Consider the following 144,179-nt stretch of genomic DNA (forward strand, 5'->3'; position numbering starts at 1 on the left):
CGTCAACATAATTCTATCAAGCGATCTTTTCTAATAAGCAAGGCACTTAGCTCATATTTAAGCCATGGTTAAAGAAACAAAACTTAGAGATACAAAGTTCCCAATGTGTCTTGTGGCGGGGGGGTGGTCTCAGAATTCTTCTCATGATAGTGGTCCTAAATAAAGGGAAGACCTGGTTCTCATAGCATGTTCTGGGAACATAAGAAGGCTGCATGGCTCTAGCTTCTTGGGGAGTGGAGGGAGATAAAGCTGACCACGGAGGCCGAAACCAGATAATGAAGGGCTTTATATATCATGCTAAGGAGTCTGGACTTTATCTTACGGGTTAGCAGAGAGCTATTAAAGACTTTTAAGTAAGGGATTATCATGATCAGATTTCTATTTTCTGGCAGCTACAGTGTGGAAGAGAACTGAAGGAAGACAAAGGCTGGAGGCAAAGAGACCAGTTAGTAAGTCCTGTTTATTCTCGTTCCTTCCCTCTGCCTTGAGATGCCCACATACCAAGACTCCAGACCTGTTCTTTGTATGACCTTTCTTACCAGGGGCTGCCTCACCGATCTGGGTTTTTACTGCCTAACACAGAGACCACATGTGTATGTGTGTGCTCACGTACGGTGCACACGTACACATGCACACGGAACATGGTTTTCATTCTGATCCTTCCTAAGCAGAGCCAAGACTTCCTGTTGTATTCAGGTCCTCCACAGGCCATGTTAAGGAACAACAGGATATATCATTGTATGAAGAAAAGATCCCTTGTCTGCTGGGAAGACATGGAGGGTCCATTGGATTTGGGCAACGGATGGGGATAGAATCCTGTGAATGTGTGAAAGTTATAGTCCAGCTGCTTTGACGAATTTAATATAAAATGTTCTAGTTTCTCTCTCTTTACAGTGTATTTCTCATGTAATGCATTGAAAGGTTGCAGAATTCTGAAGGGTAACAGGAGAAAGGAATTGAAGAAGACAGGGTATTAAAGACAATACACACACAAGTAAATACTTGTAAAACTGTATCTTGACCTCGTACAAGAAGGTTCAAATAAAGAATCTCATACGCCGATTGCCACATATTTTACCAGAAGGGGTGGCAAAGGAAAACGGAAGCTCACTTCCCCCAGCAAAAGAGAAGAGTAAATAGAGTTTAAATGCAATAAAATGTTTGCAAATGATGATTCAAAAGCAAACAAGCTTAAAGGGAGGAGTAATGGAAATCGCCTATGTATCTGTTCTAATAGTGCAAGTTTAATAACTGTAGGAGAACAACGAACTTATAGACAGTCCTTGTTCATCGCTGTGTCTTGGAAGGTAAGGAATAATGCAGCCTAAGTGAATGGCTAAAAGATTTTATACTTAAAGGAAAGTAAACTAATACATGTGTGGTTTTTAACGTCCGAAGTATTGTCTTTGGAACATTTTTTTTTTGGTCCCCTGGAAAACAAAGTAATATCTGTGGTTTTTCGTCTTCCTCTTACTGAGATACAGGAGGGAAGTAGAGATGATCTCATCTAAACAGCGAAGCGGGAAGAGGGAGGACCCTTTTATATGTTTTTGAATCACTCAGATATTGTCGAATATTGCAGATTCGAAATGTGACTTAATCACAACGGTGCCGCTCTCATTTCTGAGGGAAACCATGGCATATGCATATGTCTCTGAGATTAATGAGGCTCTACTAAACCAAATGGTGTCGACAGCTTTGTCTGCACTCCTAGGAGGACGCCCAGGTCCTATTTCTTCCCGTGGTGATACCGGCGGCGTCCGGGGGAAGCATGAAATCACAAAAGAGAAGATCCGGTGCCGGAGCTGCTGGTGGGCATCGAGGTCTGCAGGCTGATGGAGACGAGCTAGGTGGGTCAGCTAGGTGACGCGTCGTGCTAGGACTTAAAGGTACCTCCGTCACTGCTCAGTCACAGAGCTGGACCCGCTTCGGTTCACGGTGTCGGAGTCTGGAAGTCTCCTGTGCACATGAGGTAGACTGCTCATCCTAAGAGGGCTGCTTCCAGATAGTTCATACACTTTTTCTCCTCTCTAACCTCGATAGCTGAGAGGCTGAGAGGTGATGGGGATAAGCTGCTAGCTTTCAGAGTGCCAGATCTCTGCGCCCGAGACATTTCTTCCTTCCTCTCCTCCTAAGGCCAAGACACTTAGTCTTCCAAGTGTTCGTACTAATTAAATGCAGTCCTGGGACGCCAGAAATGCTTTGAATGTAAAAGATTAACGACAGAGAACACTTTTGTGAAAGGAGGGAATTGAGACAGGAGAGGCCCTTCCTCGTTGGCATGGGTTTAAGGGAGAGGTAATCTTGAAGTCCTAGGAACATGAGCAGTGCAATTTTTTTTTTTTTTTAAGAGACACTTGGCTCTGATGGGAAAGAATGAACAAAATATTTCAGGGACTGTGGCAGCAGCCACCCAGGAAGGTTCACCGTGATCCTGGGTGACAAATGAGCTGTGAGTGGGCTGTCTGAGCAAATGAGGGCAAGATGAGCCATCCTATTATCTGCCCCTTCTGGCCATGTTCCCTCCTGTTTCGTTTTTAAGCTCACCATAACGGGAACCCACTGACCATTTTGACCTTTCCTTCCAGATTTGGCATTTAGAGGAATAAATCAGAATGAACGTTGCCATTAAGCTCCAGACATGGTGTCTTTAAGAGAAAAGTGAGATGGTTACTGGCAGTTTTAGTACTCGGGACAATACTGCAGTGCTAACTTGGAACAGAAAGAATTAATCAGTAGGAGAAACCTGGTGTTCCTGTGGGCAACACCGGTCTCCGCAAATATTTTGACTATTACTTGTTCAATCAGCTGGGCAGTGGGAGGTGAGGAAGGAGACCAAGATTTGTGTTTTGGTAACTTGCCAGCACTTCGATGTCAGCTAACCTTTTGAGAAGCAGAAAGAAGATTTTTTTTTTTTTGTAAAAACATTTAGCAGTGGTCAGACTGATGAACATATTTAGAGACACTGAAATGATGTAATAATGGCAACAATGTTATTTTTACAGCATTAGGAGGAAAGGAGGACCACTACCAGCTGCCAAGCTCATTGGTCACATTGATCCCTAATAAATCCTGGGTGAGTCTGCCCAATATTAGTCATAGGAGTTAATCCCCGGAATCTGTTAGGACTTAAGACACATTACTTTTGGTTGGGAGGGTAAGAGAAAATATTCTGGCATGTGGTAAGAGGAAGAGTAATTTAGTACACTTTCTTAACATTTTGAAAAGCTGTACTGAGGCAACATTTTTTTTTTTTTTTTTGTGGGGTGGGATGAATAGCTTGTATTCTCAAGAGAAAATGGCCATCTCTCATCAGAGAAAAATCAAGGAAGTGAACCCAAAGGAAGAGAAACTTTGTAAAGTTCAGATTTTTAAGAAAATTATTTTTAAAAAACTACACGTGGGGGCACCTGGGTGGCTCCTTCAGGTTAAGCGTCTGCCTTCCACTCAGGTCATGATCCCGGGGTCCTGGGATCGAGTCCCATGTCAGGCTCTTCGCTCGGTGGGGAGCTTGCTTCTCCCTCTCCCTCTGCCTGCCACTCTGCCTGCTTGTGCCCTCTCTCTCTGTCAAATAAATAAATAAAATCTTGGGGGAAAAAAAAAAACCACACATGACATCATTTCCACATACACCGAATTCCTATTTGCTGAAGGCTAACAAAGGCACAATATTGCCAATGAAGGCACCTTTCTTTTTCTAATGTATTTTCAGCAGTTGGCCCTCACGCCTCTGGCAGCAGTAGAATCTATTCATATCACTGTTCTACAGCTGAGCAAACCGCCATTTACTATGGTCAGACAGCTGGTTAATTGTGAAACGGGGATGGTGTATCAGGTCCATTAGATCCCAGAGCCCGAGATCCTAAAGGAGGCTAACCTGTGGAGAACTCCCCCTCTTTGCAGGTGTTGGTGACTGACATGATGGTCAGGGTCACAGAGGTCGAAGTGGGACAGGTATGGGCTCTTCCCCTTACCCGCTGCACGAACTGAGTAGGCTCTGAGCCTCATGCGTGACGTGGAGGTCCGAGTGTTCTTTCATAGAGTTTTGGTCAAGATTAAATTATATAACATAGAAGCAATGTCCAATACACCATATCTGTTTGGTTTGGAATAATTGCTTTTTAAATGACAATGATTGGAATATACTTATTAATTTTACTTATTCTTTGACCAGTGATGCCCAAACTTGGGCCCTACTCTAGACCAATTAGGTTGTTATTTCTGACCAACAGTTCATCTTAGAATATGAACTCTCATCCCTCATCTCTTGTGATTCTTAGGAAAGGGCTAGTTTGGGACATAATTCTTTTGGGGTTTTGCTTCCTTTTCTCTACCCCAAACCAGCCAATTACTGAAGTAATTTGTTAAAGACAACCCCATGCCTCTGCACACTCTAGATCAGCCCTGCAAATTACAAGCGACTCTTTATTTTCTCCTTGATCTGTAGATTAGAGATGCTGTACCAGTACGTCCGAGAAGCTTCAGCTCTGGTTCTCTCTGGCACCGAATTATAATTGGTTCAAGGCAGACATCTAGGAGAAAGATGGTCTGAGTCCTTCACAATGAGATTGCTTTTCTCAAACAGGCGATGTGCTGAGACCCAGAAAGTATAACCTCTACAGAGGCCTCCCAATCATCTGTTGGTCATTTGAAAGTCAATTCAGAATTTGCCTATTCCAGAAATTAGCACTAACTGCATTTGATTGCAACTACTTACACATTACTCCCAGAATTTTGATTGTGAGTCTATAAAAATAGTTGGCTCTTGGTCACATGACAAAGGTTCTTAATAGTGAGAGTTTAGCATTGCTCTTTAACCAGACTGGGTAGTCCTCGAAGTCTGGGACCATGTCTGCTACATATTAAGTGTGGGTGAAGGATATCAGAGAAATAGAATTTACGCTCCCTGCCCTCAAGGAGCATGGGATCCAGCCGGAAAGATATGTGGTTCTGCAACGATTAAGCAATATTTTCCAACTGGCTGTAAATTACAGGGCCCTGAACTCAGCAAGTGAAAAAAATATTATGTTCAGCATCGTCATCAGCTCTTTAAGGAGACTCACACCTGGGTTTCATATAATGTTTTCTCTTTTGGAGAGCAAAGCACATCACTACAAATGTTTGCAGGAAAGGGAAAGGATATTGTCTTTTAAACAACATCTCTGTCTAGAACTTGTTCCCAAAGTCTGTTCTTTCTTAGTACATGAACATATGGTGCTCTGGTCTAGTATTTTTTTAGCTGTGGCTTGTGATTTATTACTAGGTTAGGAAATTTATTTAGGGGCCATGACCATCATTTTTTAAAACATGAAGTAGAATAGAAAATATCAAATACAGTAGACTAAATACAAAAAAAGTTTATGAAAATTGTGATTTCCTGTATGTGCGCCAGGTCAAAACGTAAAATGTTATTTCCCACTATGACCTGTAGTTGAAAAGAGTTTGAGGAACAATGCGTCTGGTCAGCACCAAGGAAACTAAACAGAGAGTCCCAGTAAGACTACAGAAGAATTTGATGCTTGCAACGCGTTTTTCCACTGAAGAGAATTACCTCGTGTTGTGGTAATATTTTCTTTACAAAGTTCAAAATCCTGGAGAACAAAATATCAGTCATATAACTGCCCAAGCCATACTGAAGACGTGGCTTAGATGAGTGACCACAGTGGACTTCCGAATCCTTCACACAAGAAGTGTTAGAGGTACCTGCCACTTGGTCGCATGCAGAGCTAGATAATTATAGGTCTCGTCAGGGACAGCACTGCTCCAATAAGCTCACCTCATGACAGACTCTCTGGACCAGGGATCCAAAGAGAAAGAACTCAGAAACGTTCCTTCTGGCAAACTCACCAGTAAGGTACATCTCACCGCCTTACCAAACAGAACAAGAGAGAAGTCCTGATGAGTAGTCTTGACAAGGGAGGGTGATGAGGAATAGAGGTGTAGAATGCTATTCTAGCAGAAAAGCCCTGGGAAACATGAAGCCATGGCAGTACAAAGGCTATTAATTCCCCTCCACACACTCTTTATTCTCAGAGAGTAATGTCTGAGATATCGCTGCCTTCCCCAACTCGCCTGCCATAGCGTAAAGAGTCTTACAGTCAGCCTCGGTGAGGCAAATCCACTGGGGTAAATAAACAATAGCTTATCAGGGAGCCCTATCCTCACCTTAAGAAACTATGATACCTCATATGAACTACTCTTTCTTTGTGTCCCCTTCTAGAACCTCTTTGGGCAATTATACTTTTGTATGCAGAAGACTCTGAATGGAGACACAGTATTAACTAAATTAACTCTAAGGCCCTGCCTATAAAAATTTACTTCTTCAACCATTTCCTGTCTCTAAAGATGCCCAGCCACATTACATAATTAGCTCACCTGAGACTGTACAATGACAAATACAAATGTATTCCAAATAACAGAACGTTATTATATCAAAATGTCTCCAATTTTAACATAAATGCCCTTATTGATTCCCAGGAAGAAATTATCAAAAATTAAATTTCTGGTCTTTTCTACATAAATCAAAGCTTAACAAAATTTAAGTGAATCAAAAGAAAATACAGTTAGCCACCTCAAGTTCGAGAGAAATTTATTAAATGCCAAAAAATATCCTGCCACCAAATTTTCATAGTCGAGTCGTTCATAGCCAAAGGCTGCTCACTCTAATACCTGAGTAGAGCTGGGGTTTCTCTACAACTTCCATCTCGGGCTGCCTTCTACCTGAATAAAATTCCTATAAGCCTCAGAATTTGACTTATTTTGATATCGGTATTATCAGTCAGGATAGAAGCCCCTCCACGTTAGTTCCTTTAAGGTGTTATTTATTATATGGAATTAGAAACTTATACAATAACCATTTCTAGGGCTGCAGGAGATAAAACCAAAAGGCCACTTCCAGGAAATCTGGAAGTGTAACTCACGGGAAAGTCACAACGAGCAAAGCCAAGTAGGTAATTCTCAAAAGAACCCCCAGAATCCATGGGAAGCCACCACTGTGAAAGCCACCTACCTTCAACAGATTCTCTTCCACCTTCCACTTCACGTTAATGCCTCTTACTGTCCAAAGCAAAGGGTCTAAAGACTATCCCAGCATTTGTCCTACACAAGCAAACAGCCAGGCCTTGGAGGCCATTCTGTAAGTAAAACATCTTTCCTAGAGACCAGTGTTGGGTAAAAATCTAGACCTTGTGACAGCTACCAGGAGAAACTCAATAGCATTCCACGGTTTAGTTGCCAATAAGTCCAATACAAATGTAAGGAATTTATGGCTTGTGAACGTGAAGTCAATTGTGAGAGCTCCCCCATTCTGAGTCCGATGCAGATATTTACCATATTGGAGAATAAATGCACCAATGCACTGTGTCCTCTCTCAGAAAGTAGCACTTACAATATCGCTCCTTTGCTGCAAAGTTTAGACATTTTCTGTCTTCTTTGGGTCATCTTTCTTTCCTATCACATTTAAATTCCCATTTTGTATCACCTTTTGGCCTCTTTGCATTCAGTACCCCCCTGCTGAACACATCATGTCCTCTGTCTTAATCACACAGACTCTTTTCCAATTTTTTTAGGACATGTTTTTTAGAGCAGTTTGGTTTACAACAACATTGAGAGGAAGGTACAGAGATTTCCCACATATCACCCCCTCCTCACACAGGCATAGTCTCCCCATTATTAACATCACTTACGGGAATGGTACCTTTTTTCCCTAAGGATGAACCAGCATTGACACATCACAATCAGCAAAAATCCACTGTTTCCCTTAGGATTCGCTCCTGGTGTTGTCCAGTCTATGAATTTGGACAAAAGAATAGTGACGTATGCAGTATCCATCATCACAATATCATAGAGAGGGTTTTCACTGCCCTGTCCATCCTATTTTGAGTTAGTATTATTATTCCTACTGATACCAAAAGAAAGGCCCATGGATCTGCCTTCTTGGATTTGATTTGTTTTGTTTCGCCTGGACAATCACCCCCAACAGACGGCTGAACAAAATTGATGTTGGAGTTCTGAGAAGCGTGTCCCTCAACACCTAGTCAGGCCCAATACTTTCGCCATGCATCCTTCCCTGAGGTCTGGATTTTCCTCAGCTCTTTATCTCAACAAGTCTTGAATAACTTAGAAACTTTAATGTCAACAATAATATTTCCTTCTGCCCTAACTTTTCTGGAGCACCGGGACATGTCTCTTGTGTTCTCTTTATCCCCGAATTCATTCCAGGGAGACCATGTTTTGTTTTCACAATTAGCTGAAACTTGTCCCTTTCTTTTTCTACCACCTGAAAAGCTCACTCTCTTTGCTGTATCTGCCCTTTTTCTTTCCAGACATTTATTTTTCTAACATACTCTGGAGGATTGTGCCTTGCTCCACAACCACCAGCATGCCTGTCCTGTAGGAAGTGCAAATTCAACCAAAAGTATAGACTTTTCATACAAATGTGTCTACTTCCTCCACACCATCCCCACATTGAATGATCCCACCCAGGATTCTCTCATCAGATGACCTCTAACCTGGCACCGAACTTGAATACAAGATAGAGTAAAGCATAGTGCTTGAGTCTGGATTCTGGGACTAAACCAAACGAGTTTGAAGTTTACCTACTTTATGTACCAGATATATATTTTTGGGTAAGTCATTTAAACTACTGTGCCTCAGTTTCTTTATATGTAAAATCTGATTATTAACATTCCTCCCTTGTGAGATTATTGTAAATATTAAATAAACTCGGATGTGAAGTTCGGAGATTTGTTCATGATACCTAGCATAGATGTTATCTTTCCTGCGCCTTCTCTTATCCGTATACTCCCAGTCATTCGACCTCCAAAGACAGAGAACAGCACCTATAGTCACTGGGGCCCCTTCAGATGTGCTGACTGATGCTGTAAACAGGATCCTCTAGCTTTCTGTTCTATACCAGCTGATTCAAGCCCTAAGGAAGTGAATATTTGCAGCCTTAAGGATATGCCTCTCCCCAGTTTTCTGGACCCAGGCTCCTTCAAGGAGAATCCTTCAAGTGAACTTCTGGAGATCTTGCCACCCTTCCTCTGACAGTTGTCTTTGAAACCCAGCCACCATTTCTGATCAAGTAACAACTAAGATGCTCTTCTCTGATCCCATCTGTAAGGAGAGCTGAATCCAGGTGCTTACCTTGCGCCATCCCTATTTGCCCAGACTGACTTCCAAGGTCCCTTTTTCCTGTTCAGATCCGTCTATCCTCTTCCCTAAGAGCTTAGCATTGCCCTTAAGAAAATCTCTCTCTTCCCCTTCATTAAGCTCCCTTTTATTTCTCTTTCATTCTCCCAACAATCATGTTCTGATAGTTTTTAGAGTGATCCAGTTCCTCCTTCTTACCTGAACAAACTTGGTTCTTCCTCCATGACCTGCTAATTAATCCTTTTCCAGGCCTCACCTACAATATTAGGCCAAGCTGTCTCTGTGTGATCATGGGCAGCAGCAGTGACACACACAGTCAAGCCTGGACAGCCAGCTTACTGGGGTCTGTCCCAGCTATTAATTGGCTGCAGCACTGGAAAAAAACAGCCACATATAAGCTGCCTCAGTATACCAAGGTACACCGCCCCAAGACCTGAATCTATGAAGTGCTAAGTAATTAAGTCTCCTAGCTGTCCCATCAGAAGCAAAGATTAACACATGTTATTTTGGTCCCTAAATATCAGTCCCTGTGTCCATCTCTCAAGGTTAATAGACTGGGTATCACTCCTTTCTTCTCTTGAAACTTTCAATAAATAATGTTCTGTAGCCATAGAACACAGATGAAGATCAAAATGTTAGCTTCTTACTGATAAAACCTGAGCTGAAGGATATGGCTTAGGTGTGCGTTTTCCTAATTCTTCACTCTCTATACTTAGTCACATGGTCACAGTGAGCCGGGCTACCCCAGGACACCCCTGGAAAAGCCTCCTGACCTAAGAAGCTTAGCACGTACAGAGAACAGACCAGAACATAGACTTTCCGTGGGCAGGCAGCTTCAAAGAGAGAAGCTGGACTTACCTTGTATTCTTCCAACTCGCCAGTCAGAAAATCCCATGAGAAGGCGTAAGTCATCGGGGGAGCGGGACAGTCCAAAGGTATGAGTCTATAGGAAGTCCCCTCATGGGAGCATGAGGCCAGGTTAACACTTTAGACTTGGCTTTTAAAGAATTGCCTTAATATTAAAGAACTAAGAAGCTGGGTAGAGAATTGTTCGCCAAATCCCAAGAACGTGTCTGATATTCTGCCCCAGTAATTAAACGTAGATAATGTGGCTGGAGGCAGGGTAGCCATTTATTCGGCACGGCAGTGTTTGTAGTGTGGAAAATCAGTCACATTGACCGTCTAGAGCTAATGTTGATGGTGATTCGTGCCCATCTGTAAGGCATGTCTTACTTTATAAACTACAGCGTTTTTAATTCAAGTTAGAAAATAGACCCTTGGGATTTTTAACAATAGCTTTGTGGCATGTTTTAGTAAGAGGGCAATTCATATGTAACATTTTTGAGATTCTTCTTGAAAGTGCTTTGGAAACATATGATATTGTACAGAAGTATGATACTGTTTTCTGTAAGTTTAGAGCTTTATACAGTGGCTTTTGTTCTAATAAACCATATTTATCTCGAAAGGTAAACAAATGGGCACCTGCAGTTTCTAAACAGTGATTTTGGAGTGCCTGATCTGCTAGTGAAGTTTTGACTGTCCTGGCAGGAGACTGAACTTGATTAGGTTGACGGGGTTCACTTTTTTTTTTTATTGTTAGAACACAAATGGAACCCCTGCTTTTTTAAATAAGTAAGAAGCACCAATAATCCCAACTACCTAACTCAATTACTATTTTCATGTTTGTATTTTCCTTTCTAGAGTCCCTCTATTATGTTCTTTCTCAAGAAAATAAATTAGTCTTATGTACCTTTTCTCTAAAAGTATTTATTTCTCAGCTGAAACCATTATAAAAATCTGTATCTGAGTTATACACCAGCTGATTTCAAAATGTTTTCTACCACATATGGCTGATAAGACCATATATGAGTGGTGTGTTTCTTTTTCAATAAACTTCTCTTCATTCAGGCTGTTCTCTGAATTACTCGGGTTCCTTAGGGACCTCAAGTGTTAGTTGTGATTAATGTCCAGTTGGAGCCCTTCCCATACCATCTCTTTCATCTTCATGGGAGAGTACTTGAAAAGGTACATAAACTTCCCTACATGTGGAGTCATACCCCAAAATACCATCATTGTGCATTGAGTTTTGCAATTAATAAACTTAGGTCAAAACATCATGTTTAGGGGTGCCTGGGTGGCTCAGTTGTTAAGCGTCTGCCTTCGGCTCAGGACGTGATCCCAGGGTCCCAGGGTCCCAGGGTCCCAGGGTCCCAGGATCCTGGGATCGAGCCCCGCATCAGGCTCCCTGCTCAGTGGGAAGCTTGCTTCTTCCTCTCCCACTCCCCCTGCTTGTGTTTCTTCTCTCGCTGGTTGTCTCTCTCTCTGTCAAATAAATAAAATCTTTAAAAAGAAAAACAAAAAACAAAACAAAACAAAAAAATTCATGTTTAATTTCATTTGTGCCATACAATTATTCTTTAATAAGTAAAAATAACTCTAACTTGAGAATGTCCTTTAAGTCATATACTCGGTAGACAAAACAGATCCAAATTCTCAATCACCTTTATTTGCCCAGACCAGGTTACTTTTTCATGGGACCTTTCGTATAAGACAAGTCACAAACAAGGTGATTTTGTTACAAGGGACTGGGGTCTGCTTAAAGGCGCATATGAGTTCAAAATGAAAATATCTAAAATATATCTTCTGGGTTCCCTGTTGTTATCAAAGTAATCTCAGAGGTATTTGTAAGTCACATAATAATGAGGGGCAGAGGGAAAGAGAGAGAGGTGGAGAGGGGAGGAGAATGAGGGAGAAAGAGAGAAAGTGACAGACAGTTTTCTACTTTTGGGTTAGCAGGTTAGAGGTGCTACTCCCTCAAGAGCCCAGAAAACTCTGTTTTCCTTAGGTAAGGGAGTTGGCAAAACAGCTTCTGTGTAAATTCTACGCTCACGCTCTGACCGGTCCTGCATTCGTCTTACCATTCTGTGCAGTGGTTGACGGATGCTGCTGTGCTGTTCTACCTGACCCACTGTTGGAATAAATTATCATCACGGTCCTGTTAGAGGGCCCGGGACAAGATAGTGCTATGACAGGTATAATACAGGAAGAATGTAGACCCAGGTGTAAATAATTAAAGTTGTAATTCAAACACAGCTTACCGGTGACATCATTTGTCAATGTCACTAGAATCCTTCAATGAAATTACAGCTTTATGTGTAGAATTTAGATGTACACCGTTCGTTGCAATACATGAAGAATGTTCCCATTAAACGTAGATGCTGGATACATTAACGTCAAGGAGCAGGACTCGATTCGAATAACTGAGCCCCTATTCTCTTTTCTTCTTCCACCAAAGTGAACCCATATATTGCTTACTTCTAGATTCAACGAACGTAACCTTAGTTTAAAAATGATTGTCCTCTCTTTGGAGGGCAGTTCAGAGAACAAAAAGCAAGGTTAAAAAGGTGAAGAGGTCAAGTGGTGGGCACGGATGAGTTAGTGAGTCAAAAAGTAAAAGCTGATGTCAGGTTGTTACTATGTATCAGAAACTACCTTGAGTTGCATCCAAATTTTTGTCAAGATTTACATTTTACCAGATTGGGGAAAATGTCAAAAGAGAACTTGGATTTCTGCTAACAGATATTGTAAAGTGAGTATGTTATAAGTCTGTAAGATAAATTATGCCAGAATATGGCTATTTCAAAACAGCCTTGGTATCATGCACGATAAGACAAAAAGAGGAAAACATAACAGAAGTTGGAAAACAAATTGTTCTAAATAGAGTTGAAGGCTAGGGTCTATACTTGTCAGTTTTTACTAAGCTTTATCAATCTGAGATGCCCACACATAGATTGTTTCAGTAGAAACTGATCTTGGAAGAGTGCAAAAGTCATCCACACTCTTTACATCTATATTCCTCTCTTCATTTATCCCTCTGCCTCTTGTCTTCCCCCAAAAAGAGTATCCTAGGCATATCTCATGCCGAGAGAAACCATGTACGTTCATGGGGATTTAATAAGACAACATCACATTAGTATGACGTATCTACTACCGTTCAAGTTTTCTGGAGGACAATTTAATATCAAAAGCTTTAAAAGTATGCATATCCTTCACTTCTCAGAAAGTCTGCTTCTAGAAATCTATCCCAAAGCTAAGGTGCACACACATGTTGGTCACTTGTAGCATTCTATAATTAGAAAAATCGAGAACAATGTAAATGGTTGACAATAAGAACTTGGTTCTTTAGGTTATGACAAATCCACCCATAGAACCATCTGCAGCCCTAAATGATTGTGCCATAAATGCACAAAAATATCGAATGACATGAGAAAATCTTTGCCGTGTGTGAAGTGATGAAAAGGAGGTTCAAAACTATTTGTACAGTACGATCTGACCTTAGTCTGTTTGGGCCGCTATACAACATGCCATTGACTAGCTAGCTAAAGCAACAGACGTTTCTTTCTCACAGTTCGGGGAGCTGGCAAGTCCGAGAACAAGGCACCACCAGATTCAGGGTCTGATGAGGAGCTGCTTCCTTGCTCATGGACAGCTGTCTTCGTGTTGTGCCCTCACATGGCAGAAGGCTGAGAGGGCTCTCTGGGGTGTCTTTTATAAGAGCACTAATCCAATTCATGAGGACTCCGCCCTCATGACCTAATCACCTCCCAAAGGACCCACCTCCTAATACCATCCCACTGGGGATTAGATTTCAACATATGAATTGGGTTGGGGGGGGCACAAACAGATTTCAGTTCTGCAAAAGAAGCTACATACTTTATATACGATTTTAGATACATAGAAAGGACTTCAGAAAAATTGTCCTTAAATTTAGGGATTATGTGTAATTATATAATCATAGTAACTTAATGAACAATGTTGTCTGTGCCAGGCTGTCTTCCAAGTGCTTCATACGCACCATTTAATTTATTGGAATTCTTCAAACAACCAAGAAGAGAGGCTTTATTGTCCCACTTAGAAGATAAAATCAGGTACACAGAAATTCAGAGGTCTGCTCAAACTAACAGTGGTGGACACGGGGTGGAACCTTAGCGCTCGTTGCCAAGAACACATTTTTAATCGCTATATTATAGCAACATCCCAATCTTTATTCGTTTAGGTTTTATGCTTTTGTCCAAACTTTCCAGGTTAAATATGGATTATTTTATAACCGGATAACTATCTAATCCAATCTTATTATTAAAATTATATTTAAAAAATCATACTAGCTATTGTGAAAGAAAAGAGAAAAGCTCCTAAGTACTATAGAATAATATTTCTATTTCAAGAAATAGATGTTCTGAAAACAAATTGATGGATTCGAGTTTCCTTAAATTTTCTTTTGAGTTTTAATAAAACCACGTAAGTGATGAAATAATAAATGACAACATTTCTGCCTTATTAATCACTTTTTTACTTTTTACTTTTTTGTGTAGATGATCAACCCACCCAAGAAACATGATATTTCCGTAATATGACTGTGTCTGTGCTTGGCTGCCGTCTTTCCCCTATGTTTTCCCTTCCCGAAGAAGCCTATACACCTCCTGGAGACACATGACAACTTGTTCTCCTTATAAATAAGGAGAGAACAGAGTACAGAAAACGACGCCGTTGTAGAATTAAGCTTATCATCCTTCTTTCAAAAAGAATTGGTCACAATTTGCTTTGTTGGCGCAATCGGTCCCTTGTTACAGATTTATATTGCTCTGTGGGACTGTGTTAGAAAAACATTATTATTATTAGCAGTAGTAATACTTGGCAGCCAGTCAGCACATTTCATCAAAGACTCCAAGAGCTTAGCCATCAATCAAACTTGCCTTGGTGTGCTCCTGGGAGGAGGTGGTATTATTTCTGTTTGGAACAGAGGTTAAGTGACTTGCCCAAGGCCTTGAAGCTAGTGAGGTTCAGAGCTGGGAATTAAACCCTGGAGACTTGACACCCAGCATCCCACTCTCCTTCCGAGAGCACATTCCCTCCGCCTGTCTGAAAGATGTAGGGATAAAGAAAGCATCTAATAGAAAAATGTCCTGCTCCCCAGCATGCGTGCTTACGCTCAAGCTTTTCTGACATTAAATTAGAAAAGCGCAAGTCATTTCCTCCAGAACTTGAGCTGCTACTTTTCAGTTTGGGCGCTGGTTTCACGCATTCCTTCATCAAATATTTGTTTAGTGCTACCGCGTGTTAGCAACAATTCCATCGTCGTGAGCGAGACGGCCATGACCTGCAGGGAGTTTGCAGTCTGGCAGGAAAGAAGGACTAATAAACAGACCATGGTGACACCGCGTGATGTTGCTTACCGTTTGCTACTGTGTCATGGTCCACATTTGAAATCTAGATTCTTTCGCCGAATTATAGATTGTAATGATGTACCATCTATATCCCAGCAATCTGAAATCATATACCATACGTGTGTGTGTATATATATATCCTCAAATTTTGTACTTTAATCTTCAATAAAGTATAAATAGGTAATAATCACTCTCCATCATTTTTTAGAAGTTACTAAGAAACTTTAGAACTAGAGCATGACTCCTGAGGGGCAAAATTATTTTTTGTTCTTCCCCTTTGCTGTAATAGAAAATAACTATTAGATGTAAAAATCTATTATTGGATTTGAGTTTAGTACTTTCTCTCTGAAGAAGCAGTAGCGTGCAGTATTCCTGGTAGTGGCTGAAAAGTTCTGTGTTCTCATTGAGGGGATGGTTTCCTGGGTACACATATTAGTCAAAATTCATCAAATTGTGCACTTAAAATGTTCACATGCATTGTATTGGATATGAAATTCATCTTAAAGTTTATTTTAAAAAATCTGACATAAATGTAACATTCAGGAAATATAAATGTTTTGACTTAATAACTGAACCTAATTTATTTTTATTTTTTACTAAGTTTTAAATTTTAATTCCAGTATAGTTAAGATACAGTGTTATATTAGTTTCAGGTGTACAATATAGTGATTCAACACTTCCATACAACACATTGAACTCATCACGACAAGTGCCCTCCTTAGTCCCCATCACCTGTTTCACTCATCCCCCCACCACCTCCCCTCCAGTAACCATCAGTTTGTTCTCTATGGTTAAGAATCTGTTTCTTGCGGGGCGCCTGGGTGGCACAGCGGTTAATCGTCTGCCTTCGGCTCAGGGCGTGATCCCGGTGTTACCGGATCGAGTCCCACATCAGACTCTTCCGCTATGAGCCTGCTTCTTCCTCTCCCACTCCCCCTGCTTGTGTTCCCTCTCTCGCTGGCTGTCTCTCTCTGTCGAATAAATAAATAAAATCTTTAAAAAAAAAAAAAGAATCTGTTTCTTGGGGCGCCTGGGTGGCACAGCGGTTAAGCGTCTGCCTTCGGCTCAGGGCGTGATCCTGGCGTTATGGGATCAAGCCCCACATCAGGCTCCTCTGCTATGAGCCTGCTTCTTCCTCTCCCACTCCTCCTGCTTGTGTTCCCTCTCTTGCTAGCTGTCTCTATCTCTGTCGAATAAATAAATAAAGTCTTAAAAAAAAAAGAATCTGTTTCTTGGGGTACATGGTTGGCTGTTGGTTGGGTGTCTGCCTTCCGCACGGGTCATGATCCTGGAATCTCGGGATCAAGCCCCACATTGGGCTCCCTGCTCAGCAGGGGAGTCTGCTTCTCTCTCTGTCCCTCACCTGCTCATGCTCTTTCTCTCTCTCAAATAAATAAATAAAATATTTTTTAAAATCTGTCTCTTGGTTTGTCTCTGTGATCTTTCTTTGTTCATTTGTTTGTTTTTTAAATTCCACATATGAGTGAACTCACATGGTATTTGTCTTTCTCTGACTGACTTATTTTGCTTAGCATAATACTCTCCAGTTTCACCCACATCATTGCAAATGGCAAGATTTCATTTCTTTTTATGGCTGTCTAATATTCCATTGTGTGTGTGTGTGTGTGTGTGTGTGTATTACATCTTCTTTATCCATTCATCTGAACCTAATTTCTAATATTAAAGTGACACTGTAACACTTTTTGCCATAAGATGAACTTAGAGTTAATACAATTGAAGATTGACTCTTGTCCTCTACCCTATTCCTGATCTCAAAGAGGGAAGCGGAACGGGCTGAAGTTTTTTATCTTTTTATATGCCCGTCTGTGCGTGGGTATGAAAGATAGGAAAAAAACTCATGATGACATATGGAACTTTTCAGTTCAGTGTATTGGTCTACACTATAATTTTCACCATCCGTATTCTTATATAAACCCCAACTAATTTTATTAACCTTTGTTTTATGCATCCCATTATTTTACATGACTACATTTTATATACTCCACTAATTGCTTATTTTTTAAAATTTTTCCTATGCTCTCTTTTATCACTCTGTAGTAGAATTAATCTTCAGTCAATTTAGTGTTTCTTTTTCCTCTGGTGTTATGAATCCTAAATTCTGAGAAGCTTCTTCACATAATTGCCAAAGCATGGAGAAGGGTAACTGCTGGCGTCCGATGAGATGTCCTCATTCCTGCTCTCTATGTTTGCTCTTGTTACATGGTCCTTTATTTGTGATGCAAGATTCCTTCAGCTCTTGTACCCGGCTGCAGCCCGGCACTCCTCCCCTGGCATGGGAGACCTAGCAGGACTACCTATAGACTTCACAGTCTCCAAGATATTCTCTGGCCACATTGGAATCATTCTACTGTTCTTACATAATGCTAAGCAGCTGGTAAACAATGTGATTTTGAGTCCATAGGCTTAGACCTACACCACAAATACCTGTAGTAGCTAGATGGGTAAAGAGGGAGCAGAGGTAGGCGGATAGTGGGTTCCGTGATGATCTGGAGAACAACTTGTCCTGTTGGAGGAGGAGGGTGTTTTTAGTTCTAATCAAATACTTCTATGTGCTAATGTAGACTGATGTTCACAGATCTTCTGAGTTTTCAAGAAAGTAGACATGAGGTTTAATGTGAAACTTGCCAGCTGTAGGGCACATCCAGCCTGTGGGCGGCCATAATCATTTTCTATTGCTTTTGTAAGTTTTGCCAACTCAGTGGCATATAACAGTATGAATATATTATTTCACAGGTCAGTAGGTAAGAAGTCCACCATGGATCTCACTGGGCTAAAATCAATGTGTTGACAGGCTATGTTCCTTTTTGAAGGTTCTTGGTGATTCTGTTTCCTTGCTTTTTTCAAGCTCCTTGAGGTCACCCACATGCCTTGGCTCAGGGCCCCCTTCCTCTGTCTTCAAAGCCAGCAACGTCATCCCTCTCTGGCCCCTTCTCTATTGTCACAGCTCTCTCTGACTACAGTTGGCAAAGGCTTTCCACATTTGATTAGATTGGATTAGACTCATTTGATTAGATTGGACACATGTGGATAATCCGGGATAATCTCCTCATCTCAAGGCCTTTAATCAAAGCCAAATTTCCTGGGGCACCTGGGTAGCTCAGTCAATTAAGCTTCTCTCTTTGGCTCAGGTCATGATCTCAGGGTCCTGGGATCGAGCCCCACATTGGGCTCCCTGCTCCCAGGAAACCTACTTCTCCATCTCCTCCTTGCTTGTGTTCACGCTTTCTCTCTCAAATAAATAAAATCTTAAAAAAAAAAAAAAAAACGAAACTAAATTAAATTTCCCTTTGCCATGTAAATTAACATATAGATGGATTCCAGGGATTAGGGTTGCAGCGCTGGGGGGAGGACTCATTATTCTGCCCACCACAGGTGCCAATTTGACCTCTGACCTAAATACTCTATGAAGTCTTCTCTATTTTGGGATTCTTTCTACTCCTTAGAAAAAGGCTTTGGGCTTCTTATGCTTTCTAGTTTTCCTGGCCCTACCAAGTTGCTGTCATTCTTGCACAAGTGAAGTTTTGTTTGGAGTGATTGTGAACACTCAGGCTCCCCTATCCTGGGACCCACAAGCACCTATTGCTTCCTTGCTCACTCCCTGCCATATGAGGCGGGGCCCTGGTCTTGGGGAGCAGAGCAAAAGTCTTACTCTGGCTTCATCTGAGTGCTCTAAATCCCTAGTGAACTTGGGGCTACGCTTTGGAAAGCTTATTTCAAAGAAGGTCACAGTTTGTTTTTGCCTGAAGGCTATGGATATTAGAGGGCAGCAAGGTTTGGCTGCCCTAATGAAAAGAAGATCATAAAGCAAAGAGAATACTAAGGGAATGGATTAGTTAAAATTTAATTGTTTTGTAAAGAATTTTATTTGCCTCTATTTCCTTTAAATGTGAGACTTTTACATGTGTATTCAATAATAAGTAGACAACACTTAACTATTGAAGATGGGATTGAGGGGAAAAAAAAAAACAATTAGCAAATATGAGCCCTGAAGGTCCTTTGTTTTAATCGTAAAAGCTGTAGTTTATGTTCAATTTTCTGTTCCGCTTGAACAAAATGCTTAATTATCGTGAGTCAATAATAATACATGAAATTTGTTTTCTCATAATTTATGCTATTATGTTAAACTTAAAGTCTCATAGAAAATAATAAATCTATCACCTTAATTCCTTAGAATGGGGTAATTTTAAATAAAGTAATATTATTTTCTTATTTCCTTTGAATATTGGGTGCTCTATTTGCAATACTTTACAATTTCCAATTTGCTAAAAGTCAATATTACTACTAACACTACCTTTAGGATGGCTAGTGATTAGAGAACAAGATTCAATATTTTATTTCAATTGCACTTACTTATGAGTGTGTGAAAAAGCATTCGACCTCATTAATAATTAAAAGAGGCAAATTAGAACAAGGGCATATCATTTTTCACTTATTTGATAAAGAGTTTTCAAAAGATAATAAAATCCCAATTGTCTATTGTGTAAAATAAATTAGGAAGTTATTTATTTTGGATGTCATTATGACAATAAATATAAAAGTTTCAAAGTGTATGTATTGGTTAGAGTGTCAGGTAGGTCCCCAACACATAACAGCTCAAAATCATGGAGATTTATTTCTTGTACATATAACAGTGTTGAGTCAGGGACCATGTGAGTCAAGAGCACTTCTCTACACCATCCTGCCAGCATCCAGGCTGACAGAAGCCTCACCAATTTTTTTAAATTATTTTTTTATTTTTTAAAGATTTGTTGTATTTATTTGGGGGGGGGGAGTGGCAGAGGGTGAGGGAGAGAGAGAATCCCAAGCAGACTCCCTGCTGAGCACAGAGCCCGATGCGGGGATGGATCCCAGGACTCTGTGATCAGGACCTGAGCAGAAACCAAGAGTTAAAAGCTCAGCCAGCTGAGTCACCCACGCGCCCCTCACCAACTTGAAATACAGGGCTTCCAATCTTGTCCCAAGGAACACCGTCACTCCAAACGACTGAAAAGGAAAAAATGTACGGACGAGTATGCATAAGAGGTTTGTATGGGTCACTGTTGCTGGGCAATCATGAACTGAAACTCATCCTCATGATCACATACCGGTGCAGTGTAGACAGGGAAATGTAACCTGGCTGCGTCCAAGATGAAGAGGAGAAGATGAATTTTGGTGAGCAGGTCAAATTCTCTACTATGTTATGTATAATGCTTGACCCAGCATTTCTACATTTATCCTAAGAAGACATAAGGTTCAATCTTTGCATTACCACGTTGCTAATTAAAGCAATGTTTATAATGGTGCACAACTGGATACCATTTGAACGTTCAGCACTAAACGGTGTCTGATTAAGAATTCAGGATGATGTATGTATCATCAGAAAGAATGGCATATTGTGCAAGAACCACTAAGGCATCCACCAGTGTTACGGGTAAATATTGAACTACTACATAGAAAGCCATCTGTGGTAGATCATTAATTTTAACAACCAGGTTATGAATCATATGTGCAGTTGGTGCCGGTTTTCCTAGTAACATAGACTGATGCGTGAAAAGCATCCTGGAATAATATTCACCAAGCCTATCATGGTAGTTACCTCTAGATTGTGGGACAATAGGTGCTTTTATTTCCTTAGCTTTGCGTATTTGTTGTTTCTCCTTCTGTTTATGTCTTCAGCACTACCTTGTATTTATGTTGTGGCCTTCTAGATAAAGAACACCAGCTCTCCGGTAAAAACATCTAAGCACTTCCTTTCTCTTGTTTGCATAGGTTACACAGACGCCCCAACCCGAGAACCGTGTTCGTATCTATAGCGGGTTACCTGTCTGCTCCAAGGCGCCCCGCCCGTGAGCACTACCTTGAGCGATGCAGGCCGCATTTGCACGTGGCGGCGACGGAGCCACACCGTTCTGCTCACACAGTAGCTAAAAGTACTTCAGAACTCTTCTTTTGACTTAGGCTAACGTGCTCTTACGATCAAAGGCGGAGTGTGTCTTCTGTGAGCAGCCGAACTGATTGGACCTGTCTTGGATTATGGAGAGCACGCCCCCTCCTCGCTTTCCAGTGAAGTGTTGTGTAACGTAGTGCAGAAGAAACAGGGGCACGCTGAGAGTGCTGGTTATCGTGAACGAACGGAGCACACCGCACTGTGACTTTGTGCTTGCGTCCAGGGGTTCGCAAGCTTTCTTAAGTGTAGAACGTACTAATTTTACAGTAAATTCTCAATTAAATGTGTTGGCTTAGTACTGAAGTGCCCTGGCTTTTAATTTTCACAATCAGCATGGTCCTTTGTCTGGAAGTCTCATTTGGTAAATCAGGGGAGAGTCCTTGTTTAATGTTTTCAATTTCTTCCTTGAAAAAACTGCTCAAGAGCACAAATATATACTTATAACTGAAAACATTAGCAATTTAAAAATCGTAAGCCTTGGAGAGCGATAGCTTAAATAGCCATTGAGGATCTATTAACGTTAAATCATTATCCTATCTGCAAAGAACAATTCCCTGCTAAGTTATAAAGATCAGCATAGGGGGCTTCGGTGGGGTGGTGCTCCGAGGTAAATCTCTCTGAGGCTTGATGGGGTCTCCACGTTGCACTCTGCTCTAGGGCTCATGACCAAGGGCCTGTATCAGGGCAGAGATCCAGACTTTATTCACTTCAGCACGCTGTGCACCCTTGTGTGAGCCTGTGTCTGTCTAAGCCCGTGAAGGAGAACTATCCTTAGTAGCACACAGGCTCTGATTGGTTTTTGCTGTCTTGGGTGTTATTTAAGTGTGAAGCTGCAATACACTTTATTAAGCTTTTTTTCACAGTTAGAACCAAAAGATTTCTCAGTACAGCCTTGAAGGTTAGGATGAACACGAACTACGTATTGACTTTGCTAGGGTGTTCGTTCATTCAATCATTCATTCATCCATCCATCTATTCATTTACCACATAGGCGCTGGCTTCTTATTATATGTCAGTCATTACACTAAACTCAAGAGATGCAGAAGTGAACCTAGGGGACCCTACCTTTGAGGAATTTACAATCTGGCGGTGGTATCATTTGAAAAAATGGTAATTAACAGGGAACAGAAGCACGCTCATGAGAAATTGCTTGCTTCACAATGTCTAGAGGACAGGAAAAGTTCTCTGGGGTCCAGCACCAGCCATTATCCTAACTGAGTTCTAAGGTTTTTGGAGCATAGCTGTGAGTAAGAAAATGCCCAGGTTTAAGCAGTCTCTAAATAACGTTCATGGTTCTTTTTCAACCCTTTACCTCCAACATCCTCACCTCTGTTTTATTTAGCTTGAAACTCAGCCAGTGAGCTTTCATGTGAGTCCTTAGCCCATCCAGGCACTGAGTAAGCTCTAAAGCCGAACTGTCAGAACAGATGAAAAGAAGGTTGCAGAGTGCAGGGTACCACTAGTGTTCTGATGATATTCCAATATTTGCATCAAGAGAACATAAATATTTTTCATCAGAATTCAGAAATTCCTTGTGCCCAGCCCGATTTTTAGAGGAATACCCAAAGAAATTTTGTGGAAGTATGCTACAGAATCAGTGGGAGAAGATGAATTGATCTTGGCTGGAAAGAGTCAAAATAAAAGCTACGAGCTAGCATAGGTCATGTATTTCTGGGCTTTTTTTTTTTTTTTTTTTCTTGTAGGTATGTATGATTCTATAAAATCGAATTTGATGAACTCTTTTTAAAGTGACTTCTAAAGAATGATATTCTTTCTTGTGCAAAACAGAAAGGATCCATTTTTTCCCTCCCTTAGACACGAGTGTAGCAAGTAAAACAGAATGCCAAAACATTCTAGTTAAAATGCACGATGTCAGAGATTGAGCTTCGTTGCTATTATGCCAGAGCAGCCTGGTACCTAAGAACAATGGAACCCGAATGAACTCTTCCCGGTGCGGTCTGCTTTTTTGAGCGCGGCGCTTCTCTTAGCACTAATTTCCCTGATTGACAGCAATACCCGCAGTGGGAAGGAGTTATGGGTATCATTAATGGCGAGCAATGGAAGCTTTTAGGTACTTTCTTTTTGTAAGAAACGTTCTGCCTTTCAAACTAATATGGTTCGAGGTCCTTTACTAAGATGAGATTCATAGAACGTAGAATGGAAATCGAACACGCTCCATTCCGCCGGTATGCGGAGGCAGTTTAGAAACTTTTCTGAGGCTGGGTAGGTGGCGGTTTGTCAGCTGTAAGGGTGACAAAGATGAGAGGCCATCGTGAACGTTTCTCCCTCCCCCCTTGGTCTGTGACTGGTTATCCAGACAAAGCTCTCCTTGACGTGGGTGGTGCTGGGTCAGTATTAAACACTGCACTCAATCTGATGCTGGGCAAATGAGATTGTTGTTACAAACAGCCAGAAACGATGTACTTAAATTCCAGGAGATTACATTAATGTTACCATAAATGGAAAATCAAATTGTCATTGTCTTAGAGGAGCAGATAAGGGGGAAAAAAAAGTATACCAGACACATCATAAAATTAAGTTACCTCACAGAAAATATGAATTACTTGAGTCTCAAGAGACAACCATTAAATATAGGCATATGCAAGATTGTTTTGACTATAACAGAAGCGAAATGAACTCAGGATCTGCTTGGGTCGTCACACAAAAGCAGAGTTGCTAAATAGACCCCGGCAATGGCAGAGCAGTCCATTTCTGAGAGGCTGAGGACTCTTCACGGCGGAAAATTTGGTGACAAAGAGAAGGAATAAGAGGGTGGGAGAGGAAGTTCCAGGAACAGCTGTGTTAAGCGCCACTTCCCATTGCCTGGGTCCAATTCTGATTCCTTCTGCCATTGGAGAAGGCTCCAAGCCCAAGAATTCGATAAGGAAATAGACTAAAAAATTAAACCTGCATGTTAACTATTTACAGGTTTGCTAGCCCAGAGGAATAGGATGAGAAACAGCAGCAGCGGCAAGTTCAAAATTGGCTATAAATCTCAAATGGGAAGTCTAAGGCTCACATTGGTCATGGCATACTAGGATCAACTTTAGAACTAAGAGGTTCTATATAGATATATACAGAGAACATCTTGCATTAGTTCTCTCAGCTTGTTGAAAAAAAATTGCAGCAGAGAATTGGGACCCATGGAAAAGGCCTATTACTGAGGAAAAGCATTGTTGATATTCTCTGCTTTGTTACTGTAAGTGTTTAAACTATTAGCTACTTTGCTGAAGTAAAGAGGGTTATGTTCCAAACAAACAAATGGGGTCAGAGGAGAACTCAAATATGGGCTCTTTCTTTAGTCTCAGGCAGGTCCTTTAGACTTTGTCGATTTCATCTGTCTACAAAGCTCATTGGAAAAGTATCCAACCTACCTCAACAGAATTGCTAATAGCCTAGGGGTACTCATGCCATCTTGAGGGGTCATCTGATACTGGGGGACAAAGTGAGTGTCCGTACACTTCCAAGAGCGATCAGGCATGTTTGAGGTGTTGGTCTTAACCCTAGGGCCATTGTCATATTGGCCCTGGGCATTTTGCTCTCTGTAGTCTTGTGTGCTTGCAGCTGTTTTCAAATGTTGGAAGTTCTTTCTACAAGTAAATATGTTCTGAGATTCAGCTGAGCCAGTTACATTTTATCTGTGTTTTCACTCATTGAAACAGATTTTGAGAACAAACACGATGGTGGGCAGTGTGTTTGAAAAGGGATTAGAAGAGAAGCTATGTTGTCCAACCTTCAAGGATGTAACAGTCTAATAGAGGAAGCAGACACAGAAATTAACATTACCGTGTAACGTGATCAGAGCTATGAAGGGTCACGTGAAGTGTTTTCAGAGTACGAAGGGTGGTAGTAGCAGACTTGATCTCAGGAAGTGGAGGAAGCTGCACAGGGGAGGGTGCAGAGACATTGGAACTGGGTTTGAAGAGTGAGGTAAACAGAGTCCACTCTGTGGGAGCCATGTGAGGGGTGCTCTTACATGAGGTTAGAGGAAGAGCAAGGGCCCAGAGGAATGAAAAACATAATGTGTTTACAATAATTAGAGATTTTTAATGTGTGAAATGGAGAGTGATAAAGAAGAGATTGGAAAGGTAGGTTGGTCCTGAGCTTAAATGCACTTTGAATGCAATTCTAATGCCAGGTCTCAGTCTGTTAGCTCATCGTGGAATCAATTCACTGACTCACCTTGCCAAGACTACACACTTGCAGTCTGAAACATAATTGTTTTACCTTTCTTCTGAATCATCTGTCAACATATATACATGTACCCACATTTACCCTCTAAATAAAAATTCTTTCTTAATGCTAGGTTTTCCCTAGTCATCCCTCTGAGCTACTCTCTGTATCTGTCCATAGTTAAAGTTACCTTTACAGATATTTCTCAAAATTACTTCTTTTATACATATTTTAGCCTTTACCAGTTGTGATGGTTAATTTTGTGTCAAATTGACTAGGTCACAGGGTGTTGGTCAAACATCATTTTGGGTGTGTCCATAAGGTTTCTGGATGAGGTTAACATTTGAGTGGATAAACCGTGTAAAGCAGATTTCCCTTCCTAATCTGGGTGGGCCGCATCTAATCAGTTAAATCCCTGAACAGAACAAAAAGACTGACTCTCCTGTAAGTCAGAAAAAATTCCTCCTACCTGATTGCCTTTGAACAGGGGCATCAGCTTTTTCCTGCCTTCTCATTCTAAGAAACATCGGTTCTTCCTGGGTCTCAAGGCTTCTGGCTGTTAGACTGGAAGTACACCCTGGGCTCTCCCTGGTCTCTAGCTTGCCAACTCCCCTAAGTATCTTGGGACTTGTCAGCTCCCATAATCGTGTGAATCAAATCCTATTGGTTTTGTTTCTCTATACAATCCTGACTAATATACAAACTAATACTCTCTGGGTCTCTCTGTCTTTATCTTTATAATGGAGTTAACAGTATTATCTACCATTGGGTTTATTATAAGAAAATGTTACTAAACTGTCTACGTGTGTAATATACGTATTTATAGTGCTAAGCGTCTGGTGAAAATAATTGTAAGCTTTTATCATTCTTTTATTTTCTGCCTACATTACTATTTGGGCTTCTTTGTTCACACTCTATGATTGTTATATTACACACCTCTCAGGGTGTGCCTCCTGTCTTTTTGGATCACTTTTTTTTTCTTTTTTCCAGTTATTTCTAGGCAAACAGCTTAGCAATGTGCAACACAGCAGCACCTTGCCTTACCTGTACCAAGTATCACTCTCCTTTTATTAGCTTTATGGAGGTATAATGAACATACAATAAACTGAACATATTTAAAGTGGACACTTTGGTAGCTTTTTTTGAAAAGATTTTATTTATTTATTTGACACAGAGAGAGAGCACGCATGTGAGCAGCAGAGGGAGAGGGTGAAGCAGACTCCCAGCAGAGCAGGGAGCCCAATGCAGGGCTTGATCCCAGGATCCGGGAATCATGGCCTGATCCAAAGGCAGACACTTAACTGTCACCCAGGTGCCCTCAGAGTTTGTTTTAAAATAAGTCCACATGAGCTTCCTGACAGATATGAGGTAACCACAGCAGCTAGCGGCCTGTGATATGCCATGGATTGCAGACGCTGATGAGTGCATTCTATGCATCAAGCTGGAGGAAAGGAACCATCCAATGTCAAATGTCACAGCTTCCGTGACATACTCTCCATGGAGATGATTCCTGAGGGACAAGTGAAAGGAAGAGTCAGTTCGAAATGACTATCATTAGCATTATAGTGAGTGCAAGAGACTGAACACTTTCCCTTGAAGACTGAGAATAAGTAAGGATGTGTGCTATTACCACATCTATTCAACTTTATACTGGAAGTCCTAGCTAGCGCTATGAGATAAGAAAAATAAAGAAAAGTACCTTCAATAGACAAACCCAGTAAACAACTCAAATGTTTATTACCTTGTTAAAGGATAATGAAATTTGTCATGTTCATACATTGGAATACCACTCAACAATAAAAAGAGAAAAAAATACTGATACAGATGACATTGATGAAATACAAAAGCATTTTCTTTTTTAAAAGATTTTTATTTATTTTATTTGAGAGAGAGAGAGCACAAGCAGGGGGAGCAGCAGAGCGAGAGGGAGCTGAGCAGAGAGCCTGACATGGGGCTTCATCCCCGGACCCTGAGATCATGACCTGAGCCGAAGGCAGACACTTAACTGACTGAGCCACCCGGGTGCCCACAAAAAGCGTTTTCTAAATTAAAGAAGCCAGATACTAGAGGCTAGATACTGTATGAGTGTATTTATATGACATTCTGTAAAATACAAAACTAGAAGGAGAATAATAGTTCAGTTGCAGGATGGGAGTAGAGGGAGAGATTTGAGTAGGAAGGGACCAAAAGGAACTTTTAGGGATGATGGAAAATTTCTGTCTTGATTGGGGTGGTAGTTACATGTCTGTATACGGTTGGGAATTTTTCTTAAGAAATTCAATAAATTTCACTTAAAAAGTTAATTGTGTGAAGAATTGTAATAGAGATATGTAGAATGGGTGGGGAAAACATAGACAAGGGAAATACAGCCCACAATAAGGTGATGGGATGCTTTGAGATAAATACAAGGTGTCTACTGTTCTACATGACATTAAGCATCAGGTGTCCAAATAGTAAAATATCTGAGCTGCTGGGGCACGATAAGATGTTGGATTATGTTACATAAAAGCATCACTACACTCATGTTTCTGCCCACTTGACTATATGCTCCCTGAAAGCAAAGATTTCATCTCATTCATCATATTATCGGCTGTGCTTAGCACAGTGTTTGGAAATCCAGTGGCACACCATAAATGTTTCTTGATTGACTGAGCATCTTGTGCGAAATCAGTTTTAAGTTCTCAAACCCCATTTACAAGGTTACTCTTCTTAAAAATAAAAATGGAATGTAAAATTGGTACATTTCCACATCAGGAACATAACATAAAAACAATAGTCAATGGCTAAAAAGTGTTTGGGTGGGAAAACAGAGGTAAATCTGAAGCAAAAAGAGTTATTGGTAATAAGCTGCAGCAAGAATTTTGCAGAGGGAACTGCAAGAAGAAGGAGGAGGAGGAGGAGGAGGAGGAGGAGGAGGAGAGGAGGAGGAGGAGAGGAGGAGGAGAAGGAGAACGTGAAGGAGAAGAAAGAGAAGGAGAAAGGGGAAAAAAACACAAAACACAAGAAACCAAAAAACCATGTCTCTATTAATCTCAGTAATGAAAAGTAATCTAGTAGATTTCAAATGGAGTCATAGAAGACCTGGAGATACTAATAAGTGCCCTGTACAAAGACCTCCTAGACTTGTGTGTGCGACACACACAAGGAGAACAGTGTGGAACATATAGGAGAGTTTCAGCCAAATTTAAAGACAAAAAGAGGAAAGAAACATAGTCTTCCCAGGAGGGGACCTTTCTCTTTTTCCAACTTAACTGGGTAAGAGGTTTTATTTATTAGGGAAGAATATGAAATTAAACTTTATGTCATTATAGTTTAAATGTATATAATTTTGCCTCCTTATATTAAATTCAACTCTTTTTTGTTCTTTCTATAAAGTCCCAATGATAAGTACTCCAAGTTCAGGTACCCGTATATCAGGACATAGGCTCTTGAATCATCTCACGTGACACTGAACCAGGTGGGCATCACGAGGCTAAGAAAAATGAGCAAGTAAGACCTCTTTAGGGGCTATCATAGTAATTAGATTTATTTCAGACTGGGAAGAGGTTGGTCCCTTAAGACCAAGGGTTGTACCTGTGGTTCAGGAATCCAGGTTGGACTCCAAGTCGACCACTTTCTTCCCAATATTTTTTTTTTAAAGATTTTATTTATTTATTTGACAGAGATAGAGACAGCCAGTGAGAGAGGGAACACAAGCAGGGGGAGTGGGAGAGGAAGAAGCAGGCTCATAGCAGAGGAGCCTGACATGGGGCTCGATCCCGGAACGCCGGGATCACGCCCTGAGCCGAAGGCAGCCGCTTAACCGCTGTGCCACTCAGGCGCCCCCCCCCCAATATTTTTAACATCCTTGCTCAGTATTTCTTTCGCAAATGTAATTCAGACCTGGATTAATTTAATGTCTTCTTTTATTCTAACAGTATCCCCAAAGAGATGTTATTCATCTCCACTTTCTTTCACCCCTCGACCGATTCTTAATGTCCAGCTACATCAAAATGTTTACTGTTCTTCAATTATGTTCACCCAGTCTCCCCGCCAGAGGCAGGTTTGCACACTTCCTCCCGGAAGGATGCTGGTCTCTCAGGCCTGGATGAGTGCTCATCAGGTGTGTTCTTTCTAATTTGGTGCTTATTACAATGAATAAACACATACTTATCTTCCCCTCGAAGTAAACTGTAAGTGTATGTGGCCAGGATCCAAGACTCCATTACTCATCTCTATATTCCACAATGGAATATCAAGCCTTCCTTATACTGAACACACTATCGATAGTCACTGAAAAGAAATGAATAGTCATGAACTTTAATTTTCCTTATATTAATGATTCAGTGAAAGGACTAAGCAAACAGAATCTTACTGAAGCGGAGTAACTTGTATCTTGCTGAAGAGTTTTCTTAATCAGCACCCTCTAGGGTCTGAACCTATTTTTATTTCTGTACCAGTTAAGTACAAAGTTAAGTAAAGAATAATGCCAGACAGAGAATACAATAAATTCTCACAGATTTCTTATAACCTCCCACTAGGAAACTAATAAGCTGAGGCAGGGGCAGTGGTAGTAAGGAAAGAATAAAATATCCTCTGAACAATGGCTCTACTTAAATATTTCCTTAATAAATGCCACAGCATTTGGGAATTCATTAAAGGGAAGAAGTCTTTTCTATATGTTAACTGCAGCTTCAGCAATAGGAGAGATAATTAAGAGATTCTTTGACTGAAACCCAACTTTCTCAGCAGCAGACTAATAGCTACAATTTTCCTAAAAAGGACTTTCCTAATAACCTGTAAGCTTTCCTAATCCCTGGTTCAGGCCTGTTTTCTGTCTATGAATAAAAATAGAATAGTTCTAGAACCCAACCTGAAGTGCTCAAAATGTAGAATCTCGAAGACAGTTTGGCTAATAAGTCTCTTCACTTGCTGAATATTTTTCTTCCTACCCCTATTTCTTACCCACACAGGGCTCCAATTCAAGATAGAAATGTCCAGCAATAGGCATTCATAATATTTACCCTAAAATTGGGATGTATTTTAAAGAACTTGGATAATTTAGTTTAAAAAAATCATTTGTAAATAGGGGTGTCTGCATGGCTCAGTCAGTTAAGAGTCTAACTCTTGATTTTGGCTCAGGTCATGATCTCATGGGTCGTGAGACTGAGCCCATGCCAGGTTCCGTGCTGGGCTCCAACCTCAGCAAGTAGTCTGCTTGAGATTCCCTCTCTACCTCCCCCTCTACCCCCCCCAAACCAGGCTTTCTCTCTCTCTCTCTCTAAAATAAATAAATCTTTGAAAAAATCATTTATAAATATTATTTGAAAAAAGAACAAATTTCAGATCAATAGAATACATTTTAAAGTAAAAACATAACATCTGAAAAAATGTAGACCTCAGATTTATGAGATCTCAATATTGGGAAAAGATTATGAATTTATTTGGATACAACACTGTTAGCGTTATATGACTCCATGGAATGTTCCAGGTATAGAAGATGAATCAAAGATGTTAAATAATTGTCTGGATACAAAAGGCAAAGCATTGCATGATTAACTCACATTTCTCACAGATAATTTAAGATAAAAATTTAAAATGCTTATATACCAATGTAATAAAAGCAAAGTGAAGGAGAAAACAAATAATTATGTAAATGCTTCAAGTTCTCATAGAATTTCTACCTATAACTTCTAAATTATTGGGCAGAAGGCTGCCTGATAATTTCCTCAAGTTTCATTTTGTGAAATTAGCTCTCTATGTGCCCAATCCTATCAATACTAATGTAGAAAGGGTGTTAGAAATTTATATAACAGCATTAAGAAATCACATGCTATAGCATAGTAGGCTAAAAAATATAGATATTCCAGTGAAACTGTTCCAGGTGAAAACTATTTCTAACTTCCGATGATCTTCTTGATAAAACAAGAATGAGACTCAACAAAGAATGAGAATGTCTTCTCTCAATAAGTTTTCCAGATGGTAGCTACTACACTTGTGGTAGGCACAGCATGATATAATGGGTTGTTGAATCACTATGTTGTGTACTTGAAACTAATGGAACGTTGTGTGTCAACTACACTTCAGCTTAAAAAAAAAGTTTTCCATGAGCTTTATACTAAATCAAATTTTATTTTATTTTTTTTAAAGATTTTATTTATTAATCAACAGAGACAGAGACAGCCAGCGAGAGAGGGAACACAAGCAGGGGGAGTGGGAGAGGAAGAAGCAGGCTCATAGCGGAGGAGCCTGATGTGGGGCTCGATCCCATAACGCCGGGATCACGCCCTGAGCCGAAGGCAGACGCTTAACCGCTGTGCCACCCAGGCGCCCCCTAAATCAGATTTTAAATTTGGCACAAATGCCAAAAGATATTTGAATACTTTGATCAACTTTCAATTTTTGAAAGTAGGTATTTGTATGTATATATGGATGTGCAAATGGAAAGTTTTATTCAACAAATGTTTGATTGTATACAAACATGTGATTTTGATTGCATAAAAACGTTTGATTTTGATTGTATACAAACATTTGTTGTTCAAAAATTGGAAGTCGGTCGAAGTATTCAGTCAAATAAAATGACATATAATAAAGAGATTTAATCAAATCAAAAGAACATTTAGGGGATAGAATGCTTCCCTTTGGTTCACCTACTTTTCAAACCCCGGCTACTCATAAGAATTATCTAGGAGATTCTAAAAGTTTGATGCCTAGACTACACTAATTAAATCAGAATCTCTAAAGATAGGACCTAGTTGGTTTTCAAGTTCTCCAGGTGATTCAAGTGTGTGCGTGATTTCAATGTGAGACTCGTTGACCTAGAACAAGTAAGAGATAATGAGATGAAGTTTTCAGTGTGTGCGTGATTTCAGTATTGACCTAGAACAAGTAAGAGATAATGAGATGAAGTTTTCAGTAATTTAACAGGTAGAATCAACACAAGTGGAAGGAGTGATTAAATGGCTTATCCTCTTGATCTAGACATTCAAAATTCGTTCTCTAAAAGCTGTCAGTCTTTCAAAAGCTCTTGCATGACCTTGAACAAGTCACTTCAACTCTTCATGCCTCAGTTTCTGATCTGTGAAATGAGGATTATCATATAAGGATTAAATGAATTATCTTGTGCAAAGTATTTAGTAAGAGTCTGGCAAAATACAATGTAAGTATCATATAGGTGTTTATTCACTTTTTTTTTTTAAACACAAGCAATACATGCACCATGGGGAGAGGAATGCAAGCATAAATATGCAAAGAAGAAATATTTATATACCCAGAGATAATTGTTATTTATATTTAGGGCATATGACTCAGCACAAATAATCATACTTAAATATCTGGAGTCAGACAACACTTTTTTGAATCCTAGCTCTGTCCCTTCTTGGTTTTGTGAATGTAAATCGTATAAACTATCAGTGATTTTCTTTGGTATTATATCATTTGACTGTTTATGTGTTAGCATATCATGTTTATTTTTCGTTTCCCCACTACAGAATGTTAAAGCTCCAAAGAGACAACAGGAACATTGTCTTGGTCACCCATGCTGAGCCCCGGTGTCTGCAAAGATGTGTAAAGCCCTGCCTGCGTACATGAAAGTTGTTTGACGAATATTTGTTGACTGAATAAATGCTTAGATCAGACAGGCATTCCTTGTCCTCAAGATTATGTAATTCTCTACCTGGAATTTTATTTTTATTTGAAATTCATCACACAATGTTGGGTTTTTTCCCCTCAACAGTAAGCCAGCTATTTCAGTATCACTTATTGAATATAACTGTGGCTATTGCATTTGAATTGCCACCTTTATCATGTTTACATTGTTACATATATATGGTTCTGCTCTGGGCTTTCTTCTGTTGTGCTAACCTGTCTGACTATGACTTAATTGACTGCAGCCGTATACTGCCTTTCATTCCAGAAAGAGCATATCCCCCTTATTGCTCTTCTTCAGAATGGTACTGCCTATTTTCACATGTTTCTTGTTCCAGATGACCTTTAGAATAACTTAGTGAAGTTTAAACATAAATCGTTTCAGTATTTTTGGAAAAAAATGAAAACTCGATTCTTATTTTACATGTTACACCAATATTCAAAATGAATTATAGAACTACACATAAGAACTAAAAACATAAGAGCTAGAAAACATGCTAGAAGAGAATATAAGAGAAAGTCTTTAGACAGGATACCCACATCATGAATCATAGAAGAAAAACATGATAAACTGGACATCAAAATTTGACTTGCTTATCAAAAGATGCAATTAAAGAAATGAATGAAAAGACAAGCCACGGACGGAGAGAAATATTTGTAAAACACATAATTGGCCAAAAATGTATATCCAGAATTTCTAGAGAACTCTCATAATTCAATATTAAAAAGACAAAAGAATAAAAAAAATGAGCATTTTAAAAAGATATAAATAATCAGTGAATACATGACAAAGTGTTCAACATCTTTGGCCATTAGGAAAATGTAAATTAAATCTACAATTACATAGCACATCTTTAGAAATACTAAAATTAAAAAGACTTGGGAGGGTAAGTGGAAATCTCATATATTGCTAGTGGAACTTCAAAATCAGAGTCACTTTGGAAAACAGTTTGGTAGTTTCTTAATGAAAGTTAAACAGAGGGGCACCTGGGTGGCTCAGTCGGTTAAGTGTCTGCGTTCAGCTCAGGTCATGATCCCAGCATCCTGGGATGGAGCCCTGCATCGAGCCCGGCATCGAGCCTCGCATTGGGCTCCCTGCTCACGGGGGAGTCTCCTTCTCCCTCTTCCTTTGCCCTTCTCCCTGCTCATACTCTCTCTCTCAAACAAATAAGTAAATAAAATCTTAAAAAAAAAATTTAAACAGAAAGTCCATACAAGGATTTATCCACTAATATGCACAGCAGCATTATTCATGATAGCCCAAAATTAAAATAACCCAAATGCCTGTTAGCTAGGAAATGGATAAACAAACTGTTGTCTATTTATACAATGGAATACTATTTAGGAATAAAACAAGAATGAACTACTGATAAACGCAACAATGTGGATACATTTCAGAATCATTATACTAAGCAAAAGGAGCTAGACACAAAAGATTACATTGTATACCATTCTATTTACATGAAACTCTAGGAAAGAGAAAGCTGTAGCAAGTCGAAGATGTGGAGAGAAGAAGGGGGTGACTGGAAGAGGGCATGGAGGAACTTTTGAAAGCCCCAAAGTTGGAATGTGGTGGTGGCTGCATTACTCTGCTTTTTCACCAAAAGTCATCAAGATGATGACTGAAACAGCTGAATTTTGTTTCATGTAGTTTACATTTTAATTACAGGTCAATAAATTGTGAAAGGATTATCTTGGTATTTTGCATAAATTACGTACTTGAAGAAGAGTTGAAATCTAAAAATACATTACACAGATATAAGATATAGATAGATAGATAGATAGATAGATAGATAGATAGATAGATGTAAATATTTTATTGTTTTCTCCATAGAGGTCTATTCCTGGGTAGCTTCTATTTTGCTTATTATTTGATATAGACTTTATTTTCTGTCATATTTTAACTTATTAGGAACTGAATTTCAGTGGTGAAAAAGGACTTTTTTTTTTTTTTTTTACCAAGGAACTTAGATTGAAGTTAGTATGTAAGAAAGCTATTGAGTTTGTTATGTGACCAATTTAATGAAATCTCTTGCTAGTTCTAATGGTTTTTCAGGTAATTCTCTTGACTTTTTTTCCATGTGGATAAATCATATCATTTTAAGATTTAAAAAATTGCTCCTCTCTTTCCAGAATTGTAAGACCTCATTTCATTTTCCGATTGCATTACTTAGCATTTCCAGAAAGACGTTAAATACTAACAGTGAATTGAGTACCTTTGCTTTATTCTTAACTCTAAATGGAATTACTTTCTATTCCAACATTAAGCATGATGACAGTTATTATGATGACATAGATGTTTATATCAGGTTAAGAAACTATTCCTCAATTCCCTTTTGCTAAGCATTGTTTTTGTTTTTGTTTTCTAACATGAATATATATTAAATTTCTCAATTGCCTTTAGATCATCTATCAAAATGATCTTTGATTTTGCTCTTTTGACCTATTAGGAGAATTAATTATATTGATTCTTAATATTATAGTTGAACTCTCGTTTTCCTATATTGCTTAGTTTATTTGCTATCATTTCATTTAGGAGTTGATCTATTTTCAAAAGGCAGATAGTTTTATTTTTTGTCACTATCTCTTGTTAGGTTTTGTTAATAGGGTAATTTCACTATTGCATTTTTTAATTTATATTAATTTAAAAATTTCCCCTATTATTCTATGGAACATTTAAAAAGAATGGGATTTACCTTTTTCTTGGAAGTTTTGAATAATTTGATTATAAAACAGTGAATCACAAGGCTTTCAAAGAAAATTCTTTTATAGGATTTTAAATATCATGTTTATTGATCTATTTAGACTTTTTCTACTTTTTTTTTTAAACTTTTTTTCCTTGACTCAGTTTTGGGATCTATATTCTCCATCAATATCATAAATTTCTCAAATTTTCAAAATTACTATTCAATTTTATTTATAACATTTCCATACACTTCAAAAAAATCTGTCCAATAACTTTGGTTATATCAGATCTCTTTTTTCATAATTTTTAAAAATTTGTTCCCTTTCAATCTCATTCATTTTCTTTGTCTCTCTCCCTCTGGGTCATGGATGAACCTCATCAGATGTTTTTTCTTTGATTAAAAAAAAAAAGAGCTTTTGAATTTGTTAATTTTACTTTTTTTGTTTTCTGTTTTATTTCTACTTGTATTGGTAAGAGTATATTTCCCTCCAAATATATTTCTATGTGGCCTAAGATTTGGAGCAGAGGCTTTTAGCTCACCTTTTTAACTAAATAATGGAATCCTGATATTAATTTGGACAGCAATATGTTTTGTCTGAAAACCACCTTCTTCACTCTCCTTTGTAGTTAGATGTGACCATGTCCCTAAACCTGGCTAACAAGAAACGTAAATGAAAGGCGGTGGGTGGCACTTTCAGATAGACTTTTTAAGGAAGGTACCTGTTGACTTTGCTTCCCTACTTCCTCCTGCTGGAATTGTGGATTTGATGGCCAGACATCCAGTAGCCACCTTGTGACTTTGAGACTGGAATCAATGTTCAAAGGATTATAAAGAAGGATAGCAGAAGGAACGTGGGTCTTTAATGTCTTATGAGACCTCCAAATTGGCCTTGGAATGCTTACCTCTGAAATTTTTTCAAATGAGAGAGAAATATACTTGCCATTATTATCCTGTTCTCACCAAGATCTATTCTCAACATGATAGCTTCATTAACTTTTTTAAAGGAAAAATCAGATTATAGTTCCCTTTTGTCCTACCTCTTATTATTTGTCTTGCATTCTATATTGTTGATTATTTATATTGGCTCTTTGTGGTTTAATAACTTTGTTAGTAATATCTTTGGCTATGCTTTAATTTTTGGTCTTTTCTGTCATTTGGCTTTAAGTATAACTTGTAAATTGCTTATTATAAAGTTTAATTGTTTGTTTCAATTCCCCGTTTACTAATATAGTTACTTTTATTGAATACTTATGATATGCACTATGCAAGGCCCTTAGATGTTTTTTTCTTGTTTTAATCCTTAAAACAATCATAGATTTTGTCATAAATTATCAGAAATACTTTTATCACCATTTTGCAGATGTGAGAACTGAGGCTAAAAAGGGTGAAATGATTTGCCTAAGATAAAGCATCTGGTAAAAGGTGAAAAACATTTGAATCCAGCAATTGGATTTTTTGCTGCCTCAGAAAGCCCGAAATGTATACACATGTATTATGGGAAGTACTGTTTTATTACATATGGAATTATCATATGTTTGTGATATTTTGCTCAGTAATTTTTTATCTTTTGTTTTGCTCAAATTTTCCCCTAATCTCTGTAAAGAGCTTCATTTCCTGAAAGCTTGTACTAATAGATAAAGTCAGAGATTATCTGGAAGAGCAGGACTAGTCCTTTCTAGACCAGAACAGCTTGGAATAATAACCTGGTTGTCAGGATGCTTACTATTTCATGTAGGAAAAACCAATGAGCCATTAAAGTCTTACAAAGTGAAATATAGGCAAAATATAAGTGGAAGTCTCTAATTATTGTCTAATTTGTGAGCCAGTAATTTAAGGTCAATATTCACTAACCACTGGAAGTCTGTGTTCTTTTTCCTTCAGCATATGTGCCTCCGACAATGCAACTAGTGTAGCTTCTTGATTCCCCTCCTTTTTTAAGACTACTTGTAATTCAATGGTATTCTCACACTCATACCCTGAGTCCCTTGCTAGAACATTAAAGTGGAGGTGCCATGAGGTCCCTGGCCTGAATTTAGTGAACTGAAAATGTAGTAAGAGTACATAAATAGGATAAAGAACAGATAGAACCGATTCTTGGAGAACAAATTTTTACAAGCTTATTGTTTTGGCAAATAGGCACTTACTCACTAGACATTGGTGATTATCAATTTCTTCCAGGGACGAAGTAATAAACGCTGCCTTCATTCGTCAGTGATCTGCTTTGGGGACAGGGAACTGTTAACCTTGAAAGTGAATACACACTATTTACATTCTTACATAAATCTGATCAAGAATTATCAAGGAGGGGGAAAGTTTCAGCTCAACACATACAAAAAAACCACATATAATGTCACTCTCAATCTTTGGCATCAACAGAATATTTTGCAAAATATTGCTCATGTCCTTCTGCTTTAGAGATCTCAGATGGCATCTTCTTTTGCATATAATTTTGGTTTTGGAGGAAGGAGTCAGATAAGAAATAATTAGAAATAGAGAAGAAAACTGAACATTAAGATCGGTGTATGAAAATTATGAAAGATCAAGGTGACAAGAGAATATTTTAACCAGATATAATTAATTTCACAGTATATTTCCCTAGATTTGGCTTGACATGCAGGTGTGACCCCAGAGTTAGAAAATTTTCATTTATCTGAAAAGGTGATGTAATAGAAGGTATATAAACTACCCTATTTAAGATCAAAAGCATTTTGTTGTTGAAAGTGTTTAAAAAAGATCACCTTTCAGAGTTATTTTGCGATGGAATTGACCTAGAATGAAGTTTATGACTTCTGGAAAATTAAAATTGTTAGAATATGACAGTTTCAAGTTTTGGTGACAGCCACATTAAAAATCAGTGTGGAAGACTGCTTTTTGCTCATGAGCAAAACAAAGAGAAAGATAATGCAATGACCTTCTCCTCATTCTCTTATGAGTAGGATGAAAGTGCAACTTTTCTTTGAAAGTAATTATCCTAAACCATAGCCTAAAAAGTTTTGAATTACATTTTAAAACATTAAATGAATACAAATGATTCCAGATTGAAAAGACAGTGTTTTTCTACAAGAAGAAAATAATCACTGTCAAAATGTCACCAACATTCAATTCAAGCATCATATCATTAATGGTATTCCTAGACACGGGGCAGGGGGGGACTATAAGTATAAGTAAGATATCCTTCTATCTTTAAGGAATTTTCAGTGGGGGAGACACACAGATCATATGTAAGTATAAATCAAAGCAGAAAAAATTCCCAGACTTCTTCGCAGGTGCACCCCCTTCCATACCAACCCCTACCCCTGCACACAAAAATTCACACCTTATAGGTTTTTATGTGGTGATATTCCTCAAGGACGGGTCCTTGGCTCTTATCCCCTCTGATACTATATATTTTCTAAGAAATTAAATTTTTAGGCCAATGAATCTCAAATTTACATCAAACACAGACTTCTTCCCTGGTCTTAAGTGTACCTTAAACAGAAGTTTCCCCATTCTGAAAGAATCTTCTCTCTTACACCTGATCTTCCAGTGTTCTGTCTTGGTGGATGGTACCACTACTCATTAGGCATAATCGCAAAACATTGACATCTTCCTCTCTCTCACCCTCTATATCAAACCATCCCTAAGTCTAGATGATTTCATGATCTCAATATTTCTCAAATATGTACACTTCTTTTTATCACTACCACAACCCTAGCTACCAATTCTCACCTGAGCTACAGTAGTTTTAGGAATGGTTAGTCTGCATCCTGTTCTGTCATCCTCTGATAATTTTCCATATTACCACCAGAGAGTTCTTTACAAAACTGTGTCACCTCCCTGCATAAAACTCATCAGAGGTTTTCCATTTCTGTTAGAATTAGGACAAAATCTGGATGGGTACTCCTTGTCACAACAGATTCTTTCACATCATTCAGCCCTTGCTTTCTGCACTTTAACCTCTCTTTCAGTTCCTTAAATAAGCCATTGTCATTCCCGTCATGAAGCTTTTTGCATTCTCAGCCCCTCTACCTGTGATGTTTCTTCCCTCTTCCTTCCAATTAACTCCTAGTAGTCCCTCAGATCTGTTTGCCTGTCAATTCCTCAGCCAAGTTCATCCCAACTGTCCAAGAAAAACTAGTTATACATTCTCACAAAACACTCTCCTCTCTTACAGAGCTTTTTTCTTAGTTCATGTCACTTTTTCCTTATATTTTGGGGTCATTATTTGATTAATACCTGTCTTCTCCATTAACCTGAGCTCCATGAGAGCAGAAACTCTCACAGGACAGAGCAGAGTGCCTGGTTCACTCGAGGTTTTCAATAAACTTTTGTTGAATGACTTGATGGGTGGAGGAATGGAGGAAAAGATGATTGAATGAGTAGAGGGATAATCAAGATGAATTAAAAGTAGAGGGAGAACTGATTTAATTCTGAAAGTAGGATCAGGATAGGTTTCTTCATGTGATGGCTTTTGAGTGAACCTAATAGAAAGTTCTTCTAAGCTAGGGGAAGAAAAGTTTTAAAAAGAGTATAAAAGTATTTAGATGTTGGCATCACAAATTAGCCGGTATGGCCAGAGTAGGAATCTGTGAGGTATTATGTAAAGAGCATATGATGACATGCTAAAAATATTTTTGGTTGGCAGTGAGAAACCAATGAAAATTTGGAGGAGGGATGTGTCATTATCTGACCTATTGAAAGATAAGCTGAATTAGAAGAATGGACTAGAGAGTCAAGAGATCATAAAGAGAAAAACTAGTTGAGAGGCTACTCAGGAAAGAAAATGAATGTCCCAGCTAGGGCAATGGAATTGAAGTTGGAAAGAAGAAAAGGGCTAAACGCATTTCAGAGATGAGCTATATTGTGGGTGACCATATGAATGAGGGGAGAGGGATGTGATGAGGTTGAAGATGACTTGGACTTCTCTGACCTGTGTGAGAACGTAGATTGGATACATTATAGGACCATAGTGGAGAGGACCAGGATTAGAAAGAATAATCCTGGTGAGATAAGATCAGATTGGGAAAAAAAAAATGAAAATTGGATACACCACTATAACATTCTTAGAGATGATTGGCAGGTAATAATTGCAGTCCTGTCCTTAGATCCTGGCAAAGGAGTCTTTGCCCTGGGACCCACAACTGAGAGGTGTCTGGTTTGGATATGCTTGCCCTTGGCGGGGACTTCACAGGTCCAAGAGGGATGTGCCCTGGTGTCCACTGCCCATGGATAGATCAACTCTGGGTTCCTGAGACCCTTTCATGTCATGATAAAATAGCCCCAAGCCCACTTCTGGGATTGATGCAGCCCTCCTCATTGGGTCCATCCTCTGATGTACCTCCCCTAGGCCCAAGAGATGATCAAAGGTTGCAAGGATATGGTTGAATCCTTCACCTGAGGCATGGAGGTCCTCATGCTTATACATGAGGCCCTATGTGGTATTGGATAGGGCCAGAAGGTAAAAAAGAAAAGGAGAGGGGACAAATCTAGAGTGGTTGCCCCCTTCTGTTATTCTGGAGAGGAATTCCCAGAAATATAAGAGGTTAAATTTGAACCTGGCCTTCCAAGTTTTTTTGGAGGAATACTTGTCAGGATAGAAGAATCAACTATACATATTTTTAGCAGTTTGTTAGGTGAATTTATAATTTTAACATATTTAGAAAAATGGTACGTCAGCTTCCATTAGTACTCTTGAACCAAGCCCTGCAAAGGTTGAGAGAAAGCTTGCTTAAAGATTCAATATGGGGCATCTGTTAAGCTATCAGGACTGGAGATAGAGACTCAAGAGTAATCAGCTCAGAGATATTCACTGACACCGTATATATGGAAGAAGTCTCCTCTGGACCAAGCACAGATGGAGAGGTCATTATGGAGGATTGGATGTGGAACAGACAGAAAGAAAGGAGTCAGTGAAGGACTTAGCAGGAGCAGTCATAAATGTAGAATGCTGCTCATATGAGCAATGAGAAAGGTACAACACCGACATGAAAGCCAAGGGAGAGTTTCAAATATAGCAGGATTATTAATAGCATCTTTTTATAGAGAGGTCAAGCTGGATGAGAACTGAGAAGTGACCAATAGATTCTCAATGACCTTTTAAATAATTGTTGCAATGATATTTTATGGGCAGTCATAAGATCTTAAGGGATTAAGAAAGAAATGAGATAGAGGAAAGTGAATTTCATAAGTAATGAATATTTCCATGAAATATTTAGTAGTGAAGGGAATAAAAGAAACAAATGGGAAAATTTTTATTAGAATAGGAGACAATCAAACTTGTAGCCAACAGTGTAGAAGACATGGAAGATGCAGGAAAATGTAGATAATTGACGGAGCAAGTATAGACACTTGGGAAGTGGCAGTGTTCATAAAGTGGGTTAAAGTGAGTGGCAGAGTTAGCCTAGAAAGTAGGGATTGCCATTACAAGTAAGTTTGGAGAGAAGTAAGTGATAGAAATTAAGAGAATTTGTACCTGGTGATCTTCATTTTTTCTGTGATGTACAGTATGGGTTGTAAATAGGGATAAGAAAAGCAGAAACAATATGAAGTTATCAATGTAAAAAGAGTAGTAAGTTAACTAATTAAATGAATTAGTGAGCAGTACTGGTCTAGCAAAGGCTGACATATGTCCTGGTCATCAAATAATTCAGGTTTGGTGATGTCACTTTTTGACAACTTTATTCAGAAAGTCAGGGAATTCAAAAAGAGAAAGTAGATTTTTAGGGATTGCCCATGTTTATTTATTTAACCACCTAATATTTATTGTTTTGCCTAATTAATGACTTAGGAAAGCACGGAACCTTTATTGGGGAACTAATTGTACAGTGGCATTAGTACAAAGTCAAGTAGTCGAGAAAATTTTGAATACTTGTGAATAAACAGTTGAAACTTTTCATGAGGATCGGGGTGAGTAGGAAGGAAAGTAAAACCAGATTGTAAACAGATCAGGAACAACTGAACTGTCTCTGCAAAATCTGCATTGACCAACACAATGTCTAGCAGAGAATATATTTTATTTTATTATTATTACTTTTTAAACTTTGAAGTAGGTTCCACGCCTAGCATGGAGCCCAGTGTGGGGCTTGAACTCACAGCCATGAGATAAGACCTGAGCTGAGATCAAGAGTCAGACACTTAACCAACTGACCCACCCAGGTGTCCTGAGAACAGGTTTTAAATAACTACTTGATCAATAAGTTAACGAATGAGGTTGGTCTGATTAAAATTAATGAGTCTGATATAAATGATGATGAGAGTAGAGAGAAGTTTGACCAGGAAGACTGGATGGAATTACAGAGAAGCCTTGGTAGTAGTGCAGGATTGGCAGTGGAAACTCAACAGTAAGGGTCAGAGAGAAAGAATTTACAATTTAATATTTAAGACTAAAAGAGTCTAAAAATTGTAGGTACTAGGGTATGGCTGAATTAAAATTGAATAGGGGTAAAAACATGTTGGATTTCATCCAGGAACTGATATCTGAGTATTGGGCCAATGGTCTACCGGTTTCAGGAATTCCAAGCGTGAAGGGGAACATCCTGAAATTAAGTAAAATCATCATGATAAGAATAGGAATAGAAACATACACAAAAATTGGGAAGAAAAATTAAAGGATTCTGGAGAAGCAAAGATTAACTGGCAACAAGAAAAGGTGGATTTTTACTGTATCTTCTGGTTCTGAAATATTATAAGTTTGGGGCAATGAACCATTTTAATTCGAGAGTTACTGGAAAAGCGGATCATCTGAAGGAATCCAGTTTTCCTTTACAGTGGAGGAGCTGTGGCAGGCAGAATAGTGGTCTCCCAAAGATGCTCACATCCCAATCACCAGAACCTGTGCATGTATTACCTTATAAGGCAAAAAGAACTTTGCAGATGTGATTAAGTTTAAGGATCATAAGATAGGGAAATTATCTTGGATTATCTCCATGGACCCGATCTAATCATATGAGGTCTTGAAGGTGAAACATTTTCCAGTTGTAGTCCAAGATGACGGCATGGGAAGACCCGACACCCTGTTGCTGGTTCTGGGAAGTAAGAGGCCATGTGCAAAGACTGCAGACAAAGACCTTCTCTAGGAGCTAAGGTACCTGTCAGCTACAGCCAGCAAGGAAGCAAAGATCTCAGTCTTGTGAACTGTATAACACTGAAGTCTGTCCAGATCTACGTAAGCAAGACACAGATTCTACCTAGAGTCTCAAGATAAGAACACAGCCTGCCAGCACTTCATGTTGTCCCAGTGAGACCCATGCTGGACTTCTGACCTACGGAACAGTGAGATAATATATTTATGTCATCTAAGCCACTAAGTTTGTTATTTGTTCATTTGTTACAACAGCAATAAAAAACAAACACGGGGTCCGTTACAGGAATAAATTGAGACTTTAAGTAATTGGCTGACAGAAGAATGGGCATTTTAGAAAAAAATATTGAAAATATTTAGGAGGATATTGATAAAAGACTTCTCAGATTTCCAAAACTGTGTGGATAATTTACTTTTTAAGTGCCATCCACTCTTTGATAAAGTTCCTTGGGGGTAAAAGATCTCAAATTATATGCATTAAAATAGAAATTAAGTAATATGTCAAAAATGAAATGTCAGTTTGACAATTAGTTCTAAAAAAGGTTTATAATCTATTAATACTATCAAAGTTTAGCTTATTATTTTACTTATTATTAGTACTATCAAACCCCACCACAAACCATTATTTTTTATAAAGAAAACCTTTTTTGTAAAAATAAAATGGGCTAATTTCCATTGTTACAGAAGATTGACAAAATAAAAAATGATTGATTTCTTGGCTTCCAGTTTACTATTTACATCTTTAAATGGTCTAGAAAAGATTTAGTCTTAGCTCAGAGTTTAGTCCAGCTCATACACCAGTTTTGAAAATTTCTCAAGAAAAAGGAAGGCGAAAACCAAAAATGTCTCTTTGTACCTTTCATGGTTTCACGGCAAAGACAAATTTCAATCCATCCATTTCCATTCTAGTCCTACATGCCCCACTGGTCTGGGAAAATTGTTCCTGACAGAAGGATGAAAACAAATGAGAACTTGCCTGTGTTTTGCTGATGTGCAGGAGAGATCTTTCCCAGAATTTCCTTTTGGCGAAAGCAGACCTTTCGATTTACATAAAAGTGACTGTGTTTTTCCTTTCACTTGTACCCTTTTGATTTACATTCTTCCTTATTGACTCACTTCTTCCTGGCGTGTTAAAAATCACTCCTCAGATTCTAGAATGACTGTGAGTCCTTTTTGGCTGTTCTTCAGGACGTGCTTCTTCATGACCACACTCATTCTAATCTCAGCTGTTTCACCCCCTATGACTGGCCTGAAGAATGGGGCTCATTTGGGGGTGCTCCCTGTGGACCTATTCTCTTCACATGTTGGGGAAGTAAAAACATATTTATGGCACAAGACCCTGTATGGTATTTGAGTGCCTAAAATATTTCAAAAAAGCATTATTTTTGTAAAAGAGATCAAATGTAGTAAAGTCTTAGCCTACTAGATAGTAAAGTCATTTTTTAAGAAGAACAGATAAGGATGGTTTCAGGAAGACTTACAAACAAATCCATTTTTAAATGTCGACTGTACATTTAAACGGATAAAGGAAAGCAGAAAGCAATAATTAAAGGCCCATAGGTTTGGGGACTAGATAAAACTACCCTAGGTATGAACACAAGTTCTGTAACAGATTTGCTCCGTGACCTTGGACTTCATATTTACCCTTTATTTTTGCTGTTGTCCCCATCTGTAAATGAGGATGGTGACATCTACCCTATAAGGCACTCGTTGTAAGGATTAAAGCACAGTAAGTCCTGACACATTGAACAACTGCTTGTCATCTTGTATGCTTGTTGAGAGTGAGAACTGTTTCTTCTCACTTTGTTTTTCCCATGTTAAATACAGCAGCAGCTGGTAGACAAGCAAAAGGTATACCTTGAATGACTGACCAAGGCAGCAGTGTGAATAATCTAGAATAACAGGTCATTGGAATGAGTGTATTCCTGGTAGGAGAAGCTTACTTGTGGCTTTTCACAGAATGAGATTTACATGATTCATGGATAGCCGATACCTGCAATTAGAACGCATTCCATGGGAACACACAAGTTGAGCAGAAAGCCACCCAAGACCTTGCTGAGCAATTAAGGGGCAACTGGCCTGGGACTAACAGCCCTTATAAAAATAAATAGAAGTCAATAACAATGCCAGTCCCTTTATACTCATTCTTTCTTTCTTTCTTTCTTTCTTTCTTTCTTTCTTTCTTTCAACACTAGAATCAATGGATCTAGGCTGTTATTCATTTTATATTATATTGCCTTAGGAGTTTATCTTACACCATGGATTCTTCTTTTGGCATATTGAATATATAGTGAATATATTTGATAGGGTAGTTTGGAAATTTAGTGGGTCTTGCCTTTTTTTTTTTTTTTGTGAAGCCTCTGATTCTAGAGTCTGGAAAAACCTAAATGCTAGACTTGAACAAACTTAATTGAAATGTGGCTTCAATTTTTACTGTCTAGTTCTGACAGTTCTTAAACAGGCTATTAACTTATTTGGAACCCTGGTGTGAGAACATCTTTGAGCTGAAACTTGGAGATCTTTTAATAAATAAAGATGGTAACTCAAAGAATGAGACAACATTATCACTGATCGGGAAAAGATTTATCTTGAAAACAATATTATGGGTTATTACTAGTATTTTTAATGTACTTTTTATAGCCAATATGGCTTGCTATGGATTGCATTCAACCAAAAATGCCTCATAAATATTTTAAGGTCTTATGCTTTGAGGACAGTCAATCAAATTTAAATAAAGCACATGTTTTAAAGTGGCATATTTAAAATTTCAGCTACAAAAGATCTTCTTTTAGCCTTAGAATGGCATCATGCTTTCTTTAGTGAAGCTAATTGAACCAGAGAATGAATTAATTTTATTAATCTATTTATATTGCTGCTCTGTCTGAATCACCAAAATATGATGACTTTTAAGAAAGTCTGCTGTTTTGCTCTTCTTTGTTTTGCAATAGTTTAATAAATTCACATTATATATTACTTGGGAGTGCCTAGTATGAGTGGGAAAAGTAATTAAAGACTTGTGATAGCAAACATTTTTTGTGCCTGATAACATAAACCCAATGGTTTTAAGTGATTTAACAAAAGATTTCATGTTATTTTGTAGTAATAAATATGATGAAAAAGAGAATCAGATTAATCTTAAAAGGAAAACAGAACAAATTTGTTTATCTCTAATTAAATTGATTCATTAGCTATGCTATTATAACGAGCCCACTAGGAAAGCATTGTTAAATAATTAAATACAGAGTCACTCAATATTATCATACTGCATTGTTTTAATCAGGGTGTCAACTCCAAAAATGTGGGTAGATGACAGTGGGTTAAGGACCCAGGACATAGAAAGCTGACAGGATTTAAGGGGCAGAAATGGTGGAAAAGCAAGGAAGTAAGTAATGAAGAGATGATTCAGTGGTGCACCAGGCAGAGCAGGTGTTCTGGAACCAAGTGCAAAAGTTTGGCAAAATAGAGGGAAAGGGATGAGAGGAAGGCTGAAATTTAATATTAAAAGAAAATGTGCCTTGGTTCAAATCTTAGTTCCACTGACTGCTTACAGCAAGATCTCAGTAATGCCAGAGCTTGTTTTCTTGTTTGCAAAATGGAATTAATAACGTTTGCCTCTTATGGTTATTTCATGTTTACCCACCATTGGGCATTAACTTTGGACCGATCTCTCTTCTCCAGGAACTTATATTTTACTAGATGAGAATGTGTACCCAACTAGTAACAACAGAGTGTGATGCAGGCAGTGCGTATGCAAGGTCCTCTGACAACAGAAAGATGGGAGGAAAGAACTCGGCTTGGATAGGTGGGGGAAACTGCACAGAGAAGAGACACTTAACATTTATGTACCATTATTGATTATCCAAGGTCGGCACCTGTCTTAGTCTGTTTGAGTGGTCACCACACAGTAGGCAGCTTAAGCAACACGAACGCGTTTTCTTACAGTTCTGGAGGCTGGAAGTCCTAGAGTAGAGTGCCAGCACGGTTAGGCTCCGGTGAGAGCTCTCTTCCTGGCTCGAAGACTGCTGCCTTCCCCCTGTGAGGTCACGTGGTCTTTCGCTCGGTGTGGGCTGGCCTGTGTGCTGAGAGAGCTCCCTGGCGTCCCTTCCATTTTGTATAAGGCCACAGTCTTACCCAATGAGGACCCCACCCTCATGACCTCATTTAACTTTATTTGCTTCCTAAAATCCTTATCTTCATTGGGGATTAGGGCTTCAATATATAAATTGGACAGTGGGGGCAGAGCCAGTTTAGTCCACAGCAGCACCTAGTTAGAGACAGGTACCAAGGCTGTGAAGACTAAGGGACAGTGGATACAGAGCCCACAGAGGCTGAGCAAAAAGAATACAGAGCTGAGACGAGTACTCTAGCCCACCACAACGCTTCACCAGAACAACAATTCTTCCCAATCAGGTGACAATTTTTCCTCAGACTAGGAACAGTTGCATATTCCCAATTTTTAGGGCAAAAGACAGTCTCTAAGTGTGGTTGTCCGAGGCTTTCTGGTGTAGCTCAGTGGGAGCGCATGGCAGAAGAAATGATGCTGATCTAGAAACAGATGATAGAGAAATGAGAAGCACTGCTGTCTCATGCATCTTTGATTTTTCCGTGGGGCCTGATTCACTGGCAGATGCTCGATATCAGTTTAATTAACTTGACAGGAAAATCCAAAATATCAAAAAAAAACTTGTGTTTTGGTCCAAAGATGACAGAGAGTATCTTTTTTTCAGAAAAAGAAAATTAAAGTGCTGCTTCATATTCCAGAAAAGGTGAGGTATTTGTTATAAAATATCTAAGTTACATATTCCACAGAAGCTCACAAATGCTGAACGCAGTGAAGAGTGGGTGCAAACAGAGTGCTGGGATATAAATTTCATTTCCACCTTCTCTTCCCTGCCTAAGAGGACTGCACTGTGCAGCCTTCCTTGAGTTAGACTGGACACATGACCGAGGGCTGGCCCATGAAATGTGGGCGGATGTGATACAAGCCACTTGTAGGCTTGGCTCTTAAATATACCTTGTATGGGCCTCAAACACTTCTTTGCTGCTAGAGGGGACACACTGACTTGGAGATGACATGCTGCATATTCTGAGGCTATAAGACAGAGGAGGCTCATTTAACCTGAACTGCCTTTGTGTAAGGGATAGGGAAGTCTATTGTGTTAAAAGCACTTAGATATCAGTATAGGTTATCTTATCCTGACGACTACATTGCCCTTTCCATGTGTGAGGAAAGTTGTTTTCTGTTCTGCTTAATTCTATTTCATTTTAGTTTTCAAAAATATGGGTCCCAAGCTATTAAAATGATTTAATGACCCCTTAATGGGTCCTGATTCATAGTTTGAAAAACACCCATTTAAAGAATGTTAGAGTTCAGACAAGGTAATGGGATGCTTGCATTAAAATGATTGAATCACATGCTTAAAGACTTAGACTCTGGGGCTATGGTTCAGACAAATCACAATTGGGTGATTCCATTGTCTTTCTAGGTAGCTAAAAGCTTACCCCAGCTTTCTCATCGATTGGTAACAATGGAAACCAACTCTAGAGAATTGTCTTTTTCAAAATGAGGCAAATACTATTAAAACATCATAAATATTAATGAGACATTCCATAGAAAGGACAAAGAAAATGAGATACCAATTTTGAAATGATTGGGTTTTTGTGGTTGTTGTTGTTTTTCTTCTTGATCTGTGATGGTTCAGACTGTTTCATTTTCATGCGTGGTCTTCTTCAATCTAGGATTCCCAGCCTTTTACTTATTTCCCGATTCCTGGAGCAGTCTGGCTAGGGCCCATCCCCAGGAGTATTACCTGTCCAGCTGCTTTTCCTCCTTGAGGCTTGACTCCTTCAAGATAAACACAAAGCCAGTTAGGTGCTGACCTTTTGATTAACTCAAATACTAAAGTTCTCTCTAAGAAAGGTTGTTCACTCTCTAGACATCTGTCACTGTGTGGCGAAACATTTGCTCCCGGTGTTCATGGTACCCTCAACCAAGAAACTGTTTCCTGAAACTTTGAAACTGCTCTCAAAGAGAAGAATGTTGTCAACACCTGTACCTCCTCTTGGTTGTTTTGAATTCTTTGTTTCTTTTTAACTAATATGTTGGTCAAACAAGGGGGTATTGGGCTTAGAGACAGGAGATCTCCATCCCTTCTGAAAAATGTAGGAAGTCTCAATATCCCGGTGTATCCTAGATTTAGATATGACTCAGCCCACCCTCCTATCTGCGAGTTTCAAATTATTTTGAGCCCTAAAGAGATTTTTTTTGTCTACCCTGTCACTACTTGAACTGTCAGGAAGGTTTGATGACAAGGAGCCAAGTAAGCTTTCTGCTGATAAGAACTTTTATTTAAAATTTTTATTCATTAAGCTATCTCAATATTTCAACAAAACATATTAGGAGCAAATTTAAAACAGATTCTGACCTAACTTCTTCACAGGTTAAAGTCCTCTGATGTTACTTAGTTTTGGGGGAAAATGATTAGTAAATATTTTCACAACATAGTTAAAAGCATGTGGTCTTGCTCTTATGCAAAGATTTCCTATTCTGTGGACTAGCAGAACAGGAAGAGAAATGAAAGAAAAATGCATGAAAGTACATCAAAGTATATAAAAGCCACAAAATGTGAAATAACAAGCAAAGGTACAAATAACTTATATTCAAATATGACATTGCCATTTACAACAAGGCAGAGTCAGTAAGAGTAGAAGAGATACATTTGAAGCAGACACTTAAGGGCAGAACAATAGCAGAAATCATGGTAAACTCTAAGTGTCATTCTGAGGGGACTTATTCTCATCACAATAAATTAATCCCTATGACAGTTCCTAATTTGATTATTAACTGTGATTATTGTGTAAGGCCACTGGTAACTGGCATGTGCTAGAAACACAGATAATCAGGCCGTTATAGCCCTGATGGGGGCTGGTGTTTGGGAAGAAGGAGGAAGCACTAGTTATAAAGGAGCGGGAATCATCTGAAGTGCGCAACCATGGACATCGATGGCCTTTCCATTGTGAAGAGCAAATCGGGGACAGAATCAAGGGCTCTTGAATGCAGTGCCAAATTGATTATTTTTCCTTTCACATAAAAGGAAAACCATCAGAGGCTTGAAAGCAGGGTAGAGGCCTGATGAATTTGAAGTTTGGACACAATCCTCATTGGAAAAGATGGATTGGATGACTGGAGGTAAGGAAGTCAGAGATAATAATCTAAACTCAGGCTGGGGTGTAGAAATGGAGCTAGTGGGTAAAGGATTCGTAAGAAGGCAAAAGTAGAATCCCCCAGGCTAGAGAACCAACTGAACGTGAGAGTGGAAGGGGAGCAGAAATCAAGAAAAGATCCCAAGTTTCCTTTCATGGCGACTGCACAGATGGTGATACAATGAAAAGAACATAGTAAAGAAGTAGGTTTGGGGATTATGATCATCAGTTTGGTTTTGCACCTGTTGAGTTAATTTTCAAGTTAGACCCGATTTATGATGGTCTTTGAAAAGCAGTAATTAGACAAGAGCTATTGAAGAGCTAAATTATGGAATAGTAAAGATGATGTTAAAGTACAACTTATTGTCTATCCATATATCACTTTTAAGAAGAAAAAATAGATTAAGAAAAATCCATCTTGGAGATGCTAGTGATGTAGGTACGGTGATAGCAATAGAAAAATTTAGCAATAGAAAAATCTCCTTCAGAAGGGAGATCTGATGTCATATCATGTAAGGAACACAGAACCCCCAACTATATAAGATCTGTGTCTGACTAAGAAGTTGACTTCTCCAGATAATAAAATACTGCAGGTGGAAATCTTGGCTGGTGGACCTGAAAGGGGATGCCTTTGTAAAAATTATAAAAGGCACCCCCTTCTTTGGGAGGCTACAGCCCCTTGTTGGGAGTCATCACTTAGCACTGGGAGTGTGGCCTGAACTCTGGCTCCCATTTACCCCTCTGACCCAGCTTCCCTTTGCAGTGTGGGTATGTGGGTGCTGGTGCCAGAGGGAGGGTAGATAAGCCTGGAGGCATTTGACTAGATAAGAGAAAAGGAAGAGAGCCATGTTTTGTTTTTACTTTAAGTAGATAAAAGACTCTTTGGGGGAAGGAAGATTAGACTTCCTTCTAATGACTTTACAGAGCAGAATTCTGACCAGCAAGCAGCTATTTTGAAATACCAGGTAAACTTTTTAAGTAAATAAAACTACCCCAAAGCATGACTGACTTCTCGGGAGATAATGAATTCAGTCATTGGTAGTAACAAAATGGAATCTGGATATCTGCTTAATAAACCTTTTATAGAGGAATTCTTCAAAAATTCTTCAAGCCTGTGATTTGACAATGACTTGCCAAATGAGTGTTATGGCTAGTAAATCAGTGATTGGAATTGGGGAGGCAGAACTTGGCTTGATTCTTCTCAGAGGAACATTTCCTCAAATAAAAAGATTTGGGAAAAAAAATATAGGAGCTCCCTACCGAACACTTAATTTTTAATATTCACACAGCTGTATAATATTTGCTACAGTTGACTATAACTCTACTAAAGGTACCAGATCTGCTTAGACTTCAAAGTTCTACCGGAATGGACTGATTATTCCAGCAGAAGTTGTGATGGATGCAATGCTGATTTAACTTTGGCTACATTATTTGTCTGTATTCCCCAGATTTTCTAATGTAAATAATTGGATAGCCTAGTGTTTGCTTTGTGTTTCTGAATTCCATTGCTTTGATTTGATATACTTTATATCTCGGACATCAATTTTATCTCAAAATGGAGGTGTTCGTTATGCTGAATGAGGACTTTAGCTGCCTCCATTTTGACCTCAAGCTTTCTGGTTGGGTTCTTCTTTCCCGCTGTCTCTTGGTTCTAGAAGACCCAGGGGGCAAAGCACCCCCAGATGGGAACAGAAACTACCCCCTCAAGCAATAAGGACTGCCCTGAGCCAGCAAGACCCACACATGATTGACTCCAAGACTGTGATGGATTTGACCTTCAATACCTTCACCCACCTTTTCCCCACATTTCCCTTGTGTAAACCTGGAAGTATTTTCAGCACTTTGGAGACAGTCTTTGAGACGGTAGTCCACTAACTTCCTGGTGTTGGCCTCACTGAAATAAACTCCTCTCTTGTTTCACCACTGCTCATTTCTCTGCCTGTGGATTTTGTCAGCAGCAAGTGGTCCAACCTGGTTTGTTTGGGACCCCGGAGCCAGATGCTCTTGCACTCCTGGGCCCTGGCTACATGGACTGACTGTAAGTGTACAGGTATTAACTACCTATATTTAACTGAAGCAAGAAAGTGAGGACAATAAATATCAAAGATCTTGTTTTTATTTAATGTTAGATTAATTAATCCAACTTTAATTTTAGGAAAACGAACTTTCTTTGACAAAGAATGTAAGTTGATAAAAATCAAGTTTCTTTTCAAAGACTTCTGCAATAGAGAAAGTGGAAAGAAAATGGAGAAAGGAAAACAGCTCACTAAGAAAGACGAAGGTTAGTTACACAGCTAATGCGACTTCTGCCTTTTCAAAGGATAAATAAAAGGTCAAGAAGATAAAAATCTGGCTTCCTGGTTCAGGAGGTTGCTGCTCATCTTGGAACATATTCTATCTTCCAACTAATTAGCCCTCATTGAAGACTAGAAACAAGTTCTAACAGATTAGAGTGTCTGGGAGTTAATGTTTTTATTTTAGCAAAGTAAAATATTGTGTCTAGAAGCTACATAAAGCGATACAGGTCGTCCTGCTATCTGGAAGTAGAGCATTCCCATGAAATCTTTCATAAGCCGAAATGGCATAAAATGAAGATGTAGCTACCATTAATTTACATGGAAAAAATTTTGAGCATTCCCAGACCCAAAAACTAACCTCTCTTAGGCTTTTCTGATACCCTATAACATATCTTGCAAACGAATGCACAAAATAAATCAAGATAAAGCACAGATGCTCACAGACACGCTTTCCAAAGCTATGCTGGCTTGATGCTGAGATGTGGCATGTAGTTCCCAGGGAAGGAGCTTGGTGCTGCCAACTCTCACTTGGGGTGCCGATGCCTTCATGTGGGTTTGCTTCAAAACAAATGCTGAATGCTATGTTTGCTTTTTACCTTTTTCTCATAATAGCAAAAATTATCTTTGGATTTTTTTAGCTCAGCAAAAACAGGTACTAATGTAGGTCTTTCCCAAAAGCAACTGCCACTGGCATAATGTGACCTTTAGAAAATTCAGGGATGACTATACCTATTTTTAATGATAGCTGTGTGATCAGAATTGCAGTAAATAAAGGAAAAAAAATATTCAAAATTCAGTGGTACAGTAAACCCATGAACTCATGGAAACTCAAATACTATATCATTTAAAAAAATGAATTCTCATTCAATTTATGGGAAACCCACTCATCAATAGTCAGTTATAGGATGCCTATCATGTGACAGTCACTCAAGATGAAAACAGCAGTAGCAGCAAGAGCAACCACCAAACACCTTTTAAAAAAATCAGTCATTGATGTTAGCTTGATGTAACAAGCTAACTGCCTAAAATAATATTTCAATTTGAGTAGCTTTAAGTGACTAGAAACATGCATCTTTATGGTGTAGCAGGTATTACTGAATTTAGGATACTATCATTGCTACTTAATTAAAAGTATCTTATGTCAGCATGCAGAAGAAAAATCAAAATAATATTTACTCCACCTTATGTGGCAACCTTTCATGGTTTATTGCCATTTGGCGTGAGTTTAGTCTAGAATCAGGTTCAGTATTATAAAGTATTATTGTCTTAGTTATCTATGTCTGAGTAACACATTACCACTTGAAGATTGGGTCCTGTCTGCCAGTTCCCAGAGCTGCAAATGCTTGAGGTATCAAAATTGTGCTGACTCTTTAAGCACTCATTGCATCAGACCATTGCTATGTTTCCTTAATGACTAGAAAAAAACTTTTCTCTCCACTCTGGCCAGATTTTGTCCCTTAGACCTCAGAGCTACATTGCTTATGCTTATGTTTAATGAGGATCTTCCTAAGAACATTTCCTTGACCTTCTGCTGAGAGCCCCTCCATCACAAGGTGTTTGTTAAATCCATGTGTCAACTTAGCTGGCACCATGGTGTACCCAGATATTTGGTCAAAGATTATCCTGGTGTTTCTGTGAGGGTGTCTGGATGAGATTAACATTTAAATTGGCAGACTCTGAGTAAAGCAGATTGTCCTCCACTGCATGGGTGGGACTCATCTGATCAGCTGAAGGCCTGAATAGAACAAAAAGACCAGCCTACCCCAAGCAAGAGAGAATTCATCAGCCCACTGGCCTTCAGACTGGAACTGCAGCTTTGACTTTCCTGGGTTTCTAGCCCACAAGACCCATACTCAGCAGATTTGGAATTTTCTAGCCTCTATAATCATGTAGGCCAATTCCTTGTAATACATTCCTCTCTCTCTCTCTCTCTCTCTCTCTCTCTCTCTCTCTCCATACACACGCATGCACACACACACATACACACACTACTGGTTCTGTTTTTCTGGAGAACCCTGACTAATGTAGACAGGACATACGGCAGGACACTCTGCCATTCTCTCCATCGTCCCTGTCTTGGCCCAGGGCATAAATCCTCTCCCTCCTTTTTCTGCCTCAATCAAAATACCTCAAGCAATTCAACATGCACTCCCCTAAAGTTGATTCCATAAATTCCTCTAACATATACATCTATGAATCCTACTAGTACACATAACTTTTGAGGTACATATTTGTATATAAATCATTGTCATCATTTTGGACTACTTTCCCATGATACAGAGAAGTGGAAGTCCTGGGTCAAAAGCTATGAGTTATTTAAGGATCTTCCTTCATACTGGCAAATAGCTTTCCTCAAATATATATCATTACTGGGACTTCATCAATAATGAACATTCACACTCATATAGTACGTTGTTATTCTAATTAGCATTTCTTTGATTGCTGGCCAAGCAGAACATAGTTTAAAAGTTTATTTGCCTTATTATTTCTTTTTCTGAGAACTGCCTTTTTATATCTTTTTATTCATTTGTTTTTGGGGGAAATAAAGAGGGTTAAAGACACTAACCCTGTATCTTTCATATAATTTGAAAATATGTTTCTCATTTTGTTGCTTGCTTTTACATTTTTATGAGGTTTTTTAATAAAAGAAATATATATTTGTTGTAGAAAATTTGGAAAATGCAGAAAATCACACAGAATTAAATAGAAATTATCCAAATTTCCCAGAGATGGCTATTACCAACATTTTGCTGCAAATTCCTCTAATCTTTTATTGCGGAGATATAGAAATAAATATATACACATAATTTTTTAGGAAAATATAATAATATTGCATATTCTGTTTATAACATTTTCAATTTTTACTCTAGGATATATAATGCAAATCTTATCATGTAATTAATTAATTTATTCATTTTTTTTACAGCATGATTTATTTGACCTATTTCCTGTTGGAAATTTTTGGTTGTTAACCAATTTTTATTGTAGCGAATAGGAAAAAACATCCTGGTAAATAAATCTTCCTATATTATCAGTAGTATTATAGAATTATAATTTCTTACAAAAAATTATGCATATTTTAAAGCTTCTGATACATATAATCAATCTGTTCTCTGAAACAATGCATAATCCTCCATTAATATAAGAAGATGCTCATTTCTCTATACCTCAATAATACTTGGTATGATTATTATAAACAGCACCACCAGATAATAACTTTGAAAATATGTAGGTGAAAATGAGTGTCTCTGATGCTTTACCTTTGCTTTCACATGTATTCTTGTATTTATTCAAATAACTATGGAACACAGACCAAGCACCGTGTTGAGTTCTGAGAAATCAGTAACATCTCCACCCCTTCCTCAATCATCATTTCCATTTCTTGGGTAAAGAGAAATTTGTGACATAGACTTTTCCTCCCAAGTATCCAAGTATCTTGAGAATACATTGTATCTTCTCTATCTCTCAATTACAGTATAGTTACTTCAATAGGACAGTGTCTGCTCTATTATGGCCAACACTCCAAAGGGTAGTTCCATCTGAGTAGTATTTTTTCTTTCTTTCTGATGCATTCCTGATTTTTGCTGCAAACGATGTAATGCAGAAGGTATGGACAAGCCAGTTGAACAATGAACCTCTGGGAGCAATTATGAAATAAAATTGAAAGGCACTCTGATACTGTAGAAAGAGGTGGATTTTGAGTCAGAAAGATCTTAGTTCTCACACTTGCACAGTAACCTTGGACAAATTACTTAGTTGCTTCTTTTGTGAAGTGTCGCACTGAATAAAAAATTCCAGAAGAGTACAAGCCACTGAGCAGAGCTAAGGATTTTCGGGTTGTTTCAGTCAGACCTCATTTGCTACTCAGTCTGTCTCCTTTCACCAACCTTCTCTCTTGTTTTGATACCTGTGTCTTCCCAGGCATCCTTAGTCTTCCTGCTGGCCCTGGAAAATGTGGTTCTCCACTTCAGATGACCAATGTGTGCTTTCTTTTTGAAACAACGCCTTGTGTTATGAACTTGTCTTCCCCCTGCTCATGTACAAACCCTTGCTCTGACCAGACCTTGTTTTCCACAGTGATAACTAATTATCAGGAAAACTGTGAGCTCTTCATGGGCAGAAAACATGTCTTCTGTTTTATCTGTCTTTCCACCCACAGTGCTTACCTAGCAGTGTCTGGCACTCCATAGGTCCTTAATGATTATCTATTGAATCCGAACTATTCATCTGAACTGGGATTTAGAGATTTATGTGTTCAATCTCAAGAGTGTTTTGATTTTCATTTCAATGCCCTTCTTTTGTTTCACCTGAAGATGTCCTGTATCAAGACTGAACCTAAATCTCACCTTTCCTGGGAGGCCTTGTACAGGTCCCCATGGAATAAGTTAATCACATCTCAAGGCTCTCTAGGCATTTTGTCTACTTACTCTCATCATCTTCTCCTTTGGTAGACTCTGATCTCTTATTTATCTTTGGATTCCTAGTGCTCAACATACCGAAGTAAGTGTTCAATAATCATTTTTCTGGACTGAGTGAAGGGGAAGACATGTTTAATCACTCCTATCACTTTAAATTTCAGTTTGTATAAAGGAGAAGTCAGTTTAAAATGTCCTTGAAGAACAGTAAGTAAAAAGATGAAATGTGCAATAATTGGGGGAATTCAGGGGATGAGGAGATGGAATAGGTTTTAATTGGTGGTTCCATAGCTTATGAGTGCATGTATAGGGGCCAACTTCCCCTTTCTCTGTCTGCCTCTAGTTTCTGTCTGGTGCCAGAAGGAAACCCACGGGAGGTGGCAGCACATTCCATGTCATTTCCTATTTTAGCCCTAATGCTCTTCCTTTATAACACACTGCTCTCCGTCGATGATGGAATTCCCAGGACGATGGCAGACTCATGTGCAGATATTTATGCTTCTCAAAACACAGAGGCCTCCGCAGAAAAATGGCCCTGCTGAGACTAGTCCATGGGCCTTCCTTATGTAACTCATTAAAGGAAGTATGTAGGTAACCAGCGCTGTAGTGAAAAGGCAGAGAGGTAAATAAGGATCAGCTTCAGAATCTAATTGCCGATCTTGAAAATCTGTCACTTCGCCCTTGCAAGACCTTCTAACTTTGTGTTGTTAGTAAATTTAATGATCATGCTTTTGATCTGACCTCTCAATTTAAAGATTGAGGTGTTTTTAAAAAGACTGGACTTTAGTTTTCTAAGGCTTTTAGAAGATATTTAACCTTTTCTTGTCAGCATTTCTGAGAAATTTTTATGTGTCATATATGACCTTAGACCATCCTGAATCTATAGGCATTTCTTCCCTTTAACTCCCTATTTTATACTTGAATGCCCATTTCCCATTTGTCAACTTTGAAACACTGGACCAAACTAAACTCAAGCGAGTCTTGGTGGAGGTAATTTTCCCAAGGATCTCTCTCAGGGGTTGCACGGTTAATAGAAAGGTGGACATATCCTCAGTTTTCCATAGCCCTTATGTTTCTCATTCACTGTGAGCTTGAAAGAATAAAAGTAAACATTGAGAAAAAAGAATTTATACTTGGGAAAATTTTTGTTCCTCTTAATATTTTTGGTTTGACGTTGGGAAAAGAAATGAATGTTACTGTTTTCAGACATCAAGTCATTTTGGGGTTTTGAATCTTCTACCAGTTATCCATCCAAGTGTGGAATCAACATAGGCAAGAAAGGAAAGAATAGGGGACTGATTACTTAATTTTTAAAAATAAAACTGATGAGACAGCAAATGATATTCAATCCTATTAAAGAGACTAAGCCCAGACGTTAAAAAAAAATCTTTACATTCCTTGCATTGGGATTGTGTGATATGGTTCCACAATTCAGGGAGATTGGAAATTACAGAACATCTGCAATGAAATTGGTTTTCTGTGGAAAACTGATGAATCACTTACTGCCAATGACTAGAAGGAAAAGCACTTGTTTATGCCCTTATGTAATGAATTTTTATGAGGTGAAGTTTGCTGTTTATAAAAAATACACTTTAAGCTGCTGTAGATGTAAAATAATAGAATTCAGAATTCAGAGAAATGTATTACTGCAAAGACAGTCACTAGCAGAATATTATCTGCTTACAAAACACCAAAACAGGGCTATTACTTCTATAATGGAATTAAAAAAAAAATCTCATCTATCCAGTTGGATTCTAGAAGAAAAAGTATTTAAAGAGACATAGCTGAAATTGACAGCTCCAAAATTGCATGTATTTTCAATGAAAAGTTATTAATTCTCTTATTGTGCTCCTGAATTCCAACTGTGTTTTCCCTCAAAGCAAGAATGCCACCAAACATTTTAAATTAAAAATGGCACTCCTAATATACACTACAAAAGACAAACTGGGGGTGCTGTCCTCTCTACACTGTTAAAGAAGTGCTTGTAGAAATTTTCCCATAATAGTACCATCAGTTGCTCTGCTTAGTATTTGTGAGGGGGTTCATGATCAAACCCCAAACTCCCTTGCCTTCTTCAAACACTTCCTAAGCACTGCACTGTGCTGGTCACACGTTTTGGGGGAAGTGCCATGAGAGAAAGATAGAGACAGAGAGAGAGACAGAGAGAGAGAGAACCTCTGTCCTCATCGAGCCTACAGTCTATTTCGCTGTTTGAGAAAGAGTTATCTAGTTGAAACTGAGGATATTCTAGTAGGTTTGAAAAGGGGCTCTAAGAAATATCACATGCAATATTGGATGGGAGGTGCTTGCTTTCAAAGAATATATTTGCTCTTTTGTATTTGCTCTGGAGCAAAGCATTTTTAAAGCTTTATTGCTTTACAAATTGACCATACTGTAGTATTTTATAATTTTTGTTGACTAAAAAGGCACTTTTACAAATCGATGTGGATTTAAAAGAATAGAGGCTATTAGGAGAGGATGCTATTTCCTGAATGCTTAGTGAGATATGATTACTAGGGAACCATCCTGGACACCTCTCAGAACAGTAAAGTCTCTGGTTCACTTACTCAGAATTTTGACTATGTAGATAAAGTCTCAGCTGAAGTTCAAGTTTGCAATATATCTTACTAGTAAACCAAACCATAAAAATACCTCAGAAATATCAGCATTTTTGTGTCCACATCTGGAAGGAATAGAGATCCTGGGTCAGATCCTGGGTCTTGACTCTTTGTTGAGGAAATACAGGCATCTTACAGGCTTAGGCGAACTGATACTATAAAATATTCATGTCAATTGTTTTGATCTGGTGTATGAGTTCTAGATATTTTAAAGTAAGTAAACTACACTTATTTAAAAATACCATACATTCATTTATAAACATCAAATACTTTTGGAAAAGGGAGTGGGCATTTTTTACCATTTTGTTGCCTACATACTTCTAAGTGGTTAAAAATGTATATATTACATGGAATCAAATTTAATATTTAATTTAAAATGTCTGAAATAATTCAGACTCTTTCAACAGTTGTGGTTGTCCAGAAAGGCAGGATTTTATGCAAAAAATGGATATGTCATGCAAGAAATGGATACTCTAGGATTTTTTAATCTCCTAAATTTACATTTTTAACTTATTTACTAGCTATGCAGATATTTTACCTTTGAAATGAACTGAAACAAAATTGGCCACGAGATTTTAAAGAAATAAATAACTGGTTGGTGTAATAAAAAAGTATTACATGCTCAATGTAGAAAGTTTGGGAAATATAGAAAAATGTAAAGAAGATTAATGTCGAATAGTAATATATGTATGTTCCTGCTCATCTCATGACAAGTGCCTATTTGTCTAATTTCAAGATATATATGGGTCTATCGAGATCATATCGTATTTACTATCCAACTTTCTCCATGTTACTATTGTATTGTGAGCACTTTCCCATGTAATTGAAATTATTTATATATGTTTTTGCACAATTTTTTTCATGGTATTTATAGGACATTGAGTCAATTAAACAGCTATACTATTTTATTTCCCTATTATTGAGGATTTGTGTCATTTCACATCTTATGAATAGTATTATAGTGAAAATCATTTCAATAAATCTATTTTCAAATTCTTATAATTTCCTTGAGATAAATTCTTAAGTTCAATGGATATAAACATGTCCCTACCCACTTGATTTTAAAATCAGCTTTACTTAACTTAGTAGATTTAGGTTTTATTGGGATTTCAGCACAGGATGGGTTGAATCTGTTAGTGAGAACAAGTTACTCTACTGCTAAATGGAAGGAAAGTGAACTACCTCTTGAATCCCATACTTTTGGATTTTCTGGCCTCAGGAGTGACTTGGATTAGTCTTGTTTGAATTGTTCTTATTGGCAGAAAACAACTCAAGGCAATGTTCAATGAAGTCCATTGGACAACCTGATAATGATGCTTACTTTTAAGAAAAATGACATTTTAAAACCATAAGCTTTGTCTTGAAAATATCAAGAGATAATAAGTGATGACTTGGGAACAGAAAGGCACAATCTGTCATGTTTCATGATTTACATACTCTTTGAAGGAATAAAAACCCCAGACACACAAGTGAAACACTTGTCAACTTACTTGTGATGAATATAAACATATTCTACATAATAGCTTTACCTGGAGAGAACCATGGAGCATCAGTTCTATAGATAATATGGCCAATGGTTTTGGCTGCAAAATGTGTTTGGAATTGTTCTGTTGCTGAAAATATCTTTTCTTAATTCAGTTAATACTTCACCTATGAAGTACTATAAGGAAAACTAGCTTTTTGTTAAAAGCAAATGTTCTAAGTGAATCAAGTTTTTGCCTGTAAGTGCCAACATATTTTGAAGCCTTCCTCAAATATAACAATACTAATGTTCCTGCCTTCTTAGCCAAATTATACAGAATATAAGGTACCATTTATTGATGATCCGAGCTCATTTTTTAAACTGTTATAATTATTCATTTGGTCCTTAGAGCCTGTGTGTCCCTGCTCTGTCAAAAGACTATAAGGTTTTTTTTTTCATTGATACCAGTTTTTTAAAAATTATTTATAACTGTAAACTCTTGCTTTCATCATTTTTCTCCCTCCTCTTACCTGTTATTTTCAGTCTGTTGTTGAAAGTTCATTAGAATTCTATTCAAAATAAAGCAGCTTCTAAATGGGGACTCAAGGAAATACCTAGAGTAGAGCTTTGGTGTGTGGAATCTATGAAAATATATTCTGGTTTCCTACAGCTTTGTTTACTTCCAGGTTCCTGACCATTTCAGATAGTGACACTGTTAATGTACCACAAACCTAATAGAAATGATAACGATCATCGGTAGTACCAAATTGCCTTTTGAGTAGGTTTTCTGGCTTTTACTCATACCTATCTATACATTAATCACAGGGATCCTTTAAAAATAGGAACTTGTAACTTCTCTGCTTTCTCCTACTTGGAATAAATCAGATATTTTTTTTCACCATGGCCTAGCTGGCTTGACCCTGTGCCCCCTCACCTCATCTCTCCCTTGTCACTCTAATTCCTACTGCTCAACCAGGAATGGACTCTTGTCTCAGAGCTTGGGTACCTGCCATTTCCTTATCCACCTCTCCTCTGCTTGGCATTTCCCCTCAGTTCATTCACATCTCTTTTCAAACTTCAACTCCTTAGGAGGCCTTCCATGAGTATTAAGTTTAAACAGAATCCCTCACACTCTCCATTCCCTCGGCCTGTTTTCTTTTTTTCTTCAGAGTACTTCCAACACCTGAAATTATCTTACACATGTGTTTATTGTCTATTATTCCTCCACAAATGTAAACTCTATGAGAGTAGGGTTTTCATTTATAAGTACATCTCTGCCTACAGAAGAATGCCTGTAGGGGCTTAATAAGTAATTTTTGATAGGATGATGTTATTTAACTCCCATTACAGTCCTAAGAGGTAGATATTACTGAATGTCCATTTCATAGGTTGATCAAATTGAACCTTAGAGGAGTTAAATAAACCTATCCAAAACCCACTGAGTTCTGAGGCAGGGGGTGTTGAGAGCAAGGAAGCACGACATGCCTTTGACTGGTATGTGCTTTAGATATGATCACTGAAGCAACTGGAGACATTATGTACACAAGCAGCAAACATGATTGGAGAACAAGTTACACTGAAGAGAAAAAACAGTGTGTAAAAGTTTTTATTTTCCCCAGGGAGATGCTCATAAGTGATGCTTAGGTTCTTGAGGCTAAAGCAGAAATGTGTCATGTAGCTAAATATGACCCAGTTATACGGAACCATGAGCACTGAGACCACTGGGGAGTAGGAACAGAAGCACCGGTGTTAGAGCAAGTCTCCTGGCAGTGCACAGGGAGACAGAGACCGAATGGGGTCTGGGACCATCAGAGCAACTTAGCCAGCAGGCCACTGTCTCTGCAGTGAGTTGGAGTTCCCTGAGGCAGCACTTGAGTACACAAGTTAGTCCTAAACTGAATCATTTTAAGTTGAACACTTCCTGCCATTAGTGTGTTGGCAAGAAAAACAAAAATGGAAAACCATACAGAAAAATAATGGAGAGACAGTATTAGATGTGGTTAACACTAGGCTGGTCGCTCAGCTCCTCCAGGGATGGCTGGGTTGCCCAGCTGCGGGAGTGGGGTCAGCAGGCTGCCTGCGGTAGTCAGGTCCTTTAGCACCTGCCTCAGCTGCAGAGAGCTGTCATGCTCCAGGTCACACCCTTCCCAGAGCACATGGCTAGTGACTGAGAGCTGTAGGTAAAAAGGCCTGACCACTTTGACCCAATCCAGGCCCAAGTACTTCAAGTTCCTTGCAACATGTACTTCTGCAGAACCCAATCTCTGATATTAGGTTTAGTTGTTCAGCTAACAAAATGTCTCTATTGGTACACTGGCACTAAGACAGGTAGGTTCTGGTTATCCAGTGATGAGTAAAACAGACATACTCCCTGACCTCCTGTGGGTAATCACTTAGTGAGGGGGTAGATGTTAAATAAAAATACAAAATTAAAAAAAAATATATTGTACTAAGTGCCATTAGTGTCTATGGAAAAACATAAAACCTCCATAATACTGACAACTCTATTAGTTAGCATATATGTAAAGTAATATTTTCATGTTAAAATGATAACAATATGGGTATTTATTAAGAACGCACTTTATCGAAATAACACTAGAACAAAATTGTTGGTATAACAAAATGTTTATTTTTTTAATCCTTTTAAATCTGTAATCAAGTCAACCATTCAGTTACTTATGTCCTTATCAACCCAGATCACTGGTAAAATTAAAGAATGCAGACTTTTGATATTTAAAAAGGCAAATGTAGACTCTAGTAGGGATCTGTTGTTTATAGCTGCCCACCATCCACTATTCTTATAATGGCACTTGAGTTTCCTGTGGTGAACTGCCTGCTCTCCTACTATGGGTCCATGAGGTAAACATCTAGTAATCAAGAGCAGTACTTTCCTGTTCTGTTTCACACATGTGTAATCCCAGGCAGACCAATGACAAGAAGGTCCTGGACTTAGCCGGAACTATTATGCAGGAAGCGCTCATTCCAGCGGGATCACAAAGCTGGCAGAACATCAGTCTGGAGCTCCTGGTGGCCATCATTTTGCCTGAGAATGAAGCCAACTGACCCCCTCAAAACAGGTTTTAGAGAAAAGCTTAAAATTACAACTGGGGCACTAGATCTTAAGGCTCAAAACAACAGGGTCTTACTGTCAGATTATGATGTTATAACACCATCTCTGAAAATAAATACACACTCATCCCAGAGTCTCTGAAATCGTTTTAGAATCTAACCTCTTTCCAGGAAGTAGCAAAATAAAAGAGCATTTTTAGTAGTCTGACAAAAACTGTCAATTATTCTTGACATTAAAAATTGAATGCAATGATTTAAAGAAAAGTAACAAATTATTGTTTACATAATATATTCAGAATCATGTGGTTTCTAGTGATTAGACTTTAGTCATGCTTGGAAAGGAACAGAAGACAGTGGCTGAGAAGCACATACCCTCATAAAAGACACCTGAACAGTATGCCTAGGATGACTAATATTAAGGATCTGAACATAATACAGTTTTCCTCAGAGGAAACAATCTTAAGTTTCTAAAGAGCATTCACTTCTGACATCTCGATTCCTGATTTCAGTGGCTGCACACTGTGTACCTCTGTGCCACACTTAGGACACGTAAAGTACACGTCAAATAAGAAACTACTCTTAACACAGTAGTAACAGAAGATATGCTCACATCCTATGGTGTGAGGCATGGTGGGCCACTCTCCACACAGAGAACACTGTTTGCCGCTGGTGGCTAATGTATTGTCACTGTTAGGAGCACCAGTAAGAGGAATACACCACGAAGACAACTTAGCTTTCAACTTCTGGATATTAATAAGTGGTAAGAGAAAAATCAGAAACTCTGCAAAACCATGCCAGAGAAGTTCCCTATTCATATACTCAAAGCCAACTTCACGTATGTTTTGGGGCTTGCAAGATACAGAATGAATGCCTAGGAGACGTTCTGTCAAAGTAGCAAACTTGCCCCTCTGAAGGAAAATCAGGAAATTGATCAGTCCACCTAATTTCAAAAGTCCAACCACGATATTCACACACTGCCTGGCTTTCCCAAATGACGCCAAATGACGGTTTCGAAACAGGTCATAGCAGCGCTCTTCCAGCCATGTCCCGCCAATCGTACACACAGCATACCACAGTTTCTGATTCTTACTGGGTGGCTGGTACCTCAGCTTTGGTGAAAAATCATTTTTGTACTGAATATTCAAAACGGATTGTCCCACAGTGGCATTTTTAGAGTAGATGGTGAATCGCCACAAGAAGAGCCACAAGAACGCTTTTACCTCTGGTTCAAAATGGGCTAACAGCCCTGGCTTAAATCCATGAAAGCACTGAGAAAACTGGGACCAAACTAGCTGCTCCAGGGCCTTGTTCAGTTCAAGTGCATCCAACTGACTTATTCTTAGCACTCTGCTTGTCCTTTTCATGTTCTCTTCTCTGGAAGCCATGTCTTCTTTGAAGGTCTCTAGGGGTAAAGTACAATTAGGGAACATCAAACATTTGCAAGCTTGTACCATCTCCTCAACTTACGCATCGAAAACTGTGATACACAAATGACCAGGGCCCACTGAAGATGGAGCTGGCAGTAGGTGTCAAACAGCAGTGAACAATCAATCACCTCTTACATGGAACCTTCTTTTTCTCCCCCCTCTCCTCTCTCCCTCCCTCCCTTCTTTTCTTTGCTATTCTTTTTTTGGACCCTCCTCATCAAAGGAATGTAGCAAAGGTTGTACATCAAAGGTTGTAGCAAGTTGTACCCTTTTCCCACAAATTACCTCCAAGTAATCCTCCTAGGTCATTTTAGCAGGGAGATCATAAAATCCTGATGCTAACAGTGACAAAGCTAAGAACATGACTAGTGGAGAAATACATGAACTTAATAAATACAGTGAACGCTATGGAACATTCCAATGAACGGTAAGTCAAGACCTCAGGTTAACTGCCAGTACTTCTACTGACTCCAAAGTATATATTTTTTTAACAAGTCATTTAATCTTTCTGAAATATCTTTTATATCCATAAAGTTAGGAGAAAAAAATTAAATGAACTATCAGTGTTTATTATGCTATCACATTATTGCAGAAAATAAATAGTAGCACAAAGCAACATGAATGCAGAAATGCTGTTATTCAGATACTAAGATACACATCATACAGTTTTCTAAGAAAATTATGTTGTAAAAATAAATACTAAGACCATTTCATAAATAAACTAAGGAATCATAGAGGTGCTAAGGGGACAAAAATCTTTTAAAATGAAATAGAAAAAGCTGATTAGTGGTTAGCTAGGTATGACTGACTCATTCAAAACACACTTATTAAACACCTATTATGTACAAGCAATGGTGATTAAAACACTCAGTGGCTGTTATTGCCAAGGAGTATACAGACCAGTTTAGATATTTTACTTATTGTTTAAAAAATGGTAAACCCAAACTATGACAAGAAATCCGTTTAAATTTAGTTTCTAAAATGGCCCTGACCACATGGAGCTTGATCTTGATCATGCATGATCTCTGGGCCTTCAAAAGGCCTAGTGCACTAACAGAACGCTAAGATACAGAGGGAGGCAGGTGTCCCACTGAGTTCACTGTCACCGACAGTGTGGCAATTGTGATCTTGGACAAGTCATTCACCTAGTTCTGCTTTATTTTTTTCGCTTACAAAACTGAAGGCCAGAGATAAAATGACCTCTAAGCTCCTTTCAAATTCTATTTATGATTTTTACTAAAAAGATTCTAAATGTAATTTGTTAGAAGTTAAAGGACTAAAAGGTTATCCTGAAATAAAGTTGTACCTCTTGAAACTGGGAATGTCTCTGACAATTAAAGAGGTTTTGCAGAGGGATGTTTTTAAATTACTCATGGATCCTGGACGACTTAGTGGCAGAAGACGACATGCTTAACAAGTTCAAGTATAGGAAACAAAAGTGCCTACTGAATAACCGCTGTTTACTGCTGCTTTCCTCTCAATCTAGACATTTGACAGGAATGCTTTTCTCCCATATATGTCATCTGTCTTCTGGGGTGATCTCACCTTTTTCCCCTTCCTGCAGCTCCCTCAAAATTTCAATGCTTAGAGCTATGGCAGGAGGGATTTTTGCTGCAAGTTCTGTGAAATCCTTGCCTCATACTAGCCAGGAGCTACAGGAAAAGAAGAAGGGGGTTAGAACCGAGTTCCCTTTCTTCTCTCTACAAATCTCATCAATCCCCAAGGTTCTGCTCTTTGCCCCAAATATTTTTCTAATCCATTCACTACTCTATCCCCTGCAGGCCTCTTCCTAAATTCAGCAGCTCTCATCTCTCTGTTGGATTACATCTAATTGGTCTATCCCACCTTTTGCCTTTTTCAGTGCATTTCCCACACTGCAGTTGTTCAAACACACAAGCCTCCCAAACTACCCCAGCTTGCTTTCCTTCCTAATCTGCTGACCTCTAGTCACAAGGTGCCCCCTTCTCTTGTTCCCTAGTGAACACTTATGGTCTGTTCCCTCCATCTGGAACAGTACGTTCCTGTTCCTTACTTGAAAAACTCAGTTTTCAGTTTTTAAGTACTAAATTTTTAATAGTGGCTTAGGCATCACTTCCTCCTGACTCTCCAAACTTGGGTTGGCTGCCTCTTCTAGTTGTTCCCTTAGCACTCCGTTCTTTCACTATCTTGGCCTTTATGTACTGTACACAGGCTACATTTTAAATTGTTTATTTCCTCCACTAGAGGATAAACCCCATTGCAAAGATGTCTTGTTACAGTTGAATCTTAGCAACCAGCACAGCACCCTGTACACATAATGCATACGACACAGAGTAGATGAATAGGATAAAGTCAGGGGTAGGTGAAGGATAGGAAATACAAATTCCTACCCAATAGCCTTTAAAACTATTTCAAATTATCATATCCAGACTATTGATTATTACCTATCTCAACACGTTTGTTGTACATCAGCTGTTTACCAGTTACTAATGTAATAGTAAAACTGACATAGTCTCAACCCCTTGTGGAGACTACAATGTAGTGAGGTGAGGGGTGGGTAAGAATGTGCTATATAAAATAATAAAGAGGCAATTACAATAAGATGTTAGGAGTGATATCCAAGAGGAAATCCAGGGCATTACCTCTGACACTAGACCTCAGAAAGTCAGAGGAGGCTTCACAGAGAGGTAATATCTAGGCAGCTACCTGATATCAGCACTGTCAGGCTGGCAAAGGAATGCTATTCCAAGCAGAGGGAGAGCAGGTGACAAGGACTGAAGGTGCAAGGACAAAAGGCTGGAAAGGAAAGCAGGAGACCAACAGTAAAGGCCAAACTGAGGAGGCTGTATTTTATCAAGATGTTAATGGGGAGCCACCAGATAGTTTAAGAAAAGAACTAATCAAATTTGCATTTTATTTTATTTTTTTTTTTTTTAAAGATTTTATTTATTTATTTGACAGAGACGGCCAGTGAGAGAGGGAACACAAGCAGGGGGAGTGGGAGAGGAAGAAGCAGGCTTCCAGCGGAGGAGCCTGATGTGGGGCTCGATCCCAGATCTCCGGGATCATGCCCTGAGCTGAAGGCAGACGCTTAATGACTGCGCTACCCAGGGGCCCCCAAATTTGCATTTTAGACAGCTTGTTCTGGCCACATTCAGAATGGATTTGAAGCCGAAAAGTCTCGAGGCAGAGAGACCAGTTAAGATGACTGTTACATGATTATTAAAATGATCAATGAGAAAGTCCCGATAGTCTAAATTATAGTATCAGTAGGGATGGAGAAAAATAGGTATCCTTAAAGCTCTGAGGAGTCAGAAGTGATAGGATTTAATGAGAAATAAGCCAAGGATAACTGACTTGAGTAACTGAGTGGATGATAGTCCAGTTCTCTGAAATAGGAAACACATGCAGTGATACAGGTTTGAAGGAGAGGTAATAACACAGTAGTGTTAGAGATCTGAGGCTCCCATGAGACAGCTAGAGCTCAGTAGGCAGTTGTGTGGAGACATGAGAGAAAGTGTGGGTGGAGATTTTGAGTGTGGGGTCCCTTTAGTAGAACTAATCTACTTTAAAGCTACTCAAACACTAAGATCAGGAAGGCAGTGAACTAAGCAAGAGCAGTAGATCCTGCCCACTTAAAACATGCTCAGCTTTCTTTGTGATAATATAATCTTATTCTCATAGTTTTCCTGTTCCAGCTAGCATGGCTCTTCATTGGTTTTATTCACTGCCATTACGTACATCTTTGGGCTTTCAATCTTTCTATGCTGCGGTCTTCACCATCAGTCCTGTAGTCTCACTGTTCTTCTCAGCTAGTGATTTTCAAATTTGAGCATTTATCATGATCACCTGGATTTCTTAGACTGCAGGGTCTCGGTTCCACAGTTTCTGAATCAGTAAGCCTCGAATGGGAGCCAAGAATTTGCATTTCTAACAAGCTTCCTGGTGATGTTGAGAATGAATGGGCTAGTCCACTTCAAAGCGAACTTCGTCATTCTTCTGGCATATCTACCATCCATATAGCTCTGTGCTGCTGCCAGCCCTCCCACTCATTTCTGTTTAGTTCTCATCCCTATATCCACAGTGGCTGTTACAACTCTTGCACTGACTCTGGCTCTCCCTTTCTTCGGTTAAGTAGACCCTGTGAGATTAGAGACTACTCATGAATTCCACAAACTCTATGGACATCAATACACCTAGCCCTGATGGGTGCTTGGGATGCAGAGATAAACAAAACATCCTGGTTCTCACTTAAGGACCCTAACCCTTCCAGTAAGGGAAGCAGGCAAGTAAACAGACAACTAGAGTAGTAACAGAGGTATACGGTATCGCAAGTTCTCAGAGATAATATATAACATTTTGAAACTATCTCAACAGAAAAAGAATTCTGAAATCCATTCAAAAAATCATCAGTAAATAAGATTATTTTTCTCACTTTTTCTGCAGTTTACAGATTTTCTATAACTTATAGGCATTATGTAATTGAGGGAAATAACTAGAACATTTTTTTTTGAAACCCCAGAAGCAAACCAAAATCCACAAAATTATTTGTCTACAATTACCAAATCATCTCTTTCTTACCTCATTACCACCTCTGGGATAAAGTACAAACTTCTCAGACACAACCTAGCCCAATTCTGTCTCCATCTCTGCAAGCAGACAAGCTACTCCTCTCCAGTGGAGTCCTTAATTCCATGCCATCCCTCAGTCCTAACTCTGTGCCTTTTCTCATGTACCTAAAACACTCACCTTCCCTGCCAACTCTTCCCACTGCCCACAACTCTCTGCCCTTCACATTCCAACTCTATTTCAACATTCTCTGTGAAACCTTCATAACTATCTCCAACTCCTATAATCACCGCCTTTAACTCTGACAGCAACTGTCTGTGCCACTCACTTGAGCCCTCAATCAACTGTCCTGTGATTTCAGTCGTGCCAGTACATCTTTTTTCCCTAGTTTATCTGTAAGCTAGTTAAGGGAAAGTGCCTTATCTTATACTTACTTCTCAAAGCACCTGCCACCTAAAAAGATTCTGATTTCTACTCAGTTTTCCTCATGCAAAATTCTACAATCATTCATGGTATGTGGGAATATAGCACATGACTCCTCTACTGTCATAGTGTCTACAATTCTGTATCTTCCCCAGATTTCATATTCCGTGGTGAGAAAGATAAGGGAAGCTCTCTCATTGTCAATTACCCTTGAAAGGCTCTGACCATATTGGACACAGACAGAAGTCCAACACTACCAGTTCCTTCCTCTTACCTCTCTCACACCCCCAAAACACTACCAGTTCCTTCCTCTTACCTCTCTCACACTGGATAGATTACTATTTTTTTCAGTTGGATATCAGATGAAATACATGGCTTGTGTTACTTAGAGGGCTAATTATGCCAATTCATGTATCTCTAAATACTAGAGTCATAATCAGTTCTGCATTGCAGCTGATGGATATGTTATTAATTATAGAATATACCACAAAAATGGGCTCACAGCAGTTGCTCAATAAATGTTGACTATGTGCAACGGAATGAGTAGTTTGGTAGCTAATTGGTATACTGACAGAATACTATATGAGAGCATCTGGATGAACTGGATGGTGAGGGAAGCCTTCTCTCCCTCAGGTTCCTTACTTGTATTTAGTGAATAACTGGTCTGAGGGAGTGGTTTCTCAGAAGAATCATCCATTTCAAATGCTTCATTTCTCGAAGAATCATACTTAACATTTAGCAAAGATCGGAATTTTTAATGGCTGCCAGAAAAGGAGACTTAACACACTCTCTAACCAATCCAATATTTAATAATCCTTATTATCGAAAAATTCTTTCTTATCCCTTCTGTTACAGTTTAACATTTTTTTTTTCTTTTCTCTTTTTCTCCCCAGGCCTGGCCTCAGTGTAGATTAAGAACAGCTGGGCTCGATCTCCTCCCTATGTAAGACTCTTTAATGGACCAAAAGACTATCATTAAACTGTTCTTCAGCCCTTGCTTTTCCAGATGAATAATTTGTCTATTTTTTTTTGTTTCAGGTTTTATTTTTCAACATTTTAGTCATTTTTGTAACTTCTTTCAGTTTAAACATAAAACAGACACTGTCCATTACACACCATAGTTAAAATGGAATATTCCTCCTATGCTCTATATTCCTATTTAGGCAACTGTGACAGAGTAGAAAAAAGCATATTTAAAATCAATCAGACCTGAGCTCAAGTTCCAGCTTTGTCACCTACTTGCTATGTGATCTTAGAAAAAGTCATTACCCTCAGATTCTCTTTTTCTTTTTAATTTTAGGGAGAGGAGTGGGGGGCGGGGAGAGAACACGAGCAGGAGGGGCAGAGGGAGAGAATCTCAAGCGGACTCCATGCTGAGCATGGAGTCCAACACGGGCCTGATGTCAGGCTTGATCTCACATCCTGAGATCATGACCTGAGCAGAAATCAAGAGTCCTATACTTAACCGACTGTGCCACTTAGGCACCCCTACCCTCAGATTCTTCAAAAAGTTGGAAAGAACAACTACTATACACACAAAGTTGTTGAGATTAAACCAGATAATGTTATAAAAGTGGTCTGGAAACTGGAAAGTATTATTACTATATTATTGCTGCTTTGGCTAGGGATGGGCATAAGAAGAAAAAGACTCTGAGTCGATTTTGGCAAATTTATTTCAAAAGACTGAAATTTTCATTATTACTTATATTAATGCTTCAATCAATCTGTGGTGAAAGAACGTTTTTCCCCAGGAGATACTAACTACAAAATTAAAATATAATTGTGGCAGTTAAATAGTGAACATGATGTCACTATTATGTGTGTGCAGGTGGGGGACTAGATGGGACAGATGGGAAGGGGCAGAGACATGGTTCAGTGGAACACATCACACTCCTATATCTTATCTGAAAGGAGATTATGGAGGGGGAATTCTGAGAGCATGGGAATGGGTTCCAGCATGACCTGCTCCTTTGGTTATTTAACCCTCATCGATATGGTAATGCCTATTATCTGGAAGCAAAGAAACTTCAGGAATGCACACTGATAATATCTGACTCTAGGGTGCTTTGCTGAGCAGGGCATGGTACAGGCAGTCCAGACAGGCATCCAATTTTGGTTCATCACTAACGTGACACTCCGTTCCTCTTCCTTTCCTGTCTCCTCTTTTGCGCAGATACATTTATTCTAGAATATTGGCTTTAGAGAAGGGCAGGGCCCAGGAGTAGAAGAAACTAGTAAAACAGAAATAACTATAAGCTCAATCAATCTGATCATGGAATTCTTTTCCCTTTGCTGCTGTACAACAATATTTGTCCATAATAGGTGTAAAGCACAGAAAAATATCATAAATACCTTTAAGTCACAAAGTTATTTTCAATATAACATAGTAAATGTGTTTTAGTGAATCCTAATTCTCTGACAAATGGCTCAATTTAACTAATATTTTTTGAGCGCTTACCAAATGCCAGGGAACCTCCTAGGTACCAGGGATTCAATCCAAAAATTTAACTTTCAGTTCACTTTTATTCAAGCATTTTTAAAGAAAACAGGATGTTACTATAATCAGGACTAGGCACTGATCTCTGAAGCAAAGAAGAAATTTTGAAATGTGAAGACACCATGAAGGATCACAAAACTTCCTAGACAGAAAAGAAAAAAAATGGCATTTAAGACACAAGAACAGGTTGTGCAAACTCCAGATCATGCAAGCCATGAAACCTGGCTATGGTTTATCTGGGAGATACTGAGAGGGGTTCCAACAGGGGCTGCCTCCTCAGTGATTTAATTCGCATTCACTGTGGCTGCGCTTGTTACCGGGAAGCAAAGACTCAAGTCATCTGCCATGACTGCACAAAACAAGCCTGCAGGAGAGGCTGGCTGAAGAGTGAACCCACTGCAAAAAGCCCACTGTAGGGAAACCACAATGATTTCATAGGCATGAATTATCACTGAAGAGAAGAGACATAATGAGATATATTTTTAAAGGATGAATCTGATAGCAGAGTTCAATAAGACTGAAGAGAATGAAGGCTGCAGCTCCCAGAGACCAGTTGATTCCTGCAACAATGCAAGGCCCTTACTGAAGGTGCTAATAACTTTCTGAAAAAGTTAAAGTAACGACCTGCTTCATTAAGAACTAATCAAAATCAAAAAGATTATGGCGCCTTCACATTTTTAAATAAAAAATCCCCAACGCTTTTTTTGTAAACCAGTACTTTCTGATTCTGTTACAGTGACTGCCATCCACACCCAATTATTAGCCAGTCTATTTCTACTTACCTTCAGGAATTTAAAGTAAGGTTTAGCGATCCCCATATTATTGGTTCTTGCAGATTAGTATCTAGTTTCACAAAAGTACACTCCAACTTAAATAGTTAAAAAAAAAAAAAACCAAACTAATCTTTTTCTTTAAAGCTGGGATTGTTCAGAATTGAAACGAACATCATCAGATTTAATTCAAATTGATTTTCCCAGAATGTCAAAAACAGGCAATACCTTTTCCTATTCTGCCATGAAATCTCATTCTTTTAATACACAGTTCTATAACCCTTTCCCTTCCCAATCCGCACTTCCCAAACTGTACTAATTTAAGATTCTAAAGGGCCAACCTAGGGGAAACATTTATGGTCATGTAAAGAGACTTATAAAAATAATTAATTAAAAGTATAATTGGCACTACATAATATGTGTTTAGTGAAGGATACTACTACATTAAGGATATGGGAAAAAGATGCTCAAGGCAAATTATAGCATCTATAGGGTTAGTGTGATTAACTTATCACATAAATATGTTTAAGACAAAATGATCTAGCACAAAAAACTATTAAAAAGGTCTCCTGCTGACATTTTATCACTAGACACGTCATACTGCTTTTCTTTCACAGAAGAAAAAACAACTGAAATTCATTTACTAAGAGCAGAGATATATAAATCTATCCTTATGTAACTCATCCTTTCTTTTTATGCTTTCCATTCCCCCAAATAAACTGTCATCTATATCACATTCCAAAACCAAAACAAATGACTGTATCTCACTAAAGAAGGAAGAATTTTCAAAATGTATTTCAGAGCTTTTACTGAGTATAGTACAAATTATGAATGAATATATTTTATTTAAAACATGTTATTGACAGAAATCTATCAATAATAATGTGAGTATTGTCAAGGGTCTGTCAATATTAATGTAATTATGATTAAGGGGATAACATAGATTTTTAGCTATAATACCAAGTAACATCTCCTACATTGCTGCTATCAATATACACATTATTATTGACCTGTTTCGAGACTCTCAGTACTAGATGTATTACCATTAGGCATATTTGTCAATGTATGCTGCCTACAAAAACTCTACATTTAAATTTACAGTCCTGTAAACTTTGTCAGCAGAAACCTGTGATTCCCAAGTATTCTCTAAGGTATCAAACCCATATGTGCACCCACTGCCAGGCTATCTTTTTTCAGATCCACAATAATCAACCAAATTTTAGTATGACAATGTTGCTGCCACACTATCCTGAGGGTTCAAGTAATCAAAATGGATGAGACAATATATGCATTTTTTCTTTTTAGGTTTGAAAAAATTTTAAACTAATGTTTCCTATTATGAGGTTATGTGAATAAAGTTCTATAACTGGAGATCTTAAGCTTTGAACTACACCCTACTATTTTATTTCCTTTGTGTAGTCAGATAGATTTACTGTCCATTGTATTGAAATCAATACTAATAAATGGGACATGCTTCAAAGAGGGATTTAACAGGACACCGATTCCCAGAACACATTTCAAACATGAGCAAAAGAGAAAAAGCTATGACTGAGACCCATTAGGACACTGTGACCTCTGGCACTGTGAATAGGCCTAGAAATCAACAACTAGAAGTTCAAATCCCACTTCTGCCACAGGCTGCTAAATGACTTGTCACTACTCTTTTGTTCTACTCTTTCATCAAATATAAACCAAGTTTCAATAGTTTATAGATATCCAATGTTGTAAGTCCCAACTGTGCTCTTTTGAATACAGACAAGACATGTGAAATTTTAAAATTCTGTGGTGGACGCTAGACTTCTAAATTACTCCTAACTTAAATGTAATCCTCATCAAATCCAAATAGGATTTTTCTTTTTGGGACTGGTAGTGAGTGAGTACACAACAAAATGTTTCTAGGATAAACTTCAAAATCGCATAAATTGCTCAAAAAGATGAACATGGATCAACGACAAGTAACTTAACCTAGCACACGGGAAATATAGATATATTTTTTAATTTGGAGAGAAAAGGGAACTCAAATCAAATACTACAATCATTAAGATTATAAATAGTCTTATACAATTGAGTACGCTCCCTATTTCATTTACTTATTTAAGATACTTATTCAAGTATTTAAAACTAACATCACCGTTTCCCTCTGTTTTTTTTTAAACCTTAAAACAGAATTTCCAATACCTTGGCCTAGTTTTACAAAAAGAAAAGCATGGCACTCATAATCTTTTCTTTCAGAAAGTTGATACTTGAGTCTTTAAGAGAGAAAGCATGTCGTGAAAATAAAGAGCAGATGTTTGAGTGAATATGGGGAAAGAGAGTTAAACTGGTTCTGATTAGTTCTGTATCTTAGACCAGGTTCACCAACAGGCTGTGTGACTCTGGACAAGTCATTTTCCCACACTATACTCTCTAGCAGTTAAAAGATATAAAAATAAATTTCAAAAAATCAACTGCAAAAGTCTACCTATCTAGAATTCTTATAAGAACTATTTTAGGAAACTTTGGAAGAGGAAGAAAAAAGTAAAAGAACAGCCATTTCCAACTGCAGAAATGATAAGTGTGAAAAAGGCTAGAGGAAGTGGAGAAATCAGAACAGAACACATGAGACAGAGACACAATCACAGAAAAAAACAGCAAAGCATCTATAGACAATACCCACCAACTTAAGAGTTTACGACTGTAGTAAATATATACTACTTACCAGTTATCAAGTGTTAACAAGGGACTATCATAGCTAAGTATCCTTTGCAAAATCAAATATTAAATCATTTAATCCTTACTAATATTATGAAAGAGGTTCTTTTATCATTTATGTTTTAAAACAAGGAAACTGAAGCACAGAGAGATTAACTGACTTGTGTAAAATCACACAACTAGGAGTGGCAGAGTCATGCTCCAAACTAGTGTTCTTGACTAACAAACAAGGTGGTGATGGGCCTAAAAGATGAACATAAACACTTAAGGAGGACACCACAGGACGTGCAAATGGGGCTATTTTAAAAGGCTAAATGTTAAGAGATTAAGAGTATAGGCATGAACTACAGCAAAAATTACAATCCAAGGATGAACAAACAAGAGCCATATGAAACACATGAAGCTACTAGATCTTTAAGTACTCTACGAATTTAGAAAAGGAATCTAGACCTCAGAAGAGAATTTTAAATGACTTGCAAATTATTGGCAAACCTGTTTAATTGCATATTTTAGGGCATTCAAGACAACATGGAGGGACGCCTGGGTGACTCAGTTGGGTAAGCCTCTGCCTTCAGCTCAGCTCATGATCCCAGGACCCTGGGATCTGAGTCCCGCATCTGGCTCCTTGCTCAGTGGGGAGCCTGCTTCTCCCTCTGCCTGCTGCTCCCCCTGTTTGCACTCACTCTCTCTCTCTCTGACAAATAAATAAATAAATCTTTAAAAAAAAGAGAGAGAGAGACAACATGGAAATATATCCACAAAGGAACAGAGGTATTAGCAATGGGCAAGAAGGAAGTACCATGTGATACATTACTATGTGTGAGGCATTATGTTTTGTTCACACTCTTTATCTCATTTAATCCTCATAACACAGTAAAGACTATCATGTCCATTTTAAGAAGACAAAAGTTAGGCTTGAGAAGATTAACAACCTGTTTAAGGTCAGACTGATAATCAGTAAATTCTGGTAAACAGCAGAGAAACTGTGGGACACCCAAAGGAAGTTAGTAAGTAGTATGGAAATGTGGTAAACTTGGAACAAATTCAATCCCGCAGAGCTCAAAGCAAATTTTTTTCCCTCAAGATCATTCACAAGACCAGACTGCCAGTCAAGCTCCCAGGACTGTAAATGGGGAAAAAAGCAAAGGAATGTGGGAAAGTTGCCCATGTTGCCTGGGATGCATCTTGTGTACCTTCTCTCTCCCTGACTCTATACTTGTCAGAGAACCGTTCAAAGAGACTGAATGTCCAATCTGAACAAAGGGAATATCTGGGTGAAAAAATGAGGTGTGAACATTCATTTCAGTGTTATGAATACATACTATATGCAAGGTAGAGGCAATGCCCATTCACCTAACACTAGAAGGGAACAGTTATGCAGAATCAAAACAGAATTACTCTACAGCTCTTCGGGTTTTTGACTTAATAGTAAGAAGACAACGTAACTTGGATGAAATTTTATCTCACCTTATTGACAGGCAGTTAAGAAGGGAGAGGTCTGAAAAAAAAAAAAAGAAAACATATTAAACAGAATAAAAAGCAATATAGAAAGGGCATTTTGATTGTATAGATGGTAAAAGACTGAAAATAAGTTGACTAATAGTGCGCAATGGGAAGGACGAGAGTGTTAGACATCCTCTTCCCTGCTTCCACTTCCATGGAGAGCAATCACAGTGCTGGCATTTGCAGTGCCAGGATTACATGGGGCAAATGGAGCAGTACAGAGCTTTTCTCCAGAGGTTTCTTCCACATTCCAAAGGAACTGAAGAGGAACATGGAATGTTTAGAAACTGCTGTCATTTCACAGGAAGGAGGTAAAGGGGGCATCCAATTTGCTTAGAGGTTGCCCAAGATAATCAAGGGAGGAAAAAAAGGAGCAAGTGATTCAGAGCAGAACTTTTGTCCAGAAATAAAGATTGTGCATATGGCATACATTTTCCTCGTGCTACAGGAACCTGAGCACAGTGAAGTGCAAAAGAGAGAAAGAGACTTTAAAATTACCTGATGTGCGAGGAAACCATGCAGTTAAGACTTAAAATGCAAATTTACTAGTAATGTGATGTTGGGCAAGACTGTCAATGTCTTTAAGATTCAGTTACAGAATATGTAAAATGGAAAATATCTGCCCTCCCTATTGCAAAGATTATTATAAGCTTCGAAAATAAGCAAAAATTTTATGGCTAAAATACCAGGGTAGGAGGAAGAGAGAAAAATAAAGAATTATGATTCTCATCACAAAGAAATTTGAAGTTTGTATTTATTAAACAAATGAAACAATATAGACTTGTTTGTGTCTTTTAGTCATGACTTAATAATGAATGTATCTTTTACTATTAAAAAAACTACTCATCGAATGAATGCACACTGGATACAAATGTGTAATTTGAAACAGAGTCATAATGCCAGAGGTAAACACAGATAATCTAGTCTAAGATATGGATTTAAATTTAACAGAAACACTATTTTTCAGACAGAACACATAAAATAGCTGCTCTTGTAAAATACGGCTGAGTGTCTGTTTGCTTTGTCTCTCCCCTATGTAGCTCCAGGAAATTTCCATAGAAATTCTTCTTCAGAACAGATTTAAAACCACAGATTGAATGCTACCCCTAATTTCTAAAAATGAAGAGAATAAGGCCACGAGGTAGGGCCGGTCAAAGGAAACCAGAGTCAGGACTAGCACTCAATTCTCTTCGCTTAGTCTAATATTCTCTTTACTATGTCCCGTTACTTCCATTTTCTTCTTTTTTTTTTAAAGGAAAAAAATATATATAATAAATAAAATAAATAAATAATAAGTATAAAGGTACATATATGGATGTTTTCTTTTTTTTTTTTTTTTTTCACTTTTTAAATAATTCCATTGTCTCTCTTCTTTCCAGTCCCTTTCTGGCTCAAATCATTCAACTCTAATGTTTCTGGATACAAGTAATTGATAATATGGGCAGATCTAAGAGAAGATAAAGTGGAAAAAAAAAAGTCAGCCATCCCAAGTTTATTTTGTTCAGGTTTAACTAAAAATAACACATTGGGGAAGGTGTTTAGACAGCGAATTGTGGTGTGGATAAAGTCTCAAACTTCCTGTAATTGCCTGAAATTGTTAAAGTAAAAAATTCTCAAGGGGCATCACAGAATACCAGAACAAGTTAGATGTGGACGTTCAACAACTTGGTCTCGGGAAAAGCCCTTTCACTAAATGTGGTATTTTTGGAAAATGGGACCTAAAGAAATAAGAAACGACTTTTAATTTAAAGCACCAGAAGAAAAATGTCAATTATTCTCACACTCTCGGTTATCAGAAATCAATATTAAATGTTAACAAACTCATCGCAAGCAATTACGTATGAACAATTTCAACAGCTCTTCCTCCCGAAGAAAATTAAAACTGCTTCTAAGTTCACAGGCTTTCAAAAATGTTAGAAACTTAAGCATCCTCTATTTTTGTACCAAATATAACACTTTATATGAGCCACCCGATATTAGTTTGGACACTGCATACTTTTTAAGCCATTCTTAAAAAGTAAATCTCACCACCGACAAGTGCGCGGAAAAGATTTTGAAGTGTTTAAAAAGTCATCTCGTGGAAGGCAAAGGAACTCAAGTTTAGCTGTGTTTGACTTTTTTCTTCTAATGGTGTGACACTAAGACTATTTTTAGGCGCTCGGGCCTACTTCACTGCCTTTCCCAAATCAGACTTTGATTTGCTTCTTCCAGGAAAACAGGAAGCCAATAAACCGGGAAACTCAAGGTAAGGGCGACAGCGACAACGTCGTGAAACTCCACGCCCTCCCAGCTGTAAGCAAGACCTCAGGTTTTCACTCCGGCTCTCTCGGGCAGACACTGACCTTAGGAGTCTGCGAAACGCCCCCGTTCCACGTAACTTTCTCTGAGACATTCTCTGGGAAGCTTGGCTTCTCCTAGCAGAACCTGGATTACCCAGGCTTCCGGAACTCGCCGGCTTCCGGAGCGACGCAGGACCCGGAAGTGTCTGAGAAAAAAGGGGAAATTAAACCAAGAAGAACTAAGCTTTCGAGCGCGGCGGAAGGCCCGGGAGGGCCGAGCAACAGGGAACGCCGGAGAACCGAAGGGCCGAAGGGCCGAAGAGCCGAAGAGGATTCCCGCGCACGGTGATTGGTCGGTCGGCCACTCTGAGGAAAGCGTATCTGATTGGCAGGCCAGTCGCGAACCCGTCAGTCCCAGGTCGGGGCCGAGCGTGAAGAGGCCTCGGTGTGAAGAGGCCGCGGGGAAGCCCGGGCTCTCTGAGGGCAGGATTTTCCCTGCCCTCGGACGGCGCGGCGTGCGGCGGGACAAGCGCCGCCGAGTGGCAGCGGGGCGTCTCCGCAGCTCCCGGGCTCCTGGCTCTCCCAGGGTGGAGGGCTCGCAGCGGGATGGCCTCTTGGGGGAGGAGAGCCCTGGGCGAGGGGGGAGCTTCGGGGCAGGGGCCGTTTTGCTGCGCGTGCGTGTCGAGGGTGGGTAGCTTGTTGACTTCTGCAGGCTTAGGAAGGCGGGTAGCCCCGTCCGTGAGCGGTCCGCCCTGCACAGCCTCGGCCAGAGAGGCCTTGCTGGTCGGCTGGACGCGCTCGTACCGTGGGGGGGGGGGGGTGGGGGGGGTGGGGGGGGGTGAGCACCTGGGAGCAGCAGGATCCATGTGAATCACCCAGGAACAATTAGAAATACGGACAGCCAGGTCGCCCAGCCCTGGGTAACTGAGTCTGAATTTCTAGGACTGGGGCCTGAGGGAAGTTATTTTTTGAGAGTTCTCCAGGCAATTATGTGTGGCTGCATGAATTGTCACTGCCTACTGCTTCTGTAGTATGGACGGCAGTGACTTGGCTGGAGAGTTTGCTCTAAGCTTTGAAAAGAGGTAGGTAAACCTTCCTGCACATAGTAGGTCTTAAGAACGTTTTAGTTGTCGCCTCACCGCCTTCTTCTCCCCAGGAGCGCACAGTCCTACCACCGCTGTATTGTTACGTGTTCCAGAGCGTATCCTGTAGAAGCAGTATTACAAGACAGCTTTTATTTTTAAATATTTTTTCTGTGGAACAGAATTCATATTCTGTTAACCAGAATATGAAACATTATGGATAAAATAACATTTATTAATGAATCTTAATACTGTTCAAATTCATTTTTACATCAAAGGTGTACAATTTAACATTGACACCTGCAATTTTGTTGTCTTCCACGTATTAAGGAGATCTTGGTAAAAGCAGCCCTAAGAAGGATGATGTTGATGGTTTCCCGAACTAGTTAACAAAAAAGTCCTTGCCAGCACATGAACCAACAGTACAGATGAGACAGAGTAGTAGCTACAAGTTAATAGGGTGTATAGTTCGCTTAAGCACAGGAGGGGGGGGGGTTTCTAGAGCCGCAGTTGGTCCATATAGTAGCTCCTAGACACCTGAAATGTGGGTAGGCCAAACTGAGATTTAAGTAAAATTCACACTGGATTTCTACAGGTACAGTATGGAAAAGAAAGAATGTAAACTAGTTCATTTTATATTGATGACATGTTGAAATGGGAATGTTTTTGAAAATTTAAACTTAGAATGTGGCTCATGTTACATTTATGTTGAATGGTGCTGTTCTGGAGGGTAAGAAAATCTTTTTGAATAAGACCAAGGCTTTCATTTAGTAATTGTGAAGGCAGCCATGTTGTACTTCTTAAGTAGGCCAGCAGATAATACTTGCTTCATTTAATTTTTATGGAAGTGGGAAAAAGCACCCCAAAAAGAGTAACAGAGGTCATTTTCAGAAAGCAAGTTCTAATTTATGGAACCTTATGTATGCCACATGAACATCACAGTAGCTGTTGATAATAATAAATGTACCAAGCTAGCAAGATATTTGTCTTATGTTTAATGAATCTGATTAAGAACATAAAACATGTAGAACATTTAAGATTTTGGTTAAAAATAAGCTCCAACTTTTATCATTTAACCTCTTGATATAGTATACCTCTTTAGTTTTCCACTGAGCTAATAAGCTGAAATTTCAGGGAAGCTTTACTTCCAATTTTCTATACTTAATTTAAAAATATATTTGTTTTTCATTCCTTTATTTAACTTTTTTCCCTTTATTTAAGACTGCTGGGGGCCAAGAGTATTGCTAAGCAGTGTAGATAAAAAGGTGAACACCCAGACATGGCCCTTACTCTCTTGGACCTAATGAGTACCAATTCAGAGACAGTGGAAAAGTAGATAACCACAGCATGGTGTATTTGGCCTTTGAGTGTTTTACCTCTGTAAATGCAACATGTTAATGTTTAAACCTAAAATTTATAAATTTCTGTCAACATGATAATGAAGAGTCTTATTAGGACTTGGCTATGGGCTTAAAATATACTAGTAAAAAATCAAAGTATAATTAACTCATCCATTAATTATGAGAACTTAAGAAAAAAATAGAGTATTTCCTTAAATATAAAGAAAAGATTAAAAGAATTATAATAGCATCTTATTTATGATACTTTCTTCTAGCCTTTCAGCAAATTTTAGGTTCTAAGGAATTCAATAATAGAAATGTAAAGGAGACATTGATTTATGCCCCTAACATAGTTTAATGTTGCTGACTTTAAAAAGTTAAATCCATTTTAGCATATTACATAGCTCTTAAATCAATATATTTGAGTCTTTAAGGAAAAAGTTAAACATAGATCTTATATTAGTTTACTACTGTTGCTGTAACAAATTACCATGAAGTTAGCAGCTCAAAACGACACCAGTGTATTCTCACACAGTTCTGTAGTCAGAAGTCCAACTCTGATCTCACTGGGCCAAAATCAAGGTGTCCATAGGTCTGTGTTTCTTTCTACAGGGTGTAGGGAAGAGTTTGGTTTTTTTGTTTATTCAGGTTGATGGAGTTCAGTTCCTTGCTGTGGTAGTATTGGTTCCATGTTAGCTCATCAGCTGAGGGCATGTCCCCAACTTCTACAAGCCATCCATATTCCTTGGGTTGTGGCCCTCTCTCTTCCTCTTCAAAGCCAGCACTGCTGGGTTGAGAGCCTCTCATGATTTCTCTTAACCTTTACTTCAGTTGTTTTCTCTCTAATTGCAGTCCTTTAAGAATCTAATTAGATTGGGCCTACCTAGGTAATTTGGGACAATCTCTCCATCTCAAGGTCCACAGCCTTAACCACATCTGCCAAGTCCCTTTTGCCATGGTAAGGTAGCATATTTACAGGTTCCAGGGATAAAGGCATGGGCATTTTTAGGGGCCATTATTTTGTCTACTGCAGATCTCAACTGGGGCCATGTGGTATATACAGCATTTCTTACCAGTATTCTCAGTACTTCAGGATAGAATAATGTTAATAATAACAGGTAAATATTATTGGATGCGTAATATGTTCTAGACACTATTCTAAACTCTTTTTCTGCATTTATTTGTTTAGTCCTTGGAAATGCCTTAGGAGACAAGCACTATTATTATCCCCATTTATAGATAGGAAAACAGAGAGCGGGGAAGTCTCTTGCCTAACTTCACGTGGCTAGTAAGTGGCGAAATGAGGATTGGAACCTACACAGTCTGGTTCTAGAGCCTCTGCGTGGTCTGAACCACAACATAGTAAAAATTATTTCTGAATGTCTAGATTTACTAAACATGGTTAGTGATACAGGTACGAGTTCAGGATTTGGTGTCACAATGTCTGGATTCAAATTCAAACTTTACTAGTTACTAGATGACCCTGGACAAGTTACTCAGCCTCTCTGGGTCTCACTTAACAATAAACTGAATTAATAATAACACTTGAGGATTAAATGAGGCCCTATATGTACAATACTTAGAACAGTGTCTCCACAAAGTAAGCTATTGCTAGCTATAATTATTGGTGACAATTCAACATTTTAAAAACAGTAGTTAATTGTAAAAAGAAATGTTTCCTTTAGATAATTTCAGTCTCTTCATAAAATAAGATTTTTTAAAAAATATAATTAAAAAGAAATTTTTAATTAAAATTTTTCTTTTAATATACCACAATGCTATCTCCTTTCTCAGATACCGATTTCTCCCCACTCCAGTATATCCGTCTTTCTAGCACTGTTACTTTCTAGTGTTATCTGATTTTACGCTGTAAGCACTTCGTCCAGTCTCTACTTACCCAGGTTAATGTCCAAATGACTTAGAAGGGCAACAGGACACAAAATCCAAATACTCACTCTCACCATCTGTCAGCCTAGTGTTTACACAGCCATTGTTGCTAACTTCTCACTGTTCTCTTTTGCTCTTATTCCTTGAGGGAGACCCATGGCGTATCCTGGGTCCCTGGCCACAATGCATTCTAATATCACTCCAGATCCCACCCTCTCTTCTAATAATCTCTGCTACCATTGCCTTATTTCAAGCTCTCATCATCTTTGTACTTTAAATCATTTCCTGGCAAATCTGTGGCCTTCAGCCTTACTGCCCTTCAGGTTTAATCTCTTCCCTGCTCACCAGAGTGATCTTTCTAAAGTACTAAACTCATGTTATTCTGTTACTGTCTTTCTTCAAACCCTTCAGTGTCTCCCCCACACCCCAGTTCCTACAAACATTATTCCTTTTTCTATATCTGTTAACACAGGTTAGGTGCTTCTACTGTAGCATTTAAGGCATCACATTGTTTGTTTAAGCACTAGTCTTTCCTTCTAAATCATGAACTCATGGATAGGGAACAAGAGATGGTTTTGGGGGAGCCTGAGTGGCTCAGTAGGTTGGGTGTAAGACTCTTGGTTTTGGCTCAGGTCATGATCTCAGGGTCCTGGGGTTGAGCCTTGTGTGGGGCTCTGCACTCAGTGCAGAGTCTTCTTGTCTCCCTCCCCCTCCGCACCCCCTCACGTTCCTAAAAAAGAGATGGTTTTGCTTGAATGAATTTATTATGTTATTTTGTCATTATCTATTTACCTGTCTGTCTCTTGTCACTTAAGCTGTGAATTCTTGAAGGGGAGGCTCATTGCTTTATTCGTTTCTTTTTACTTCTATGCCCAAGACAGAGGAGGTGCTTAGTAATTGTTGAATGGATTCTAAAAAGGAAAATAACTCAGAAAACATACAATTGAAAAAATTCTGCTTAAGCCTAAAACAGTATATAAAGCAACTTACCAGGAATATATAAGGTTACGATTTTAGAAGAAGCATAACTGGTGTTTAAAATCATGGACTGGAGCCAGAGTACCTAGCTTTGAATTCTGACTCTGCCACTTACTGCATATGCACTCTTGGGCAAGCGAATGAAGCCTGTACCTTCTTTGTCTGTAAAACAGGGATGGCAATAGTAACCATCTCTTAGGGTTAACAGATCAAATGAGTTAATGTTTCTAAAGTGACTATAATAGTGTCTACCACATAGTAAATATTCTAGAAGTGTTTGCTAAGTGAAAACACAATAGTTAATAGTCTCATTGCTTTTGATGATAGGTAATATCTTTATAATACAGTGATTAAAAAAAAATAGCCCAGAGTTTTGTGATTGTGATATTTAGAGATTTTTAACTTTCAATGATTTTTAATATCTTACATTATACAATGACCATGTATATTCATTGAACATTTAAAGAGTACTGTGTATGATTCCTCTCATGAGTAAGTTACATATTTTCTCTTTGTATTATTTTTCTATGACCCACATAATATAACAAATTACTACAAACCTATGACTTAAAATAACATACATTTATTATTTTATGGTTCTGTGGATCAAAAGTCCAACGCTAATCTCACCAGGCTAAGATCAAGTTGTCAGTAGAGTTTCATTCCTCTCTTGAGACTTTCAGGTATAATCCATTTTCTTATCTTTTCCAGCTTCTAGGAGGTGTCCACATTCCTTGGCTAGTGGTCCCTTTTCTCCATCTTCAAAGCGAGCAATGTTGTGTATCTCTGACCAATCTGTAATCACACCTCTTTCTCTGACTACAGACAGGGAAGGCTGTCTGTTTTTAAGGATTCCTATGATAAGAATAAGGTCCACATGGATAATCTAGGGCAATGTCCCATCTCAAGGTCCTTAACTTAATTACATCTGCAAAGCCCTGTTTGCCGTGTAATTTATTCAGGGGTCCTGGGGGGGTTCAGGTAAGGGCACTTTTAGGGGACCATTATTCTGCGTACCACACACTTGTACTGTAAAATGAATTACTGCTAAAAGGTACATAAGTTGTGCTTTTTGAACATGGAAACAGTATTAACTGAAATGTGAACAGTTGTGTCAGTATCATTTATCATTTATTCCTCTTGTGGTTGGTGGAAGTGGTATCTGCCTAGGATAGTGTTAAGGTACTGCAGGGCTCACTGATCAATGTTTTTGTTTTTAAGGACTTTTATTAAGGAGGGGAAAATAAGCTCATATATTTGAGTATCTGTTAGGGACTAAGCACTCTACAGTGAATTTCAGATACACCAGTCCTATTTAATTTCTACATAACTTTATAACATGTGGTAGGCCACCTAAAGATGACCCTCAATGATCCCACCACTACTATTCTATGACCTTATGTAATCTTGTCCCTTTGAGTGTGCACTGGACCTGTTGACAATCCCAATAAAATGGACCATGACAGTAGCAATAGGATATTATTTCTGGGATTAGGTTACAGAAGACAGTGACCCCTCTTGCTTATACTATCTCTGTTTCCCTTTTACTAGCTTGTTTTGATGAATCAAGCTACAATGTGGTATGTTGCGTTATAGAGAGGCCAACATGTCAAGTAACTGAGGGTGACCTCCAGCCAATAGGCAGGAAGTAACCAAGGCCCTTGGTCCAATAGCTTGTGGGTAACTGAATCCTACCAACAACCAGAGCATGAAATTAGAAGTGGACCTTCTTTAATAGAGCCTTGAGATTATAGCAGCCCCAATGAACACCCTGATTGCAGCCTTGTGAGAGATCCAGAGCCAGAGAACACTGCTAAGCCACCCCCCAGTTTCCTGACCTGTAGGAATTTGTTATGCATCAATAAATAACTAATATTAAGATATCAATACTGTTTTTTTAAAAGATTTGATTTATTTAACAGAGATAGAGACAGCCAGCTAGAGAGGGAACACAAGCAGGGGGAGTGGGAGAGGAAGAAACAGGCTCATAGCAGAGGAGCGTGATTGGGGCTCGATCCCCTAACGCCGGGATCACGCTCTGAGCTGAAGGCAGACGCTTAACAACTGCACCACCCAGGCACCCCAAGATATTAATACTGTTTTAGTACAGATGAGGAAAAAAGAATTGACATGATAAGGCAACTTTGCAGCTCTCCCAGTTGTTAGTGAATTAATGATGATGATAGCAATAAAATTAGAATTGATAGTAGCTTACATTTATTGAGTACTTACTAGATGTTAGGCATCTTTCAAATCATTTTACGTATATCATCTTAGGTTATTACATCAATTCTATGAGATAGGTACTATAATTATCTCATTTTATAAATAATGAGATTGGCACATGGGGAGGTTAAAGGACATTCCTAAGATCCCCAGTTAGTCAACATAATGGTAGGATGTGAACCCAGGTTGTATGACTTTAGAGTTTTCACTCTTAATCACTATAGTATAGATCTTCCTCAGCTTACAATACAGTTCTGTTCCGATAAAACCATTTTAAGTTGAAATTATCCTAAGTCAAAGATGCATTTAACACACTTAACCTACCTATCATCATAGCTTCTCCTAGCCTGCCTTAAACGTGCTCGGAACATTTATGTTAGCTCACAGTTGGGCAAAATCATCCAACACAAAGCCTATTTTATAATGAAGTGTGGATATCTCATATAATTTATTGAATACTGTATTGAAAGTGAATAACAGAATGGTTGGGTGGGCACTGAATGGTCACAAACATGATGACTATTTACCCTCATGATTGCCTGTCTGACTGGGAGCTATGGCTTGCTGCCACTGCCCAGCATCATGAGAGAAGACTGTACTTTGTATTACTAGCCCAGGAAAAGATCAAAATTAAAAATTTGAAATATGGTTTCTACTGAATGTTCATTGCTTTTGCATCATCATAAAGTGAAAAAATCTCAAGTTAAACTATCATAGGTCAGGGACTGTTTGTCAATTGTTCCTTCAAGATGTGTGTTATAAGGCAAAAGGATGCGGGTGTAGAAGGAAGAAAGGGAAAGGCTCCAAAAGTTTACCAGCAGCGAGGTTAATCCTGATCAGAGTATTAGGGAATGCTAGAGTGTTAGGGAGCCATCTGATCTGACTCCCGAAGGTTGGGTAGGATTTAGGCTTGCGGCTGTTAGAGGAAGGAATATATAAGATGAGCAAAAGAGGTAGAAAAGCATGAGACAGATGAGAAAACACCACCTCACCGTGTCTGGAGCTGGGGCAGGATGAAGAAGAGTGGGAGATAAAATTAGAAGGGTAATTTGGAGCCTGGTTACAGTTACGTAAAAGATTATGAGTAATTTTTATAAAAAAATTGATCCTGGAGTTTTTTTGACTAGTAGTTTAAATCAATTACTTTTTAGTTTAAACTATACAACAGAACTATTAGATAATATACTAGTGAATTTGAAATATGGAGAAACTGATTATATGGATTGTATGAAAATATGAAATTTAGTTCCAGTGAAATGCAAAAGAAAAATAAGAATGCACATGGAACATTTTGTGTGATTAAATTTCTTAGATGTATTCAGTTTGTATTTAATTAAAGTAAAATGGCATGAATATCAAAATTTGCAAGCCTTTTTATTTCCTTGTAAAAACAATACTATTAGTGGTTACACTCAAAGCACATTAAGTATTTCACTAAAAATAGGGCATGGAGAAATAAAAAAAAGTCATTATGATTGTGTTCTCAATTACCTGGGAGTGGACCTTAAAAACACTACTATGGAAGAAAGTCATATAAAGCAGGGCTGAAAACATTATCCTCTCTTTTTCTCAAAACATCATTCAAATTCACTAGATGGAAATTTAATTTTGTGAGATGTCTGTGCTGTTCAAATTTGTTTATGGTGTGAGCTTTCAATTTAGACAATTTATCATTACTTGGAGAGAAACTTTTTCTCTTAAGCCAGATTGAGTTTCCTTTCCAGGGAATAGATGAATCCAGGAAAAATGTTTCCATAGCTCATACCTAGCCAAAAGCAGTGGCCATGGAGGAACGGACTGCTCATTAAATAATGACAAAAGGAAAATATGTGTTCTCTTTTCCCATAGTCTCTCCGTGTCCTTGACATGTCTCACAACTCTCCAGTCCATAGATTCAAGCAGATTACATTTTGATTCTTAAATTTTGGGGCTGAACTTCTGTTTCACAACAGTATTAAGCAGGTGATTGCAAATATGAAATACATAGAAAGGCCTGACTTTGATTTGTGTCTGACAGTTGTGTGACCTTTGGATAGTCTCTTAACTGTCATGAGCCTCAGTTTCTTAATCTCTCATCTGTTTGACATGTCCTCTAAGATTTCTTTTTGTTTTAATGAATTAGGATTCTAAAGGATTATTCTGTATGACTGCAGTTTCAAGCCAATTCTGCACTTAAACATGTGGGCCTCTACGCTGTCTCCATGTATTTTTTGAAGCTATCTTTTCTATGTCTGCAAGTTTTCCATAATAATATAATTACATCCATAAGAGGCTAAGTCCTAACTTCTTAGCCTTGCCCCAATTTGGCTCCTGTTCTTGTTATTTTTGATCTCATAATTTAGGGGAGAATACTCCCTCCACCTCTCAGGCAGACAAATTCTGTAGCAGCCCTAGAGGAATAAGCCTGAAGTCATTTCCTTATAAAATCTCTCCCTTTTCTGTGTGTATTTAAGTATTTATACTGTATATCTTACTGCTATAACAGAGGAAGTTAGAGAAGAGAAAAAAAAATATGGCAATTACTCAACCTGACACCATTAAACTTTGCAACCTCAGCATCCAATGCATTGCTTCATTCCCAGCCCAACTCCCAACGCTGGAGGATTGCAGTGACTCTGAGAGGCAGGGAATTTCTTCAAAAAGAAGCCTTGGAAACCATGATAAGGTGTTTCAAACAAGAGCTATTGACTCATTACATCAGAGGCTCAGGACCAGTCTGCAGTCAATATTCTTGTGTGCCTCCAAAATATAGGAAGTAGAATAAAGATTTATATAGGTACATGGGGATTTCACATGACCTCTAAACAGTCTGGGAAGCATCCGGAAGTCCTGATTCTCTTGAGTTTCTGAATTAGTGCATTGTTTCTCCTGTGACTTATTTTAGAAGGATCTAATAACTAAACATTGCTCCTGATTATCTCTGGGTCATAGAATCCCCTGAAAGTTGGATAAGACAATGCTGTCAGGTTAAAAGAGGGGGCCCTGGAGTTAAGGAGACTTGATGGCTTGTGTTTACCTTCTCTGTTGAGCTGAGTGCCCTTGGGAAAATGATAGAACTCCTCAGGGTCTTAGTACTGCATGTGAAAATGAAGAGTATGGGCTGGATAAGTTTTGAGAACCTTTCCAGTTCTAAATTTATACCATCCTAAGAGTAAGCTGCCACTTGCCTATAGATACTTCGGATTAGACCCAGATACTGAGGTGAGTGAATGTCAAAGGGTAGAGTGCTTAGCTTGGCTTTGACATTTTCCAGAGTTGTAGAGGCACAGCTTTAATCCACTTTGATTCCAGAAACTTCTGAGGAGAAAAGTAGCACTGAGAATTGACAAGCAAGTTAGGCCTGCTATTGCTATACCATCTCTAAGTGCTTTGTTTCATAGTATTCGACTTACAGAGATTTAATAACTTCACAGTGTTCTTTTTAGCCATTATTATAGAAAGATAGTATAAAATCTCTGATTTCTATATTCCTTTCAAATTCTATCATTTTAGAATTATCTTCGTTAGAAAATCCTACTAAGTTTCACTAATCCAATGACAATGAAACAATATTTTTATTTCTTGTATGACATTATATTAATCACTTTGGAAGGATATAAACACTTATGAGAAAGTGCTTGTATACTAGGAGAGGAGAAAAACACAAAGAAATGAAAATGTGAACAACAATAAAAGAATCAAAATGCCCAGGACATTTTGCAGGAGAATGGAATTAACCTAAAAGGAAAAAATGCATGCTTTCATTTTTTAAAAAAATAATTTTTGTGAGTACTTTCTTAAAGATTATTTTACTTAGAATCAGGTTGAAATCTTTCTTTTCCGAGCATGCAAAGCTCTCTTTAAAGATAAATGTTGCAGTGGTATTTTTAATTATTGAGGCTGGGCACTTGTTTCCTCCTTACATTCACATACTTCCAAAGGGATTTGGAACATGGAAGAGTTCCATAGCTGTTTAGAGAAATGGGAACTTAGGTCTCTCTAATTACAAACATTACTTCCCAGTTGTAGCTAAGTTCAGGCTCTAATCTCTGTAGTACTGAACCTTCCAAGTTGTGTTACATCAATATAATGTATGATCTGTGTGTTCTGGAACATCCAAACATTGGTGAGTCTCTAGGATACATGAAGGCCAGTTTGTCTCAGCTAGCTTTGCTGTGAGTTCTTTTTTTCTATGTGGTTAGTGAATTACCAAATAAACATTTAACTTAGGAAATAACATTTCCTTAATTTCTCCTCCTTCCCAAGAAATTGTAGCTCCAACACCATGCAGCAATAGTGCAGTCAGCATCTCTACAGGTTGACTACCTGAAGTAGTGCATGAGTAGTGTTACTCACAAGCTTAAGGTGACCAGAAACTGCTCATTTGGTGGTAATCATGATGGATTTCTGCTCACCTACCAAAATCTTATACCATATTTGAGTATGTTTAAGCAGTATTAGTGAAGGAAAATATTTCTTTTTTTTTTTTTTAAAAACAACTTTTTTTTTTTTTTTAAGATTTTATTTATTTATTCAACAGAGATAGAGACAGCCAGCGAGAGAGGGAACACAAGCAGGGGGAGCGGGAGAGAAAGAAGCAGACTCATAGCAGAAGAGCCCGATGTGGGGCTCGATCCCATAACGCTAGGATCACGCCCTGAGCCGAAGGCAGACGCTTTAACCGCTGTGCCACCCAGGCGCCCCAGTAAAATATTTCTAAGATATAATTTTAAAAAATAATGCTAACCTATAATATAATACTAATTTATCATAAAGTGTAGGTGGCTCATATTTCTGCTTAAGGTAAGGCTATTTCCCTCTATTTTGTGAAATAATATTAATGGCTAATATTTATATAGTATTTATATTTATATTTAATTTATATTTATATATACTACTATAAATATTTATCATATTTATAGTACCAGACTCTATGACAAGTGTTTTATATATATTAGCTCACTTAATATTCCCAACTTTGTGTAGTAGATGTTATAATCACAATCCCATTTTACAGATGAAAAAAATGAGGCACAGAGATTAAGTAAATTGCCCCTGATTGTAAAGGCAACAGGTCAGAAGTCACACTTCCAATTCTGGCTTGTGTGTTCTTAATTACTATGACATGCTTCCTCCCAACAGATCAACCTGCACATTAGCTTCCCTTATTTTGAGGCTGGGGGCCACATTCTTGGACTTGAGCACCTGCAGCCAGAACCTGCTTTTCACTTAATCACTCAATAATAAATAAGTAAGCTGGGGAGAAGCTGAATAACTAGCTGGTGACCAGGGCTGGCTACCTAATTTGCAGAGCTCAGTTCAAAATGAAAATATGGGGCATCTTGTTCAAAAAGTAGAGAAAAAAAGTATTATTAAAGGTACTAAAATAAAAGGCTTTTCCTTTCCTTCATACTCTCTCGTCATGGTATTTTTATCTAAGTAAAGGAAAAATAAAGTTTAAATTATTAACATTAATTTTGCCATTTATCTTTGTATTGTGCAATGTCTATTTTAAATGCAAATAGAAGAGCATTTGACTTATATGTGGAATCACCAAAATTGTAGCTTATATCTGAATATCTTTTTTTTCCTTATCAGAACAGTGGAAACTGCACAAAATTAACTCAACTGTTTTTATGTCACTTCTTGACATACACATATTTTACTAACACTTTCTACCTCTGACTTACTGATGAGTAAGGGAGGACTGAAAGGAGAGGGAAATGTGGGTTGCCCTGTTTTTCCTTTGCTTCTGTGTCATCATTTTTAATATAAAGTAGTTCACTAACACAGGGAGCTAATGTGAGTAAGAAAGAATGTAATATAGTTTCTTGGTTGTTCATATTTCTTAAAACACCATTGTTTTCTCTCTGTGTTTGAAGCAATTCTGGTTGGAACAGAAGGCATAGCATCTTGGAACTATTGGTGTTCTTGCTTTTACTCAGTTGTAGACATAACACACTGTGCACTTGATTTGAGTATCTCTAAACTTCAGTTTATTATGGGTACCCTGGAATTCTGTGTTCACAGACCTCATGAGCACACATCTAGATTGGGAGGTAAGAAACAAAACAGGCTGCCATGCATTTTGCTTTATCTCCTCTGCTCACGTGTATGCTCCATTGTCCCACTGGACTTTACTTACAAAACAAGTTCAAATATGAAATTATTGAGAATTTCAGGATGGGACTAGAAGAGCCCTTCTGAGTGCAAGACATGCCTATGAAGCAGGCTTTGCTTTGGGCCATTAGATGAGATGGAAGCTGGACTAAATTGAAATCATTCTTCCAATCAGCCACAAACATCCCAAATGTTGTACTAAAGACACAAGTCACTGGCGTAGGAGGGTTAGGTATGGCCACAGGTGACCAAAACAAGGCAGCCAAGCCTACAAAGACAGTGGAGGGGCACCTGTGTGGCTCAGTCAGTTAAGCATCTGACTCTTGGTTTCAGTTCAGGTCATGATCTCATGGGTCATGAGATTGAGCCCTGCATCAGGCTCCCTGCCCAGTGGGGAAGTTTGCTTGAAGATTCTCTCTTGCTCTGTCCCTCCCCTCATTTGTATGTACTTGTTCTTTCTTTCTTTCTTTCTTTCTCTCTCTCTCTCTCTCTCTCTCTCACACACACACACACACACACATAAATAAATCTTAAAAAAAAAGGCAGTGGAGTTGGCTGGCTACTGCTGTATCAAAATGAGGCTATGGAGAATAAGGATAATGGAAGTTCGCCTGCTATTTTCTTAATGGTTAATGACTAAATGTGAAAACTAGGGAGCTTGGGTGGTTTTCACATATTTAAATGCAGGTAGAGTCAAATGGCAGGGAGCAGAGCTAATTGTGGGAGTTTCAGAGTTTCAGAGATGTTGGACACTCAGCCAAGGCAGATCTGTTAGGGGAGACTCAGACGCTTAGTAGGGAAAACTTGGGGATCCCGAGAAGTGGTACAGAGATCTCTGGATGTCCCTGAGGATGCTGACTCTACAGTCCCTCTGGACCCTCTAGTTGTGTGACGGTGACCATCCTTCCCTTCCATTGAAAGGGTTGGCACTTCAGCTGTGCTGGAAGATGCCGCAGAAGCCTCTTCTTGCACCCCGTTCAGATTTACCCTCATCACCGCTCCTGATTGCCGGACCAATAAGTAGGGATGGGATTCTTTAAGGGTGCATGGTCAAGGGGCCAGAATGTAAGTCTGAATAAACAAGGGTATATTAACTTGGGGCACTTTCTTTGGAAATAAGGATGACCACTATAGCCAAGACTCTAGGCATAGGAAAATGTGCTACTGTGGTGGCTCTTTACAACCTTAGAAAAATAATGGCCAACTCTCAGTAAGTTAGAAATGCCTGAGTTGCCTTGGCAGATGGCAGAGAAAGGGGCAGAAGTGCTTTAAAGTGGGCATGGTGAGTGGATATTATGCAAGGCCAGAAAATCCACAATGAGATTATATCCCATGAGTGGGTTGAGAGGACAGACCATTCACCAAAGTCATCAGGAATGTGCTGGTGAGAGAGATATAGGCCAGTAATGATGCTAGGTGGTCACAGAGCTGTGCTCATTTCATGAATTGATGTCCTGTGGGACCCATCAGTAGTAGAGGCCAGGTGGTGGTGCTTAACCACCAGAAGCCAGGAGGCCACAATTATTTTAAAATCTGGCAAGGTCACCAGGAGTTGCATAGATGGTAAATAAAGCATGTGTCCCCAGGGGCAAATAGTGCTGCCTAACATCAATAAGTAACAAAGAGAGAAAGAGGGAGAAAGGGAAAGGGAGAGGGAGAAGGAGGGGGGTGGAGAGAAAAGAGAATGATAGAAGAGAAGAGGCTGAGAATAGTCCTGCACAATAAGAAACTAAGATCTCTTGCTCAGTTCTCAGAGACAGTCAATTTTCAGGTCTGGAACCCACTGACTAAAGAAGTGTCTAGGTCCCTAAGAGGAAGGGCTCTTCAACCTAAGGGGAAGTATATACCATGACAATTATCCTATCCTTCCCCAAAGAGACTTAAACAGTCATTTATTTGGGTAAGAGTACACTGGGGAAAGGGGAATAACAAGCATTATGAGGACTACTGCACTCAGAGTCTAAGTTGATATTGACAACCAGAGACCAACATGTCCTTCTGGTCTCCTGTTGGAGTGGGGCCATGGAGACCAGGTAGTAAATAAAATCCTGACTGAAATTCAGCTCAGTGCGTCCACTTTTTCCTTGGACCCACCCAGTGGTCATTTCCTCAGTCCTGAATGCATAATCAGAATTGATATATACTTCGAATGGGATTAACTGCCACATTGGGTCCCTGGCCTGTGGAGTAAGTGATACTATAATGGGGAATGCCAAATGGAAACCTCTAAAACTAATCCCCTCTAACCCCCAGCCAAGATAGAAAATCAAAGCAGTATTTTATCCCAGTGGGAATGGTGGAGATTAGTGTCACTATTAAAGATCTAGATGATGCAAGGGTGGTGGTCTCTGTTATATGTCAAGTTACTTGCCCAGTCTGGCACCTGCAGAGACCAGATGGATCCAGAAAATGGCTATCAACTACTGTAGGTCTAACCAAGTAGCAACCCCAATTGAAGCTGCTGTTGCCTGATACAGTTTTGTTGCTAAAATAATTCAGTTAAGGCCTCAAGTACAAGAATGTGGCCACTGATTTGTAAAATGCATTATTTTTCATTCCAATGATAAAAGGAGATCAGAAACAGTTCACATTCATATGGGACAAATGACAATATTCACATATGGAAGGAGGAAGAAAAAGGCCAAGCTTGAATTATGAGTGGGTTGACCAGGTAATGCCAACTCCCTCATGGCTTTGTTAGACTTTGCTTAAACTGCATAGCAGTCTAGAATGCTTCTCAGGCTTCTCCCTTTCTCCCCTTCAGTTGTGGACAGACTTGTATCACAGTCTGATGGCTCTCTCAGCTGCATCTGGCTCTTTCTCTTTTCACATGGGATTTTTCCCTAATAAAATTGTTCCATGTTTAATCCTGCCTTGGCATGCAGAGGACCTAGACTTATACAGCCCTGTACCCTAGGTGTGCAGAAATGCTCTTTGATTAGTTTCCAGGTTTCTACTATTTTCCATAGCCCTTAGTTCTGTCCTGTTCCATCTTCATAATCCTCCTTGACTACAGGTGAAGAAGGCATTGGAGACTATGCCTTCCCTGGGGATTGAGTGATTTTCTCAGGCTGTGCTTCCTGCTTCTGAATGGTAAGAGACCAACGGACATAGTAACAAATGGTCACAATCCTCTTTTAGTCCAGGCCGGTTAGCTCGATTTGCCAATAGTCACACCCATGATTCTTTTCGATCCATGTCTCCCTCCCTAGACTCAATTGCTGGTAACTTAAGTGTACATTCCTCTAGGGGAGAGCCACTTCTTTAGATGTCTTTCTCTGAGGAATTTTGGCCAACTGAAAGATTTTACCTCATTCTGCCACAGGGCATGTACTCACACATTTCCATGAGGACCCTCATCCTGCTTGCTCAGTTTTCATTTTCTAGTTCTCAGGCTCCTTTTAGCCTTCACCTCCTACTTGCAATATCATTACTAGATCATTTTGTGTATGTTAGAAGTATAGAAGTTGCAGACAATCCTGTTAATTGGACATTCAGACAATTGCTGGGTTCCATATCTTTATTTGTCCTCTCATTCGGGCCTGTTATCTAGAGCAGCTCCTCACTTTTGCCTATTTGTCTTACCTCTCTTTGCTAGAAACTCACTCATATTTTTGTTGTTGTTTTCATTTTTGTGACAACACATAGAAAAGAGGAGCAAGGACCAGCCCTGGGACACTCCAACATTTAAGTGTCAGGGAGAAAAAGAGGATCCAGCTGAGGTGAACGAGAAGGAGAAACCAAGGAGGGAGGGGAAAAAGCAAGAAAAAGGATGCCAGGTGGAAACTAGCAATTGTGCTCAATGTTGTTGAAAAGTCAAGCCATATGTAGGCTGAATATGGACCCCTTGCTTGAGCCACAGAGGTCGTTGGTGACCTTGGACTAAAGCAGTTTTGGTGGAGTGCTAAGGTGGGACCCTAATTACAATGGATTTAAGAGGGAACAGAATCTATGTCTTATGTCTGCATTATGTAAAGAAATCTCTCCCTTCCTCTGTTTCTTCAATTCTGCATCTCTGCCAATCCCTCAATTGGGATAAACCAAACCAGTAGCCAGAGTTTCTTTCCTACTCAGAAGGTTGGAGAATGGGAATAATTATATGTGTTTTAGTACTTTGTTCCCATCTCATCCATTGGTCTGGTCTGTTTGTAGAATCCCTGAAACCATGTCTGTATTTCACCTCACCACTTGGTGTGAAGGCTAGCCCTAAGTAGTTTTAGTGATGGTAACAGTTTGTCTTATCCTTTCAATTCAAAGGGTTTGTTATTGTGTTATGTCAAATGGCTGCTCAGACCAGCATTCAAGGTACAGAAATGATCAGGTTCAGTTTCAAGTTAGTTGGAAAAAGAATATAGTTGGCTCGGCAGCAGCTGGGTTCTAGCCTTGATTCTAAAATAGTTGTGTGATTCAGTGAAGGTTCTTAGTTGTAAGAATATCCGGGCAGATCACTTACGAAAATTTAATCTCTAAACAGAGAGAGCCTTTATGGTTTCCTCAGATCCATAAAAGTCTATGCCTTACTGCTCTCAACTCTTCACACTTTTTTTTTTTAATCGACTTATTCTTCCCAAATGTCTGAAGGGGTAGATGATATCATTCATGCTTTAGAGAACAGAATAAGAAACAGAAGCTTAGAGAGTCTAGGTGATTCACCATGTTTTAAAGTCGATAAGAGAGGGAACAACTTAGTATTGCAAGCCATGAAGCCTAGTGGCCTCTGTTTGAATCATGGCTCTGTAACTTATTAGCTGCGGGACCTTGGACAGTGACATAAGTCCTGAGACCCAGTTACATTAACTGCAAAATGCGGCTAAGGCCAATATTTGAATTATGAATTGTTGGGAACAATTCCTGTGATAATCCAGGTGAAGGGCATTATGCCAAAGAGCAAAATCCTCAGCATGTAGTATGTTTTTGATAAGGGCGAAGTCATAATAAAATGCGCTTCCTTTACCTTTAGTATTGGGCTTCCCACTTGGCATCTGAAGCATATACCAATTACCTGTCTAGTCTTTCAAACCCCATTTTTATTTTAGAATTCTAGTTATGGGAAGATATGACAAACTATAACTTTTTTTTTTTTTTAGGAACAAATTAGTATAAGAGTAAGAGGAATTTTATCATTTTCTATCAATTTCCAATATCAAAATTGACAAATCAAGGCAGGCCAAATTTGAAAATGTGCGGAGAGGAAGATCACCACTAAATCACCTCATTTATTTTCTCTCTCAAAAATATATTTTTTAAAACAGCAGCATAAAAAAGGAAAATTGTATTAGAAAAAGGGCTGTTACCCTACCACATTTCCTCAGTGATTGATTGTATTTTCTCCCAGGAATTGAAGAAAAGGAGAAGAGAACATGAGGGTTGATTGCATCAAAAGTGTGACACGAATAAAAGAATCAAGAAATCACATATGTCTGCACAGAAGTCAACTAATAAATCAAAAGCATGTTCTTAGCTAAGTCAGATGTTCCTTTGAAACAGCATATGGCGCAATTCCAATATACTCTATATTCAGCTACCTAACAGGCTGTCTTGTTGCTTTCAACTAGTGAAAAATCCAGCAGCACAAATGTTTATAAGGCTGGTAAAACATTTTAACTTTATTTTATGCCCTGATTAGCTATTACTGGCCTGAAGATTACACTGTAAAACCTAAAATCATAAATGGAGAAAATAATCTGTTGGCAGGAGTGAACACTAATTGTTACAACGTCCTATATTAAATGCGTTCATAGTTTCTTTTTAGCAGTTATTTTGATGTAAAATTTAACAAGTTTTCTTTCATCACATATCAGGTCTGTATTTTTTAAAAATTGTGGATTTAAATTTCTGCATCATTTTCAGTTGAGAGTCATAAAATTAACATATGTCATATTAATTTTAACCAAATCAAATTCTTCTAATAGTATCATGTCCTAGTCAGAAAAGAATAAAGATAACTTTTAAAAAATGTTATGATGACTGCATCTTACTAGAAAGGGTAAGCAAATCCCAGTATAATTGAGGAAAATTAGTTCACATGGATTTTTAAACTTTCAAATACTAAAAAGTCTATGACTATGTGAAGATTACTGTGGGTGGATATAACTTTGTAGCAAGGGAGAAACTTGTTAGACTAGAATTAATTGACAAGGGTAGGAGGAATTTGTTTCAGTAGATCATTATTCTCTCTCTTTTTCAGAATTATACTTAGTTGCCATTATATTGCAATGTCAATGTTAGTCAGTGTCAAATCTGAAACTATATTCCACCCCCATACATCTCTTGACCAAAAAGTGCAACCATTCATGTTTGTTGGACACTGATACCAAGTAATATTAGGCAGAATTCTAGAGGAAATTATTGAGTGCTGTATTTTATTAGATCCAAAGGGGGGAAAGGATGGGAGTGTAAAAATTTTGGAATAGAACAGTCATAAAGGAGACACTGATAAAATATTCTAACCAATTCTTTCACTCTCTTTACCTATGTAAATCAGCAAGTTATTCTGAATGAAAACCACTCTTTCATTTCTAATAACCACACTCAGCAGCATCTGTGGAGTCATGAGAAGTAATGGTGGGCTCCTTCCTACCTGTGGAGATTCTTAAATGTTCTGAGAGGACCTGGAGCTACTTTCCTAGGATTCTGAAACCCAGATTCTCTTGTTTGTTTCTTCGTTTCGTTAACTCTACTCGTTATTTCCCAAGGCCGCTAATTCTGTATGTATTGTCTATTCATAGCATATAATATTTCATACGAACACAGTGCTATTAGTGGCTGTAAAACAAATAATGGAAATGCTGTGCTAAGAATCTAGGTGGTCAGATGTCGATGGGACTAGGTATATACTGCAAAAGTATAGGGAGTGTTTTAGTTGTGTGATTTTTCTGTTTCCGGCCCCCTAATAAAAGACTGGAGGAAAATAAAAAAGGAAATGGTTTTAGTGAAGACACTTGGCACACACTATCTCAATCATTTTTCTGCTGGTCTAGGCCTAGGACCAATTCTGTTCATAGTTGAGAAAGATTAATGGGCTTTGGGACAGTAACTTGCTGACTCAGCATCAGTCCATCCCTTTATAAGGAAGGACTTACCCCTTGCTTATGCCCCAGTTGCAATAGGTGGTGTTGTCAAGCCTTTGACCAAAATGTGACCTTTATCCATCTCCTACTTAATTTCTCCTACTCAATGACTTGCTGTTCTCCCTGAATCTTACCCAATTTTACCTAACACCAGACTCCTAGATGCCTTTGCATCCTTTCCTGATTGCTTGCTTATTCAGACTTCTTATTGCCTGTAGCTGCTCCCCATTGATAGTTATGTTCCACCTTCAGGAGTAGCTGCTCTATACTGGATCTTCCTGCCATTAATTGCCTGCCTGACTGCTTAGATTTCTCTATTCACTGCATTCCCCAACATACACGTGGGGATTCAAAATTACCCCCTTTTCCTACTTTGGGATCCATCCCCAGTTGCCTTCTATTTTCATTCAGGTTGCCTAGTTTTACTGTTAGATTTTCCCTCTGTGCTCTGGTTCTTTGGTTATGGGAAATAGGTAGAGAAATGTGGGCAGAGGGAATGGAAACATGGCAGCCATAAGAAATCTTAACTTTGGAGCTATCTCTGCTTTGGAACTGGCCTGGGTAGATTCTTCCATCCTCTGTTCTTTTCTAATTGTATGGAGAAGAGATTTGTGAAGTCTTGATTAATTTGAAGCTGGTGTATATGTCAGTTCACAGGTAGTGATTTTAGCAGCTATTTTGAGTTTATCCACATGTCAGTAGCTGTAATTGCAAACTTCTTTCTTGTTAATTTCTGGAGTTGCCTCTCTTCTTCCCCTGCTGTGAAATTTTGTCCCTCCCCAAAACAGAACACATTTTTTTTCCTGATGTGCCAAGTGTACTCATTAATTTCTCACTTAGTGATGATTCATTAATCATGGGAGGGCATATGAGCTGCAGTAAAAGCAACTCCTTTAATTTAATTTAATTTAATTTACAAACATTTATTGAGTGTTTAATGTGCAAAGCAAAGCGCTAAGCATGAGACCCAAAGAGACCCAGTTTGGGTGACATGTAAATTATTTTTTCATTGGGTAAGTGTTTAATAAACTTTTCTGAATCAAATCTAATTAGTATAGACTTTATTATAGTTTTAAGTTTAGATAGTAAGTTCTAACATAAACTAGTGATAAACATAAAGAAATGTACTTGGATCATTTCTGTAGAGAGTGAATAACTTTGATTTAGGTAACTTATCTACAATTCATATTCTCATGAAAACAGTGCCAAATCAAAAATTAAACCCTGCAAAATATACCACTGGTTATGCTTTCTTTTTGTACTCTCTTTTCTGTCAATTCCACTGTGTAGGAATAATACAGGGTAAGAGTCAGGGAAAGAGTTATAGAAGGAATGCTATTTGAGCAAAACTAGGATAGAATGTGAAGGATTCATTTTAATTTAATTGTGTCTTTAGGTCATAGAATCATGGAACATTAGAACAAAGACCAAGGGATTAAGTTCATATCAATCAGTAGGTAAGGAGGCTCGCACCCAGAGGGGGACATGTGATTTTCCCAAGATTGACCAACTAGTTGGAATTAGAAACCAGCTTTTGATCTAAGTCTGGAGTGTTAGCCATGACCTTTTAAATAGTAAGAAACAAAACAATTCAGGTTTGGAAAATTATTGTTCATGTCACTAATAAGTCGGCAGATTGAAAGTACTCCTTGATCTGTGGGTACCAGTGTTTTAGTTTAATTGAATTGTCTCTCTTTCTTCATCTCCAGAATCAGCTTCTCTCTTCGGTGGCCACTTTTCCTCCTATGGGAACAGTCCTCATTCATGCTGCTGGTAACGATGTTCCTAAGTAGCCACAGAACCATGTGTTCCTGGCTTATCAACTTAACAGAAAACCTGAAAACAAAACTATTCCTTGTTATTTGTATACCATGTAGGTCACTGAGCCAAAAAGTTTAGGGAATCATGATTGGCCAGGCATGGCTCACATGCCCACTGTCTTTGACCAGGGAAGCCCATCTGCTATCAGAATAAGGACAGTGCTGGGAAATTGTTCTGTATAGACAGAAACAATGGCTTTGTAGCCCACTGCATTAGAAAAAAACCTAAAAGGAATTTTTTTTTAATATAAAAACTGCATTTTAGATTTTTCTATTCTTTTTTTTTTTTTAAAGATTTTATTTATTTATTCGACAGAGATAGAGACAGCTAGCGAGAGAGGGAACACAAGTAGGGGGAGTGGGAGAGGAAGAAGCAGGCTCATAGCGGAGGAGCCTGATGTGGGGCTCGATCCCATAACGCCGGGATCACGCCCTGAGCCGAAGGCAGACGCTTAACCGCTGTGCCACCCAGGTGCCCCTAAAAGGAATTTTTAAAAGGCTCATACAATTAAAAGAAAACAGATATAGTTGAAAGCTGATTTTATAATTTTGGAGTGTTGCAAGAAATGAGGAGATATTGATTAGGACGTTGTTTGCTATATTAGATCATATTGCAAATGTTGAATAATTTTTATCAGCATAGTGTACTCTCCCTTTTCCATAACTCTCCCTTCATAATGCAGACATATCCACAATTAATTAGCACACCTAACTTTTACATTCTCTCTTCATTCCACTTACTGTCAACTGTAATACTCCAGGTAAACAGTGGAGAAAATTCTCATGAAAGAAGTTCAGGGCCCCTTATTGTTCATATTGATTGATTCTTTGATAATGCTAATGTTTTTCATTTTACAATGAATAGCACTGAGTTACTGAAGTGATGGATAATTTGCTTAGAACATTGTTTCATATGTAAAAAGTACTGTTTTTTAAAATAAAATATTTTTAAAAGTTTATCTTTCTGAATATAATTATTTTTGTGCCTATATATAATGAAATTCAGTCATCGTAGTTCAATATACGACATGCTCATTAAACATAAAGTTTTTTCTGAATGAGCTGGCAACTAAATGACTCATAAAAACATAAGCACATACACACATTCATAAGCAACATCTGACCTCCAGGCAAAGGGAGTTAACAGCTCAACCACTGTTAGTCTTTACTTTTAATCTTTAATTCTATCTCTGTGAGATAGATGTTATTCCTATTTAAATGATAAAGTAATTAGCCCAGTATAATGTTAAGAATGGAGGCTTTGTCAGATAGTATAGATTTTATTCACAGGCCTGCTTCTTACTAATTTACTTAAGCTTGCTAAGTCTTAGTTTTCTTATTGGAAAAACAGTGATAATAATTGAATCTAAACCCATTCCTGGCAAATAACAAACACTGCGTTTGTCTGATTGCAAATGCCAATCTTTTATCTTCTATCGGTACTTTGTATATCTCAGGCTGAAGTGTGCCACCACTCTACCACAGACACACACACCGCACATGCATACATGTGCCGCACATGCATACATACGTGCACGCACACACAAAGGGATGTGACAATTTATCATAAGTGACAAGTCAGAAGATAAATATGGCACATCAAGATTTTATTCAAAAATACCTGCGGAAAAGTTAAATAATTTAACTAATGAATAATTTGCAATATTTTAAAAGTCAAAAGAAGTATAGGTCAGTAGGTCATGGCTTCCCATTTCCCTTCTACCCAGTTCCTACCATTAATTTGGGTATTTCAACCATATCTTAGACTTCTCAATTCCTTGAGTTCCTCATTTCCAGTTACCTTCACTCCTATTTTATCATGGTCATCCGCCCTCCATGGCAATTCTCTGAGTCTGGAAGAATTTTGAATTTCTGTACCTCTTAAAAGTCTAGTCATACAATCACATTCTCACCACTGTCTCTGTGTCCTAACTCACTCATTGAGAACTCTGTGTCTAGAAATCTCTTCTTTCACCCTATTAGCCTCCCTTCTTTACCGCCTATGGTTTAGGCTTATTTTCTCTCAGAGTAGACACTGTCAATATCCCCAATTCTCTTCTCCTATTATCCGTTACTCTCTGTGTGCCGTGACCTTCAATCTCTCTCCATCTCCCCAAACTCTATACTCCAACAGAACTAAAAGTACTGGAAGTTCCCTGAATGTGCCCTGCTGTTATAGGTTTTTGTTCCTTTGCTTGTGACACTCTCTACTTGAAATACCTGTCATACAAAGATACATTTAATTTTAAAATCTTTCTGGGAAAAGTCTCTGTGAAAATTTTATGATCACCCCCCTAGATTAAATTTACTACTCACCCATTTGGTGCCCCACAGTGTTCTATATCCATTATAGCAAGGCACACATCATACTTATTTCCACTTATGTGATTTTTTAAAAAGATTTTATTTATTTATTTGAAGGAGAGAGAGAGAGCACAAGCAGGGAGTGGAGGGAGAAGCAGACTCCCTGCTGAGCAGGGATCCCCATGTGGGGCTGAATCCCAGGACCCTGAGATCAGGTCCTGAGCCAAAGGCAGACGCTTATCTGATTGAGCCACCCAGGTGTCTCTCCACTGAGGTGATTTTTATACCCACCTTCCATGGCTGCTTAACTTCTGTATGCTCAGCTTCAGTGTAGTGCCTAACATGTAGTAGGTAGTTAATCAGTATTTATTGAATGATTTATTAAATGAATTAAGCAAGAAGAAATACTCTCTTTAACTTTATTTTTAATACTGTCTTTAAATTTAACTTTTCCAGACGTAAGACACACACAACTTTCATCCCCTCTCCCCACCTTTTTCTCTGGCTACTGGGAAGGAGAAGGTCAAGTACGAGAACAAAAGTTATTAGTTATACTGGGCGCCTGGGTGGCTCAGTCCTTAAGCGTCTGTCTTCAGCTCAGGTCAGGATCCTGGGGTCCTGGGATCGAGCCCCACATCGGGCTCCCTGCTCAGCGGGAAGCCGTCTTCCTTCTCCCACGCCCCCTGCTTGTGTTCCCTCTCTCACTGTCTCTCTCTCTGTCAAATAAATAAATCAAATCTCTTTTTAAAAAAGTTATTAGTTATACTAATGCTCACTGTTAGTATATTTGAAGTATTTATGTTCCTCTATCGAGAGTTTACATTATTTAGATTTTATGAGTTTTAAAAATAAGTTGTGTGTTCCTCAATGTCTTTCAAGAGTGATTTATAGTTTCTAGAATATAGATCCTTTACATCTCTGGTTAAGTTAATTCCAAGGTAACGTATGGTTTTTGGTGCTATTGTAAATGGGATGGATTCCCTTATTTCTCTTTCTTCAGTCTCATTATTCGTGTATAGAAATGCAACTGATTTCTGAGCATTGATTTTGTATCCTGCCACATTACTGAATTGCTCTATAACTTCTAATAGTTTGGGAGTGGATTCTTTTGGGTTTTCCATATAGAGTATCATGTCATCTGCAAAAAGAAACAGTTGACACAAAAAGATGGAAAAATATCCCATGCTCATGGATCGGAAGAACTAACATAGTTAAAATGTCCATGCTACCCAGAGCAATCTACACTTTCTTTTTTTTTTTTTAAAGATTTTATTTATTTATTTGACAGAGATAGAGACAGCCAGTGAGAGAGGGAACACAAGCAGGGGGAGTGGGAGAGGAAGAAGCAGGCTCATAGCAGAGGAGCCTGATGTGGGGCTCGATCCCATAACGCCGGGATCACGCCCTGAGCCGAAGGCAGACACTTAACCGCTGTGCCACCCAGGCGCCCCGTACACTTTCAATGCTATCCCGAGCAAAATACTGATGACGTTTTTCAAAGAACTGGAACAAACAGCCCTTAAATTTGTGTGGAACCAGAAAAGTCCCCGAATTGCCAAGGAATTGTTGACAAGGAAAAACAAAGCTGGGGGCATCACAATGCCGGATTTCGAGCTGTACTACAAAACTGTGATCACAAAGACAGCATGGTACTGGCACAAAAACAGACACATAGACCAATGGAACAAAATAGAGAACCCAGAAATGGACCCTCCTCTCTTTGGGCAACTAATCTTTGATAAAGCAGAAAAAAACATCCAGTGGAAAAAAGACGGTCTCTTCAATAAATGGTGCTGGGAAAATTGGACAGCTACATGCAAAAGAATGAAACTTGACCACTATCTCACACCATACACAAAGATAAACTCCAAATGGATGAAAGACCTCGATGTGAGACAGGAATCCATCAAAATCCTAGAGGAGAACATAGGCAACAACCTCTACGACATCGCCCAAAGCAACCTTTTTCATGACACATCCCCAAAGGCAAGAGAAACAAAAGATAAAATGAACTTATGGGACTTCATCAAGATAAAAAGCTTCTGCACAGCCAAGGAAACAGTCAAAAAAACTAAGAGGCAGCCCACGGAATGAGAGAATATATTTGCAAATGACACTACAGATAAAGGACTGGTATCCAAGATCTACAAAGAACTTCTCAAACTCAATATGCGAGAAACAAATAAACAAATCATAAAATGGGCAGAAGATATGAACAGACACTTTTCCGATGATGACATACAAATGGCCAACAGACACATGAAAAAATGTTCAAAATCATTAGCCATCAGGGAAATTCAAATCAAAACCACACTAAGATACCACCTTATGCCAGTTAGAATGGCAAAAATTAACAAGGCAGGAAACAGCAATTGCTGGAGAGGATGTAGAGAAAGGGGATCCCTCCTACATTGTTGGTGGGAATGCAGGTTGGTGCAGCCACTCTGGAAAATAGTGTCGAGGTCCCTTAAAAAGTTAAAAATTGAGCTACCCTATGACCCAGACATTGCAATACTGGGTATTTACCCCAAAGATACAGACATAGTGAAGAGAAGGGCCATGTGCACCCCAATGTTCATAGCAGCATTGTCCACAATAGCTAAATCGTGGAAGGAACCGAGATGCCCTTCAACAGATGACTGGATTAAGAAGCTGTGGTCCATATATACAATGGAATATCACTCAGCTATCAGAAAGAACGAATTCTCAACATTTGCTGCAACATGGACGGCACTGGAGAAGATACTGCTACGTGAAATAAGTCAAGCAGAGAAAGACAATTATCATATGATTTCTCTCATCTATGGAACATAAGAACTAGGAAGATCGGTAGGGGAAGAAAGGGATAAAGAAAGGAAGGGTAATCAGAAGGGGGAATGAAGCATGAGAGACTATGGACTCTGGGAAACAAACTGAGGGTTTCGGGGTGGGGGTGGGGGAATGGGATAGACTGGTGATGGGTAGTAAGGAGGGCACGTATTGCATGGTGCACTGGGTGTTATACACAACTAATGAATCATTGAACTTTGCATCAGAAATCAGGGATGTACTGTATGGTGACTAACATAATATAATAAAAAAACATTAAAATATCAAAAAGCATTTGAAAAAAAAATAAATAAAAATAAGTTGTGCGTGTAGAAAGAGGTGTATAAATTATTTCAACAGGTGCTATTTCAGAAAATAACAATATCTTCCTTGACACTTTTTGATACTTACAGGTATATCAGATTATCAAAGTTTTCTAACGTGTTCCAAAGTAACTAAGATTACCATTTCACACAAAAGTTTTCACAGGAAGGAAAGATCATTACAGCACGAAGAGAACAAATTTTCCCCTTTTTAAAATTTATACTTAAAATCAGTGTACAGAGATGTGAATATCTTGAATAACTGTAATATTTAATTCTGTAAACTTTAATTTTCTTGACAAAAACATCAACTATAGCTCCTGTAAATATCTAGTCAAACATTTAGATCAAATACATATACGGAATGTGCTAAACTCTGAAGTCTAAGGTCTGTGAACTAGATCATTGAGAAACTTCAGGGAAAAAATTGAGATGTACAACTTCATTACCATATAGAAAAAGAATAAATAAAAAAAGTGCCAAACCGCTCTCATAAGCCCTAAGGTTTGCTAAATTTGATCTTCGCACCAAAGACAACTAGCTAATTACGTTAAATATTAGGATGTGTTTCAAAGTCTTACAAATAATAATGAAACAGGTCTATAATGTTATCTATTATAACTAAGATATAGATCAATTGTGGTAGAATTTGTAGTATGTTAAACTAATAAAATGTAAGGTGTGCACATGTAAATTTTGTGAACTCTTAGAATGAGTGAATTCATGGTTTATTGTATAATTCACATTTATCATAAACAGCATAATTCATAGTTACTGATATTGACATTGTTAATATGTTTTGGATAACTACCAGTAGTATGCTGGTAAATGTTTAGTAACCAACTCTCTGGGAAAAAAAAGTTCTGATTTTAATGTTTGCCAATTCCCATGATGTAAATGCTCCCACCACAATATGGGGTTACTGAACACAGAGTTAGGAAGAGAAGTGTACAGTTGGCTCTTGCGAACTATGCAAGCCAGCTCTAACACACCATTGTCAAACTCATGCTTCTGTAGATTTCCAGGAGAAGCTTAGTATCTTGATTTAGACTTTTCTCTTAATAAAACGATAAAAGGAGCCATTATATGTGAGGCCAACTACCTTTAGCAACCATACTCTCGTTTTCGCTCTCTGAATTTCCTCAAGCAATTATAAGCAATAGAGTTCAAGATTTTTTGTTTGTTGCTAATTAGGCCTGAGGGTGTAATACTTTTCCAAGAATAATGTGAAAATTTCCAGATGCAGGATGGCTTTAACCATCCATTCTGTTTCTGGGCTGCTTGAGCATAGTTCTCCAATTCTGTTTTCCTTGATAGGTCTCAGAAAAGGAGGAAGTTATCAGCTTCTGAGCATGTTCTGTTTGAATGTAACATCTATAATTGACCAGGTGTAGTCAGCCACACATTAGCACTTACTCTTCTTTCTTCAGCTTTTTGGAACTTTTCCAGATGTCATTACAGGTTTGTTCCTAAAGATCAAGTCTCTGAAGAGTTGCACAGAGGCTTTGGTTAGATAGAATAAAACATTTCTTCATCTGTAAGTTGGAAACAGCATAATATTGTGGATACAACCTTAATTTTATGGTCAATATCTATGATATATCAAATACCCCCTGCTTAAATAAGTAATATTTTGGTTAAAGTAAAAATTGTGCAAAGTCCCTTGTTACTTAAGCTAAGTTTATTTGAATGTTTTTAAATATTCAAATAGTTGTTGTTTCATCTTTTACATAATATTTAAGGTCTCCAGAATTTCTCAGAGTGATATGCAAGCAAATGTATGACCATGAAAAATGTTTCAGTCAAATAAAACCTAGAGTCTTTCTGAGCCATTGAAGTTTATATATTTTTATTGAATTATTATGAGTTTTCTAGAAGGGATGGTATTCCAGAGCATTCTAGTCTCACCAATCCTGAAAATATTTCTGCAATAAGAAAATTATTATTTGCATCTGTAGACTTCTTTCCCAAAGTGTCTACCAGAGAACACAAGGTCTCATGAGATGCTTCTTGAAAGCAAAGCAGGGAGAAGGTTACACAGTCAAGTATGGACAATGTTATATACATTATGCCCCATCCCTCCTTTTAAGAGAAAATGCTCATAAGAATATTAAGGACTCTGAGAAGTCCTACAGAGAAGAAATCTTTAAAATTTGTTTTAAAGAATTTGTCAGTTATATTGACCGTGGATCCTCTTTTTATATTATTCTATTAACATCTTTGAAACATACTTTTGGAAATACCTCCTTTACAAAAGCTTTTTGAAAAAATATTGAATTTCCACTTTTCAAACCAATATTATACAATATGTAGCCAACTTAAAAATTCAGGAACACATTGCTAAATTTCTAAAGAATTGAAAATAACCAAAAATCAACTAAAAAGACAAGAATATACTAAATAAAACAATGATCATGGAAGGAATTCATTATGTTGTTAAATTAGGGCCTTGCCTGCAAAAATATCAAAGAATTTCATGGATGAATGTTTTCAAACCTTCAAAGAACAGGTAATTCCCAATCAATTTAAATTGTTTCAGGCATAGAAAATAAAGAAAGCATTCTAATTTTTAAAAAATAAACCCAAACTAATATGACATTAACTTCAAAATCTGACAAAGACACCACAAAAGAGAAAATGATAAATCATCTCACTTATGAATATTAATGTAAAACAGTAAATAAAATCTAGAAAATAAAATCCACACTACACTAAAAGAATAATATGCCATGACCAAGTGGGGTATATTTCAGGAATGCGAAACTGTTTAAAGATATGAAATCTCGTAGTACAACTGAGTGCAGGTCAAAGAAGAAAAAATACATTATAAAACAGGAAGAGAGTGATACTTCTGCAAGTAAAATTGTACATATTTCTTAAGCCAGTTGCTACCACCCTTCTTAGCAATGAAACACTTCAAGCATCCCCACTAGAGTTAGGAATAAGGCACATGTGCCTACTTTCCCCATTATTATTTAATATTTTTCTGGACATGCTATAGACAATTAAATTAGAAAAGGAGTGAAATAATGATTATATACATTGGAAAAGAAGGGACAAAATTATCATTATTTGTAGATGATATGATTGCATAATTGGAAAACCCAAGAGAATCAAAAGGAAAAAATACTACTGGAAAGAACAGAAGAATCCAGTAGTGTGACTGGTCATGAAATATATAAAACAGCTTTGATAAAACCATAAGCAAAAACATAATATAAAGTATTCCAATTATAATTGCAAATAATAAAAAAAGAAACAATAAACCAAATACCTCAGAAGCAATGTAACAAGAAATATGCAGTTTCTAAATGAAGAATGTGATTTGAATAAATGGATATGTGTACCTCATTCTGGACCACAATTATATAGTATTATGGCTATGAGAAAATTATTCTAATTAACAAATACATTAATTGTAATTATAATTAAAATCCTAACAGAATGATTCTGAAGATTACCTAGAATAACAACCCATGAGAGAACAGGCAATATATTTTTACTTTTTTCGAATTTCTACCATAAGTAATATGATGGAAAATAACATTAGCTGAGTAACAAAATATCCCTAAGATCTCACTGGCTTAATATAACAGAAATTTTATATCTCATTTAAGTCACAGTCCAGTGGGTGAACCTTGCTGGATGTGCCTCTTTGTGATCATTCAGAGATCCAGGCTCCACCTCCACTGAAGTCGTCTGAGCTCAATCCATTAGTGTTGCTTCCTCATGTCTTTATCCATAAACATGCATCTTCCTCGGGCCAGATATCAGATACATCATCTCACTTAACTGTTTGTGGAGCTAGGAAATGACATCTAGCTGTGTACACTGGAAGAACATGTATAAAGCAATCTAGCAACAATGTTATAATTAGAAACAAAAAAGCAGATTCTATGTATATAATGCGCATCACTGTCTGAAAGAAAAATTAACAATAAAATTAACTAAGGTATATCAATGCTTTTTAAAGATAAAGATAGGTCTTTCCCTGGTAGATCTAATTGTTTTTAGCCTAATGTGTGGAAACGTGCCTTAGCATTTGCACACAGCTGGGCTAATTGGAGGAGCTAAGTGGGTGGATTTTCTAGTAGTTGTCAGTGCTTTATCCTGTATAGGAAACAAAACTTCACTGAAAGTTTATGTGAGCTTGGTGCTTGCTCATACATCTGGAATTTAGAATGAACAAGGCACATGGAACTCAATCTGGTGAGTGTATGGTACTGACACATCTTGAGAGCATGGGAATCTTTCAGCAATTACAGTCTGTGAACACTGATTTTATATCGTATGAACTACGAGCTGGAAAAAGCATGGGAGGATGTTTCTTTCTTTTCTTTTTTTTTTTAAGATTTTATTTATTTGTGTGACAGACAGCCAGCGAGAGAGGGAACACAAGCCGGGGGAGTGGGAGAGGAAGAAGCAGGCTCCCAGGGGAGGAGCCTGATGTGGGACTCAATCCCAGATCGCCGGGATCACGCCCTGAGCCAAAGGCAGACGCTTAACGACTGCGCTACCCAGGCGCCCCGGGAGGATATTTCTTAAACATGTATGTTAACTGTAGCCACTTTATAATATTTTTCTGAGAATCAGTTGCAATGATATATGCAAAATTACTTCTTTGTATAAAATATTATGTAAACTTTGGTAGGTCTTTATTTTTTCCTTAAATGTAAATTGAGTACCTATGGCACCAGACACTGTTCAAGGCACTGGGGATCGTGCATTGCTGAAAATGGAGACACTTGCTACTTTCGAAGAGCTTCTGGTTGGAGGGGGATGCCAGGCAGGGGACAAAAAATAAACATACAAACAAGTAGATAAGATAATTTCAGACAGTTATAAGTGCTATGAATGACATTAAACAGGCTAATGAGCTAGAGATTGCAAGGGGAGCAGGGCTGATGATATTAGCTAGACAGGCATGGTATATTTGAAGAGCAACACTTGGCATGACTCTGTATGATGAGAGGGGCATGTTATGCAAAGAACACTCAAGACATGTTTGCTGAATGAGTGCATTTGCTTACTTATTTTTTGGTTCATCTTTAAATTCATTTTATGCCATAAAGTCAAAAGTAAAATATTTTCAACAGCTTAAATTACTCTAAATCTATGTATAAAGGATTTTCATGATCAATTCAAGTTATATGTTTGGACATCAGGCAGAATGAGAGCTCAACCTCTCAGCTTGTTAAATGAACTAGGCATTTTTAAAAAAGTAGAATTTCATCATAAATAGAGCACTTAAAATTAGCCACAGATGTAAGTGCTGTGGCTTCTACTTCTGGCCACTTTCCCCCAGTCTGATTGCTTCAGCCGCCTCCCTGTTCTCTTCCTTTCCAACACTATTGTGTTATCATTCTCACTGACCTCATCCATGTAACTCACCCTCCATTCTAACAACCAAACAACTATACCTTTTCCTCATCTATAAATTTGGACTAATAACCTCTTCCTAGGCACTCACGGCAGCAATATGAGCATTTTTCATGATTTATGTGAAAATACTATATTATCATAAGGCATTATTTTATCTTTCTCTAGGTTTATAAAAGATTTTAATGCACTGGTGCTATAATTTATTAAATGGGTATGTTGGCATTCTTCACTGTTTCTTTCATAGGAAAAAATGGCACTGCTGGTTAAGTCAGTGAGTATCTAACATTAAAGAAAAACTATTTGCTAGCATTCCTTTAAAATGTAGTTTGTGAGTGAATACAAGTAATAATTCTCAGATTTTTATCTCCTCAGCTGATTGTCATCACTTTGGCTGGCTGTGTCTTCCATGGAAGAGTTTTAGAAATTTTTGATGTTTATCATCCATTTCATGAATATGAATTATTGGGGTTGAAAAGATCACAGAGCAAATAAAAACAAACAACTTCCCCACCAAAAGAAGCTTGTTTTTGTAATACAAAACAACTTCCCCCCTCCTCTGATAGGAGGGAAAATGCTGATCAAAGAGTGCCCTGAAATGCTGTTCCATATGCAGCTTACATAACTTGATTTTAGAGATAAAGCATTCCACAAATTGAATGATAAGAATCTTGGCTACCCTCAAAAGGCTTTGTAAAGATGTTATTGGCTTAGTGTTTCATATACCGTACAGTGCATTTCAATCAGGTAACACGAAGTTACTTTCGGTAAAGTCTTTTTGGCAGAGCTAATGGCAACTTTGTTAGGCAAAACTAGTGAACGCCCCAACTCCACTCTCAATTAGACCAGAAATCACTGTGCTTTTCTACCAAAAGCTATTTTTGAGAACCATTGCTGAAAGATTCTACCACAGATAGGGAACTCTTAGCCAAAATTAAGCTCCATGTCAAACAGGAATATGGATTTTTTTTTTTTTTTAACCAGGACTTCTTTTTTCCTAAAAAATGAGACTATACTCATTTCCATTCTTTCCAAGTGGGTGTCAATTTTGGACCTGTAAGCATAAATTCAGGCCAATTCCTGGATGTGCTGTCTGTAAAGTACCTGTGTGTCAACAGCCCTCTGGAATAGAGGTTCAGTTTCCCCAGAAGAAGCATTCTTTTTAGGGAGAAAATTTATGTTGATGATTTTCAAATTATTGGAACTCCTCAGGCAATTTTCCAGCTGGCCAACCCCTATACACTGACTTCAGAAGTGCCAATTTTGGATTTTTGGCAGTTGCTAGCATGACCTGGTCAACTTCAAGAGGCAGCTCAGGGAGAGATTTCAGCATCTACATTTTAACATAATTACCAGTTTGCTTCTGGATGAAATCCAGCACTTTATTTTTAATATATGAGGCTCAATATCTCTTTAAAATCACTTTCTCTTTATGTTCTACTTATAAGAAACCGAAGAGGCTCTAAGTTAGGAAAAATATAAAACAAAGTGTTCTTTGATTTATGAATTCTAAAAATAATTTCTCTGATTGTCTGACATGTTTGTTTATTCTTGGAGGCTTAAATGTTCTTTACTCAGGCTGTTAATTGTGGGCTTAGAATGTTAATATTCAATGTTTAGAATGTTGAAGATGGGGATTATTGTATATTACTTCCATATATTTATAGAAAATATGGAATAAATCTCAAATACCTACTAATTTTAAAAATGCTAATTCATATTAAATATTTCCATTCATTGGGTGATCATTTTATATTCTTAGTGGAGTTAATTTATTTACAGACTCAGGGTAATAATAATGGTTATCTTTAAACTCTTGAGTAGTCTATAAATACTGTTACAAAGGAATGAGACTTAGTGTTCCTGAAAGAGAAGAGCTGGGTGTTTTTTAAAATTTTATAGCCCTACATGGCACCACAGTTCCTAGCTTTGAAATACATACACACACACACACACACACCACACATACACACACATGACCAAATTTTCATAATGCATATCCAACCTCTGGGAACAGTAAATGTTTATTATTAACAATGATAGAATGTAGGTGGGCTTGCAACACTCAAAATTGCTGAGGAATAGTTTACGGATGTCAAAGAAAAAGGAGACATAACGTATCCAAGACTTAGTTTTCGTAGCTGCAAAATGAGAGTAACAATATTCAACTTATATGATAATTATGAGTATTAATCAAGCACAGTGCCTAGTACCTAGTAAATATTTAACAAATGGTAACACCTGTGAGAACCAATATGGGCTCTGGGGTGAAACTGTCCTGGGTTTGAATTCTGACTCTATCATTTACTAGCTGTGTGACCATTGGGCAAATTAATGAACTAGACCTCATTTTCCATCTAGTGTTAGATGAATAAATAAAGTATATAAAGTATGCAGCCCAGATGTCAATAAATGTTGCTTTTATGATTAATAAAACATCATCAGTTTGAGGATTCCCCAGTGGTAGGATTGGGTGGCACCAGCTGGTTCAGCACTTTTCAATTTGCCTCCCATGGTGCTTGATTATTGGATGGACACTCTCTCTGCTTTATTTGTTTACGGGCATGTAAAATATATTGCTTTCCACATGAATTTTCATTTCGAGAAAGAGTTGTGTTGCTAAGAGAAGCCTGAAGAGCATCCACTTGGTCCAGCATCATTAATTTACGGATGCATGGGCGCCTGGGTAGCTCAGTTGTTAAGCGTCTGCCTTCGGCTCAGGTCATGATCCCAGGGTCCTGGGATTGAGCCCTGCATCAGGCTCCCTGCTCAGGGGGAAGCCTGCTTCTCCCTCTCACACTCCCCCTGCTGGTGTTCTCTCTCTCGCTCTGTCTCTCTCTGTCCAATAAATGAATAAAATCTTTTTTTAAAAAAATTTACAGGGGCGCCTGGGTGGCTTAGTCATTAAGCGTTTGCCTTTGGCTCAGGGCATGATCCCGAAGCTCTGGGATGAGCGTCACATCCGGCTCCATGTTCCGCTGGGAGCCTGCTTCTTCCTCTCCCACTTCCCCTACTTGTGTTCCCTCTCTTGTTGGCTGTCTCTCTCTCTCTGTTAAACAAATGAATAAAATATTTTAAAAAAATTAAAAAAAATTTACAGTTGCAGTAATTGAAACTCAGGAAAGTTAATAACAAAGTAGTAAGGACTGGACCGTAGGTCAGCAGAACCCCAGGTCCACATTAAACTGCATTTCCACGTATTGTCATTCTTTCTTTCCCAGTTGCACTTTAGTTTTTACTTTTGTTAAATGACTTCAGGAACTGAGACAACATTGGCAATTTTTTCTTGAACTACGTGCTAATCAGGGAGAAATTTCTCTAAAATTTCTTTTAAAGAATTGCTTAAAAAGTAATGAGGGAAAAAATAGCATTCCTAGATGTCTTAGTCTGGGTTCTTCCGAGAAACAGAACCAGTAGGAGATAAACAGTTCGCTCTATCTATCCACCATTTAAATTTATTATAAGGGATTGGCTCATGTTCTTATGAAGGCTAAGAAGTCTCAGAATCTACAGTCGGCAAGATGGTATGCCGGGGGAGCTGATGGTATAGCTCCAGGCCAAGTCTGGTGGCCTAAGAACGAAGAGAGCCTATGTGTAAGTTTCAGTTGGAGTCTGAGTCTGAAGGCAGAATAAGACTGAGGTCTAGTTTGAAGGGCACCAGGTAGAGAGAGTAAATATGCTCTTGCTCAGCCTTTTATTTATTTAGGCCTTCAGTGGATTGAATGAAGTCCACCCACATGAGGGAGGGCAATATTCTTTATACCATCTCTTGGCTTAAATGTTCATATCATCCAGAAACACCCTTATAGGTACACCCAGAATAATGTTTAATATCTGGACATCCCATGGCCCAATGAAAGTGACACATAAAATTAACCATCACACTAGGTAAAATATATATTCAAAGTTATATAAAATATATATAGATATATATTTTTTACCTAGTGTGATATATATCTATATATATTAAAGATTTTATTTATTTTACACAGAGAGAGAGAGAGAGCTCTAGGCCATGTGCGGAAGAAGAGGGGGGGCAGAGCGGGAGAGAGAGAGAGAGGGAGCTGAAAGAATCTCAAGCAGACTCTGCACTGAGCTTGGAGTACCATGAACAGCTGGATCCCACGACCCTGACCCTGAGATCATGACCTGAGCAGAAATCAAGAGCTGGACGTCCTGAGCCACCCAGGCCCCCCTAGGTAAAATGTATTTTTATCACTGATTCCAAGTATACATTTTTAAGATGTGCATATATTCTCAAATAACAATATTCGCTCATTCTAAATAAATACACATTTTCCTTTAATATGAAAGTTTAGTTTTTCTTCCTTCCTTCCTCCCTCCCTCCCTCCCTCCCTCCCTCCCTCTCTCTCTCTCTCTCTCTCTCTCTTTCTTTCTTTCTTTCTTTCTTTCTTTCTTTCTTTCTTTCTTTCTTTTAAAAGATTTTATTTATTTGACAGAGAAAGAGAGTGCACACATGCGTGAGCGGGAGAAGGAGAAGCAGGCTTCCCACTGAACAGGGAGCCTGATGTGGGGGGCTGATCTTAGGACCCTGGGATCATGATCTGCACCAAAAGCAGAGGCTTAACGACTGAGCCACCCAGGCGCCCCTAAAGTTTAGTTTTTCGTAAGCCTAAATTAAGTTCTCTACATAGTCTAATGTGTTTTTCCTCCCCATAATATAGCACTTACATATCATTTTCTGACTCATTTTGTTTTATGATAATTGTTTAAGTAACTTGTCTAGCAACTTGGTCAGAAGATGGACATTATTTTATAATGAATAGAATCCTTTTTATTGTGATATTAGCTCGTGATATTTGATAATAATTCACCTAATTTTAAATATCTTTCCCTTAAGTCTTGAGTTACCCTTAAATCTTCTTGGTACACACAAATATTCCTGAAGTAAAGAAATCAAGTAACTCATATGGGTTTATTTTGAATCCAGAAGAAAAATAATACGATGACAATAGTAAGAAATAAAATAATGGCAAAGATTTTCTGTGGTCATTCATACATAACAAAACAGAAAAGTGTGAATTAATCAGATAAATAGTTCGCAGTATCCAACTCCTTAAGCTTATTGTACTGTCCCTTGGCAGAGCAATACTTTTCTTTGTCTATCCTGCAATTGGTGAAATTGTATGAACTTTATAAAATTATGAAAACAGGAAATATGTCATTCAATTGTACATTGATGGTATTTGTTAGCATATTTCATCTCATGGTTGATATAGTCTGACACTGATTTATTAAGATGTATGTAAAATTTTCCAAAACATTGAAAGGTAGCACATTTAATAGATGCATTTCTATCTTTAAAATATCAGCTTTAATAACTGTCTAAATATTGAAATCATCACTCAATTAAAACTCCACTGAAGCCATGTTATATTTCTATTTGAGCAAATTGTCATTAATCTCTACTTCACCAATTCAGCATTTTTGTGTATTTGACTAGGACTTGGACGAAGTTCACGATGGTTTTGTGAATCACAAAAAATCACATCCTGATAAAAACGTTAAGCTAATTAATGGAACAAATTTGGAAGCACTTTTCTATACATAATTTTGCTTAGAATGGTCACCAATAGGCTATCTTCCTTCATTTCCTCAAGCCTTTAGCACTGCTCAACACTCTCTATTTCTTAAACACTCACCTGTCTGGATTCCGTGGCACCTCATTCTCTGTGGCAACATTAAAACTCCACTCTCACCTCTCAATAGGAATACTCACAACCATGAGAGACTGTCTTACTGTGTCTCACCTCCACCCTTTTACTTCTTTGATGATGATTTTCGCGGTTTGATCACATAGTAGTTGACTTCTAGATTAATCTCAAAAGCTTTGCTATGAACTGTCCCAGATGCTATCTGGCAGCCTGGACTCTTTCTGCCCTGTGGCTTGAAAGGGGCCAAGATAATATATTTCTTTCTGTTTTATTCCTTCTTTGGGGTGCTCCGCTCCTCCATTGGCTCTACTTCCTGTTTCATAAACTAGACTAATGTACTTATTTATTTTCCTTTTTCATCGTATCACCGTGGCTCACAGTTTCGGTTGCTTCTTTATAGCTGAAACTGTATCAGCTTTGGTCTCCCTGCTGAGTTTTCAAGCCACATTTAAAATGCCCTGCCTGACTTTTTTTTTGGGGGGGGGGGTGTTCCACCCACACCTTAAACGAACAGGTGTCACCTACGTCCCATTCCTTTCTATCATTGCTAATGACAACAGGAGTTTCTTCGTCATCTCTCTAAAATGTCCTCCTGTTCCACATTAAAGCTGTTACTAGATTGCCACTTTTATCGTTTCTTTTAGATATGTCAGTTCTTAACAGGCCTTGCTTATTTCACCTCGTCCATTGACTGTTTCTTCCAATTCACCAGCAAACATGCTGACTCAAGTCTCTCCTTTCTTATTGCTTCCGCTTTTTGCTTTGCGCACTTTCGGTTCCCCGCCGACAACCACCACTCAAAGCGGACTCCCGATCCTCTTTCTGACGAATCATCAGAAGTCAATAGTAGCCTAACTCTACCTCCTAATGCCTACGTCACTGCCCTCCCCTCACCCGTCCGTAGGCATTTTATCATTCTCGTCACCACAAGAAGAGGGGTGAGTACAGCAGAATAAGATATTTTGAGAGAGTCCACAGTCACATAAGTTTTATTATAGTATATTGTTATAATTGTTCTGTTTTATTTTTAGTTATCGTTGTTAAACTCTTATGTGCCTAATTTTTAAATTAAACTTTATCATAGGTACGTCTGTATAGGAAAAACATAGTACGTATGTGGTTCGGTACTATCCGTGGTTTCAGGCTTCCACGGGGTCTTGTACTGTTTTCCTGCAGATACAGAGGGATGACTTCGTTTTGTTGAACTTGGGTTTATTGTGCTTTGCAGATACTACGTTTTTTTCTTTTTTTAAATTGAAGGTTTGTGGCGACCCTGTGTCAAGCATGTCTTTTAGCACCATTTTTCCTATGGCATTTGCTTGCTTTGTGTCTCTGTGTTACATTTTGGTAATTCTCACGATATTTCAAACTTTTTCATTATTATTATATTTGTAATAGTGGTCTTTGATCAGTGATTATGATTCACTGAAGGCTCAGATGATAATTAGCATTTTTATCAATAAAGAAAGTTTTAACTAAGGCATGTACATTTTTTAAAAGACATAATGCTATGGCATCCTTAATAGATTACAGTATGGTGTAAACATAACTTTTATATGCACTGGGAAGCCAAACAATTAATCTGATTTACTTTATTGTGATATTTACTTTAATGTTTGGAACCAAACCTGTATTATTTCTGAGGTGTGCCTGTCCTTCAGCTAGATTATTCCTCCTAAAACATTGCTGTTTTCTTATCACTCTGTTGATCAAAACCACCAATGACTATCTCTGCCCAATGGGTTAGAGACCACACTCCTATTCATCATTTAAAATCTCATATATTCTGGCCCCACCCCATCTTTTCCCACATATCACACAGTACTCCCTCATTCCAAACACAATAATTTATTTGTAATGCCCCAATATGCCTTACACATTTTCTTGGCCTTTGCAGACAAGATTTACTTCAACTAGAATGATACTTTTCATCATCACCATTGCTGAATTTTAGTCACTCTTTAGTTATTCTTTAATTCAACAAAAGTCCCACCTCTTTCTTTTTTTGAACCTCGAAAGACCTCCTTTCACTCATTTGGCAAAATTATCAATGCAAAATATTAATATACATGGTTTTAGATGCATATATTCTTTCTTCTCAAAAATAATGTAAATTTCTTGGAGTTTTGTATGTCCTTTGTCTGTATTATTTCGCATATAACTTGGGTTGATGTAGTAGATGAACCATCTGTTGTATTTTAGTTTTTATCTGTTTCATATCCCATTTTAGATCTAGATTTTATCCTAAAAACCATTACTTTTCAAAGTTTTAATTTCTCTTTTCTGAAATACTACACAATGATTCAGAATTGGGTGCTGGAGTTTCCAGGTAGGGAAGTGTCAACCGGTGAAATATGTGCCCTTCCTCAATACCTTATTTTAAAAGTCTGTATCAGGAGGTTTTATTTTATGGTTTTACCAGTGCAAAACTCTGTATTAGAAATGTGAAACTGAAGTCACATGGATATTCAGTGCTGCTTATTTTCACCTTATCTTTATTAAATAGAATTGGTATTTTTAGAATGTTTTACTTAATAAAAACCATTTTATTAAGTAACTTGAGGGGACTTTGTTAATTGAGAGCTCAAGGAATTCAGCTGTATTATGCATGTAACAAAAAGTGATGTTGTAATTTTTATTGCATTTTTTAGAAATTGAGTATTTAGAACAATTGTCAGGTTAAATACTTTATCAGATTCAGACACATTATTTTTAAGAACATTGACAGGACATAAGAGATTTAGAGGTTTGTACGTAGTATGTTGAGGGAGTCAAAACCATAATTTAGAGAAATGACTGAAAATATTGAGGTGTTATTTAGCTCAAAAAGAGAAATACTCATAGAAATGTGATACATATTTTGTAGGTATTCTTATGAATGAAATGTCAGTTTTTTCCTGTGATTTCCAAAGGTAGAACCAGAAACACTGAGGTATAGAGGCATATTTTTTATCCCAGTATCAAAAATCACATTCCACTGAAGGGTCTGAAAGATGAAATAATATAATAGTATACAGATACTTCCATGTTGTAGAAATATTTAAAAAGTAATGATTATTTCTTTATCTTTATTCATGTTCCCCTTGCACAGAAATTGTACTTCTTCTATGGCAGTTATCAGTTTCTACTGCTTAGTAGTATAACCAAATACTAAAAGGTGTGTGTGTGTGTGTGTGTGTGTGTGTGTGTGTGTGTATGTGTTGTCTTGGAACTCATTCTTTCTTAGAATTAGCTGAGGTTCCAGAGATTAAGAACTATGCAATCCTTGCCAACTAGCCTTAGAAAACCTGGACAAACTAAGAATTTGGGAAAGTAGTCATGCTAATGTTAATAATCGGTCATTTCTAATTTATTGGATGGAGTTGAAGGATTGACAGATGTTACCTTCTGAGAGAATCGTTCTTCGGTAGGGACGGGGAGTAGGATGATTTAGTCCTACCTGAAGCCAGTAGCTATAACTTTAAGGCTTATTTGCATCCCTGAAGTTGAGGAAACTGGTGGTGTCTGATTGTCCACCAAAGAATTTCATTTTTTTTAAATTTTTTTAAGCATTTAATATTATTTATTTCAATTTCACAAAGAAATTTCAGACAAATTATACCACTTGCTACTCACATCAGCCACATGGGAAAAACAGGACAGATTCTGGCTCCTGAATCAGTCGATTTCTTTTATGTCCAGATCACAGGAGCTCGTCTCCATCCTCAAAATGACTGCTTGGTTGCAGTCACCAGCTCTGTGACCTCCTGGTATTCCTAGGATTCTACCCAAATGCATGTATTTATGGAGTTTTCGTATAGTATCAAGCATTTAGCCCTTTATTCGATTTCTTGAGCTACTTGCCCTTATCAGCACCCCAGATTTCCTCCCAGTTTCCTCTTCTTCATTCTCGACTACTTCTTGCATATTTTCTTTCTTTCTTTTAAATAATATTTTTTTATTATATTATGTTAGTCACCATACAGTACATCCCTGGTTTCTGATGTAAAGTTCGATGATTCATTACTTGCCTATAACACAAGAAATCATTTTATTTATTTATTTACTTATTTATTTTATTTTAATTAATTAATTAATTAATTTTTTTGATGTAAAGTTTGATGATTCATTAGTTGCGTATAACACCCAGTGCAGCATGCACTACTGGGTATTTACCCCAAAGATACAGACATAGTGAAGAGAAGGGCCATATGCACCCCAATGTTCATAGCAGCATTGTCCAAAATAGCTAAATCGTGGAAGGAGCCGAGATGCCCTTCAACAGATGACTGGATTAAGAAGCTGTGGTCCATATATACAATGGAATATTACTCAGCTATCGAAAAGAACGAGTTCTCAACATTTGCTGCAACATGGACGGCACTGGAGGAGATAATGCTAAGTGAAATAAGTCAAGCAGAGAAAGACAATTATCATATGATTTCTCTCATCTGTGGAACATAAGAACTAGAAAGATCTGTAGGAGAAGAAAGGGATAAAGAAAGGGGGGGGTAATTAGAAGGGAGAGTGAAGCATGAGAGACTATGGACTCTGAGAAACAAACTGAGGGCTTCAGAGGGGAGGCGGGTGGGGGAATGGGATAGGCTGGTGATGGGTAGTAAGGAGGGCACGTGTTGCACCAGAGAATTTTAAAGGCAGGAGACTGTAGGTAAAACAACTGATTGACAGCAAAGACAGAGAAAGAACACTGTTGTGCAAGCAAACTGTACCTTCATAGTTGTGGAGAGTTTATATAAGTTTTTCCTGTGAGTCAAGTAGACACATGGGAGAGACATTTCAGGTAATCCTTGGAAAGGATTTCATCTATGAAGGTCATGGTGGAGGGTGGACAGGAGAGGGGTGAGGTCATCAGGTGGAGGAACAGACTACCAGAAGCCCTGGGGACTGAGATTCCAAGTTTAAATTGCTGGAGGGAGGAGAGTTGTCTGCATCATGGAAATTGCAACTGAAGATATCTGATGGGGTGAACTCTGAGAAGCCCATTAATCATTCCAAAAGAAAGAGTCAGAGTTGAGCATACAAAGCCCAGAGTACATCAATGCTGTGTAATGACAGTTCTGACCAGCCTAAGAAGCCTAGGGAGAGGGGGTTATTTCCCCTTGTCCTTCTCTCCCTACATCTCATCTTGGAGAAACCGGATACTGTGACTTGGGAGTGGGGTCAATAAAGCATATGGCTAAGTAAAGACCTCCCTTTGCAAACTTTCTGACCTGTGGTAGCACTAAGGTAGGTGAGGGAAAAAAAATCAATTGTTCACAGTTCAGAATTTGGATTATTACATTGGATTGAACATTTTAATTACCAACATGAGACTGTTAATATGAAAAAATGATGAGACGACTATTAATTATCTAAGACCAAAAGGTATAAGACTTGCTTTAGGTGTCATCAGTCGCAAGAAAAGAATTAGCCCACAGAATTGTTTATTTATTATAAATCTGGAATCTATGAATTTGTGAGGTATGTCTCCATGAAGAATGTCATGTAAGCTATGCAACCCTCTGGGATAAAAAAAAATGACAATATTTCATAACTTAAGTGCTCCCTGCTGTATATTTGAGACCTCCTCCATTATTCCAGGCCAGAGGTGTATGTTTGATGCAGGAAAGGACAAGAGGAAACACCCTCACTCTGCAGGCCTCTCTCAGCTTTGTGTCTTGTGGTTGTTGAATCTCCTTGGAATCCCTAGTAAAACTTGAGACAATGTAAAATCTCTGATTCATGGGCATTTCATTTCACAATTGGATTTTATGGGTTATTTCAAAACTCATTTAATAATTAAACTAAACTGACTTTTATTTATCTGAACACGAATGAATAGGCTATGAAACTGCCTAGAATTTCATCCAATTGTAAGTCAACAGGCTAGGAAAGCTGATGTGAATATACAGGTGGGAAAGAAAAAAGTAGCTTTCTACGTGTGCCCTTCTAAATCCAGAATGTTCACTAAGCCATTCACAATATTTATTTATGTGCTTTTTATCCTCTTTTAGACTGTAAGCTCTGTGATGACAGCAGCCACATCTTCATTTTTTATGTTCTCAATTTCTATCACATTAAATTGAATATGGAACAGTTTCAAGTATTGCATGGGGATTAGAGTAAGTTCTTTCCAGCCTTTATAATGGGCAATTCTATTAAATATTTAACATATTCAGTGTTTAAGTATTCACATTTGGGGCCTATAGTTAAAAATTGCAATTTAACAAAACCATTCTCTTAAACATGCTTTTTTATAATGAAAGGTTTCCAAGGCCCAGAATTGACTTGTTTCAAGCAATACTCTTTTTTAACACAATATCAATGTAAGTATTTTGGCAACTCCATGAAGTTAATTACTTATAACCAAATTTGAATGGTTTGGATAATTTATGTGGAAACATCATTATATTAGGTATTACTTAAATTCTGATGGGAATATTATTTATTAGCTTTGTCACCTATGAAAAACATTCATTTTGACTAATTTTGTGGCTCTCTGAATCATGGTATCTTAATCTATAAAATGTGAGAAATAGTGGTTGCCTTGCTTACTTTCCAGATAGTTGTGTGCAATAAATCTATTCAATATGTATTTGTCAAGTGTCTAATATGACTCAGAATGGCAGCTCTTTGTCATCTCTGAATATCTACTCCTATTTTTTCCTTATTCCTTTCCTACTTTCTACTCCTTTGTTGATTTTTAAAATCAACTTTATTAAGGCATAATTTACATACTGAAAATACACCCGATTTAAGTGTATAATCTGATGCATTTTTAATGAATATATGGATAGCATGTCTACACCAGTGAAACAAACATCAGTCAAGATACTGAACGTTTCTATCTCCCTAAAATGCTCCCTTGTAACACTTTGCAGTTAGTTCCCAGCCCCTGCTTCTACCTCAGGCAACCATTGATTTTTGTCACTGGAGATGAGTTTTTCTGCGCTAGAACTTTCATATAAATGGAATCATAAAGTATGTACTCTTTTGTCTCTAGCTTTTTTGCTCAGCATAGTATTTTTGAGGTTCACCCATGTTGTTCTTTTTTGTCAGTAGTCTTTTAATTGCTGAGTAGTATTCCATTTTATGAATATACCACAATTTTTTGTTCATTGCTTGTTTATGAACTTTTGCGTTGTTATTAGTTTTTGGCAATTATGAATAAGAGTACTAACAACATTCATGTAGAAATATTTTGTTGATATTTAGAGTCATTTATTTTGTGTAATGCCTAGGAGTGGAAGTTCTAGGTCTTATGGTAAACATACATATAACCTTATAAGAAACTGCCAAATAGTTATCCAAACGATTGTACATTTGTGATTCCCAACAGTGATATATGAGAGTTCCAGTGCTCCCCATTCCTATCAATACTTTGCATTGTTGGTATTTTAATTTTTACCATTCTAGTGGGAATGTATTTACACTCATTTTGATCTTAAGTCATTTTCTTCATAGTTAAAATATTAAGTATCTCTTCATGTGCTTATTGGCCATTTATACGTCATCTTTGATGAAGTGTCTTAAAATTATTTACCCAATATTTTCTTTTCTTTTTAACTGGGTGTTTGCTTTCTTATTTTTGAGTTGTAGAAATGACATATATTTGGGCTATGTCTTTTGTCAGATATATGTATTTGGAATATATTTTTCCAGTCTGTGTCCTTTTTTAAATTTTATTAATTATGATTTTTGAAGAGCAATTTTTAAAATTTTGACAAAATTCAATATATAAATTTTTTCTTTTATCGTTAGTACCTCAGCTGTCCTTGCCTACTCCAAGGTTGCAAATAATTTTCCTTATATTTTCTTCTAGAAATTTTGTATACTAAGCCTTTACCTTTAGGTATATATTTTTCATGTGAACTTTTAGATATAGACGAGATGCATTGTCCACTATCAATTATTCCACCATAGCTGGAAACAGATGCCCTGTAGGCCTCCGGTTGGCTATATTTTTTTTTTTTTTTTTTAAAGATTTTATTTATTTACTCGACAGAGATAGAGACAGCCAGCGAGAGAGGGAACACAAGCAGGGGGAGTGGGAGAGGAAGAAGCAGGCTCCTAGTGGAGGAGCCTGATGTGGGGCTCGATCCCATAACGCCGGGATCACGCCCTGAGCCGAAGGCAGACGCTTAACCGCTGTGCCACCCAGGCGCCCCCGGTTGGCTATATTTTGAGTGATAAGTGGAATTCGGTGTCACCATGAATTTTATGAATTTTCTGGGAGGGAGCATGTTGGTAGGTGAATACAGGGGTGTGTGTGTGTGTGTGTGTGTGTGTGTGTGTATGCTTGTAAAAGACATTGGTGAAAGCAACAGTGTGTCTTGGTCTCTGATGTTATGTAATTGACTAATATAGGGTCACCCCAGGTTCTATTATTTTTGCAAACTGGAAGAAATATTCCACAGTCAGACTGGAATCACTGTACTATATAAGTGTGCTATTCAAATAGGCATCATATATAGTTCTATATATGTAGTTACATGTATAGTTTTAAAAATATGTATATTTATATTTTTGTTTTCAAAGAACATTTATTTGTATAAAATGTATCAAATTGCCTTCATAATCTTTGCAGAGAGATAGGTTATTTCAGGTAGAGACCATATTGTACTGATGAGGAAACCAGTACACAATGAAGATTTATACCTTGTTAATAGGTTTGTGGAAGGGGAAGGAAGTTAAAATTGAAAGCTTTACCCCAATTTCAGTGCTTTTTATACTTTAGGAGGTTGATGCCCATTGATGAAGAGGGAAATACTTTTTGATTTTAAAAGATAACACAGCGGAGTATTTACAAGTAGAGATCAGCAAATAGAGTAACATAATTGGAGATGGTTATCATAGTAATAGAGTCAACAGATAGAAGCATAGAGGGAGTAACTCTTATTAGTAACCAAAATATCGAGGATACATAGACAGTGGCAACATGTGACTTCTTGGACAAGGTATGTTAATTTTTTGGTAAGTAAATGGTAGTATCCTTAGGTTATTTTTCACTTAGGTGTAGATACCAGTTGGAGTAAGTGCTAGGGAAGATGTCTGCCTCTTGGTTTTTGTTGTTGTTGTTTTTAACAGTTGTTAAAGTAATGTCACTTAATTTTTGTGGACTACACAAATTGCTTTTGATTTTTTTTTGTATTTTAAAGAAATCTTGCGAGAATAATTGTTGGAATAATAATTCCAAAGTACATATATTTTAAAGATAGTTTTTAGAACACAAAACAACACTGTGTAGTAATTGGGAATTTTTCCAAAAGCAATATAAAAATACATTACTTTCCCCTATATTTACAAGCACTCATATAGGAAAATATATTAAACCAAATCTTTGGGGACTTAAGTAATATTATGTGTCGTATACTCCATGTTGAAATAAGTGTTTACAGATTTTTCTGTAGTGGACTTTGATTTTTCTTCTTGCACATACTGAAGCTTGCTTGATTGTGAATGTGTATGTTAAGTTGGGAATTTGATTCATGCTTAACAGGGAGGTTTTATTTTTGATGGCCTTCCTTTTACCTCTTAGTGCACTAAATAATCCTCTACTTCTAGACTACGTCACTTTACAAAGCCTGCTAACCTCAGGGTTGACAAGAGTTTTTATTTCTTCTTTACCAACCACATATACCTTACATGTTGGCATTTTAATGAGGTAACATACTGCTATATTTTCAAGTGAGGGAAGGCAATTTCCTTTTTGGTGGGCGGTTTTCTTTTAAAGATCTGATTTAGTTTTTTAACTTGATTCAGTTTTGAAAAGAAATATGACTCAACCCTTTTCATTTTATACATGAGGAATGATGACTGGAAGATTCAGTAGCAAATGCAATTATTTCTAGCTTTCAACAAGGAAGATCTTTACTTTTTGGACTATTTTATTTGAACAATAGTTGTAGTTCAGGTTTGTTTTTTTTAATTTCTTTCTCTAAATTGAGAAGATATATCATTCCTTTTGATATCAGTTTTACCCCAAAGTTTGAGCTATTTAAGAATTATTAGATTTAAGTAGAGTCATATGCTCAGTTTTCAATTCTTTAAAATGTTACTGCTCTCTCAAACACTGTGAGCAGGAAAGTTTTCGGTACCACATTTTCACAGAGCAATTAGACACAGATGACAATTTTAAAACTTGTATGCTCTGTAATATAGCAATTATAGAAAACCATCTAATGGAACACTTAATTATACAAAATTACTGGTAAAGGAAATTCATTGTACTATTATCTGGAATATTTAAAAAATGTAAACCACCTGCCTAGAAGATCCATGAGGGCAGGGACTCTGCTCCATCTGCCTTCTGTGTCAGTTCCTAAGCAGGGCCTAACATACGGCAGGAGCTCACTAAATATTTTTTAATATGTTAAAATATATTCCTAAGCATTTTATTCTTTTTGATGCTATTATAAATAGAACTATTCTCTCAATTTCATGTTCAGGTTATTCATTGCCTCTGTATAGAAATATAATTGATTTTTGTATGTTGATCTTATGTGCTGATTTTTACTATATCACTTAAATTTTTTTTCTTTATTCTTTCTTTTCTTAAAGATAAAACTGTCATGAAAAAATATTTAATTCATAAAAAATAATTCAATAATTATTTATTAAAAATAATGCATTTCCTCTTAACAGAGTTACCAATGCAGGGAAATGGAAGGGAAAACATAAAAAATTAGCACCTATATTTAACCGCGAGTCTAAATGTGGTGTCTCTGTGCATATGTGTGTTGATGTGCATTTAATCACAGAAGGAGAGATTTTGTTTTACTAGATGGACATTCTCCTCTTTTTGTGTAAATAAAAATAATTTTACATCAATTTTAATGAACACCTGATAGTCTATATACTATAATCTATTTAATATAGTATAATTTATTTATTAGCTAAAATTAAGTTCTTTAAAATTTATAGCCATTATAAATGAGACTAATATGCATATTCTCCAGTGCATAACTTTGAGATGAACTTGCATAGTGTCTCTAGGAGGGAATTCCCAGGAATGTGATTGCTGGGCCCAAGAAATACCCACAATTGAAGATCCTGTGGAGTGTTTATAACAATTTACTGTCCCATCAATTTCACATGAAAATTTAAATTTCCCAGGGGCCGCCTGGGTAGCGTAGTCGTTAAGCGTCTGCCTTTGGCTCAGGGCGTGATCCCAGCGTTCTGGGATCAAGTCCCATATCGGTCTCCTCTGCTGGGAGCCTGCTTCTTTCTCTCCCACTCCCCTGCTTGTGTTCCCTCTCTCGCTGGCTGTCTCTCTGTCACATAAATAAATAAAATCTTAAAAAAAAAAATTCCCCAAACCTTAGCTAATATTGTTTTTTTCTTCATTTTTAAATCCTTTCAAATGTATCTTAATCATTTACAATCTCTTCTGAGTAATCAAAGATGCCAACTACTCCATTCTCCATAATTCAAAGGAGAAAAAAGGAAAAATCAGATAGATGATGATATCCCTAAAATAAAGGTATTATCTTTAAACTACAGAATTCAGAATTTTAAGGAACATTAAGGTTCTTTTTTCACTTCGACTGTTAATGAGGAACTGTTTTCTACAGGAGCTCTGACAGATAGCTATCATCTCTAAGTGATTACCTCAATTGAAGGAAAACATGATTAATCTCAGGCAAATAATTAGATATTTTAAATTATTAAAATATTTTTTCTTGTCGTGAGTGAAAACCTATCCTTTTGAAGTTTCTGCCAAACAGGTCAGATCTGTTTCTGAGGCAATGCAGAAACCTTGTTTTTGTTTTTGTTTTACCCACTGCTTTCACGTTAGAGGCCTTTATGTGTGAGAAGACATTTGTCATGTTACTTATTTCTCAAAATTTTCTGGCATAATTTTAAACTTAAGAGATTTAGTTTTTGTGGACTGCAGTTTGGTAAATTACCCCTAACTCTATTTTATTCCTTTTGCTATGTGTTGCTGGTAGGTTTCAGAATTTGGATGGTTTCTATATGTAACCTGGATACATTTAAATAAAATAAGGCATTGTACAAATATTTTGAACTTGTATGCTGCCTTGCAAATTATGTGATAAAACCTTAAATTTGTTATCTGTTAATATTTTTAAAAGGATATGCGAAGAAAACAGATAAAGCAGTATTTCTTCAAATTTCTATTTTTTTGAAAATATTTTGTATAACTTAGGGATATGAATGAGCTCACTTAAAGTGTTTATTGGTTTTAAATTTTGTAATTTTATTGGCTTTGGTATATGGTTTGTTAATAATAATAGCAAGTTTACTTTCTAGGGTGATAATGTGGATAAAGGGTAACCATATGCGTCCATTTCTGTAAAAGTATTTAAAAAACTTTTAGTTTTGGGTCTTCAAAAAAATATCTCAACTGTCAATACAAAATACATAAATATTTATAAATGCTTATATTCTTCTTTTTGGTAGTAATACTAGATTTAACCAGGATTGGATGAATAGTAATTTGAACTATAATAGCCTGTGGCTTTTTGACCTTACGCTGTATTGTAATTATTGCTTTTTGGCCAAGACTTCTCTACACCTTGTGGCCTCATTGAAACCTTTTTTCAGGTCTTATTAAAGTTAAAAAATAGCCAATAAATATAGCACAAAGTAAATGTGAATGTTGTCATCCAAACTGGAGGCCCTACCACCCTTGTACTCATTGTTCATTTACCTTTAAGTGTCTGCAATGGGCAGGTGATACTCTTTCTTTTTCGTATGTGAATGATGAATATATTTCATACTATTTCACATTTTGACACTGCTTCTCATTACAGTTTTTCTTTTCATATTATGCAGTTGATGGGAAGTCAATTTTTCTGTATATGATAGATTCCATCATTTGCTCAGTAATGTATCTCTTGGCAGTGAATATATTACAATAGCACATCCCAGTGTTTTGAACACAAAGAACTCAAATTCTAATCTAGACCCAGACCCTGTGTTTATCTGTTTCTCAAACGGACACCCTACTCATGAAAAATGAATATTCCTAAATAATTCTTATTTCTTTTATTCCCTATCCCAAACCCTAATGAAACTGGAGAAAAATTGTCTTTCTTACTAGTATTTAAATGTGTACTATTTGTGAGAAATTTTCAATTTAATAACAGGCATATAATATTAACATTTCATTATTCATTAATCTTACCAGACTGTGGTTTGGATGGCAAACACCTGAATACTTTTTAAATATCATGACGTATTTTGACACAATTCCTTATAATTGGCCCTTTTGTTCCAAGGCATGAAAAAGGCAAGGAAAACAATAGGTTGGCCATGAAAGTGAAGAGGATGAGAATGAAAATTTGAAAATGTAGAGCTTACAGTAGGTAGGACCAAAAACAATCAGTTGCCCAGATAGTCTGAGCATGAAGGATTCAGGTAAGACATGCTATTTCAGAATCACATGAACTTTTCAAACATTCATATGGTGCTTGGCTACATACTATTTTAAGGTGTCTTAGTCTATTTTAATCAATCAGCTTCTTAAGTCTAGTATAGATTTAAGATTCTTATTTTTATTTTTTATTTTTTATTTTTTTTATTTTTTAGATTTTATTTATTTATTTGACAGAGATAGAGACAGCCAGCGATAGAGGGAACACAAGCAGGGGGAGTGGGAGAGAAAGAAGCAGGCTCACAGTGGAAGAGCCTGATGTGGGGCTCGATCCCGTAACGCCGGGATCACGCCCTGAGCCGAAGGCAGACGCTTAACCGCTGTGCCACCCAGGTGCCCCTAGATTTAAGATTTTTTTATCTGCTAGAAAGTTTTATGTCAATTTACTGAAAACAAATTAATTAGTTATTAACTGAGCATTTTGTATTTGTTATTTTAAGATAAAAATCTTTGGTTTTCTTCTCATTTCTTGTTGATTTAAAATTATTTTCTTAAGTAAACATAATTATTCTAGCTTTCTTTCTTCCCTTCCTACCTCCTTCCCCTACCCACCATGTATGGGACTTCTATTAGAAGTATTCTTTCCCAGGACCCATTTTTGAAAAAGAGACCAAAATAACAAAGGAAATGACACATAGATTTTAAAAAGAAGCAGCAGCAGCTTCGTCTTCAATGATGCTAGAAATAGCTTCATATCTGACTCTGCCTAAACTTTTTTTCTGAGGTGACATGGTAACTTTCTCCCAGGTTTCTGTCACTTCCACTTTGCCACCCAGTTTCCTGCTTTGGATGAGAAATATTTCTTGAGGAGTACCTCTCATCTCACTGGTCGTATCTACTTTCTTTATCTTTGGGCTGATGAAATTGTTAGCAAGGCACAGAAAGTTTTCAGTTGTTTTATGGTCACTGATAGAAATTCCAGCTGATGACTAAGAGGTTGAAATCTTCCATATTACTCTATTTCCATATTACTCTATTTAAATCCCCAGTACTGTATTTTGTCATCTTGTCTCTATAAATTTTGTGAAGTTATCAGGGATGAACCATTCCATTGCATCTATTTGGCCACAGGAAATGATGCTACAGCGGTATCTTTTTCTTCTCTCTTCTTATAGTTCTCCAATCTGCTTCTACCACAAGATTATTAATAAACGTTCAAAATAATCCCATCCTCAAAATATTATGGTACTCTGCTCCCCCACTTCACTTGGCTTATTTTGTTTTATTTTGCTTAGTTTTATTTTTTTCAGTCCATATCATTCCATTAATAACTTTCAATTTTAAATCTTATATCTCTACATATTAGGAAAATCTATGAAAAATGTCCATTACTTTTTCTTTATTAAGACAGTATAATACCGGAGAATTTAAACTCTTGGTATATTTAATTATGATTATTTTTGAATTCCTTATCTTTTTCTTGTGTATGAATCATTGACTACTTTCTAATGCATTTATTCTTTTCTACTTTTATTAGTTGTCCATCATAGCCTCTCTCTCCATAGTTATTTGGAGGCTATTTTCATCATATCAGCTAAGTTCTGAAGAAATGTGCTTTTGGTATGACTCCATCCTGAGCAGAACCTCATTGTTTTTGTGTCATTGTTCTTATACATATTTGGCAATTATAACTCTATGATTCCAGAATCTTGACAAAACCATTTGACTTTTTCATTCCATTTCATGTAGATTTTGAAGCTACTGACTGCTTTCCGTTATATCACTATTTATAGTCATGAAACAGATTTCTTTCAGTTTGCCACTAAATTTGCTTTGAGTTCGTCTCCCCAAATTTACTTTAAAGTATATTGTGTTACTTAAAAGCATTTTTCATTTCCTTTATAATCCTAATAAAATACAAACTGTAACAGCCCTTGAGTAAGTAATTTATATCACTGCACCTTGCTTTTTTCATGTATAAAATAAGGATTTGAAAAAATGGTTCCTACCACTAAAAGTACTTAACTTTTGGACAACGTACAAAGGAGCCTTATCTGAGATTTGGCATGATTTATACACATTTTCATTATGTATTTACCAATTGTTTTTTTAATAACAGCTTCATTGAGATATGATTTACATACCACAAAATTTACTTTTGTAAACCATACAATCCAGTCATTTTTAGTATATTCACAAAGTTAATCGACACTTATCACTAATTTCAGAACATTTCATCACTCCAAAAAGAATCTCCATTCCCATTATCAGTTATTCTCCATTTTCCCTCACAGCTTCTCAGAACCAGGAATATACTTTCTATTTCTACTGATTTGCTTATTCTGGACATTTCATAATCATTAATCTTGCAATATGTGGTCTTTTGTAATTGTCTTAATTCATTTAGGTCATGTTTTCAAAGTTCATGCATTGTGTAGCATCTATCCATTTTTTATTCCTTTCAATGGTTGAATAATACTTTATTATATATGAACATACCACATTTTGCTTATCCATTCATTTATGATTAGATATTAAGGTTGTTTCCACTTTTTTGACTATTATGAATAATGCCTATCTGAACATTTGTGTACAAATTTTTGTGTGGATATATATTTTTATTTCTCTTGGGTATATACCTAGGAATAGAATTATTGAATCATATGATAACTCTACATTTAACATTTTGAGAAACAAACTGTCTTTAAAATGGCTGCAACATTTTATAATTCAACTAACAATGAATGAGGGTCCCAATTGCTCCTCATCCTCACTACCGCTTGTTGTTTTCTGCCTTTTTTTTTTTTTTAAAGATTTTATTTACTTATTTGATAGAGATAGAGACAGCCAGCGAGAAAGGGAACACAAGCAGGGGGAGTGGGGGAGGAAGAAGCAGGCTCATAGCGGAGGAGCCTGATGTGGGGCTCGATCCCATAACGCTGGGATCACACCCTGAGCCGAAGGCAGACACTTAACCGCTGTGCCACCCAGGCACCCCTTTCCTGCCTTTTTAATTTTAAGCATCCTGGAAGTGATATCTTGTTGCAGTTTAGATTTGTATATCCCTAATGACTAATTATGTTGAAAATTTTTCATACATATTGGACGTTTGTATGTCTTCTTTGGAGAAATGTCTGTTCAGATCCTGTGGCCGGTTTTTAAATTGGTTTGTCTTTTTTATTGGTAAGTTGTTAAGAGTTCCTTATATATTCTAGATAGAAGTTGCTTGTCAGATATAATAATTGTAAATATTTTCTTCCATTCTAAAGATTGCCATTTCATTTTCTTATGGTGTCCTTTAAAGCACAAAGCTTTTAAAATATTGACTCCAGATTATTCATATTTTATTTTGTCTGTTGTGCTTTTAGTATTATTTCTAAGAACCTATTGCCTAAGCTAAGTTTACAAATATTTACAATTATGATTTCTTCTAAGAATTTTATAGATTTAGTTCTTACATTTACTTCTGTGATCTATTTTGAGTTAATTTTTGTATATGGTATGAAGTAAAGGTCCGACTTTGTTCTTTTTGTATGTGTAGATATCTAGTGTCCCAGACCATCTGTTGAAAAGACTCTTTTATACACACTGAATTATCTTGATAACGCTTGTTCAAAATCAATTGAGCACAGATGTATAGATTTATTTCTGGACTCAGTCTTGTTTGAGTGATCTATATATCCATCCATATGCAAGTCGAAATTGTCTTGATTACAGTAGCTTTGGAATAAGTTTTAAAATGAAGTATGTGGGGCACCTGGGTGGCTCAGCCGTTAAGCGTCTGCCTTCGGCTCAGGTCATGATCCCAGGGTCCTGGGATCGAGCCCTGCATCAGGCTCCCTGCTCAAGGGGAAGCCTGCTTCTCCCTCTCACTCTCCCCTTGCTTGTGTTCCCGCTCTCGCTGTCTCTGTCAAATAAATGGATAAAATCTTCAGAAAAAAAAAGATATTAAAATAAAGTACAATTCTTCCAAATTTGTTCTTATTTTTCAAGATTGTTTGGCTAGTCCTGGTCCAGTAATTGTTATCAAAGGTGGTAAATATGCTTAAGGTCCATTAGTTCTTAAGAAGCATTCAGTTGCTTTCATTCTAAGTTGTGGCGTATGTTTTTTTAAATTTGCATTTTCTGCAGTTATTATCACCTTATTTCCAAGACTGCTAGAAACTCATAACCTTTCCACATATGTGGGCAGAATGATTGTTAACTTGGCATCTCATAAAGCACAATATTGGCTTTATATCGTTGAAGATCTCCATGCTTGATTTGTGTTTTGAGAATTGCCTGAGAAAGCCACCAAGCATATGTAGTTATTTTAGATCATCCATAATTATGACGTAGGCTTTTCCATGTAGTAGAAATTAAGGGTCAGAAGTGACACCAACTGTTTGGACCCTACTTAGTGATGGTTTATTAATGGTCAAGCCACAGGCTTCTTGGTAAAACACTGTAAAAAATAACATTTCTCTCTCCTTGGCATGGAAAATTTAATTTGTTATGAATTTTAATTATTTATTAAGTTTTCCTTTTAAGTTATGATGAATTATATTTAAAATTTTACCTTAAATTGCTGTTCATATTTTCACTAGACGTACACTAGACACACTGCATTACCTAGTTGATCTGTCTGCAGGTGCCCAATTTTAAGAAACACTATCCTGGAGATTAGAGAACATTTAAAAAATACTAAAAAATTGTCAAACTTTCCACGAGAAATCCTGTACCTCAGAAATCATGTGATATTTTACAAGTACTTAAAAACCATTTTTCTGCAATTCATGGAGATAGAATAACCAAGGCAATGATAAATATCCCAGGATACCTCATATGTGGATTTATTTTGCCTTTGTTTCTGGTGGTGTGATTGCTGGTAGAGGACTTTTACTATCTTTAACAACACACAGAATTGATTTTCTAAATGAAATGCATCACAGAAAAAGTGTCTAGTGAATAATTTTAATAACAATTTATGGAGCTATCGTGGGACAAGCAGTCCTCTAACACTTATTTGCCCTTGAGATTTAGAAGAAATCATATCTCCAGTGCTCATAATAAGGAGCTAATTTAACTGAGTTCAAGTTAGCTGTGAACAAATGGATTAACAAGCACCTTATTAAAATTTTAATTTACATTTCATTTATCACATTTAATAGAATCAACTTTCTTGTTTCGGGATGGGAAAAAGCATTAATTTCCAAGCACAACTTTAGGTACCATTAATTTCAAATGTTTTTATTGTTGGTTTTCATAGTTACTATAATTACATACCTTATGTAGCATGGAAATATAAGAAGCATAGCATAAAATTTTGCTCCTAAAGAGCATTTAATTATTCAACAAATTAAAAGCATTTATGTTTGTATAGCTTATGAATTTTCTTGCCACTGTAAGAATGTTTAATTAAGGTAATTTAAGATCTTTGGTTCTTTCAGAATATCATTTAGGTAGTTAAATATTTCTGTATCTGGAGAAATAGTCTGGATTCTCACTGATAATGTTTTGATTTAAGTCTTTATTACTCGGGCTACTTATTTTTTCTTTTGTCTCTTAAGTATTTCTGCTCATTGCATATGACAGTATTCTAATCATATTTGTTAACAAAGATTTAGGCATTTATTGGAAGAGAATTACTATGTAATGAAAATTATACATGATAATATTTTGTATAATACTAATGAACAAGAGACTGACGAAAAAATGTTAACTTTTACAGGGAAAAAGAAACACTAAAGTCATTGTGCATATTAAAACCCTTTTATTTGAAGTCCTGCCCCTAAAGGAAATCAGTTGATTACCTGAATAGGATTGAAAGGATATTCTTACCTTTTACTTTTTGATCTGTCTTTAAAATTGACTTATAATTATAATGCTTGAACTCTACTGGTTCTTATGAAATAATTGATGGCTTTGATCCATTTTTATAATGCCAATCTAGGGACTTGATATACTTGAAGGCACACTTTAATCACCTTATAGATTTCTGAATAAGTATAAAATAAGTATATATTGAAGGGCCTGTATTCTGTTTTCAGAATTAGTATCCTGTCAAGATATTTTTCAGATTATATCATCAAAATAGGAAAAAGTAACATTTCCTTAAAGTGAGACAAGTGATCTAATTTTAATGACAGCTACTGTTAATGTCAGGCACCCAGATATAGTTTATAATGCTTAGTAATTACAGCAATCTTTCTTCTCTTTTACTAATTATTTCAAGAAAAAGAAGTAAAAGCTTTAAGAATGGGCACAAAAGGCAGCTATATTGGATCTTTTTTGTAAAGCAAATAGCTTTCAAATCATTCCATTAGCTGTCATCAGAGTACAAAAAGAATTAATCAAAAATGACACCAATCTTTAAGGGCCTGCCAAAATCTCATGAGAAAAACAATCCCATCATAAAAAAGAGAGAAATTAAGGGTACTGTCCCTGATTCCAGAAAGGGATTTCACTTTCTTCCCCTATGCACCAACATGTGTGTTATAGAGGATTATATGTAAGATATATGTTTTAAATTCTTCTGATACACTTATTGCAAGGAATTAATTTGTCTAATCAATACATGCCTGTATATCTTGTTTTTATCTGAGTTATTCTTTTTTTCCAAACAATTAGTATATTTATTAGCTTATTTTCTTGATTTTGATTATTTTTATCATAATATTTGAAGTTCTTAGAATCTTGAGTAAAAATTGTGTAGAATCACAATAGACAAAGCATATAGTACTTGAAAACTAAAAGTAAGGTAAAAGTAGAGAAGGGTATATGAGAAAAGGACTTTTGTTGAGCCTAAAAAGAAATATCCAAGAATTTCTAATACGTTTATTGTACAGTTGTTTTTGATTACCTACTGAAATAATGACATGTTTTCTTAGAGTGTTTCTAGCCTACATGGTCTTGTTTCCTAAAATTTGATAATCGGTAATCCTGGAATGTGCATAGGGATAAATATTACTTCTATACAAAGGTAACCAAAGCTCAGAGTAATGAAATTGCCCGGATAAGTGCTCAAGTCCATTTTAGAACCTGGGTTTCTACCTATTTTTTCAGTGTTCTTCTACTACTTTACAGCTTGTAACCTACTGTAACCTACTGTGATCTGTGCAAGCACCATGGACTTCAGACTTCAGTAGAAAACGCGTGGGTGAAACACATTAAAGTTAACTTTCTTCTTTCCAAATCTCTCTTTGAGATACATCAGTGAACAGAACAAATGTCCCTGTTTTTGTAAAATTTATGTTATAGTATAGGAAGACAGAAAATGAATAATAAACATAATAAATGAATAAATGGAAGAGTGAATAATAAATGAGTAAATAAATGAATAAATAGAGTTTGTTAGATGATATTAAGTTCTACAAGACAAAGAAAATTAGGACATGGGGGATTGGGAGTGCTGGGGTGGAAGAGTGGGAAGAGATTATCCTTATGGAATTTCTTTCATCTTTTGTTTAGGAAAGTGTGTCAATCTCTACATGCCTCATTATAATATACATAATAAGTATAAATTACAACAACTTAAAGATAAATTATATAAATATAAATTATATATGTATGCACTTATGGGTGTGTATACACACAGATTGATCTTTATATTCGGAGATTCTATATTTGTGAATTCACCAACTTGCTAAAATTTATTTGTAATTCCAAGTCAATATTCATGTCACTTTTTTGGTCATTGACAGATATGCACATACACAGAGCAGCAAAAATTGAGTTACCTGGTATACATGTTCCTAGTTGAGGTTGCAAAGCAATCTTGCCTTCTTATTTCAGTTCTCATACTGTACACAGTATCCTTTCCAGGATATTTTTCACAACTTTGTTCTTTTTTTTGTTGATGATTTTTCTGTTTAAAATGCCCCCCAAACATACTGATGAAGCTTTATTTGTTATCCTAAACACAAGACGCTATGATATGCTTTGTGGAGAAATAAGTGTGTTAGATTAGCTTCATTCAGGAATGAGTTCTAGTGCTTTGGCTGTGAGTTCAATGTTATGAAACAACAATATATATTAAATAAAGTGTATTTATTTAATTTATTTATTTATTTATTTATTTATTTATTTATTTGAGATAGAGAAAGACAGCACATGAGAGAGCATGATGGGGCGTTGGGAAGCAGAGGGGAGAGGGAGAAGCAGACCCTTCACTGAGCAGGGAGCTTGACTCCAGGCTCAGGGCTTGATCACAGGATTCTGGGATCATGACCTGAGCCAAAGGCAGATGCTTAACTGACTGAGCCACTCAGGTGCCCCAAATGAAGTGTATTTAAACATAAACACACATTAAACAAGGTTATGTATTGATAGGTTGATAAAATGTCATGACCAGAGATTGGCAGAAACCTAGGGCCATGTTTTCCCTAGGGACAATGACTTAGTATTTGCTAACTCAGATTTTGCAGTGACTTTATAAAACATAACTATTACAAATAACAAGAAGTAACTGTATAAGTTTATAAGGCATTTAATATATATTAACGTTACATCTTTAATTGCAAATATTTCTAATAATTTTTACCAACAACCCTGATTACTTCCCAGAGTTATTATATTTTCTAGCTATATACTTAAAGTTTAATATTATTCTATATGATATATAAGCTTAAAAATTATTTTCTTTAGAAATCACTGGGTGATTCTGGTTGAGTTTTCTGAATCTGATGTTGTTTGATGAGAAACTATTTTGGAGCTCCTTGAATATGTTTTATTATCTAGGATATTTCCACTTTATATGTGGGTTATTTCAATATATTTTATATTTCTTAATGCTCATTTTTGTATTTTCCTTCCAATTTTCTCTCCATGCTTCAGTGTAGGTATTTCCTATTAACCTAAATTCCAGTTTAGTAATTTTCTCTTATGCTCTATCTAGCCTATTGTTAACTTATTTCCTGAGTTCATGATTTCAGTTTTAATATTTTACTTTTGTAGAATTTCCACTTGATTCTTTGTTATAGATATAGTTCTTTATTTTAATGGATTTCGTAATGACTTTTTGAATATGCAAAATTAAACTCAGAATTGACTATTGGGTAGAATGTTAAATTGCTCTGCTTAATATAGTGAGATGGCCTAGAAACAGAGTGGTAGAGAGATAAGGAAAGCAACTTGAAGGTAAGAGGGTGCTCTGAGGAATAGGGTGAAGGAGTGGAACCTGTACAGAAAGGGGACCAGTGAGAAATGCTGTGATATAATTATACACCCTTCGCCTCACTGTCACACAAACACGCGCGCGCGCACACACACATATACACACCACTTACCTGGTACATTCAGCTAAGACTGCTGTTCATGCATGCCCTAGAAGATTACTTTGGAGGAATCAAGAAAAAAACCCCAAACAATAAGTTTCACATCTAAAACAGTGAGATCAGAACAACTGAAGAACATGAAATACAGGTGAGGTTAAGTCCAGCAGGCCTAGGAACTCAGAGCTAGGAGTTCCTATGAAAACCTAATCCCCTTAGAATTCCCAGAAACTGTATGTAAGGCTTTGGACTCCCTGTAATAAAGGTTTAAGGCTCACTAAGAGGATATCAGAATTACAAGTAATTGAAGCAAAGAGTGGATTTGTAGGAGTTTGTCCAGGAACACTATAAAAATGAGAATTATTGTATGGAGCTGAGGATGGATCCATGAGTGGTAAAAATATCGTGAGGGAAGGCACTCACAAAGGTAGGAGGGTAACAAGGTAGGTGGTAACTGAAGTCAAAGCAAAGGAATGAGGGATCAAGGTTCTTGAGAGAAAGGGAAGGAGGGACTGGGATCCAGGACAAGGATGAGGCATGCTATTTTGGAATTGAAGGAGGGGTTACCATAATTATTTCTCTTAAAACAGTAAGTGCTTTTGGAGACAATGAGGAGAGTGGCCTTTACCATATACAGATTGACTTTCTGAGTAGTTCAGTAAGATTCTAAATCTACTCTATAGGTGGAGGGATGAGAGGTTGATAGGGTTTGGAATTCCCCACACTTGCCGTCCCTCAGGTTGCTTTTCTAGTCAGAGATAGTCAGCCGTTCTCTATGCTTCAAGGGTAACCTGTATCTGCCTCTAGTACACCAATCGCCATCATGTTTGATCTTTACAAATTATTTATTTATTTGTATCCTGGCCTTGTGCAAATAAAGAGACAGGTGGATTAAATTTGCCATAATACATTATAATTATTTGCTTCCATCTGGCAAATAGTTGACAGCAGAGATCTATGTCATATTTTTTTCTCCATTGCTAAATGTTTCCTAAATACATGAATGAAAGTATTTTTTAAGTTGCAATGTAGTGAACACAATGAGAAATCTGTCACATATGTAAGTGATTTCTAGAAAACTCAGCATAACTGACTCTTGGGTAACCATCATCTGTTGAACCTTAATGCTTGCTCTAGAGTATTACCCCTATGAACATGTAAACAAGATTATAGACTGATTAATCCTCTGAAACTGAATCTGAACTTTTGTACATATGATTTGTGTTAATTAATAAAAGTGATAATAATGACAATAACGGCCCTCTTAAGTGCTAACCCTGTGTCAGGTGACACTTAATGTATGTATTATATATTTTTCTCTATCAATGCATACTATGTATATATCATCTCTCTCTCTGTTTCTCATAATAACTGTGCAAGGCAGGCATTATTTTCATTTTTTTAGAGGATAGAAAATTGAGGTTTCAAGAGAGTGTGTAGCTTGTTTAAAGCCACAGAGCTTGAAAGTGGCAGAGAGGTAATGGACGAAAGCCCTGATCTTCCTTGTAGAATCTATTCCCGTAACTCCTATGAAACATGCTAAAGGAT

At 37.6% G+C, this 144,179-nt stretch overlaps 1 protein-coding gene across 8 annotated transcripts; it reads right to left on the reverse strand.

Moving 5' to 3' along the window:
- Window positions 1-26,634: 26,634 nt before the first annotated feature.
- Window positions 26,635-85,589, reverse strand: PEX2 (peroxisomal biogenesis factor 2). 8 transcript variants are annotated; one of them, XR_008957719.1, is made up of 6 exons: window positions 81,135-85,589; window positions 78,757-78,787; window positions 49,507-49,714; window positions 47,716-47,829; window positions 37,955-38,026; window positions 26,635-27,007 (listed from the first exon to the last, which is right to left on the reverse strand). XR_008957719.1 is itself a non-coding variant. In XM_044382735.3 (5 exons), exon 5 carries the CDS (start codon window positions 66,316-66,318, stop codon window positions 65,401-65,403), a length of 918 nt encoding a protein of 305 aa, XP_044238670.1. In that variant the 5' UTR covers window positions 66,319-66,335; window positions 67,906-68,012; window positions 73,790-73,970; window positions 78,757-78,787; window positions 81,135-85,589; the 3' UTR covers window positions 64,471-65,400. The 8 variants fall into 8 exon arrangements, 6 of the variants coding, with proteins under 6 accessions (XP_044238670.1, XP_026351639.1, XP_026351640.1 ...); XR_008957718.1 differs by having other exon boundaries at window positions 37,955-38,029; XM_044382735.3 differs by lacking the exons at window positions 26,635-27,007; window positions 37,955-38,026; window positions 47,716-47,829; window positions 49,507-49,714 and adding exons at window positions 64,471-66,335; window positions 67,906-68,012; window positions 73,790-73,970.
- Window positions 85,590-144,179: the final 58,590 nt, after the last annotated feature.

This window comes from Ursus arctos, unplaced genomic scaffold, assembly GCF_023065955.2.
Source record: "Ursus arctos isolate Adak ecotype North America unplaced genomic scaffold, UrsArc2.0 scaffold_6, whole genome shotgun sequence".
Classification (NCBI taxonomy): Eukaryota; Metazoa; Chordata; class Mammalia; order Carnivora; family Ursidae; genus Ursus; species Ursus arctos.

Coding starts and splice junctions, on each gene's coding strand:
- PEX2 (XM_057307716.1), bottom strand. CDS start 66,387: ATGGTACAAGCTTGCAAATGTTTGATGTTCCCTAATTGTACTTTACCC.